General features: G+C 42.3%; 2 protein-coding genes across 3 annotated transcripts in view; both read left to right on the top strand.

The window, feature by feature from the left end:
* sufu (suppressor of fused homolog (Drosophila)) overlaps nucleotides 1-13,077 on the top strand; it is a 73,975-nt gene extending 60,898 nt beyond the window's left edge. For both annotated transcript variants that reach the window (XM_078413378.1, XM_078413377.1), the window contains 4 exons: nucleotides 2,221-2,355; nucleotides 4,255-4,393; nucleotides 6,121-6,189; nucleotides 9,977-13,077. In XM_078413378.1, coding sequence (XP_078269504.1) covers nucleotides 2,221-2,355; nucleotides 4,255-4,393; nucleotides 6,121-6,189; nucleotides 9,977-10,066 — 433 coding nt within the window. In that variant the 3' untranslated portion in view covers nucleotides 10,067-13,077. The remainder of the gene's footprint in view (nucleotides 1-2,220; nucleotides 2,356-4,254; nucleotides 4,394-6,120; nucleotides 6,190-9,976) is intronic.
* Nucleotides 13,078-64,949: 51,872 nt separating this feature from the next.
* On the top strand, nucleotides 64,950-136,737 carry trim8b (tripartite motif containing 8b). The gene is given in 7 exon segments (XM_078413376.1): nucleotides 64,950-66,602; nucleotides 120,788-120,883; nucleotides 123,245-123,478; nucleotides 129,057-129,088; nucleotides 130,170-130,285; nucleotides 134,329-134,865; nucleotides 134,868-136,737. Coding segments are annotated over 7 exon segments (1,761 nt in total). The 5' UTR covers nucleotides 64,950-65,957; the 3' UTR covers nucleotides 134,969-136,737.
* The last annotated feature ends 7,442 nt before the right edge of the window (nucleotides 136,738-144,179 follow it).

Here is a 144,179-nt window from a genome sequence, read left to right as displayed (position 1 = left end):
TATGTAAACATAGTACTCTGTAAACACCATAATAAAGAACAAAAAGACATTCAGTATATATATTAAAAAAAACAGATGAACAAACAATAATAGTGCAAAGACAAAAACAATGCCCTACAAGTCTATATGTTCAGAACTTAGTTGGAGGTTGCATTTAATACACTGATGATAGAAACATAGAAAACACGTGCAGGAGTTCGCCATTTGGCCCTTCGAGCCAGCACCGCCATTCAATATGATCATGTCTGATCATCCAGAATCAGTACCCCGTTCCTGCTTTCTCCCCATATCTCTTGATTCCGTTGGCCCTAAGAGCTATATCCAACTCTCTCTTGAATACATGATTGTTGGGAAGAACCTACCAATAGGTCCTTGGGACATTGGAGGAAACCAGCACACCTGGCAGAAACCCATGAGGGGATCATAACCATAAGATGTAAACTCCATACACACATTAAAAGTCAGAATCTTATCTAGATCCCCAGAACAATGAGGCAACCTATGTCATTGTACCACGTTTTTTGAAAATATTACTACAATATCCTTTGTTACAACACAGGAGGAGGCCATTTGGCCTATCAAATCCATGGCAGCTCCCAGCAGAACAATTCCATCAAACCTATTTCACCCTCCTCATAGGGCCTCCATATGGCCCTATGCAACCTATTCTCTCTCGATTGCCCATCAACCTCATTTAAAAAACATCTTTTGACACCCACCTGCACTAATTTAGAATACTGGCACTTTTTTGATATGAGAAATGAAACTGAAGAATCTCTAGGAAATCCACGGGGTCTTAGGAAGAATGTGTAAACTACACACAGACCACCCAAACTCGGGATCCTGAAGCCACGAGGCAATGTGACCCCATTTCAATATGTAAAACATCCATAATCTCCTTTCTATCCCACTTTGATGTCTACTTGAAGAGTCTTGTACCATATAAAAGTTCGCAAAGAAGCACAAATGACAGAATTGTAGTTGCACCGCTCAGACCATTTTAGAGTAACAAGGTTGCTGGTCCTGATGAACATGCAACTAGATCTTCTGAAAACAAAGGTTTGGAATGAAAGTGGGTTTTGTTACAATCAACCAAAGCAACAAAAATAATTATTTGGATGAGATATCAGAAGAAGTGATACTTTTTTCAAAAAAACAAGAATTCTGAAAAAAGTTTTAAAAGAGAAGACAGTGCAGCTTGAAATTACATTATTCATTTTTAGTTTTCAAGTAAATATTTGTTAAATCTACTTTGGAATGGAGCAATAAGAAGTTGTAATCAAGATTTATTAAATATTTTATAATTGCACAATGGAAAAGTAATTTGTTAGACTACCATAATGCCTGTTATTTTATTGCACCTGCTGCATTCAGTGTGTGCTTGCAACAGATTATTTTGTTTATATTCTTCTTAAAGAATATTTGCTTCTCTACTACCCCACCAATTTAATCAGATTTGGTTATATGGAAGTGAACATTTGATGCTACAAGCAAATGATCTAAAGGATATTACTGGGTTAATTTTCATTGTGGAGATGTGCATAGTGCTCATAAACTAGTTTTCCATTGGGTTTAATGCCGTTTATGATTCTGAACTGTCTTTGAAAACTAAGGGTATGAAGTGATTCTTGAGCTGGAAACTTGAGGTTTGGTTTGGTACGTTTCAGTTTATCACTCCTGACAATTTACTTTAAGTGTAACACAAAAACACAGAGTTGTGTATTTATCATTTCATAATATGTACAGAAAGATAAAATCTTAAAAAGAGGAATTCAGTTGCTTTGAGTGAATAATTGCTGGTCAGAGTTTGATTATTTTGAGCTGATTGCCTCTGCACCGCAGTCTGCTGACTCACTTTAATAAGTTGTGCTTGGATATTGATGTCGCCAAGTCATACAGCACAGATGCAGGCCCTTTGGCGTAACCTGTTCATGCTAATCACAATGCCCCATCTGGGATAGTTCCATTTGCCGATGTTTGACACATATCCCTCTAAACCTTTCCTGTCCATGTACCTGTTCAAATGACTTTTAAATGTTGTTATTGTGCCTGCCTCAACTACTTCCCCTGGCGTTCCATATACCCATCACCTTCAACGTGGGAAAAGTTGCCCCTCATTTCAAGATTTTTATTAGATTGAAATCAATAAAGAATATATTCAAAACTCATATTAAACTATCACAAATGAATCTTAATTTGTTTCCTTATTCTGTTTTCTAGGACTAGGAAAGATAGTTTGGAGAGTGAAAGTTCTGCTGCTATTGTACCACATGAATTGATCCGCACCAGGCAGTTGGAGAGTGTACACCTTAAATTCAACCAGGAATCAGGAACTCTTATTCCACTGTCACTGAGGTGAACGGTTACTAAGTTTTTCCGAAATAAATTCAATTTTAAAAAACCTCCTTTGTAACACAATAAATGTTTTTTCCACCCAGTAAGGATCAGAGAAAATCCATAGTTGCATGGCTTTATCAAGTATGACAAGATGTTAGTGCTCACTTTCAGCCTTGGAGATGAGGATTAAAGTACTTTGGTACAGGTTGGAAAAATTGGAGGCAAAGCCACTCTAATTATAAAGTGTTGAAAGGTGTTTTATTATCATACCAGCCGGGCGTGGACCCGTTGGGTCCAAATCTCTCCTGCGGGCCTGGCAACCCTCCGTCCAAACCTCTCCTGCGGGCCCGGCAACCTTCCCCCAACTGACGACACTCACCCACTCCATCCCCCCTCAACCCCTCTTAAAACTCCCCCGGGGGCAGGTTGAGGGGGGAGAGGAAAAGGGAGAGGGAGCCACTCATTCTCCGGTCCCGTGCGCAGGAGAGCTCTCCTTCCCCTCCCCCTCATTGGCCGCCACTCCTGTCACTTGGGCGGGTCCCGCCCCCCCTCCAAGCGGCAATCCTCCCCCAACTGTGCATGCACGGATCCGGCGGCTATCGTACGTAAATATTAGATAACCGGGCCCCAACTACGCATGCACGGATCCGTTGTAACGTCAAACACGGAGGTAGGCCAATCAGGACATGCCGGACCCCACGTGGATGGGGGCGGGAGGGGGTGGTAGAGGCAGTCAAATTTATTTAAATTTTTAAAGGTTTTTTTTAAGTTTAAAAAGTGAGAAAAAAATTAAAATATTAAACCATTTGAACTGCAGGCCAATGGTGAGTAAGGTGGGCCTAAAATTGTTGCGCTAACGTGTACCGTTTTGGCTGTACTTTGGGAACAAATATATATATATTAATAAATGAGAGTATTAGTAATATATATATATATATATATATATCGATGTCCTGAAATGGAACTATGAAATTATTACTTGCAGCATCACAACAGATATGTAAACATAGTAATCTGTAAAACCCCAATAAACCACAAAAAAGTTCAATATATATATGTATTATAAAAAACAAACGGACTAATACATATACAATAATAGTGTAAAGTAAAAAATAATGCCCCCCAAATCTGTAGTTCAGTACTGTAGTTCAGCGCCTATTTGGAGGTTGTTGTGTTTAATAGCCTAGTGGTTGTAGGAAAGAAGCTGCTGGACATTACAGTTTTCAGATTATTTATCATGTACCTGTTCAAGACTTTTCAATCTATTTCCAATCAAATGAGATGTCACATGGGACAGTTCAATATTAAAATATTTGCATGACACAAGACATTAACCTCAAGCACTGTAAATAAAACATGGTTAGGGGTTAATAGGCTGTGAGATTCTTACTCCCAGTTCCCAGCACAGCCATTCTTTACTACTGATTGAATGGTTGTCCCCGTAGCATTTACTTTTATTTTAATTTGCAGGACAGTAATTAGATTAATATTAGGAAATGTGAAACTTGGAGAGGAGGGGAACAATGAGACAGTTAAGGTAATTATAATTTACAAATAAGTCAGTGTAAGCTTTGATGCAGATTTCACTTTTATCATTAGAAGAATTATTATGAAAAGTGCTTCTGATATTAGTTTCTTCATTTTAATAGCTGTATGAAGGTGCAAGTTTTTCATTCCCCCAAAGGTTTGGTGTTGGTTGTAAAGGTGATCTGATAATAAGTACATCTACCAATGTACACACCATCAACTCTCATGGTCCAGCAAGTCAGCCACCATGCATGCACAGGCCACATTTACAACCCGAATGAAAACAAGTCAATGTATTATGCTGGTTCCCAGAAATTGTTTGATCCTAAAAAGACTTGGAAGAATACACAAGTCCATGATATTGAAAAAATTTGCTTGTTTTTATTTTAGAGGTAGATTGTTACATGGAAGGCACTTTACTTACAAAAGCATCACAGGAGATACAGCAATCACATTTGTTTCTACTGGAGTTGAAGGAGCGTTTGCTACAGAGGAACATCCGTATGCAGCTCATGGTCCATGGCTACAGGTGGGCATCTGCTACATTGCCTTGTCTTCCTTTTACTCAGTATGGGCAAATAACACACCAGTAATTAACATGCAAATCCACAAATTGCTTTTCTCCTCATTGAGAAGTTAAATAACTATCCACACCCAACTAATTATAATCATAGCAATAATAAACTAACACCAGTACTTTAAGACCCAAAATCTGAGTAACTTGGTGAGTCAAGCAGCATCTCTGGAGAACATGGATAAGAGATGATTAAGATCAGAGCCCTGCTTCAACCTATATGTTTAGCTTGGGATAAATAGCCAATGTTTATTTGAAACATCCATACTTATGCTAAAATGTGTACTGGAATAATATTTTTTATTTATAATGGCTAGAACCTCAATTTGTAGTTTTGTTCACAAGAATATATTGGTTAGTTTGTATATTAGTGTTAAATATTCAATTATTTGATAAATGTTGGGCAGTTTTTGCTCTGATGCCATAGATGTTGTGCGTTCTTCATGCAAAGTCCTAAATTTAACAAAATAACAAGAATGGAATGTGCTGTGAGAGAGAGAGGGGGGCAGTTCATTATATTTGTGGAATTTGGTAAATGGCATATAACACAAACTTGTCAAATAAGGTATCAGGATGTAAAAGGAATAAATAATCTGGTAGCAATGTGGATTGAGTGATCTGAAGTCTTGCTCTGTGATTGTACATGGTTACCATGAAGCCCAGGGAGGAAGAATTCGATGATAGATTTTAAATGCCTCAGCACTTCATGTATTTTAGACTAAATATTGTATGTTTTTTTAATGCTGTTTAATACTTATTGAATCATATACATGCAGGTGGTCTGTGGGAAGGTATTTCAAATAAGAATCATTTGCAGAACTCAGTGGGTAGATCACAAGATCAGATTGTTCTGGAAATGTTGACTGATTCATTCAATTCTCCTCCCCCCCCCCCCCCATATATTCAGGTTTTCAAATAATTTAGGAATTGACACTTCAGAAATTGCATGCTAGAAATTTTACTGTGGGTATTTGAGAAATGAGGACTCTGAGGAATTAAACTAAACACAGCAAGTTCTGTAAATGCTTTCATTATGATGGAAAGTCCTTGGATTGTTTTCAATTAAAACATGTAAGACTGTTCATGAAATACCAAAATTTCCAAGAACTGAAAGTGCTGGGCTCTGCATTTTAGGCTTGGTTAAAAAATCCCACATTATTTTTGAATTAGCTACTTCGGCCTTGGTAGAGAATCATTGTCGTTTTTAAGGATGGATCTAATTTAGACAGAATCCTTGTCACCAGTGTAGAAAAGAACTGCAGATACTGGTTTAAATCGAAGGTAGACACAAAATGCTGGAGTAACTCAGCGGGTCAGGCAGCATCTCGGGAGAGAAGGAATGGGTGACGTTTCGGGTCGAGACCCTTCTTCAGTCTGAAGAAAGATCTTGACCCAAAACGTCGCCCATTCCTTCTCTCCCGAGATGCTGCCTGACCCGCTGAGTTACTGCAGCATTTTGTGTCTACCTTCCTTGTCACCAGTGTTCCTGTAATGTTGAGACACTTTAGCTTCAAGTATGTTCACAATGGTGTAATTGTAAAATAAAACTGAAAACAAGTTTGTTGTGATGTTACCTCATTTCAATGAAAATAATGCCAAGCTGTGTTCCAGTATTTTGCTCAAACTGCAGTAATATGGAAAATATATATTGTGTCCCTCAACTTTATTGTAACTATTTTCAGATTCTGCTGAATGAAGAATTTGTGGAAAGGATGTTAGAGGATTTAGAAGACCTGGCCTCTCAAGAAGAAGTAAGATTTCACCCCTTCCCCATCCCTCCCCTCCCCCATCCCCTTCACCTCACCGCCATCCTTCCTCCCTCCCCTCTCGGCCCAACCGTGGACCTGTTGCCGGGTGGGGAGTGTCCCTGTGGCCGTGTGCGGGCGGGGGGTGCAGGGAAAAGGCACTAACCTCGGTCCCGTTTCTCCTGCGGGCCTCTCTTTCGTGGAGCCGAAGCGTGTCCTGCAGGTCGGCTGCAATCTGCAGTGAGGAATGCTGGCAATGGCATAGACCCATTGCCGGGCGTGGAGAGTCTCCACGTGGGCCGTGGGTGGGCGAGAGTGGACAGGGAGAAGGCACTGACCTCGGCTCCATTTCTCCTGCTGCGAGCGGCAGGGACGGCCAACTTGTTAGACCCTCTGCGGCGCGGCCCTCCCGCTGGTCCTCCCTAAAGTGAGAGTAGATTGATTCGTTGTTATATTTTTGAAAGATGTGCAGCATTTCTTTTGTCCATGATTTTTAGATTGAATTAGTGAGCATGCTGGTCTATGACATTACATGGTCTGTTCCATTATCAAATTTATTCCCGCAACTTAAAAAATATTTTACTTTCAAAGCTGTTGGAACAAAAAGCTAATAATGGCACAACAAATGTTTTGGTGACCTTGGTGAAACAAGACAAATATTATCTCCTTAATCAATTTAAGGATTTAGATGTGTAGGAAAGAATTGCAGATGCTGGTTTAAATCGAAGGTAGACACAAAATACAGGAGTAACTCAGTGGGACAGGCACCATCTCTGGAGAGAAGGAATGGGTTACTCCAGCATTTTGTGTCTACCTAAGGATTTAGATGTATTCATCAGGGCTGTATAGTGGCACAACAGTAGAGTTGCTGCCTTACAATGCCAGTGACCCGGGTTCAATCCTGACTACGGGTGCTGACTGTAGAGTTTGTACGTTTTCCCTGTGACCACGTGGGGTTTTTTTCAGGTGCTCCGGTTTCCCCTCATTCCAAAGACGTACAGGTTTGTAGGTTAATTGGCTTCTGTAAATTGTCCCTAGTGTCTAGCCTAGAGCTAGTGTATGGGTGATCGTTGGTCGGCGTGGACTCGGTGGGCTGAACGACCTGTTTCTACACTGTCTCTAAACTAATCTAAATCAGGGCTGAGAAAGGTAAATTACAGTCTGTCCCCACTCTACAGCAGGGTTCTGTTTCTGAGATCATTGGAGATGTCCTCATTCTTCAGGAATTGGGGGTTCCCCTCTTCCATTATAGATGAGGCTCTCACTAGGGTCTCCACGATATCCCACAGCTCTGCTCTTGCTCCCCTATCCCCATTTGTAACAAGGACAGAGTCCCCCTTGTCCTCGCCTTCCACCCCATCAGCTGTTGCATACAGCATATAATCCTCCAACATTTTCACCACCTCCAACGGGATCCCACTAATGGCCACATCTTTCCATCTCCACCCCTTTCTGCTTTCTGCCGAGACTGTTCCCTTCGCAACTCCCTGGTCAACTCATCCCTTCCCACCCAAACCACCCCCTCCACAGGTACTTTCCCCTGCAACCGCAGGAGATGCAACACCTGTCCCTTTACCTCCCCCCTCGACTCCATCCAAGGATCCTGATAGCCTTTCCAGGTGAGGCAGAGGTTCACTTGCACCTCCTCCAATCTCATCTATTGTATCCGCGGTTCCAGGTGTCAACTTCTGTACATCGGCGAGACCAAGCGCAGGCTCGGCAATCGTTCCGCTGAACACCTCCGCTCAGTCCGCCTTAACCTACCTGATCTCCTGGTTGCTCAGCACTTTTAACTCCCCCTCCATTCCTAATCTGACCTTTCTGTCCTGGGCCTCCTCCACTGCCAGAGTGTGGCCCAGTGCAAATTGGAGGAACAGCACCTCCTATTTTGCTTGGGTAGCTTACACCCCAGCGGTATGAACATTGACTTCTCTAACTTCAAATAGCCCTTGCTTTCCCTCTCTCTCCATCCCCTCCCCCTTCCCAGTTCTCCCACCAGTCTTACTGTCTCCAACTACATTCTAGTGTAGTTGGAGTGGGCGGGGATGTCCCGCCCACTCCCCTGACATCAGTCTGAAGAACTCCCAATACGTCACCCACTCCTTCTCTCCAGGGATGCTGCCTATGAGTTACTCCAACATTTTGTGTCTGCCTTCTGTTCCTGAGAATTGTTTCAAAACCCAGGCTGTTCAATTGTCTCAAATGAATACAAAATGGAAGGTAGACACAAAATGCTGGAGAAGGAATGGGTGACGTTTTGGGTCGAGACCCTTCTTCATGAGTTTAATTAATACAAAATGGTCTTTTGTGTCCGTAAAATTGTTCATATGTATAGGGTGTCCATAAATCAGGCAGTTGTAACCCCATCAAGGGAGGGCCTTGATGCTAGATGATTTCAAAATGAATTAGGCAATCAATGAAAAATGTAGAGGAAGAAAGATTGGGAGGCGAGGGGGATGGATAGGGGTGTAAAGAGAGAGAGGGAGAAAACAAATGAAGAACATTTAAGCAAGTTGAAGTTTAAAATGTGCCAATATATGATGGAATTTTTGCACATTCAAAAATATAATAGTTCGGTATTTGCTAATCAACATCAAGTCTCAATTCCTTGAGGGTGGGTTGAAGTTGACCAACAAACATTATCCTATTATAATTTTTTTTAATGCACTTACACTGTTAGATTACTTGATAATGCAAGTTAAATTGGGTAATTATTATTATTATTTTTTAATTTTAATTTTTTTAATTTTTGAAAAGCATATGTACAAATAGAAATAAGAAAAAACACATTTGTTACAAAGTTCTTACATAGCTTCAATTTTTAAATTTTTGAAGAGAGAAAGTAAAAAAAAAAAAAAAAAACTATAAACTTGGGGAGAGAGAATAAGAGGGTTAATAAAAAAAAATAATAAAAAAAAGGATCTAACAATAAAAATTAAAGGGAGTAGATCCGGGAGACAATAACCACAGTTGTACATCCAACCCCTAACTCAAGTTTCAACTTTTAATTTAAATTTTTTTATTTTAGTCCTGTGCCAAACCCATTTACTTTTCTAAAAATTCAATAAATGGAGACCATATTTTTAAAAATAACTCAGGTTTGTCGATTAAGGCAAACCTTATTTTTTCCAAATGCAGGGTCTCTGTCATTTCCATAGTCCACATTTTAATTGTGGGGGTTATTGGTTTTTTCCAAAATTTAAGTATTAATTTTTTCGCAGTTATTAGACTGTAATCAAGAAAATGTACCTGACTTACTGTAAAATTTGTAGTATGTTCTGATAATCCTAATATAATTAATTTTGGGTCCATATCTAATTTTTTATTAATAACTTTAGAAACTATTTTAAAAATCTCCAACCAGAAGTTTTGCATTTTTATACAAGTTACGAAAATATGAGTTAAATTAGCTTCTTGAAATTGACATTTATCACAAATAGGAGAGATACTAGGAAAAATCCTATTTAATTTCGTCTTCGAATAATGTAATCTATGTATTATTTTAAATTGTATTAAGGAATGTCTAGTATTCAATGAACATTGATGTATATGTTGTAAGCTTTCATCCCATATATCTTGCATTATAAATTGATTCAATTCGTCCTCCCATGCTCGTCTATAAGATTCTGATGACGGAATGTCAGTGTCAAGGAGAGTATTGTAAATAAAGGATATTAATTTATTTGAATTATAATATCGATTCAGGCATACATCAAGTGTTTCTGGACCGGGTAATTATTATGTAAGCATAAGTTCTGGGTTTTATCGCTGACTATATTTTTAACTTTTGCAGGTGAAACTGCCAAAGGAGTACAGCTGGCCAGAGAAAAAACTGAAAATTACAATTTTACCTGAATCAGCATTTGACAGTCCTCTGCAGTAGCTAAGAATACCAAGATTAAATGTTATCTATGTAAAAATACCTTGCCTTTATGTTCCACTACTAAACTTGCAAAAATAATTTTGCAGTACATAATAGTTATATAAAGGATGGCTACCTAGATATTATAGTTTAAAACTGCATTAAAAAGTCACGCTAATGTTAAATCCATTCCAATTAAACTGGGACTTGTGTATTTTAGTTCACCGTACCTATTATATTAAAGACTAGTATGGGAGGGGAGTGAGAAATTCAGTTGCACGTAGTATTTTTATAGCTTATTGATGACTTAAGTGCTGATCAAGTACTGCTTGTCTAAAATTGTATGTATCCCATTGATGTGTGTGTGGATCATTGCCAAAGATGAGTTCCACAGCAGGTGACCTATTTTGGGGTATTTTCAAATTTATTATACTTTTGTACAATTTTATTACAGTCTTTTCACCAGAGGATTGATTCCTTTTCAATCAAAGTAGAGTTGGATAGTAAATATGAAGGGAATTTGATGGAGCAAGCGGGTGAAAAGGGAGATGTTTGGACACTTGATTAACTTTTTCCTTTCATGTTAGTGGTAAATCAACTTTATAATCATCTCTCTGTTTAAAGATACTTTTGCTTAATGCATGAAATGATAGATTTTTAAAATTAATTATTAGGAGTTCCATTTTTTAAATGTGTTATTTCACTTTCCCTACACCATTGGATCATAGCCTCTAACAGGACAGAAAGGAGCACATCTGCAATATTCCTACCTTTCATTAATGCATTCCAGATCTTTTCAAACTGTATTAAATAAATTCCCCTAACCTCAATGATGATTCTTTGGACGTTACCTTAATTCTAAATCCTGCAGTTACAAATCTTTCCTCCTGGAAACACATTGTGATTATTTTTTAACATCAACCATTAAATCCCCCCCCTTAGTTTTCTCAGACCAATTTTCTCTAGCCTCTCTTCAGAGCTGATGTCTCTGGGGTTTTATTCTAGTATATTTGCTCAGGTCTCCTCTCAAGTTCTTGATGTTCTTCCAAAAGTCTTGTGTCTGTTCTGAACACCACTTAAACTGGGGACTAACTAGTTATTTATAAAAGCTTTGCATTAGCAAGATTTCACTTTTTGAAGTGATTGGGAATTGTATGGACAAGGGAGGAGATTTTTTGCTAGCAATATATGTATTATTAATCCATGGATTGGTCAGCATCTGTTGCTGATTAATTACCTCAAGATGATAGTGATCAGCCATCTCCTTAAACTGCAATCTCCACTGTGAAGCTGCTTTTGATGTGTTGGGGAGTGAAGTCTAGGACTTTAAACTAGGAATGGGGAATACTCTCCCTACTTGGAAGGGGGAGAAAAAATGTAACGGTTGCTGTTGTTCCCAAGCCCTACCGTCTATTTTTGCTTTCAAATGTTCATAATTTACAGGAGCAGAATTAGGCTATTCGGCCCATCAAGCCTACTCCACCATTCAATCATGGCTGATCTATCTTTCCCTCTCAACTTCATTCTCCGGCCTTCTCCCTATAACCATTGACACCCATACCAATCAAGAATTGTCAATCTCTGCCTTAAAAATATCCATTGACTTGGCCTCCACAGACTTTTGTGGCAATGAATTCCACAGATTCACCACCCTCTGACTAAAGAAATTCCTCCTCATCTCTCTTCTAAAGGTATGTCCTTTTGATCTGAGGCTATGACCTCTGGTCCTAGACTCTCCCACTAATGGAAATATCCTCTCTATCCAGGCCTTTCACTATTAACAAATACGGAGGTTATTGGTTGGGAGATCCTATTGACGCATTTGGCAAGTTGCTGCAATGCATCTTACAGATTGTATATATTGTACTTGCAATTCAATTGTGATGCAGGGAGTGAATGTTTTAAGGTGGTGGATGTTGATTGAGAATGTAACCATTTACTCTGGATTGTCTTGGGGTTTTTGAGCGTTATTAGAGGTGCACCTATCCAGGCAGGTACTCGCACTCCTTGTTCCTTCTACATGGTCAAAAGACTGTAGATTCAGAGGCTGCATCATGAAAGTGCACGTAAACACTGACTTGCTGGCCGCCATTTCTGTAAATTATCGAACTCTTTAAAAATACACTTTTTTAACTTGTATGAAATGCATAAATAAGTAATCATCGGGAAAATTGTCAGGACACAAGTGTTAATGGAAATTAATGTCTGGATCACTTTTAAATGTAATAATTTAAAGAGGATGTTGCCTTGAATAACCGTAAATGACAAAAGCCTTTATATTTATACAGGTTGATCCATTAGATGACCATTGTTTGAGCATCTGTTTTAACAGCTGTCCTGAACAAAATAACTTAGAGCAGTCATGATGTTGTTATGCTCTATTCTAGGAACTGATTTACTCCATGTCCAGTCTTTTTAAGATTAGGTTTATGATGCAAAGTCCAGTAATGCCATCTGGATTCAAACATGATTGTTCCAAATTAGTAACTAAGAATTAATAACTCTAATTTTGCTACCAATGTCATCCAGGTGGTTTAAAAAAAAAAGATTTATATTTAACATGTTTGCTAACATTAATGGATAAAGCCTGACTCTATTCTGCCACTGAAATGGTTAATGCCAGAACTTGTGGCAGATTAGTTAAAAGTACGAGACTTCAATTCATTACACTAGTAGCTTGCAATTGGCATTCTAGGTGAACATTTTTGTAGTTCATCTCTTGTGTGCAGTGTTTTGTTTTGCATAGAATCTTGACGCAGGACAGATTTGATCGAGGAACCCCGCAGAACTGCAGTGTAATCCATTGTTTTTAGATACTTTTAAGATGCTTCGTTTTAGATACCTTTTTTTAATGAAAATTACTAGCAGAAGTGTCTTAATGTTTTATTGTAGTTGCCTAATGTAAATTTTTTCTACCCTGTGTGTGCAGTGCAGCTTGGCTTGCACTTTTGTAATATTTTTGTGAATCACTAAACTATTCCATCAGTAATCTGTGCATTAAATAATTTACTTGATAATTCAAGCTGTTTAATTTGTTTTTGTGTGCAATGATCCATTTATCTGAAAATAAAGGTTTATTCTATGTAACTACATACCACACTGTTCTTGCTTCCCGAATACTTACAATGGACAAACAGACCTCCTAACGCTTCCGAATTTGGCGGAAAGTTTCTGCTTTCTTATTTCATTTCCGCCATTCCGATTTTGCCTCACCTTTTTCTGCAAAACACATGCCCCGCCGCTGGCCCCGCCCCGCCGGGCCTCGGCTTGCCGAGCCTGTCCTTGGCTCGCTGGGCCAGGCCTCGTCTCACCGCTCGCAGGGCCGGGCCTCGCCTCGCCGCATAGCGTAAGGCCCGTTGGTGTTGAGAGGGGGTGGAGTGGGTGAATGTGTTGGGGTGGAGGGGAGTGGGGGCGGAGGAAGGGAGGGGAAGGGGGGAGTGGAGTGGGGGGGAAGGAGGGGGGTGAGGGTGGGAGGAGGGGAGTAGGGGGGAAGGGGTGGGGTAGACATGGACCGTTGTGTTTTGCTGTTGAAGACCAGTGGAGCAAGTATGTCTTTAATTAAATTAGGTATGTGCAGTTTTAAATGAAACTTTCTTCATAACTTAGTCATACATTTTATGACCATTGTTCTTTTATTCAATACCAACAGAATTGGGATGTGGAAGGAAAAAGCATAATAGAAAAAACAAAACAAAATAATTTTTTCTTTGTTGTTAAAAGGCTTTCTGTTCAATAACCTTTCTATAAATAGCAGAATATACTCATGATAGGCCTGACATTGTACATGTAGTCCAAGAACTACAGACTGTTGGAAATAATAATCGTTTTTCACATATGAATGTTGCGCAACGCATATGCGTATTTGGCGTGCATGCTATTTCTTGCTGAAAATTTGCATTTCGCGCCATATTATGAATTTTGATGTAAAATTCTGAATTTTGGACATCAAATTTATGAATTTGTAAAATCAAATGTTGGGAGGTCTGGACAAAGAGAGTTTGTGTTTTATCTATAGAGTTGGAACTTGCACCACTATTGAGAAAGAAATCTAGTTCTGTATTTTTCAGCGGTCAAGACTTTAGAGATATAGCAAGGAAACAGACCCTTTGGCCCACCACATCTGCACCATCCTGCGATTAGTCCGTACACTAGCACTATCCTACACACTAGGGACAATTTACAATTTACAGAAGTCAAATAATCTACAAACCTGCATGTCTTTAGAGTGTGGGAGGAAACCGGAGCACCCGGTGAAAATCCATGCGGTCAAAGGGAGGGTGTACAAACTCCGTATAGACAGCACCTGTAGTCAGGATCGAACCCGGGTCTCTGGCACTGCAAGGCAGCAATTCTACTGCCGCACCATTACAGTGCAACCCTCGGGCTATTTTTTCTGAGCAGTTTGTAATATAGTTCCCTCTGAAATTACTCTCAGGAGAAATGCATGACCAAATCTATTTTCTCTATTCACATGGTGTTACTCAGGCAAGTAAATCTCAACATTGAATAGTACTTGCAAAACTTAGAAGTCTGTATCTAAACCGTCACTTCTCATTGGCACCAAGTAACTGTCCTTTGTCAGTTAATACTTCAGATGCACTCTGGTATAATTTGGCTAATTTGTGCTCAGCTTGTAAAGTAGTTGAAACCAGAAACAAACTCTCCTCCAGATATTGTGTAGGAGAGTTGTATCTCTAAAGTCTTGACCGCTGAAAAATTGTGCTGTAGATTGTGCTGTATCTCTAAAGTCTTGACCGCTGAAAAATACAGAACTAGATTTCTTTCCCAATAACTTTAATTTATATGCTGTAACTGTAATTCTTTTTTTGCACAATCCGCAGGCATTGCCACTTTCATTTCACTGCACATCGTGTATGTGTATATGACAAATAAACTTGACTTGACCTGAAACGTCGCCCATCCTTTTTCTCCAGACATGCTGCCTTACCCGCTGAGTTACACCAGCACTGTATGTCTATCTTAGGTTTGGGACTGATCACCCAAGTTCACAAGTATTCGCCTTCTAAAGGACATTCACTTTAAATACAGTAAAACTCTGATTTAGCACACTTTGGATTTTGATAATGAGGTATATATTTTTTAAACGATATTGTATTACAAATTTCCCCCTGAATCTGGGAAGTTTGATGGTAGCACAGGATAAGAGATTCTGGTCAGTTGAAAAAGAGCATTGGATATTGGGTGCTGGTGAGACAGTCGGGAGTGAAGGTAATTGGAAGATGGGAACTGAACCTCTGGGTTGGACGGAGTTTGCGAGCCACACCGAAGCATCTGGATATTTAAATGGTCATACAGTAGAATATCATAAAAATCATTATACTATGTAAAATTGTTTCATAGTGATTAAAATGTTTTCAACCCTATTCAACAGCTTCACATGGCTCAAAATATCTTTGAACATGTTGCAAGTTAAACATTTACAAGGAATGAATTCCAAAGATTTGTCAGTCAATGCAAAATTAATCTCTGTTTAGTTTATTATCAAGTGGACCGTATAGTGAAAAACTATTATTGTTTATTAATCAGTCAGCAGAAAGACAATACATGTTCTCTTTAACTTGTATTTTTGAGACTAAAGGCCAACCACACTTAAACCACCGAATGTTCCTCTTTTGTTGGCTTTGGTAAAGATTTAGTCTTAGTGTAGGATAGTGCTGGTGTGGTGGTGGTGGTCGATGCAATGGTGGCATTTAAGAAACTTTGGATAGGTACATAGATATGCAGGGAATGGAGGGTATATGGATTATGTGCAAACAGATAAGGTTTGGTCTTGGGATCATGTTCAGCATATACATTGTGGGCTGAAGAGCCTGCTCCTGTGCTGTACTGTCCTGTTATTTATTACTCCATATTTCAAGCAGTTGATGGTGAGATGGTCCAAAATTGTAGTGGATTCCATGAGGAATTACTTGTACGTGCACACAATAGGAGAGGTTAGGAATTGCCTTCTAAAACAGCTGCAGTTGCTGAGTCAGTTTCTGGGTGCAACCTTTCCCTCTGAAGCCTGCTGCTTCTACATCAGCCAGACCCTTGGCAAAGAAACTGCCATTCTGACCCCAGATTTGCATTGAGACCTTGTTAAACAATATTCTTGGGCTTGCTTACCAGATGTCAAACACAGCAAGGGAATCGAATATCTGAATGTTCCCAACATTCACAAATATTTAAGAAACATTAAATTGTTAAATTGAAAACAGAGCACATTTGGCTTTGATAAATCTTATTGTCTTATGCACAAACAGAGTGAAGTAGAGATACCATGAACCATCACAGGCGCAAAGAACCAAACACCCAAAAACATCAATTATGCACAAATTAGAAATAAAATTTCTAAAAGTTCATAAGTTACAGGAGCAGAATTAGGCCATTTGATCCATCAAGTCTACTCCACCATTCAATCGTGGCTGATCTATCTTTCCCTCTCAACCCCATTCTCCTGCCTTCTCCCCGTAACTCCTGACACCCTTACGAATCAAGAATTTGTCAATCCCCGCCTTAAAAATATCCATTGACTTGTCCTCCGCAGCCATCTGTTACAATGAATTCCACAGATTCACCACCATCTGACTAAAGAAATTTCTCATCTTTTTAAAGGTACATCCTTTTATTCTGAGGCTATGGCTCAGAAATTGAAAGACTGCAAGTAAAAGCAACTGCAACAAGCGGTGCGTGCTTGAAGGGTTAAATGGCCTTCTCCTGCACCTATTTTCTATTAGTGCACAACAGAATTAAAAAAATATATAACTCCATGGTGTTGCAAGAGGTGTCCATAGTGTTCCATTATCGAGGAAGGATTAATGTTGTGTATGTTGGTTCATGAACTTGACACTTGTAGGAATGTACTTGTTCCTGAACCTGGTGATGTGGGACTCCATGCTTCTGTATCTCCTACCCGATGGTAGTAGTGCAAAGAGTTAAAAAAAATACACTAGGAAGCAATCATATCAATAAATAGAAAAGTGAAACAAAAGCTTGCATTAAATGCTGACAGCTATTTCTTCCTGTTGTAATCCATAAACCTGTTGAATCTTGGTCTAACAATATAACAGTTTAAGAATAAGGTAGGCCATTTTGGACTGAGATGAAGAAAAACGGTTTCACCCAGGGAGTTGTGAATCTGGAATTCTCTGCCACAGAAGGCAGTGGAGGCCAATTCACTGGATGTTTTCATGAGAGAATTAGATTTAGCTCTTGGGGCTAAAGGAATCAAGGGATACGGGGAAAAAGCAGGAACGGGGTACTGATTTTAGATGATCATATTGAATGGCAGTGCTGGCTCGAAGGGCTGAATGGCCTGTCCCTGCATTTTTTTTCTACAACAAATCTGTGGCATCATCCTCGGTGCTGGGAAATCTGCTCGCCCCACTGATCCATGAATCACGCTGTTGTCTTTCGATGGCTAATGGCTGTTTTGAAGCTTGGAACTTCTGACTTAACTTGGAGGTCCTGAACTCTACCTAGTTATATAGGTAACAGCTGACATTTACAAGTCACTATGCTATCCTAATAGATTTCTGTGTGCTGGATTATGGACGATGTCATTTTTGGAGTTGGGTCACAAATAAATCACAGTTCATTGAATGGCAGAATTAGTTCAAGAGGATAAATATCTTTGACAGGGCATTTGCAGGCAAAAACCTTGTGCTGTTCATGCCCACAAAAAATATTGGCTCAGTTTACTGTTACCGATGCACCTAACCACATCTTGAGATCTTCATGGCTAAGGTTTGGCTTCAATAATGTTGGGGACCTCAGGAGTCGGTTCAGCTACACCCTTGATTTAGCACATTGCTTGGTCAGGCGTTTCATGGCAAAAGTGGAAAATTAAGCCTTATGTTTTAGGATTAGCCACATATTCCTTTGCATCATCTTCCTCCATGACCTCCACCTCTTTCCCAATAATTCATTACATCCTGTTAGCCAGCTGCTTAGTCCTCAGATTCAAAGCTTGTAAATCTGACATAGACAAAAATCCAGAACCTTGTTTACACAACCTAGACCATCTCTACTTGTATCTCAGCTCCCCCCTCAACCTCCAATAAAACCCTTTTACATACCCTGCACATAGCTGACATATTCAAACGCTTGTCCCAACCCGGTCATTCTTCCTCCTCCCACTCCCTTGGGCAGAAGATACAGAAGCTTGAAAGCGTGTACCACCAGACTCGGGATCAGCTTCTTCTGCTCTGTGATCAGGTTGCTGAACAGTCCTCCCACAAGCTAGGGTACTGGCTGATTCACCTCTTCCCCATTGAGGACATTGGATTATGTCTATGGAAATGCTGCACTACATTACTGAGAACTATATTCTGCACTCTGTATTTGACTTGAATGTATCTATGTATACTATTTCCTGAATTGAATGAACAGCATGCAAAACAAAGCTTTTCACTGTATCTTGGTGACAATAATAAACCAACTTAACCTAATTTGGAAACCACCACAAAAGCTCTTGCAGCAGCATATTTACTAATCTTTTCTATTACCCACCAATCTCCAACCTCCATTCTCCACACTTCGTGAAACCAACCTTCTCAAACTCTACCATGTGAATTGTGTCCTGTCCTAACCTCATTCTCCTGCCTTCTCCCCATAACCTCTGACACCCGTACAAATCAAGAATCTATATATTTCTGCCTTAAATATATCCACTGACTTTGCCTCCATTGCCTTCTGTGGCAAAGAATTCCACAGATTCACCACCCTCTGACTAAAGAAATTCCTCCTCTGGTGGGGAAGATGCTGGAGTCAATTATAAAAGAAGAAATTGCTGAGCATTTGGATAGCAGTAACGGGATCATTCCGAGTCAGCATGGATTTACGAAGGGGAAATCATGCTTGACAAATCTACTGGAATTTTTTGAGGATGTAACTAGGAAAATTGACAGGGGAGAGTCAGTGGATGTGGTGTACCTCGACTTTCAGAAAGCCTTCGACAAGGTCCCACATAGGAGATTAGTGGGCAAAATTAGGGCACATGGTATTGGGGGTAGGGTACTGACATGGATAGAAAATTGGTTGACAGACAGAAAGCAAAGAGTGGGGATAAATGGGGCCCTTTCGGAATGGCAGGCAGTGACCAGTGGGGTACCGCAAGGTTCGGTGCTGGGACCCCAGCTATTTACAATATACATTAATGACTTAGACGAAGGGATTAAAAGTACCTTTAGCAAATTTGCAGATGATACTAAGTTGGGGGGTAGTGTGAATTGTGAGGAAGATGCAATAAGGCTGCAGGGTGACTTGGACAGGTTGTGTGAGTGGGCGGATACATGGCAGATGCAGTTTAATGTAGATAAGTGTGAGGTTATTCACTTTGGAAGTAAGAATAGAAAGGCAGATTATTATCTGAATGGTGTCAAGTTAGGAGGAGGGGGAGTTCAACGAGATCTGGGTGTCCTAGTGCATCAGTCAATGAAAGGAAGCATACAGGTACAGCAGGCAGTAAAGAAAGCCAATGGAATGTTGGCCTTCATAACAAGAGGAGTTGAGTTCGGAGCAAAGAGGTCCTTTTACAGTTGTACCGGGCCCTGGTGAGACCGCACCTGGAGTACTGTGTGCAGTTTTGGTCTCCAAATTTGAGGAAGGATATTCTTGCTATGGAGGGCGTGCAGCGTAGGTTCACTAGGTTAATTCCCGGAATGGCGGGACTGTCGTATGTTGAAAGGCTGGAGCGATTGGGCTTGTATACACTGGAATTTAGAAGGATGAGGGGGGATCTTATTGAAACATATAAGATAATTAGGGGATTGGACACATTAGAGGCAGGAAACATGTTCCCAATGTTGGGGGAGTCCAGAACAAGGGGCCACAGTTTAAGAATAAGGGGTAGGCCATTTATAACGGAGATGAGGAAGAACTTTTTCAGTCAGAGAGTGGTGAAGGTGTGGAATTCTCTGCCTCAGAGGGCAGTGGAGGCCAGTTCGTTGGATGCTTTCAAGAGAGAGCTGGATAGAGCTCTTAAGGATAGCGGAGTGAGGGGGTATGGGGAGAAGGCAGGAACGGGGTACTGATTGAGAGTGATCAGCCATGATCGCATTGAATGGCGGTGCTGGCTCGAGGGGCTGAATGGCCGACTCCTGCACCTATTGTCTATTGTCTATTGTCAACTCCTCCTTAAAAGAATGTCCTTTAATTCTGAGGCTATGACCTCTAGTCCTAGACTCCCCCACTAGTGAAGACATTCTCTCCACATCCATTCTATCCAAGCCTTTCACTATTCTGTACGTTTCAATGAGGTTCCCCCCTCATTCTTCTAAAACTCCAGCGAGTATAGGCCGAGTGCCGTCAAACGCTCATCATATGTTAACTTACTCATTCCTGGGATCATTCTGGTAAACCTCGTCTGAGCCAGTACATTCTTCCTCAGATATGGTGCCCAAAATTGCTCACAATATTCCAAATGCGGCCTGACCAGCACCTTAGAGCCTCTGGACCCTCAACCTCCGACGCTCCAGAGAAACATTTCCTTTGACTCTGATCTCCTTTTGTTCCAACTTCTCGATAAACCCTTCTGCTTGAGTTCTACATTCTCTCTCCGAAACACTTCCTGCCTTTTGCAACCCCGTCTCCTGAAATTCAAACAATTAGATCACAAAATATATTCTTCTTCTTTGGAATAATTGGCAAATCCTGCAATTGGGGAAGGCGTCTTGATTTATTGCATGTTTCTGCGATAACTCATAATGAAAGTCGTGGTCGTTACCTAGACTGTAACTTTCATTAAATATCCGTTTTAAATTGCAACACTATTTTCTGTTTCCTGAGGCTAGGCAGGTAATGGAGATAAATTAGTGATAAAGGTTTATTCTGCTCAAGGTATTTGACCAGGATGAATTGGAATTATAAAACGTAAAAGCAAATTCTGCACATTGTGCAAATAAATAATTAATGTGGACAATGCGGCCGCACCTAAAAGCAAAGCTGAAGCCTGCATCGATTCAGTGAGGAAGCTCCCTTTTGAGTTATGCAAAATCAGGCTTTGGTGACACTGGAATAGCTTCGAGTTGCAACTAACCCAGGATGTCTCAAGATGGAGAATGTCAAAAAGCATTCATTTAACGAGTGTTGATGTTGATCCTGTTCACGTTAAATTGAAGCGAGAATATCAATGTGCTGTGCCGCTGGGGAGGCTGCTGGTTTGTGCCTGCACCTCTCTGCACAGCGAGCCCTTGATCATAGTCACGGTAACCGGGGCGGCCTCACTTATGGGCTGCTATCCATCTCGACACTGAGTGGTACTCGAGCTGAGACAGACCCACAACAGGGACCAAAAAGGCCAAACCCACGTAACCGCTAAAGCCCGGCAAAGTGCTCCAGCAAACATCTATAAAGGGAGGCCTTAAAATCGAAAACTATTCAATATTATAGCCAAGCAAAACAGGGCTTCTGCACGGTGTTGTAATGAGCCTGAAACGTCAGCATTCCTTCTTGCATTAAGAACCACTGTAACAGTGCACTTGTCAGGAGGATGCTGGCTTTACATTGAAAGGACTTGCCTTTGCTGTCAAAATATGCTCAAATGATGGGGCAAGCTATTTGCATTTTCTGTGGGATGTTTTTTTTAAGGCTGTAAAAAATAGATTGAGATTCCTGTAATAGAATTATGGTGATTTATTAAATATTCAGTATCCCACACCAAAATGTACAGAGCAGGGAATATATACAGAAGTGAAACACATTCAGCAAGTAAATTAGATTTTCCATTATAATCCATCAAGCTTTAATGGTAAGACATTAATGGATAAATTATGGACATGTTTATCAGCAATATTATGTTTGTAAAGAAATTCCAAATGTATTGAATAGGAATTGAAAATACTATTCTGGCTCCCGTGGCCAGCACTAGTGGATAAATCATTAATCAACGGATATTGTAGTTGATGACTTAATGCAGTGGCTTGAAACTGTACTGTTGCTGTCTAAGTGTTTTGCTAAGTATGGCAGTCAGTATTGCTCTCACCTTTGCAAGCTCTGGAATTAATGCTATATGTCAGCTCAGGAATAAAGTGTGATGTTTATGTAAAAACCCACTGGGTCTATCTACAGTATGTTCTTCAGGGAAGGAAGGGAGCTAGCCATCCCTGGGTTGAATCTAAAGGCATTTCAAGACTCAGACAGCACCTTCCAAACCCATGCCCGATAGCAACTTTAGACGAGATATGGCGTGGAAACGAGCTCTTCGACCCACCAAGTCCATGCTGAACAGTGATCACCCATCCCGTACACTAGCATTATCCTGCACACTAAGGACAATTAGCCTACAAACCTGCAAGTCTTTGAGATGTGGGGGGAAACCAGAGCACCCGGAGGAAACCCACGCAGTCACTGGGAGAACGTACAAACTCTGTACAGAGTACAGACAGCACCCGTACTCAGGATCGAACCCGGGTCTCTGGTGCTGTAAGATAGCAACTCTACCGCTGACTCACCGTGCTGCTGGAAGGATAAGGGCAGTGAAAGCATGGGAACACCACCACTTGGAAGTTGACACCATGCCCACTTGGAAATGTATCGCCGTTCCTTCATTATTACCAAGTCACAATCATGGAATTCTTTCCAAAACAGTAATGTGGTTGTACCATATGTCAAGGGCTGCAGTGGTCCAAGAAGGCAGCTCACCATCACAAACTGAAGGGCCTCTGAGAATGCATAATTAAACGCTGACTCAGCCTGTGAAGCCCACGCCTGTTGACTGAATATATTTTTTTTTAAATCCAGATGGCAATTAATCTATATGATCAATTGGATAAGCAATGGGGTTGGGTCAGAAAATCCTCTTTGATTTATTCTGTCATCCTAAAATGATGGTTGATCTGATCTTGGCCTTCACTTTACGCCTGATTCAAGTTGCCATTTGTCTCCCTACAGTCCAAAGTTGTCCCTGTCTCAGCCTTGAGTACATTTGATGTTTCAGCCTCCACAGCTAATCCTTGGGAAATCTTAAATAGAATTATTGAGTCATAGTATCATACAGTGTGGAAACAGGCCCTTTGCCCCAACTTGCCCACACTGACCAACATGTTCCATCTACACTAGACCCACCTACCTGCACTTGGCCCATATCCCTCGAAACCTGTCCTATCCATGTACCAGTCTAAATGTTTCTGAAACATTACGATAGTACATACCTCAACTACCTCCTCCAGTAGCTCGTTCCATACAGTCACCACCATTAGTGTACAAAAGTTACCCCTCAGGTTCCCGTTAATACTTTCCCTCTCACCTTAAACCTATGTCCTCTGGTTCTCGATTCCCCTACTCTGGACAAAAGACTGTGTGTTTACCCAATCTATTCCTCTCATGATTTTGTACATTTTGATTTTAAGATCCCCCCTCATTCTCCTGTTCTCCAAGGAATGGAATCCTAGCCTGCTCAACCTTAAGTCCTGGCAACATCCTCATAAATCTTCTCTGAACCTTTTCCAGCTTGACAACATCTTTCTTATAACATAGTGCCCAAAGGTGAACGCAATACTCGAAATGTGGCCTCACCAATGTCTTATATAACTGCAACATAACCTCCCAATTTCTATACTCAATTATCATGGTTGATATCCTACATTCATGCCACCCGTAACCCAAATGACTCACTTTTCTGGAATTCTAGGTTCTCCCACAGGAAGAAACATTCTCTCACCCTGTTAAGCCACCTCAGAAATAAGGAGACTGGGACTGTATACAGTCTTTCAATTGTGGTCTTACCAACATCCTGTGCAGTTGTAGCAATACTTCCTTAATTATGCACGCCATTCCCCATCATTGATGGAAACTTCCCATTTGCCTTCCTAATTTCTTGACGTACATAAACATTAACTTCCTGTATTTCGTGTACATGGATCATTAGTTCCCTCAGTACAAGAACAATCTGTTGGTCACTTATTATTATCACGCTCCCCTATTCTTCCCTATTCCCTATTCTTCCAAACTGGTTGATCTTACATTCTCAGTAATTACCACCCTGAGTCAAAGCATGCAAAAATAATGTGTAGGAAAGAACTGCAGATGCTGGTTTATACTGAAGATAGACATAAAGTGCTGGAGTAACTCAGTGGGTCAGGCAGCATCTCTGGAGAAAAAGGATGGGTGCTGTTTTGTGTCCTATCTACACTGGTCCCACCTGTCTGCGTTTGGCCCATATCCCTCTAAACCTGTCCGATCCAACTACCTGCCTAAATGTTTCTTAAACATTGTGATACTACCCGCCTCAACTACCTCCTCCGGCAGCTCGCTCCATGCACCCACCATCCTCTGTGTGAAAAAGTTGCTCCTCAGGTTCCTATTAAACTTTACCCCCTCGTCTTAAACCTATGTCTTCTGGTTCTCAATTCCCCTATTCTGGGCAAGAAACTTGGGTTTACCCGATCAATTCCTCACATGATTTTGTACACCTGCATAAGATCACCCCTCATCCTCCTCCTCTCCCTCATAATACTGGAACCACTAACACAACAACACTGTCGGAGCACCATCATTGCAAGAAACTGCAGTGATCCAAAATGTGCTCTGCACCGTCACAAGGGGAGTGCAGCGTAATAAAGGGCCGGCCACACCAAAGGTTCCTTTTCAAACTTTGGCCTCATTGCTCCACAATGCCTTCATTTTCCATCCTGGCTACATTGATTCACACTCACCCTGTGAGTTCAGTTTAGAAATGACAGACACGCTGTTATCACATGAGGCTGAATTACTTCCATAAACCCATACTGACTACCTTTGCTATCAAATATTTTCTGCCTGATTTTGTATAACTACACAGTTGTCTAGCTTTAAGGTGGGAGGAGTAAAGTTTGAAGGACACGTGTGATACAATATTTTTACAAAGTTTGGTGACAATTATTGCAAATATACAAATATTGAATGTAGGGGAGGGTACAGTGGATGGGGTCTACATAGATTTTAGTAAGGCATTTGATAAAGTCCCTCATTGTAGGGTGATCCAAATGATTAAAATGCACGGGATTAACAGTGATTTGGTTATAATGATTCAGAACGGGCTTACCTATAGAAGTCAGAGGATCGTGGTGGAAGGTCAATATTCAGGCTGGAGGTCTGTGACCAGTGGTATTCCGCAGGGATCTGTGCTGGCAATCTCTGTTGTGTGTGACATACATAAATGACTTGAACATAATCATAAACGGGTTGGTTAGTAAGTTTGCAGATGACACCAAGTTTGCTGAGATCGTGGACTGTGAGGAAGGCTGTCAAAACAGTGGGATATAGATCAGTTACAGAAATGGATGCAGAAATGGCAGATGGAATTTAATCTGAACAAGTGTGAGGAGTTGCACTTTGAGAGGTCAAATGTAGTGTGAAAATATACAATTAATGGCCTGACCCTCAACAGCATTGATGTACACGGGAATCTTAGGGTCCAAGTCCATAGCACTCTGAAAGTGGCAACACATGTAGAAAGTGGTAAAGAAGGCATATGGAATGCTTGCCATCTTAGGTCAAGACGTTGAGTGTAAGGGTCAGGGTGTCATGATGCAGTTCTATAGGACTTTGGTTGGGTCACATTTGGAGTATTGTGTGCAGTTCTGGTCGCCCCATTACAGGAAGGATGTGGAGGCTTTGGAAAGAGTGCAGAGGAGGTTTACCAGAATATTGCCTAGATTAGGGGGATATTTTAAACAGGGAGAGTTTGGACAGACTTGGATTGTTTTCTCTGGAATGCCGAAAGTTGCGGGAAGAGCTGATAAAAGTATATAAAATTATGAGAGAGATAAATAGGGTAGATAGTCAGAACCATTTTCCCAGGAGGGAAAAATCAAATACTAGAGGGCACAGCTTTAAGGTGAGAGAGGCAAAGTTTAAAGGAGATGTGCGGGGAGACTTTCTTACACAGAATGTGGTGGGTGCCTGGAATGTGCTGCTGGGTTGGCGGTTGAGGCAGATACGATGATGGCATTTAAGAGGCATTTGGTTAGGCACATGGATATGCAGGGAATGGAGAGATATGGATTATGCACAGATAGACACGAGTTACTCGGCATCATGATCGCCATGGACATTGCGAGCCTAAGGGCCTGTTCCTGTGCGGTACTGTTCTATGTTATAATGTGCAAGAAAATCCTGGCTCAAAGACATGCCATGAAATGTGATAGCGGGAAGTGACCGTTTGCGGACAGGATGTCCATGTAGATCTAAGATTTTCTACCTTAGGTTTTGAATCGCAGAGATGGCGAGAATCTACACTGATCTTCTGGAGAGTTTGACTTACCAGATTTGCCCATCATTGATCTTTGTTGCCTGTTGTTCAGTCAGGTTGCTAGTCATTCCCGTGTACCAGCATGGGATGCCTAGGACTGAGTTTTATGGTGAGTTATCACTTCACTCTGGTCAGAGGTCTCTTGAAAGCATTTTGTCAAATGCCTTTTTAAAAAATCAAGTCACAGCACCTGTCACATTTATCGATACTGATATATCATCAGTAAAAGTGGTTTTTGCTATTTTAAAATTTATATGCTGACTTAGAATTATTGTCTTTCAGCAGAGCACAGGAATAGGCTCTGTGGTCCACAATGTCTGTGCCAAACATGATGCCAAGATAAACTAACCTCATCTGCCTGCACATGATCCGTATCCCTCTGTTCTCAGCATGTCCATGTAAAAGCCTCTTAAATGCCACAATCATATCTAACTCCACCACCGCCCCTGACAGTTCCAGGCACCCACTACCCTACGTGTAAAAACAACTTGCCTTCCACATCTCCTTCAAACTTTGCCCCTCTCACCTTAAAGCTGTGCCCTCTAGTCTTTAACATTTCCTTCCTGGAAAAAAATGGTTTTGACTGTCTCTCCTCTCTACGTTGTTATTTTCCTCACAATCTAGCTCAGATGTTACTGTGCTAAAGTAACAGAACCATAATTTTTCAAGATTATACAATTGGACTTTTTCCCCTCCAAACAATCTGGTTTAAAACTATAATTTAAGATGGAACACAAAATCACCGTTTTTCATTTGCTCAATGTTTTTGGATCCTTTCCACCAGTTCCTGGAATCTAGTGATTTTGAAACCGGTTTTAATTGACTGTTTTATGAGTATGCTGATTTAATGTGTAATCTAAACTATAAAAGGGATAGACACTCTCCTGCTGTGAAAACAGTTTAAAAGAATTACTTCAGCAATTTTGATTTCATTGTTTCTCCTCTCTGATGTTGCATAGTGCTATATTTGTACTTCAATAACTTCCCAGTCATTGCCACCCCCTCTCTACACTGCGGAACTCCCCACCAGCCTGCCATTTAGTTTCTGTTTTAATTTGCTAAAACTGTACTTTGCAAGAAAGGGCACATCATCCCATGATGACTGCCTCAAACATGGGTGCCAAGTTAAATTAACATCTCCCAACATTTCCTGCATATCCATGTGCCTACACAGTCATAGGGTCATACAGCAAGGAAACAAGCCCTTCAGCCCAACTTGTCCATGCCAACCAAGATGCCACATCTACACTTGTCCCACCTGCCCACGTTTGGCCCAAATGCCTCTAACCCTATCCTATCCATGTACCTGTCTAAATGTTTCTTAAATGTTGCGATAGTACCTGCCTCAACTACCTCTTAGGTAGCTTGTTCCATACACGCATCACCCTTTGTGTAAAACCCTCAGGTTCCTATAAAAAAATTCCCCCTCTCCTTAAACCTATGTCCTCTGGTTCTCGATTCACCTACACTGGGCAAAAGATTCTGTGCGTTTACCTGTGCGTTCCTCTCATGATTTTTTACACCTCTATAAGATCACCTCTCATCCTCCTGCGTTCCAAGGAATGAAGCCCTAGCCTGCTCAACCTCCCCCTATAGCTCAGTTCCTCGAGTCCTGGCAACATTCTGGTAAATTGTCTCTAAACCCTTTCAACCTTGACAACATTTTTCCTATAACATGGTGACCAAAACTGAGCACAGTACTCTAAGTGTGGTCTCACCAACGTCTCATATAACTTATGAAACATATTCTCCTTCACCACCCTGTCAACTCCTTTGTCAGAACAATATCTTCTCGTTCTCAACGTAAACATCAGTTTCCACGCATTGCCGGTGGACTGTGGTATAAATAGACCGATAGCTGGCAGCGAGGTGCAAACGTTTAGGCTCATGAGTCCCGTGTTTGCTGAAAGTCTGGGTGGAAACGGTGAGATGGTTCCCACAATTAAATTACTGGCCTCTTAATTCCAGCGTGACAGTTTTTAAGATAGGTGAAGATCAGGACTTGCATTTGTTCTTCATTTGACGAAAACCCAAAAACTTTCTTCATTAATAATTAACAGCGTCTGGAAGCATCTCGAATGCTATAATTGATAAGTAGGACCAAATAGTTAATTCCGGACATTAATTTTAATTTGACTTCCTTTTCAGTCTAACATCAGAGGAAGTCGATTACGTCGAGTAAGTGAATTTCTTCAGTCTACTGCTAATGGAGATCTGCATCACAATTCTTCACTTAAAATTTCCCTTGATGTGCATCATCCCTACATGTGATGTAGCTAGGAGTTAAAAATCCCAACCTGTTTAACATCTTGTAACTGTGAACGCCACAACAAATATTGTGTAAATAGGTCAAAGGTAAATTTGTGAGCATCACATCAATGACACACACACCAAAATTTCATCTTCATCTTCATTGAGAGAATCTTTTTACTCCCTGAGGTGGAGGTAGAAAAATCCTAGGGCAAGTGCTCCAGGGTAGCTGGCATGAAGGTTAGCTAATAAATCAAATTCAATAAAATCAGTCATCTGACTTTTATCCCATTGCTATTTGTAAGAATTTTCGAGTTTAGAGTTTAAAGAGATACAGAGGGCTCTTCAGCCCACTGAGTCCACACCGAAGAGCAATCACCGTATACTAGCACTATCATACACACTAGGGACATTTTACAATTTTGTTTTTACCAAAGCCAATTAACCTACAAACCTGTACATCTTTGGAGTGTGGGAAGAAATTGGAGCGCCCGGCGGAAAACCCAAGCGGTCACAAGGAGAACGTACAAACTCTGTACTGACAGCACCCATGGTCAGGATCAAACCTGGGTCTCTGGCACTGTAAGGCAGTAACTCTACCGCTGTGCCACTGTACCTCGGGACAACTTGCTGTGCTGAAATTGATATTAAATAATTGACCACAACTCGGAAAGCACTTAGTGGAGACTTCCTGAGGTTGTGAGAGGCACCAAGTAATTGCCAGGCAGCTTTTCTTTCCTCCGGGTCATCGACTGAGATGTTGACTGTAGGGATGAAAAGTGGGAAAGGGCTAATTAACACTGAGTGTATCACAGTCAGCCTGGTCGTAGGCATATGGGCATTCACTGATACTTGTTATCTCGTGGTACTATGATGGATTATGGCAGCTGGTGACTGACCGATGGGTGGAATTGAACCTGAAACTTCTCTGGTTTAGTTGAGTTTAGAGATACAACATGGAGACAGGCCCCTCGGCCGACCAATTCTGCATCAACTAACGATCACCTGTGGATTACTTCTATCCGACACACTAGAGACAATTTGCAGACGCTAGTTAACCTACAAACCCACATGTCTTTGGAAGGAAACTGAAGCTCCCGGAGGAAACCCACAGTCACGGGGAATGTACAAACTCAGGACAAGCAGCGTCCGTAGTCAGGATCAAACAAGGGTCTCTGGCGCTGTAAGGCACCAACTCTATTGCTGTGCCACTGTGCCACCCCCAATTTAATATATGGTTCTGAGATAAGGGATATATCAGATATTCAACTGATAAGAACAGATACTACACTTGGTCTGTAGGGTTCAGAACATCATACACAATTGAGACTAGGCATATTAGGAGGAAAGAGATGGCATTTAGTGCTCCCACTGCCTTCATCCTAAATGTTTATTGGTAGATTTGAAGGTCTCAAAAGCTGCAGCGTGGACATTGTCCAGAGAGGTGACCCAAGAGATTGCAGATGCTAGATGCTTGAGCAAAAAAAAAAAACTCTGAAGGAACTCAGCGGGTCAGGCAGAAACTGTGGAGGGAAATGGACAGGAAATGGTCCCGACCCGAAACATCAAGTGTGCTTTTCCCTCCAGAGATGCGGTCTGACCTGCTGAATTCTTCCAGCACTTTGTTTTTTCCTCATTGACATTTTAGTTTTAGTTTTATTTTAGTTTTGTTTATTATTGTCACGTATACCAAGGTACAGTGAAAAACCATTTGGTTGCGTGCTATCCAGTCAGTGGAAAGACTATATTGTAGCGACCATAGGGATTGGTCCTGAGAGTCGAACCCTCGGATTGGCCAGCAAGGTCACATGTTGGTGCGACCATAGGGATTGGTCCTGAGAGTCGAACCCGCTGATTGGCCAGCTAGGTCAGGTGGTGGTTTTGGGGCCCAAAAACCAGGCAGTGGGAAGAGAACTTCGATGTGAACAGTTTGAGTTAATGGTTGTCTGTAATCTCGTTTGTTATCCTTTGTAATTGAATATTGCTGCCGCAATAAACTTCTTTAACAAAGTACAAGCCTCCAGACTCGCCATATTGGTGACCCCGACGTGATCTAGCCGATCATCTACCATGGAGGGACAAGACGCACCTTCTTTGGTTCTAACGCCCGACGTATCGCAGCTAAACGCGGTCAGCGTTCATCTTCCTCCGTTTTGGGCGCATCAACCACAACTTTGGTTTGCCCATGCTGAAGCTCAGTTCCACCTGAGAAACATCTCGGTGGATGAGACAAAGTATTATTACCTGGTCAGCGCTCTACCGCCTGAGACGTCCGCGCGGGTGATGCAGTTCATCACCTCTCCTCCTGCAGACGGCAAGTACGAGGCGCTGAAGGTACTCTTGCTTCGAACCTTCGGATTCAGTAGGCATGATCGAGCTGAGAGGCTTATGCACCTGCCGGATCTTGGAGATCGGCTGCCGTCCGTCCTCATGGCCGAAATGTTGGCGCTGGCAGGTGAGCACATGTATTGCCTCATGTTCGAGCAGGCATTCCGAGAGCAACTTCCAGAAGATGTTAGGCTTATGCTCACGGATTGTTCTTTTAAGGACCCCTTGGCATATGTGGAGAAAGCCGATGCGCTCATGGCGTCCAAATCGAAAAAACACAGTTCGATCAACAGGGTCTCGGCACCATTAGGCAGCCCGCAGCGGCACCAAGATGGCGCCGCGACTCCCGCCATTTCTTCAAAACCCCGCCAAAAAGATCCGCACAAGCGCGGCTGGTGTTATTATCATCTGCGATGGGATGGAGAAGCCCGCAACTGCCGCTCACCTTGCACCTTCTCAGGAAATGCCTCGGCCGATCGTACATAGAGGCGGTTGCGATTGGCCAGAACTGACGCCTCTACGTCCGAGATCGATTCACGGACACAGAATTCTTGGTCGACACGGGAGCCATAGTCAGCATCGTGCCACCGACCGACCTCGAAGCTCAATCGGGTAAGAGATGGCCTACCCTCATCGCGGTTAACGGTAGCCCCATCCGCACGTATGGTACGCGGGCAATGTCTCTGGCTTTCGGCACCCGCACGTACGAATGGTCGTTTATCGTCGCGGAAGTCGGTCAGGCGATCCTGGGCGCAGATTTCCTCTGGGCCTTTTCGCTAGTTATCGATGTCCGAGGTAAAGGCCTTCGACCCTCCGCTAGCAGCGATGAGCCCGCTGCTCCACCGCCGGCCACCCCGCCCAGCCCAACTGTCCAGGCCGTTGTCGCGGCCTCCGACCTGTATGCTGCGGTCCTGGCTGAGTTTCCGGAGCTGCTCGTTCAGCGTTTCGACGTCCCTTTTGCCCGGCACGGCGTTGTCCATCACATTCCCACCGAGGGGCCCCCCGTTTTCGCTCAGGCCCGGAGGTTGCCGCCGAACAAACTGGTGGTGGCGCGTGCAGAATTCCAGAAGATGGAATGAATGGGCATTGTCCGTCGGTCCGACAGCCCGTGGGCCTCTCCGTTGCATATGGTCTCCAAAGCATCTGGGGGGTGGAGACTATGTGGAGATTACCGACGCCTTAACGCCGTCACCACGGCAGATCGCTACCCCATACCGCACATCCAGGATTTCTCGTCTGGGCTGGAAGGTGCCATGATATTTTCCAAAATTGATTTGGTGCGGGGATACCACCAGATTCCTGTGCGTCAGGAAGACATTCCAAAGACTGCCACGATCACTCCGTTCAGGTTGATCGAATGGTTGCGTATGCCTTTCGGTTTGAAGAACGCGGCACAGGCTTTCCAGCGGCTTATGGACCATGTTGGTCGGGATTTGTCTTTTGTTTTCATTTATTTGGATGATATCCTGGTCGCCAGTTGCTCGGAGCAGGAACACCTGGTCCATTTGCGGACCGTGTTCCGGCGGCTTTAAGACCACGGGCTCATCATCCACCCCTCCAAGTGTCAATTTGGCCTCCACTCTATTGATTTCTTAGGACACCGGATCACCTCTGCCGGCGCAACTCCTTTGCCCGAAAAAGTGGAGGCTGTCCATGCCTTCCCGCGACCCACCACAGTAAAGGGGTTGCAGGAGTTCGTGGGCATGGTGAATTTCTACCATAGGTTCGTACCGGCAGCGGCACAGGTCATGCGTCCGCTCTTCCAGTGTCTCGCAGGCAAACCTGTCGAGTTGGAGTGGTCCGCGGCCGCTGAGACGGCCTTTGAGGCAGCTAAAGTGGCTCTGGCAGATGCCACCATGCTCGTCCACCCAAGCGCCTCCGACCCCACGGCCCTGACGGTCGATGCGTCGGACGTGGCGGTGGGAGGGGTTTTGGAACAGCAGGTAGATGGCAGTTGGCAGCCCTTGGCGTTTTTCAGCCGACAGGTTAATCCGGCTGAGCTGAAGTATAGCGCCTTTGACCGAGAGCTTCTGGCTCTCTATTTAGCTGTCCGCCACTTTAGGTATTTTCTGGAAGGCCGCCCATTTGTGGCCTTTACGGACCACAAACCATTGACTTTTGCTTTTTCGAAAGTGTCCGACCCATGGTCGGCCCGCCAGCAGCGGCACCTGACTGCCATCTCAGAGTTTACTACCGATGTCCAACACGTCGCGGGTAAGCTTAATGCCGTTGTTGATGCCCTGTCCCGGCCAGCCATTTCCCCAATTTCAGCGATGGAGTGCGAGGTGGATTTCCATGAGCTTGCGGAGGCACAGCGCCTGGCAGACACTGCCTCAGCATACCAGTCCACCACTTCGGGGTTGAAATTGGCCCAAGTGGCTTGCGGGCCAACGGGTACAAAAGTCTGGTGTGATGTTTCCCTTCCCCGCCCTAGGCCGGTGGTGCCGACCGCCCTTCAGCGTCGGGTGTTTGATGCCATTCATGGGCTGGCGCACCCGTCCATCCGCTCCACCTCTGCCTTAGTGGCCGCTAGGTTTGTGTGGCATGGCCTGCGGAAACAAGTAGCTGCTTGGGCCCGTTCCTGTGTTCCCTGCCAGACCGCTAAAGATCACCGGCATGTCCAACCTCCGGTGCAGGAGTTTGCAGTCCCTGCGGTCCGTTTTTTTCATATTCACGTTGATTTAGTTGGGCCTTTACCTTCCTCCAGGGGCTACACTCACCTACTCATGGTGGTTGACCGATTTACCCGTTGGCCGGAGGCCTTCCCGTTGTCCGACACCTCCGCCGCCCCTTGTGCCCGGGCCCTGGCCCTCCATTGGGTGGCCCGTTTCGGTGTTCCGTCCGTCATTACCACCGACCGGGGGTCCCAGTTCACCTCTGCCCTTTGGGCTACGCTTGCGGAGCTGTACGGTTCCCGGTTGCAGCAGACCACGGTGTACCACCCGCAGGCTAATGGGCTCGTGGAGAGGTTTCACAGGCAACTTAAGGCGGCCCTCAGTGCGCGGCTGGACGGCCCTGACTGGGTAGACCAGCTCCCCTGGGTCCTTTTGGGCATCCGTACTGCTCCTAAGCAGGATCTCGGAACTTCGTCCGCGGAACTGGTATATGGCTCGCCACTCACAGTGCCTGGGGATTTCCTTCCGGAGTCCTCTGGTCAGCAGCACTCGGTTCTGTCGGTTTTAGCATCCCTCCGGGCGCGAGTGGGTTCCCTGGCTCCGGTTCCTACTTCACGTCACGGGTGTTCCATGGTGCACGAACCGCCTGCCTTGAAGGACTGAATTTGTGTTTCTGCGTAGAGATGCCCATCGTTCCCCGTTGCAGAGGGTCTATGAAGCACCGTTCTGCGTGTTGTGTAAAGGGACAGTCACCTTCACCTTGGATGTTGGGGGCAGGAGTGAGCTCGTCTCTGTGTCCAGACTCAAACCTGCACACTTGGATCAGGACCGCCCTGTCCTGGTCGGCCAACCGCCTCGGCCGGGCCGTCCTCCTGCAATTCCACCTGATCCGGGACCCCCTGCTCCTGTGGTTCCTGCAGCCCCTCTCCTTACTCGTTCTGGTCGCGAAATCCGGCTCCCTGCTAGGTTCCGTACCTCGGGTTCTGGGGGGGGGGGGGGTCATGTAGCGACCATAGGGATTGGTCCTGAGAGTCGAACCCTCGGATTGGCCAGCAAGGTCACATGGTGGTGCGACCATAGGGATTGGTCCTGAGAGTCGAACCCGCTGATTGGCCAGCTAGGTCAGGTGGTGGTTTTAGGGCCCAAAAACCAGGCAGTGGGAAGAGAACTTTGATGTGAACAGTTTGAGTTAATGGTTGTCTGTAATCTCATTTGTTATCCTTTGTAATTGAATATTGCTGCCGCAATAAACTTCTTTAACAAAGCACAAGCCTCCAGACTCGCCATAATATATGATTGCATACATAGATGCTGGATAAAGGAATAACGGTTAGTGTAAGATAAAGTCCAGTAAAGTCTAATTAAAGATAGTCAGAAAGTCTCTAATAGGGTGGATGGGAGGTCAGCACTACTCTCTAGTTGGTGATAGGACGGATCAGTTGCCTGATAACAGCAGGGAAGAAACTGTCCCTGAAACTGGAGGTGTGCATTTTCACACTTCTATACCTCTTGCCTGATGGGAGAGGGGACAAAGGGAGTGACTGGGGTGAGATTCATCTCTGATTTAGATTTTGAGATACAGCGCGGAAACAGGCCCTTCGGCCCACCGAGCCCGCGCCGCCCAGCGATCCCCGCACATTAACACTCCTACACCCACTAGGGACAATTTTTACATATTACCCAGTCAATTAACTGGCCATACCCAGTCAATACCTGTACGTCTTTGGAGTGTGGGAGGAAACCGAAGATCTCGGAGAAAACCCACACAGGTCACGGGGAGAACGTACAAACTCCATACAGACAGCGCCCGTAGTCAGGATCGAACCTGAGCCTCCGGCGCTGCATTCACTGTAAGGCAGCAACTCAACCGCTGCGCCACCGTGCCGCCTCTTATTATGCTGGGGGCCTTGCCGAGGCAGTGTGAAGTGTAGATGGAGTCAATGGAAAGGAGGTTGGTTTGCGTGATGGTCTGGGCTACGTCCACGACTCTACAATTTCTTGCAGTGCATGCAGTGAAGTGAAGTGAAGTGCAGGAACTATAGCATCCATATAACCTAGCAAGCTCCCGCAGATGACAGAATGATCATGGGTCTCAGCTGGTTGTACTGATATTAGCCACAATGTCAAAGACAACTCCCCTGTGGCTCAAAATAAGGCCATGACCTACATCCAGCTGGGAGAGCAGGCAGTCTGGTCTCAGTTTAATTCCTCATTCGGAGTATAGCTCCCTCTCTCTGGAGTCCTATGGATTTTTGCAATCAAGCATCTGGAATGGGATTTGAACCCACAAACCTATGACTCAGAAGGAAGAGAACTACATTCAGAGTCTGAGTCATGCCTGATAATATATTTTTTCCATTGAATTATTTGTGCCATCAGTTCTTTTTAACATACTTTGTCAAAAGGCCCAGATGATTCTCATTGTGAAACTGTATTCTGATAGCCAAAGTAAAATAATTTATGTAGAAACAAAGAACAGCAAATGCTGGTTTGATACACAAAAGTTCACAAAGTGCTGGAGTAACTCAGCAGGTCAGGCAGCATCCCTGGAGAACACGGATAGGTGATGTTAGAGAAGTGAAGAAGGGTCTTAAGAAGGATCTCGACCTGAAACGTCACCTGTCCATGTTTTCCCAGAGATGCAGCCTGACCTGCTGATTTACTCCAGCACTTTGTACCCTTTTGTATGTTTAAATAACATGCATTTCAGGACTGGGAATGAAAAAGGAAAAATATGAGGAAAAAGAAATAACCCTTTCAATTGTGAACGGTGAAATATTATTTGATTCGATCTGAAATCAGGAATTTATGGGCATTCAGCAACCTAAGCCACTTTTACATTGTGTAAAGCGATCAGTCACAAAGGATTGGCTTGCTCTTCATCAACCTGACCCAATGACATCAGACAGCCATGGCATCAACATGCTCTATCTAATCTCCTCTTAAGTACGCAGGGATGGGGTCCTTCTCTTTCTTTAGTCCTGGGAGTCCGGGTCTGGCCTCCAGCAGTGACGGGAAGTGAGATATCGCAGCAGCTTATATTTATGAAGGCTTTAGTGCTGGGAGATAATAGGAGAGAGGGCCACACAAAGGTCACAAGTCTTTGAGCACAAATTTCCCCCAGATTACTTATCACAATGTAAACTGCGGCCTCTGGATAACTGTTTCCACGCAGAAGCACATAAACATGAATTCAGGCTGTGGAAGATTCTATTTGTACATGGTAATCCCTTCCTATAACATATTCACAGTCTCTGATATAACAAACATTGTTCCAGCTTCCTGTTTGACGGGGAATCTACACAAAGTACCTTCATTAATCTGCCTTTCCAAACTAGTGTTTCATGTGACTCCTGAACACAAGGTTGGAATAAAGATTTAGATTTCCTGCAGTCTCTTGTGTCTCGGTTCTGGGTTTCTTTTCGATAGATGTGAACAAAACAACTCAGCTTGAAAAGCATGGTGTGATTCTCGTTTCAATTATTTTCTACCAAATTTTAAACAATTTTAAAATGTTTTTTCTTCGCAGCACCGGAGTTATCATTTGTGTAAGAGTCATTTACGCTTAATTTAGTTACTGTCATTGTATTATGGCTACGTTTAATATTTCTAGTTTCTGTCTTTTTTGCATGCTTGTGGGTGTGATTTGATACATAACGGGGAGTGTCTACATGGGAGGAGGCTTGCGTAGCATCAGAGATTGTGGGTCAGTTTAGTCTCGGAGGATGGAGAGAATAGTTTTTTACCACTCACGTCTGCCACACTCATGACTGCCACACTACACTCACAAGGACCACACGGTAACGACTACATGATTTTTACTGTATTGTTTGAAGAAGAAACAGTTGATAAGAACGAAAAGTTATGAATTACTCTTTGATTTGTGCTACTTTAATAAAGACCAATTAATCAAGAAACAGCGTTTGGAAGATTCATTTTTGATATCTCAGAGTGCGGTGTGTGCATAAGCTATACCTCCATTCCATCCCCAAGCAGTAATGGCAATCGAAGTTGAACTTTGAGAAGGTATAGAAACTGCCATTACAATTTGGATGAGGGGAATGATGATTCTATTTTAGTTAAGGATAAGGGAGGCACAGGATAAGGAGACATCACGGTGGCACAACAGTAGATTTGCTGATTTACAGGCCAGAGACCTGGGTTCGAAGCTGACCACGGGTGCTGTCTACACGGAGTTTGTACATTCTCCCTGTGACCACGGGGGTTTTCTCTGGGTAGTCTGGTTTCCACCCACACTCCAAAGACGTACAGGTTTGTAGGCTAATTGGCTTCGGTGAAGATTGTAAATTGTCTCTAGTATGTAGGATAGTGCTAGTGTATGTGGTGAATGATGGTTGGCGCAGATTCTGTGGACCGAAGGGCATGCTTCTGCTCTTTATCTCTAAAGTCTAAAGATGATAACTTGTCTAAGGATGGTGCGCTGATATGCTGCCTGGACATTAATCCCGAACACATGAAATTGCTCCTGGGAAACAAATTATATTATCACTAAGGGCAGATAAAAATGTTATGACTGTTTTGATCTTCCATATGTGGCAGGTTCTGGATTTTACCTAAATCTCCAGTGAAATGCTACATGACCATTTGTGCAACATTAAGTGAAGTTTATTGTCTCAGGTGCAAGTACGGTGAGGTACAGTTACAATGAAAATCTTGTTTGCAGCAGCAACACAGGCACAAGGACTCAGACAGCGTACAAAAGCAGAAATCATCCATAAATCGTACATAAATTCTGCAAGGCAGTGAAAGAAAAGAACAAGGCATTAATCCAAAACACCATTAAAACAAAGCAACCCTGAGTAAAGGTGCTGTCTTTACGGAATTTGTACATTCCCCCCGTGACCGTGTGGGTTTCCTCCAGGTGCTCCAGTTTCCTCCCACTCCAAAGATGTACATGCTTGTAGGTTAATTGGCTTCTGTAAAAATTGTAAATTGTCCCAAGTGTGTAGGATAGTGCTGGTGTATGGGGGTTTAGATTTAGATATACAGCGCGGAAACAGGCCCTTCGGCCCACCGAGTCTGCGCCACCCAGCGATCCCCGCACATTAACATTATCCTACACACACTAGTGACAATTTTTACATTTTACCCAGTCAATTAACCTACATACCTGTACGTCTTTGGAGTGTGGGATGAAACCGAAGATCTCGGAGAAAACCCACGCAGGTCACGGGGAGAACGTACAAACTCCGTACACACGGCGCCCGTAGTCAGGATCGAACCTGAGTCTCGGGCGCTGCATTCGCTGTAAGGCAGCAACTCTACCGCTGCGCCACCGTATCTCTAAAGTATCTCTAAAGTCTAAAAGTCTAAAAGGTGAAGGAAGTGGTCAATCATAACTTTCAAAAAGGAATTGGGTTTTGATCCAATTGGATAGCATTTTCAATAATAGTCTGGAGAATATGAACTTCAAACCCCATTATGCCATTTTGCAAATTGAGTCTATTTCCAAATATTGTGAAAGTAAAATGCTGGTGTCATAATAATTGTTCACAAAGCTGCTAAGTTATTGTAAAGCCCAACTTGATCATCAACTCTTCTGCTCAAGAGAACCAGTCCTAACCCAATCTGGCCTAAATGTGTCTCCTGTCCCATATCATGGTTCACCTTGACATGATCATTGAGTGACATAGGGCCACCAAGGGACGAGGAATAAATCGGAAATTGAAACTAAAACAAAATGTTCTCTTTTTTCTGATATTGCTTGCCCCAATAAAATACTTATCGAATTTGTAGTACATTCTCTTTCATGTTAGTCTGAAGAAGGGTCTTGACCCGAAACATCACTTATCCATGTTCTCCAGAGATGTTGGAGTAATTCAGCCGATCAGGTAGCATCCGTGAAGTCATAGCATCATACAGCATTGAAGCAGGCCCTTCGGCCCATCTTGCCCATGCTGTCCAACGCTCCTTTAGTTGCACTAGTCCTACCCGTCTGCATTTGGCCCATATGCCTCTAAACCTATCATATCCATGTACCTGTCCAAATGTTTCACTATGAAGATTGGTCCGGACCCCAAAACGTCACTTACCCATGTTATCCAGAGATGCTGCCTGACCCGATGAGTTGCTCCAGCATTTTGTGTCCTTTTTTCTTTAATGTTAGTATTATTACCTCCCCCGACACATTCATGTCAATTCATGGAACTGGTCGACAACTTTTCTAGCATAACTTCACTTTATTACAGGTTAAATTTTGGCTTTGCCAATGATGACCAGAAAAAGGAAACTTGAATATGAATCAGGAAGATGTGTCATTAACTTGCCTATTAGTATCCTATCTGATGGCAAATTATGAATGCAGTTTACAATTCTATCCAGTATGGGGCTCTAAACGGAAGAGCCATTAGGTCTGCTGCATATCGGATAATGATGTGTTAAAATGACTCTTTTTGAACCTGATACTGCAGTTTGGCTTCTAGAACTTTAATTTCCTTAATAGTTGGATTCTGGCATTTCTTCATTACTTTTAATATTAAAATATCAGATTTGCAATTATCATGATTATCCTGCAGTGATAACCCGTGCCCCTGGTATTATTTAATTAGCTTTTCTGTGAACAAGACTGTGACATTTTGTAATAACACATCTCATGCTGAGACATGTTAGATAATTTTGTTCTCGTGGTCCTATAAAACTGTGGAATTGTTCTATGAATTGATGCAAATAGATCAAAAAGAGAATGATACTCACATGAAAGACAGTGTACTGTTTAATTTAGTAATTATTTTGCATGTAAAATAATTGTTTTCCAGGTCTAAAACGGCTGACTTCTGTTAAGTGGAGATTGTAACTATTTTCCAGGTAGCTGAAGGGAAATCTAAGAGGCAGTCCTGACAGGCAACAGAGAACACAGATTTACAGCAAAAAACATGTGTTGGAAAGACTGCAGATGCTGATTTACCCCAAAGGGTTGAGACCCTTCTTCAGACCCTTCCTGCAGTCTAAAGAAGGGTTGATGCCGGAAACGTCACCTATTCCTTTTCTCCAGAGATGCTGACTGCCCCGCTGAGTCACTCCAGCATTTTGTGACTACCTACAGCAAAAAAACCCAGTTCTGTTTTAACCAACAAGTTATTTAAACCTGAAATGCAATTCCAGAAAGGGCAGTGGCAGTGGACTTTCTGAAGGGAATGTGAGATAATTCAATCAATGGTGCTTTATTTGACACGTGCAACTGTACCGTGAAATTCTTTTTTGCATATTTACACATGCAGGCGCCTCCATGTTTTGGGACGCTCGGTCTACAGGAGCGGCTCCCGATCCAGGTTAGCCCCAGGCTGCTGCAGAGCCTCCCTCTGTCATCCTCCATCACCTTCGACTGAATCAGCTCACAAACCGACGTCCCTCTCCTCGCCAGGCCGTCTTAGTTCTAGGAAAGGGCTGAGCTGTGATATTCTATAGCTCTGTTTTTTAAAAATATCAAAATACTTTATTCATTAGCTCTGTGCCATCCCTGCATTCTTCTGAACCAATCCAGAGAAGGCAGAGGCTGTATGTGTGTGTGTGTGTGTCCTAAACCCTTTCAGTTCCTCTAGCTTCTGAGCAAGTAGAGGTGTTAATGAGCTTTCTTTGTGATTGCTTGAATGTACTTGGCCTACGTTAAATCTTCAGAGAATGCTCAGGAACTTGAAGCTGTAGACTCTCTCCACTGCCGTCCCATTGATGAAAACAGGATCATGGATCCTCGGCTTTCCTTTCCTGCCCTGGCTCACATATCGCCTTCTGATCAGCCTGAAATGGGGTGGTTGAAAGATTCAATTTTCTAAGAGTAAATATCACCAGCAACCTGTCCAGGAGCAGCCATATCAAAGCTTCCCTAGAAGGCTTAGGATATTCAGCATGCCCCCAACAACTCTCACCAACTTCCACAGATACGCCAGAGTATGCAGGGACTCTCAGACTTTCTTTAATCGGACGTCACTGGACTTTATTTTGCACCCAACATTATTCTCTTTATCCTGTAACTGTACACTGTAGACGGCTTGATTGTAATTATGTATAGTCATAGCGTCATACAGTGTCCTTCAGCTCAACTTGCCCACACCGACCAACATGTCCCATCTACACTAATCCCACTTGCCTGCGTAGGACCCATATTCCTCTAAACCTGTCCTATCCATGTACCTATCTAATTGCTTCTTAAACGTCGTGGTAGTTCCTGCCTCAGCTACCTCCTCCGGCAGCCCGTTCCATACACCCACCACCCTTTGTGTGAAAATGTTACCCCACAGATTCCTATAAATCTTTCCCCCTGCACCTTAAACTATGCCCTCTGGTTCTCGATTCCCCTACTCTGGGGAAAAGACTCTGTGCGTTTAACTGATCTATTCCTCTCATAATTTTATACACCTCTGTCAGATCATTCTGCAGATTGGATAGCACGCAAAAAAAAAGCTTTTCATTATACCTTGGTACACGTGACAAAAAGCTAAACTAAACTAAAACTAAACTGTAGAACCTGGCCAATTTCACCCCAAATGAAAGTCCTGCAACAGAACCTCTGTAGGAAATCACAACCTGCCAGTGAGTTCCAAACAGTTTCAACCCAGGCCTTGGACCAGGATGGAGACTTGTTTCCTCAGCTGAAAAATTGCTTTCACTGTTATGAACGTCCTTTGACACTTTGAACAAGAGTTGAATTTCTTGGCCATTTTTCCATCCTCTTTTCCTTCATTCATTTCCTGGTTGTCCAAAAGTTTGGAGAAAAGTGCATCATCCAGATATCCTGGCTTGAGACAGAAATAATCAGCTGGAACAGTAACGGAAATGTTCCTGAGAACAGGCTGAAGTTAAATTAGAAATTAGTGGATGTACTTGTCAGTTCTGGCAGCAGCCAGCTAACCTGAATATTTCCAGAATATTCTGTTTTTATTTCATATTTGAGGCTTCAGCAAGAATTCTCTTTTGCATTAAAGACACACCTCAGTGGAAAGCAGAGGCTGCAGTGCTTCACGCAGTGCAACATAATTTTGGCTGAGTTCTGCCAAATCCAATTTGGAAAGAGTTGCAACTTGACTTGAAGCCCAGAGGATAAGCATTAAGAAGTTTCATCAAATCTGACTCATTTCCTGCACAGTGTCTGAATTTCACAACGAAGAACACAATCGCAGAATTGGGAAATGAATCAAAGGTGGAAATCACCTTTTTGTGTTCTCTAAATGAGAGATTTACATCTTTACAAAAGAAAAGTGGTTTGGTTGTCCTCTGCTTCTTTGTTATGGTGTGTGTATGTGTTACACAGGGACTTGCAAGCACACATAGGCACAGCATGTGGGCACACAAACATAGGCTAAGGCTCAGACACTGGCAATCTCATCTCTGAGTCAGGAGGATCTGGATTCATGCCCCATTCCAGAGACTCGAGTACAAATATTCAGGCTGACGTCGCTTGACACTGCCAAGTGAGTGTTACACTAACAGGTCAATAGACAATAGACAATAGACAATAGGTGCAGGAGTAGGCCATTCAGCCCTTCGAGCCAGCACCGCCATTCAATGCGATCATGGCTGATCACTCTCAATCAGTACCCCGTTCCTGCCTTCTCCCCATACCCCCTCACTCCGCTATCCTTAAGAGCTCTATCCAGCTCTCTCTTGAAAACATCCAACGAACTGGCCTCCACTGCCTTCTGAGGCAGAGAATTCCACACCTTCACCACTCTCTGACTGAAAAAGTTCTTCCTCATCTCCGTTCTAAATGGCCTACCCCTTATTCTTAAACTGTGGCCCCTTGTTCTGGACTCCCCCAACATTGGGAACATGTTTCCTGCCTCTAATGTGTCCAATCCCCTAATTATCTTATATGTTTCAATAAAATCCCCCCTCATCCTTCTAAATTCCAATGTATACAAGCCTAATTGCTCCAGCCTTTCAACATACGACAGTCCCGCCATTCCGGGAATTAACCTAGTGAACCTACGCTGCACGCCCTCAATAGCAAGAATATCCATCCTCAAATTTGGAGACCAAAACTGCACACAGTACTCCAGGTGCGGTCTCACCAGGGCCCGGTACAACTGCAAAATTTAAACTTTCGGTATCAGGTTAACATAAAATCTCCCATGACAATATTTGAAATAATAGTTTAGTTTAGTTTATTGTTGTCACGTGTACCAAGTTACAGTGAAAAGCTATTGTTGCATACTATCCAGTCAAAGAAAAGACTACACATGATTACAATCAAGCCACCCACAGTGTAAAGATAGATAAAGGGTACAACATTTAGAGCACCAATAAGTCTGATTAACGATAGTTCATAGGTCTTCAATGAGGTTGATCAGGACCACAATTTTGCTGGTGAGAGGATGGTTCAGTTGCCAAACAACAGCTGGGAAGAAACTGTTCCTGAATCTGGAGGTATATGTTTGCAAACTTCTGTACCTCTTGCTTGATGGGAGAGGGGAGAAGAGGGAGTGACTGGGGTGAGACTGGTCCTTGATTATGCTGGGGCCTTGCCAAGGCAGCATGAAGTGCAGATGAAGTCAATGGAAGAGAGGTTGTTTTGCATGATTGTCTGGCCCACATCCACAACTCTCTGCAATTTCTTGCGGTCTTGGATGGTGCTGTTCCCAAACCATGATGTGATGCATCCTGATGAAATGTGTCCTACGGCACATCTGTAAAGGTTGGTGAGGGTCGTCGGGCACATGCCGAACTTCCTAAGTCTTCTAAGGAAGTAGAGGCGTTGGTGTGCTTTCTTGTCCATTGCTTCGATGTGACTGGTCCAGGACAAATTGCTGGTGATATTTATTCATAAGAACTTGAAGCTTTTGACCATCTCTATTGCGGTGCCATCAATGTATACCAGGGGTGTATGTATTGCTTCCTTTCCAGATGTCAATCACTCTGAGAGTTTTGCTGACATTGAGGGAGAGGTTGTTGTCTTGGCACCGTGTTAAGAGATTCTCCTTTCTCCGTCTCATCATTATTTGATATCTGGCCCACTACAGTGGTTTCGTCTACGAACTTGTAAATTGAGTAGGAAGGAACTGCAGATGCAGGTTTGTACAGAAGTTAGACACACAGTGCTGAAGTAACTCAGCAGATCAGGCAGCGTCTCTGGAGAAAAGGAATAGGTAATATTTCGGGTCAGAACCCTTCTTCAGACTGAAGGGACCTGAAACGTCTTTTTCTCCAGAGATGCTGCCTGACCCGCTGAGTTACTCCAGCACTTTGTGTCTAGCTTGTACATTGAGTTGGATTAGTATATGGCTGCACAGGGGTACTAATACCCCAATATTTATCAGTAAATCAACATGATGATGTGAGATTATCTACCACCATGAAATTGCAATTTGAGACAGTTTACTGCACAACCTTTTTGCTGGTGGCTTTCCTGCTTTACATTGGCAATTATACTTTGCAAAGTAGTTTTATCTCTTTTCCTTTGAGATGTGGTCATTGGTGGCATGCCCAGTATTTATTGACCTCCTTGAAAGCCATTTTTGAGGATATGAAATGCTTTCACTGTTATGAATTATTCAGAAGAGTGCCCGAACCGTTGGGGTTTGAAGCTCATTTTTAGGTCCTAAACCTGTGGGCAGCATCTCTGTTAGAGTCAAAAAACAAACTGTTGGAGGAACACAATGGGTAGAACAGCATCTGCGGAAGGAAATGGGCTGTCGACGTTACAAGTCTCTTTATCCAGACTAAGAGTGGAGAAGGGTCCTGAGCTGAAACGCCAACTCATTTTTCCTCCGCAGATGCTGCTCGACCCGCTGAGTTTTTCCCACAGCTTGTGCTATGCTCCAGACTCCAGCACCTGTCGTCTTCTTGTGTCTTCATTTCATGAGAGTAATGGTATTGGTATTGGCATTGGTTATTATTGTACCGAGATATTGAGATACTCACCTGTACCGAGATTCAATAGCCATAGATACACAATTCCTAATTTTCCAATATACAAATAAAAACAGAAATGCTGTAAGCACTTAGCCAGTCATGCAGCTTCTGTGGAAAGTCAATATTTCAGGTCAAAGACTCTTAATTAGAACTTCAGTTCCGATGAACAGTCTTCAATCTGAAATATTAACAAGTTGCTCTTTCCACAGATGCTGCTTGACTGGCTGAGTTCTTCCAGTATTTCTGTTTTCATCTCAGATTTCAGCAACATTCAAAAATTGGTATGTGGTGTCATGTCGGATTCTTCAGTCGAAGAAATGAGAATTTCACTAACTCTTTTCAAGATGTTTGAAGTAGACAATCTCAGCAGAATGGCAGTCATCACTGAGTTAAGGTGGTGGTGAAGGGTGGAAAAGTCTGGGTTCATGAATTGCCAATGATCTATCTCAGAAAATGCCTTATAAGGGTGGCTATTCTGTTTCAATTCAAAGCACAGTGAGTATTATTGCAATAAAGAAGGAATACATTATATTTTTAAAGTGCAAATCGTGCAAGTAGTTTTGATCTTTTGTCTCGGTGGTGCTGGAAGAAATGAGCCAGCAATGTCTTCAGAGCAAACTACCACCATAGCAATACAATTTGACTAGATCAAAGATAGACACAAAAAGCTGGAGTAACTCAGCGGGACAGGCAGCATATCTGGAGAGAAGGAATGGGTGACTTTTCAGGTCAAAACTCTTCTTCAGACTAGTTAGGGAAAAGGGAAACGAGAGATATAGATGATGATGTAGAGAGATAAAGAACAATGAATGAAAGATATGTAAAAAAGTAGCGATGATAAAGGAAACAGGCCATTATTAGCTGTCTGAATAAGAGTCTCGACCCGAAACATCACCCAGTCCTTCTCTCCAGAGATGCTGCCTGTCCCGCTGAGTTACTCCAGCTTTTTGAGTCTATCTTCAGTTTAAACCAGCATCTGCAGTTCCTTCCTACACATTGTTAGCTGTTTGTTGAGTGAAAACAAGCGCTGGTGCGACTTGGGTGGGGGAGGGATAGATCATCTCCTTTTATGATGATATCGGTTGAAGTTAAATATTTACCATGGAGAAATCCCTCGCCTACTTTCAAACGAAATAGAGTATTTTGCATCCTTATGTAAGAGTAGTCTGACACTTCACCCAAATGGCTGTACTCCCTCAATTCTCCAGTAGGGTCCTGATCCAAGTTTTACCCCCAAATCGCTGGAGTTTATGGGTTTTGAATCCGCAATCTTCTGTCTCGGAGTTTAGAGCTCCACCAACTGCATGCAAAATTAGCACCTGATTAGCAATTACACTTATTGGAGCTGCTGGGAGGCTGGTATAGGAAAGGTCTTTCAGATGTAAAGGGAATGCTCTTCAGTGGCCAGAGCCAAGGAATCAACGTTGGGCAGAGTTTAGGAGTATCGGTCTACTACTGAACACAATATAATGGATCTTTATGTTCATAATATTTCCCATCAATAGTCCATTGTCCTATGCTTATGTGCCAAGAATGAATTGACTCAATTCATGCCCCTCAGGTTTTATTAAAAACTTCTACAACATGCGAAGGTGAGTGTTTCAATACTTCCATGGAAAATATGTTAACTGATGAATTTTAATTGTTGCAAGCTGCCTAATGATTCATAAGAAGAAATGAAACAATTGTAACTGGTATTTAAAAAAAGACAGGCAAAGAGTCAGTCATTGCCTTGGCTTGTTGTCAAATTCTGACAAACTCCAAGCCTGCTATTGATCAAATGCTATCTTAACTGTACCATGGTGGAGAGAAGTCAAATGGAAGACCACAACCTTTCTTAGCAAAGGAAAGAAGGAATTACATACATCTAGCAACTTTCTCGACTTTGGGATGATCCCAAAGGCGTATCCTGCCAATTATCCTTTGTTAATATTAGCAACAATCGTGTCGGAAGGAACTGCAGATGCTGGTTTAAACCGAAGATAGACACAAAATGCTGGAGTAACTCAGTGGGACACGCAGCATCTCTGGAGAGAAGGAATAGGTGACATTTCGGGTCGAGCCCCTTCTTCAGACAATCTGTTATGGACCAACCGCATTGATGCGACAGCCAAGAAAGCATGCTTAACTTCCATATGAGATAGAGAAAATTTGGCATGTCTCTAATGGCTCGTACAAACTTCTACATATGCTCCATAGAGATGTTGGGTTGCATAACTGCCCAAGACCACCAGAAATTGCAGAGTAGTGGATGTAGCCCAGTCCATCATACAGACCAGGCTTCGCCTTATAATCAAAGACTTGCCCTAGCCCAGCCCACCTCTTCTCCCTGTTCCCATCCACAGAAAGTACAGAAGCCTGAAAGCACACCAGACTAGGGAACAGCTTCTTATCTCAGTCAACAAGCTTCAGAACAGTCCTTCCATAATCTGGGCACTGTTCGATTCACCTCTACCGTATTGCCAAAGTTGGACTTTGTCTATGGAACTGCAGCGCTACAATGCTGAGAACTATATTGTGCACTCTGTATCTTCCTCTTTGCTCTATATATTGTATTTGAGGTTGACTTGATTATATTTATGTAAAATATTATCTGATCTGATTGGATAGCATTCAAAACAAAACTTTTCACTGTACCCTGATACACGTGACAATAATAAAACTAAATCTAAGCCTAAATGCAGTTCCTATTTTGATGCCAAATGGCAGCACTGTCAAAAGCACAGAAGCAAGAGTGTTAGTGTAGTTTTGCTCAGATCTTTGGGTTTTGCTTAAACCCACGCCTTGTTCTCTTAGTGACAAGAGCCCCGCCACTGAACCAAGGCTGAAACACAGATAGGGAGAATATAAAGGGCAAACACTGTAAAGAGTCTGCACTAAGGACTACAGGTTTTTACACTAGTATTGTAATTATTAGTTTATTGATTTTTTGTTTATTATATATTATCCGTGTGTATTGCATTTACAGACCTGTTATGCTGCTGCAAGTGAGAATTTCATTGTTCCATTGTCAGTACTTATGTCAATTAAACACTCCTTGTGTTTAAAACCCGATTCCTATTCCTCTAAACGACATATATATGCACCAATATCATGAAATTTTTTGGACAGTTAGTCTTTGTTTTAAACCAACATCTGCAGTTCTTCCTCACACAGTAATGTACTAGGAATGGCTGTGACTTATGAGAAGTGTTTTAATAGGGAGGACTTTTCCTGGTATTGGCAGTGTTAAACATGTCATATGGAATTCACATCCCATTTTATACTGTCCAGACTGGCTCGGGTGTGGAGGAATTATAGATTTTAAATTATCAGTGGCATAAAAGTCTACAGAGTCCAAAAGAGAAAAATGCTCAACCTAAGTGCTGATTCATTCAACTTGGATCGGTCAACAGTCCAATTCCTGCACAGGGATTGATTCAGAGGCCCAGTTCTCTTGGCTCTCTGACACCAGAGGGGGCCACGTGAGTGGCAAAGGATTTTTGTTTTGTTTAAGGATAGGTTTAAACACTACTGAGGACGACACTAAGGAATTGTTTCACTCTGAGAATGTTTGAAGAGTTTTTACAGTTTTTGTTTTGTATAATTTTTAAATAAAGTTTATTTTGGAAAAAAAAATACAGAGCTCACCTTATTTGAGCCTGCAGGGCGGGAGAGACAAGTACACTGGGAGGGGAGGACAGGTTGCTGAGGGAAGTTAGAGGGCTTTTCCATTATATAACAGGTATACCTAGATTCTTCCTGATGGACATAGCTTTATGTTGTGGAATCTCCTCCAACCAAAGTTGCTGCATAATGTTGACCCAACTATCTTACTCAATACCCTTCCCAATGAAGGCAAGTGTGCCAAATGTCTTCTTCACCATCCTGCCCACCCAGATCCCTCCACATGGAGCGTGTGGCCCTGGTCAACCTCTGACTGGCTTTGTCGCCACGCTCATCGTTTGCAGCTATGTGCTTCCCACTTCATTGTCTTAATTGGCTTAATTGTCACGCCCATTCCTTGGGGGGAGAATTTGGGTAGTGTGCTGTGGGAGGTGATTGCACCTCAGGCAGAGCAAACCAAAGCCAAGCCCACCTGTGTTCTGACAGCTTCAGAATAATAACAGCATGAAACTGCAATGAGATGTGTAGGAAGGAATTGCAGATGCTAGTTTATACTGTACACAAAATGCTAGAGTAACTCAGCGGGTCAGGTAGCATCCCTGGAGAAAAAGAATAGGTAATGTTTTGGGTCGGAACCCTTCTCCAGCCTTCTTCAGATAGGATGGGGAGGCTTTGGAAACTGTGCAGGGGAGGTTTATTAGAATGATGTCTCATTTAAGGAGTTTTAGCCACAGTGAGAGCTTGGACAAACTTGGATTGTTTTCGCTGGAAAGTCAAAGGTTGCGGGGGGGACCTGATGGAAGTAAATACAATTATGAGAGGCATAGATATGGCAAACAATCAGAACCTTTGTCACAGGATGAAAAAAATCAAATACTAGAGAGCACAGCTTGAAGGTGAGAGGGGCAAAGTTTGAAGGAGATGTGCAGGACACACTGCAGGAAGTGGTGTTTGAGGCAGATATGATATTTATGAGACTTTTGAATAGGCATATGGATATGCAGGGAATGGAGGGATATAAATATATGCAGGCAGATAAGAGTTGGAAGGGTCCCAACCTGGTGTGACCTGCCCATATTCTCCAGAGATGCTGCCTGAACTGCTGAGTTATTCCACCACTTTGTGTGTCTTTTTTTGTAAGAATCTGCAGTTCCTTCTGTCTACTTGATAAGAGTTGGTCTTGGTATCATCTTTGAAACAGACATTGTGGGCTGTGGGGCCTACTCTTGTTCCACATTCTACGTTCTAGGTGATGGCTGAGGATTTCCGCAGCAGATGATCTGAAGCAAACAGAATAAACCCAAAACACTTTTGGAGAAGTCGAGTTTTAGTGAGATCCGGAGAAGCGCTTGTCAAGAATCACACAGCTGTTTTCAGCACATGATCAACACATGATATCTTGCTTATTTTGGCTGTTGGGAGGACGGTGGGGAACACCAAACCAACATTTGCCCATTGGCCAAGAATGAAAGTCAGCTGATATTCTGCCTCCCACTGCCAGGTTGCAAAAAAGCTGACTAAAACATTTAGGACATAAGAAAATTAAAGTGAAAATTCCAGAGTTTATGATTTAGGGCCTCAGTTTAGTTTAGTTTAGAGATACAGTGCAGAAACAGGCCCTTCAGCCCACCAAGTCTGCACCAACAAACAATCACCTGTACACGAGCATTATCCTACACATTATAGAGACAATTTACAATCCTTACCGAAGCCAATTAACCTAAAAACCTGTATGACTGGAGGATACCGGAATACCTGGGGTACACCCACGCTGTCATGGGGAGAACGTAGAAAATCCATAGACAACACCCGTAGTCAGGATCGAACCCGAGTCTCTGGCACTGTAAGGCAGCAGCTCTACCGCTAGGCCACCGTGCTGCTCTAGATGCATGAATACCAATTGTGCAATGATATTGGTACTGGTTTATTACTGTAACGCATGCCAAGATACAGTGCAAAGCTTTGTTTACGCGCTATCCAGTCAAATCTTGCGATTCACGAGTACAATCAAGCCACACATAAGTAGCAAAGGCAGTGGAAAGAGAAAAATACCAGAGTGCAGATTATAGTGTTATAGCTGCAGAGATTGCAAGTAAACGAAAATGCAATGTCTGTAGATGGGAACTACATCCTCACTTATGGGTGTTGGTTAGTAGTCTGATAACGGACATAAAGCTGTTGCTGAATCTAGTTGTACGTGCCTTCAAGCTTTTGTACTTTGAGAGAAGGAAAAGGTACCAAGGGTAGTGCAAAGAGAAAAATACCTTAGTGCAGATGATGGTGTTATACCATTATAGTGTCACAGTTGCAGAAAGAATGACTGTGGTGAAAATGGTCCTTGATTATGTTGGCTGCTTTTCCAAGGTACTGTAAAGTGTAGATGGAGTCGACGTAGGGGGAGGAGGTGGGGAAACTGAATTGTGTAATAGATTGGATTAGATCCACAACTCTCTGCAGTTTCTTGCAGCCTTGGGAAGAGCTGTTGTCAAACTAACCTGTGATGCATCCCAATAGGATGCATTCCATGGTGCATCTGTCAAAGTTGTAATGGGTCATTGGAGACCTGAACTTCCTCTGAAGAAGTGGAAGTGTTGATGTGTTTCCTTGGCTGCAGCTTCAATGCGGGTGATCCAGGACAATCAGGGATGATTGAAGAAATCAGGGATGATTGGAAGATCAGAACTGGAGGAGTGCAGAGATTTAAGAGGTTGCAGAGCTGCAGGAAATTGCAAGGACAGGTTCAAACCTTCTGCCTCGGACTTCAGGGATGAAACAGTGTCACTGCAAATTACTGAAGAGCCCATTTCAAATCCAGTCTGTTTTCAGGTTTGGTGGCTCCTCCGTTTATGGGCAAAGGTGAAAAGAACCTGCCATGTTCTGACCAGTTTTATAATTAAATCTTTGTACAGTTGATTTCCCCAAGCCCACATTAACATTCCAATATATAATTATCAGGCTTGCTGGAGTTTCTTGATAGTTGTTTATCTATATATTACAAAAACTCTCATCTTGTTTGTTCCTCTGTATGGTTATTTGTTCCTCCGTATGTTTGTGCCCCCGTTGATCCCACAGCCAAAACAGTACATGATAGCACAACAATTTTAGACCCAACTTACTCACCGTTGTCCTGGGGTCTATATTACCCAAGTTTCATTCAAATTGGTCTTATATTTTTAAAGTTATTGAAAATGTAAAGTTTAAAAATTAACTTTTCCATTTCTCCTGGCTGTCCGCCGCGTTCAACGTCACAATGGGACATGCCCGAGTGACGGCCAATGAGGGGAGGGTTGCTGCTGAGCCAAGGAGCTGCTGCTAACTTTAATAAATGCGCCTCCTCCCCCCCCCCGCCGGGAGGACCGGCGCCCATCCCAGCATGCCCCACGCCTGACCTTCCTCCTGTGGTGCAGCGTGGCAGCAGAGGGTCAAACAAGATGGCAGTTGCCGCCGAGCTGCTTTTTTGACGTCACAAAGGGAGAAGGTCTGTGCGTGCGCAGTTGGGGCCCGTTGATCTAATACAGATGCTTCCCGATTTACCATGCTTCGACCTACTATATTTCGACTTTGCAATAGTGCAATCGGCAGTGACCTGTAGCGAGCCGCAGCTCGCTTCCGGCCACGTGATCTAATACAGATGCTCCCCGACTTACCATGCTTCGACTTCTGATTTTTTCGACTTTACCATGGTGCTAAAAGGGGATAAGGGGGGTTGAGGGGGGATGGAGTGGTTAGTGGGGGGTGGTGGGGGGGGGGTTTGCACGGAGAGTTGCCGGGCCCGCAGGAGAGATTTGGACCCAACTAGTTTTAAATAAAAATAGTAACTTGGAGACTTTCTAATAATACACTGATTTATTCCTGGTGCTGGATAGATACAGCTCATAACCAATGTAATTTTCAGTTTAAAAAAAATCTGTAGTCCTTTGTCAGCTAAATAGAAAAGTTACATTTCTGCTGGCAAGCAGGTCAATGGTAAACTGTCCTACTTATGGTGAAAAGAGGTTTATATCAAGCAAATATGAACTGTGCCCATTTAAGATTTCCTGTTGGTCAACACGTTTTATTTCCGCTTTACTGTTGACTTTTACAAGTCTTCAATTACCAAAGAGATGATAGCACCCCGCATGCAATATCCAAAAAATAGGTCTTATCAAGTAAAGCCTACCTGGTTGACCCAAATTATAGCACAAGCGTTGACGTGAGTTATGATCCACCCTAACACGATAGGCAGGATATATGAACTCATAAATATTTCAGCTCTTACATAATTCTCTCCTGAAAGTGCTGACAGATGCTAGGATGCACGTTGTAGTACCACACCCAACACACCATTATTTATCATAAGCCTAAATAATGAATGTTTGTACATTATTTTACCGATGTGATTGTGGGTGCACCCATGTTCTCACAGGTTTGAGCAAGAGATATAGACCATTTTTGAAATTCTTCACTTTTCTTAAGTGTGGGAAATTGGAGAACTATTTGGCATTATCCAAGCAGGGATTCGCTTATCCCAGCACCTGCCAAGAAATTAAACCTAGATTTTTGGCATTGTACATTCCATCCTATCACAGGTCTTCTCTTTTCCTTAACACAGTGCTGGGGAACTCAGTGGGCCAGGCAACGGACGGAATGGACAGATTACATGTCAGATTGTGGCCTTTCCTCAAACTGATCTGAACAAGGGACCTGCCCTGAAACATCATCTGTCCTGACTAACTGAGTTCCTCCACCACTGTGTTTTGCTCGAGATTCCAGCATCTGCAGTTCCTTGTGTCTCCTTTTCCCTCCTTTCTTACCTACTCTGCATTTTAAGACCTATTTATCTTGAAACGTTCTCAATTCTGATGAAAGGCCATTAATCTTCAATGTTAGTTGTTTTCCTCTCTCCACGGGTGTCCATGAATGCTGGAGATTTGTTTTCCCGTATTCTCTGCTTAGATTACAGATTTCCACAATCAGTAAGAGTTGCAATTCAAAAATTTGAGTCTCACGACTGAAGCAGCATATAAGAAAGCAAATATTTTATCACAATTCTCCACTTGGCCCAGCTCATCCTAATCTATTTTTTTCCACCATGCCTTTCTTGCCTCTAAACTTGAAATTTCCAAATTCATCATCCATCATTCTTGAAGGCATTGCTTCAGGATGAGAGATGCAAAATTTGCTTCTCAAGTGCTGGAGTGACTCATTGGGTCAGGCAGCACCACTGGAGAACATTAACAGGTAAATGTCCATGTTCTCCAGATATGCTGCCTGATCCACCAAGTTACTCCTGCACTTTGGATTATTTTGTGTAAACCAGCATCTGCAGTTCCTTGTTTAAAGTTTAAACGGGATGTGTGGGACAAGTTTTTTTTTTTTACACAGTGGGTGGTGGGTCCCTGGAACTCGCTACCATGGGTGGTGGTGGTGGAGGTGGAGGATACGATAATAGCATTTGAGAGGCTTTTAGATAGGCATATGGATATAGAAAATAGATGGAGGAGGCCATTTGGTCCTTCGAGCCAGCACCGCAACAAATATGCAAGGAATGGATCATGTGCAGGCAGATTAGTTCTGTTTAACTTGGCATTTTGTTCAGCTTTGACATTGTGTGTCAAAAGACTTGTCCCTGTCCTGTACAATCTTATATTCTATGTTCTATAATGCCAATGACTTGCCTCTCTCCTTCTACTCCCTGTGAACATCCAAGATGCTGCTATCCGTGTCTTAACTCGAACTGTTTCCCCTTTGTTACTGTTGACCCACATTGGCTCTGGGTAAATCAATGCCAAACTTTTAGAATTCTCAGCCTTGTTTTCAAATTCCTTCGTTGTTTTGGCCCTCCCTACCTCTAATCTCATTCATCGCCAACACGCCCTCCAAAATACGTCAATGAATAGACATGACACAAGCAAGATGGATTGAATTGTTATCGTCTCTCTTTTAGAAAGTTGTTATTCATTTATGTGTCCTAGTTTCCCTCCCAGTGCTTCCAATGCTTAATTTGCCTATAAGGTGTATAGCAAAAATTCTCCTGCATTAGGGTATCTTATCTCCTAGCAACATTAGCTTAGTTTAGTTTAGAGGTACGGCACAGAATCAGGACTTTCAGCCCACCGTCAACGCCGATCATCAATCATTTGTTCACACTAGTTCTATGTTATCTTACTTTCTCATCCTCTCCCTTAACAATAAGGGTAATTTACAGAGGCCAATTAATCTACGAGCCGCACGTCTTTGGGATGTGGGAGGAAACCGACAACAATGTGCAAACTCCACACAGACAGCATCTGAGGGCAGGATCAACCTGGGTTCTCTGGCGCTGTGAGCAGCAGTTCCAGCAGCTGTGCCACTCTAAACAAAACATCCTTAAAACACCTCTTAAAACACCTGTCCTAGAGCAGTCATCTTGTTGAGCAGACAATGATATTGGTCAGAACTTCATTTAAACTGTAAAATATTAAATTGGCTTTTTGCTCATTGGCTTCCCATCTATTTTGAAAACTTCCCCTAGTTCACTGGCTGTGTTCTCAACTTATTTTCTTTTCTCCAAGTTGGCTGTGAGTTCAAGGTTCATGGTTGAAATTTGAGCACACATTCCTATTCAAGGAAGTCAAATGTACCTTACGTGATGGGTCCGGTGCAAACCCTAGCATTTGACCTGGATGTATTGGACAAAAGGTATTTCAAGGCACTCATCAATTTGCAAATCTGTTTATAGGGGGTAAAAAAAAGCCCAATCTATACCAACTGAAAACTGAAGATAATCTTCAGTGGTGAACGTTTCGAGTCGAGACCCTTCAGACTGTTTTATGCTGATCCTTAAACTGTAACAGAACTAGTTCTGTTGGCAATAACAAATCGCGTGTGGAAGAGCAACGTTAATGAAGGAGATTTGAAGAAATTATACAAAGAAGAGTCAAGGATTTATGGAAAACAGAATACACCCGATTCCGACAAGGATGCAGGCTGCGACGTTGTGTTGTCTGCTTTAACAGACTCCGCCCAGCAATTGCACAATAGTTTCGCGAAATCTTGTAACAAGCCTCATTGATCCTACGCGTTGGGCCCTGTAGCACTAAGAGGAATAAAACCCTAATTCATTTCTGACAGACCTTTTGCAAATCATCTGTTTATTGGGGGTAAAAAAAGCCCAATCTATACCAACTGAAAACTGCAGATAATCTTCAGCGGTGACATAACTCCAACCTCGTTGCCTCTCTGGTTTGAGATATTTCGTGAAGCTGTCCGAAAGTGCTGCTTCTAAATATATAAGGGCCCTGTGCTTGTTTCATGACCCTCAGCATGCTGCATGTAATACAGGTATGGAGATCACTGCTTGTAAGGCCTGACTGGTTATTCTTGTTCTGCAGTTGGGGACTATAAAAGAATGGGGTATATTTCCTTTTTAAGTATTTTCTCCACACTTTAAAATCACAATTCAATCATATTTTCTTCCATGCTGGAATTCCCTTGTGATAATTTCCCAGAAATAGGGTAGTATCTAATCTATGTTTTGTTTCATTTCACAGTGGCATCCTTTACTGACACCCAAAAAGGCAAGCTACATATATTCAGTGGAAGAACAAGTCGTGGGGGAAGTGAGGGCAGGAAATCGTCCCAATACATCGCAACTCAGAAATTGACAAACACCAATCCTGATTTTTGCAGGAACTTCCTAAAGATATTTTTTCCACCTGCTCACCTACACTTCAGATTATGTTTAAGTTGCATGCATAACGCACATTATATATTATGAAGCTTTTCATCTTTGAATGTTGTAAAATCTTCATTTTCCTCTCATAAGTTCATAGGTTATAAGAGCAAAATTAGGCCATTCAGCCTCTCGTCTACTCTGCCATTCAATCATGGCTGATCTAGGTTTCCTTCAATGAAATCCCATTCTCCTGCCTTCGACCCATAACCCTTGACACCTTACAAATCAAGAATCTGTCAATTTCTGCCTTAAAAATATCCATTTACTTGGCCTCCACAGTCGTCTGTGGCAATGAATTCCACAGATTCAATACCCTCTGACGACCAAAGAAATTTCTCCTCATCTCCTTTCTAAAGGTACGTCCTTTTAATCTGAGGCTAAGGCCTCTGGTCCTAGGCTCTCCCACGTGGAAACATCCTCTCCACATCCATTCTATCCAGCCCTATATCTCTCTCCTTGTAAAACTATGACCAAGTTTTTGGTGAGCCAAAAACAAATTGTTGGAGGAACACAGTGGGTCTGGCAGCCTCTGTGAAAAGAACTGGATAGGCGACATTTTGGGTTGGGTCCCTCCTTCAGACTGAGTTTGTTTTTGACGAGTCGATTCTCTTAGCTCCGAACATGGTTCCACGTGAAATTCTGTTGGATAATGTTTTTAAAATATAGAGTTGTCAAAATGCAAGTTGTTGTTGTGATTCTCTCTAAAAATGACCAAATAAATACGACTAAATTTGAAGAAGTGTTCAGACGTTTTACGTTATGTGTCCATTTCCAACCATGGATGCTGAGTCTGACCTGCAGTTTGTTTTAATAAAGTATGTTGGTTTTGGTTCTGTTACCATAAAATAACTGGTTTATTTTACATCTCTCCAAATTTTGTTTCCAACCTGAATGGTGTGCATGGACACGGTGGGCTGAAGGGCTTGGTTATATGCCGTATGACTCTATGACTCTAACCTGTTATGGCCAAGTTTTGCCCATCCAAATTAATTTAATCTTAAGGTTCTCTTTTCATATACTTTATAGTGTTCAATTTCCATTGCCTATTGTCAACAGCTTCTGTATGGACCCATCTAGGATGCAAAAATGATAAGAGAATTATGAATGAGGGAAAATATTAAATTGACCTATTTTAACTAAGACATATTCTAATGTTCATTTATTTCTCAATTGAGTATGATTTTTGATTGTCTGCAGATCTGTTTTATGTATTACCTGGATCATTTGTGTTCCAAAGAACCATTCTCATAAAGTTCTCCAGTTAGCTGTTCTTATTAGCATCTATTGAGTAGGCACCCAAAAACACTGTACCGTCTGGGCAAACATTGCCTCACTCCAACACAAACATCACATTATGTCCTGCCCACTCCTCTCTTCTCTGTACCCTGGCACACAAATTGCATTTTCACTTTTGCTGTTCTGGTGTACAATCATTGATCTAAAATGATAACTCAGTTTCTCTCTACATGGTGTGTAGGAAGGAACTGCAGATGCTGGTTTACATCGAAGATAGACCCAAATGCTGGAATAACTCAGTGGCTGAGGCAGCATCTATGGAGAAAAGGAATAGATGATGTTTTGGGTTGAGACCCTTCTTCAGACCTTCTGTCTACCCTGAAAAGTCACCTATTTTTTTCCTCCAGCAATGCTGCCTGACCCACTGAGTTACTCCAGCATCACTGAGTTACTCCAGCATTTTGTGTCTATCTTCTCTCTACATGGATTCTGCTTGACCTGTGTATTTCAAGCACTTTCTGTTTTTATTTTTTGTAGTCAGGCGGACAGCAAAAGTCTACTATAGCTGAGGAAATAAATTGGACTGGCAAGGAAAGTCACTTACATTTACTTCACCTCTCAAAAAAATGTTGGCAGCAGATTAAAATAATGATGAATTCGAGAACATACTAATGCTGTTCACTGGTCTTTGATCCTCCCTGCCTTAAAGTATTAGACGGAAAATTGTGAATCAACACTTTGTGGTATTTGTGCATTGTTCCACTTTGTCCTCACTTGGACAATTAACAATGATTCACTGAATGTCTTACTATAAAGACATCCACTCATTTCCACTAATTAGCCTCCACTAATAAATTTGCTCTCCCATTCCCAGCCAATTCATGATGCAATGTTGTTATCCAATGTCCATCCAATCAACTGCTAAATGGACCATGTCACAATCCACCAACACTCTTCCCTCTTAAGATGTCTTCTGTATAATAAAGCCATTTACCTGACTGAATTTACTGTGTGGCACGGTGGCACAGCGGTAGAGTTGCTGCCTTACAGCGAATGCAGCGCCGGAGACTCAGGTTCGATCCCGACAACGGGCGCCGTCTGTATGGAGTTTGTACGTTCTCCCCGTGACCTGCGTGGGTTTTCTCCGAGATCTTCGGTTTCCTCCCACACTCCAAAGATGTACAGGTTAATTGGCTGGGCAAATGTGTAATTTTTTTTTTTTTTAATTGTCCCTGGTGTGTGTAGAATAGTGTTAATATGCGGGGATCGCTGGGCAGCGCGGACCCGGTGGGCCGAAGGGCCTGTTTCCGCGCTGTATTTCTAAATCTAAAAAAAAAGAATGTTCTTTCTCTCTTCCAACCATTGCCTCCTCCCTCCTCAGTTCATGAATCTCCTCCCGAAAACCAGGGTGTAAACCAGGCAGCCATGGGCCTCAGCTGAATGATAACACGTTACTGGGTAAAGATAAGTCAAGTTTGGTATCCATTCTTACCTGACAGGTCTTTTAATTTGTATAATTTGTATTATTTCAGCCATGGGGCCTAAAATGTAATTTTCATCAACATTTTTCATGTGATCCACTGACAATTATGGTTGATGTGGTTTATGTTTAAATACCTTATGACCCTGGAGCTTCTCTGAATGCTGAAATTATTGGAGTCCATTTATATACAGGTACTCCCTTTTTCTCAGCTCTTGCAGGTATACAGAAATCTTGTAAGTGTTTCAATTTCAGTCAGAATCTCAATGAATATTTTATCACCCTGGTATCCATAGAGACATTATCTAAAATTAATGCCAATTTTTTTTTTAAATTAGCAAACTTCCCATAGAACTGACAAAAGGTACAGAATTAGAAGCCATTCAATCTGTGGGGCATGATTTCTCGTAAAGACATTCAATTAATTCCACTCTCTCAACCTTTCCCAATAGCCCTGTAAATGTTTCCTTTTTCAAGTATTTATTCAATTATCTTAAAAAAAATATTATTAAATACACTCTAACAGCCCATTCATTCCAATTTATAGCAAATGTTCTTCATTTCATTCTCATTTGCCCTGGTTCTTTTGGAGATGTCCTCGTTCTTTAGGAAACGGGGGTTCCCCTCTTCTAATTTATTATAGTTGAGGCTCTCACTAGGGTCTCCTCAATATCCCACAGCTCCGCCTCCCCTATTCATAACAAGGACAGAGTCCCCCTTGTCCTCACCCTCCACCTCATTAGCAGTCGCATTCAACATATTATCCTCCAACATTTTTGCCACCTCCAACGGGATCCCACTATTGGCCACATCTTCCCATCTCCACCCCTTTCTGCTTTCCGCAGAGACCGTTCCCTCCGAAACTCCCTGGTCCACCCAAACCACCCCCTTCCCACCCAAACCACCCCCTCCCCAGGTACTTTCCCCTGCAACCAAAGGAGATGCAACACGTGTTTTTTAACCTCCCCCCTCGACTCCATCCAAGGACCCAAACAGTCTTTCCAGGTGAGGCAGAGGTTCACCTGCACCTCCTCCAACCTCATCTACTGCATCCGCTGTTCCAGGTGTCAACTTCTCTACATCGGCAAAACCAAGTGCCGGCTCGGTGATCGTTTCACTGAACACCTCCGCTCAGTACGTCTTAACCCACCTGATCTCCCGGTGGTTCAGCACTTCCTCCCCCTCCCATTCCCAATCTGACCTTTCTCTCCTGGGCCTCCTCCATTGTCAGAGTGAGGCCCAGCACAAATTGGAGGAACAGCACCTAATATTTTGCTTGAGTAGTTTACACCCCAGTGGTATGACCATTGACTTCTCTAATTTCAGATAGTCCCTGCTTTCCCTCTCTATCCCCTCCCCTTCCCAGTTCTCTCTCTAGTCTTCCTGTCTCCGACTACATTCTAACTTTGTCCCGCCCCCTCCCCTGACATCAGTCCGAAGAAGGGTCTCGACCCGAAATGTCACCCATTCCTTCTCTTATGACAGCATTTGTGGAGATATTTACTGTTTGTCACTTGTTCGCCAGTAAGACCATGTTATCTAGTTTTCAAGTGTAAGAAGGAACTGCAGATGCTGGTTTAAACCGAAGATAAACACAAAAAGCTGGAGTAATTCAGCAGATCAGACAGCATCTCTGAAGAAAAGGAAGAGGTGACGCTCCAGGTCGAGTCCCTTCTTCAGACGTCTCGACCCGAAACGTCACCTATTCCTTTTCTCCAGAGATGCTGTCTGACCCACCGAGTTACTCCAGTATTTTGTGTCTATCTAGTTTATAGTGTTGCGATATGTATAAAGGTGGCTAATAGACCAATCTGGGCTCAAGAGTTCTTTACACTCAAGCGACAGAGGTTTAGGGATGCTGTAGCATAAGTGATTCTTGATTGTGGAGATTCTCATTTCCCCTTTGATTCCTCCATTGTAGCTTCCTCATATGAGTGAGCACCATTTTTCATGCAGATGCGCCAAACAAGATGATCCAGTGGTGTGTGTCAATGTTGGCAAAGATAATTGAGAGATGGGAAAGGAACAAAACGCAATGCCTGTGATAGGTTGGAACAATTCAATAATAGAGGCCTATTACTTTGTGGCAATTCATGTATGCATCCAGATGCTACTTCAATGTGATGGGAGAACCTACCACCACCCCCTTTTCAGGTAGAGCATTCCGCATTCCTGATTACAAGCACCAACACCCCCCCCCCCCCCCCCCTCCTCCCCCCCAGTTTAAAATCATTTCCTTAGATCTCTTCTAAACCTTTTGCTCCGCACCTTAAATATTTGCCCTCTTGTTTTAGACATCCTCATTATGGGGAAGGTTTCTCACTATCTACCTGTCTAGGTCCCTCAGAGATTTGTTTATCCGATTATACCCTTCTAACCAGCTTTAGATTGTAGAGCTCTTCTTAAAGTCAGTATCAGCGTATGAATGTTAATTTCTCTCATTTCAAGTAATTGCTGCATTCCCTCTCTCTGCCCCTCCCCACTCGAGCCATCCTGCCAGTTCCATTGTTTGCATCCATATATCCCTTCGTTGTCACCACTTCCACAGCCAACGATGGACCATTGTGGGCTCCACCTTTCCTTGGTCATTGATTCCGGCTCTGATTTGTTCTGAACCTTTTCATGCCTCTAGTTTACCTTACCCCTGACTGCCAGTCTGAGGAATGGTTTTGCCCAAAGCATTACCAATTCCTTTTCTCCAGAGATGCTGCCTGACCACTGAGTTACCCCAGCATTTTGTATCTATCTTCTTACAATCAGTTCCCTTCAATTCAACAAAATCGAATTTTAAGCAAATAAAACTGCTGGAGGAACTCTGCAGGTCAAGCAGCTTCCATGGGGGCAAAGGGATGGTAACTGAATTAGAGGTGGAGTTTGTCTTCTGCTACATTGCCTGCTTGAGTCAAGTGACCGACAATAAAGCTCCATCCTACAATCAATTAAACGGTCAGCTTAGAAGGGCCTCTCCTAACCTGGTCCTTAACATTGTTTCTATAGTGTTATACCCAAATAATAATGTTAAATACTCCAAGAGGCCGATCTAGATGAGCAATAAAAAGTTTAAAAAAAGAAATGCAAGTTCTGGTTCTGGCACATTTTTAAACAAGTCCAGGTAACATCCCACGACAACAATTTGTGCATTTGAACACTTGGGTCCCTACTTTTTTTGGACTCTCTTTAAACACCAACAAGCCTGTAAAACAGGAAATTAAAAAAGTATATGCTCTTTCTGAAAATAGTTTGCATGCTGTGTCTTCAGGCGCAACCTCAGTTGGGTAAAGGTAGACCTAGATGAGTATTGTACATTATATTTAAATTATACATCAATTCAATGAGTACTGCAAGCTGATTTCAAAATTTGGGATTGATTATGCTCCTACATAAATAGTTTAGCAACTGGGTTGCCTTTCCCGCCTAACTTTCTTCAGAATGTTATGGAGTGCGAAAAAAAAACAAATGACCACGTCAGATAAAAGGGAGCCGCTGACACCGAGAAACCCTTTTCAAAGGCCACACATGATTTCAGACCTGATTTCTGAGACCTTTGCTCATCTAGAATCCCAACGGCTCCTCACAACATCCCAGTTCCAAAATCTTTGAAGTTTGAACTCCCTTTGAAGTTTGGATATTCTTTGCACACCTATTAAAAACACCAACTGGGCCTTTAATTTAGTCATAGTCATACAGCACGGAAACAGACTCTTCGGCCCAACTTGCTTATGCCGACCAAGATGCCCCATCTAACCTAACCCCAACTGCCCGCACGAGGCTCGTGTCCCTCTAAACATTTCCTGTCTCATGTACCTGTCCAATGTAAGAATATTGGAAGTTGGGTGGTTTCCGCTCATAGAACTGACAGATAATATTCAGGACACATAAAGCTGGAGTAAGTCAGCGGGTCAGGCAGCATCTCTGGAAATAAGGAAAAGGTGACGTTTTGGGTCGAGACCCTTCAGACTGTTTTACGCGGATCCTTAAACTGTAACAGCTGAACTAGTTCTGTTGGCAATAACGAATCGCGTGTGGAAGAGCAACGTTAATGAAGGAGATTTGAAGAAATTATACAAAGAAGAGTCAAGGATTTATGGAAAACAGAATACACCCGATTCCGATAAAGATGCAGGCTGCGACGTTGTGTTGACTGCTTTAACAGAGACTCCGCCCAGCAATTGCACAATAGTTTCGCGAAATCTTGTAACAAGCCTCATTGATCCTACACGTTGGGCGCTTTAGCACTAAGAGGAATAAAACCCTAATTCATTTCCGACAGACCTTTGAAATAAAATGGTGTGAGTGAAAATAGGGGAGAAGTTTTATGAGCCAGGCAATAAAACTTGTTGGGCGAATGAATAGTGGCGTATTTGAGCAGGAAATGACTCACATTCTCTTTTCCCCTGTGTTGTGGATGCGTGTTAATATCCGCCTTGTCATTTTTAGGACTGATTGGAAACAGGCTGTATCCGCACCCCTGAAAAGATCAATTTAGCAAATTGCAAGGAAACAATGTTTCATCGTTGACTAATTGTTCTCTAATTTTATGACTGTGCAATAAGATCACACAATATTTGTATTTTTGATGGGGGGGGGGGGGGGGGGGGGGTTGATATTGGATTCGCTATCCACCTATTTTAATATTTATTAATGGGCAATGTAAATATGCAAACTGTTCAGCAAGCCAGATAGTTGGAAAATCCAAAAATCACAAGCTTAAGGAAAAAAAATTAAACTATTATCTAGGGACCTTTCTTAAGAATTTACTGTCTAAGATGGGGAAATAATCTTGTAAAGAAGGTCGAGCGTGGAATTGGGATCTTAGATCACTGAAAGGAACACTTTGAAGCCAAGCAAGGGTGGTAACAGCAAATAACGAGGTATTCTTTCTTCACATTGACTGTGGTGGGTCCTACAAATACCACCAGCCTTGCATACGCATTTCTGACTTCGGTTACAAGATTAGGATCACGGCCCTATTTCAAAGTGATTTCTTTTTAAAGGGGTGATTCAAATTAGTATTACACATCTTTAGTGATCTAATTTAGACATAAATCCCCCAGAGATTTTCTGAGTCAAGCTTCATCACATTTCCGAAGCAAATGTGTTTTAATATGTTGTAAACATAAATGTAAAATTCTCCAATTCTAGACTCTCGTGGGGACCACAAAGACTACATCAGTTTATGCATGAATAGTTTCATGGTCGAGTCCGCGTGAAATATAATTGCCGTACAATCTCCAACAAATCTTTTCCAGCGAGGATATACACTTTTTTTTCATACCATTTATTAATCTTGATAATATTTCAGAATGGAATCGAATCAAATTTTAAACAAACGTTTTTAAATATTCCTACACGTTTTAAGATATCTTGTTTGATTCAATACTGTTACCAACTTACGTTGTTTCGATTGTAAAACTGATTAAAAAAAATAAATGTACGACTCGAATTATGACAAAGTTTTAGCAGGCATTTCCTATTTAATTGCATTTCCTACTCTCGATAAAAAGAATTATCACATGACCAAAAACAAGGGGGAGCTAAACCCAATTTGGGCAGTACACTGGATTTTTATTTTGGTGATAAGACCACAGAGAATTTTTTTTCCATATTTTAACTCCTCCTTTTGACTCTCCCACCCCAGCACCTCTTCCTGCGTATGATTTGAGGAAGCTTTATGGTCCATTGCCGGAGGATCAATGCCTTCCTCTGATTTGGCGTTTGTTTATTTTTATTTTTTGCATTTGTCTGCGTGAAAAAAATAGGAAAGCAGATAACATAAAAAGACACACTCGAGATTTACGAAGGAAGAAAAGGAGAGGGGGAAAAAAAGCAGAGGCAAGGAAGAAGGCAAGATGGCTGCAAACTGATTTGTGTGTGTGTTAGATTCGGATTTAAATGCTGCGAGAGCCAGCAAGCAGATTGGATTCTCGTCTCCCCTGAGTGATTATTTTATATACATGCTCGGATGTAGCTAGGACTTGGGGAGGAGAGACGAATAGTTTGGACTTGACAGAAGAGGGTGGTGTTCGATTGCAGCGAAGAAGGGAGCGAAAAAAAGCCTAAAGGAAGAAAAGGGGGTGGCTGACGACAAGAAGAAAATGTGCCAGAACTATAAATGATTTGAAATCCTCGGAGAAAGGGGGGAAGAGGAAAAAAAAAAAGTAAAATAAGCACCAACTGGAAAAGAAAGACATAGACTTGCTCAAGATGGCTGTAAACGAGTGCATGTGTTGGATTTGAAACCAAAACGCCTCTTTTTTTTCGTTCTAGAAATCTTGAAACAAGATTGGAATTTCCCCTTTAAATCTCGTTTTTTTGGAAGAGAGAGAGAGAGAGAGAGGCTTTCATGAGCTGGATGGCAGTGAGGAAGTCAGACAGTTGAGGGCTGAGGAGAAGAAAGGAGGGCGAGAATAGAGAGGGCGTGTGGGCTGAACGAGCTTTATTTGTTTTCCGTTTTTTGGCCTGGGGTCGTGTTTATTTTGTTTCCCCTGCCTACAAACACTTTCCCCCCCTTGTTTTTAAATGAGAATCTCGCCCTACCTTTGCCGCTGAGCTCGGGTGGTTGGCCGTTGGGTTTGAATTAAAAAAATAACGACTTTTTTTCCAAGATGGCTGAAAACTGGAAGAGCTGCTTCGAGGAGGAACTTCTGTGCCCCATCTGCCTGCAGGTCTTCGTCGAGCCGGTGCAGCTGCCGTGCAAGCACAACTTCTGCCGGGCTTGCATCGGCGAGGCCTGGGCCAAGGAGTCGGTCAGCCGCTGCCCCGAGTGCAACAACGTTTACCCGCAGAAGCCGGCGCTGGAGAAGAACCTCAAGCTCAGCAACATCGTGGAGAAGTTCAACTCCTTCACGGCCGACGCCGCCGCCGTGGCCGCTGCAGCCGCTTCCTCCGGTGGCGGCAACACCGGCGGCGCCGCCGCCAACTCGGATTCGTCGGCGGCCACCAACTCGGCCTACAGCCCGCTGTGCTGCCGCTACTGCCGCAACTCGCCGGCGCAGAAGGTGTGCCTGCGCTGCGACACCGGCTGCTGCCAGTCGCATGTCGGCGCGCACCTGCAGGCCGCCTCCGTCAGCGGCAGCCACTTGCTAATCGAGGCCAGGGATGCGCGGGCCTGGAGCTGCGCTCAGCACGACGCCTACCGGCTGCTGCACTGCGAGAACGACCAGGTGGCTGTGTGCCGTTATTGTTACTACATGGGCAGCCACCATGGCCACAGCATCTGCGACCTGGAGGTCAGGAGGAACGAGATACGGGTAAGGTAGCTGCATCTGCAAACCGTCCCGGGCCCCTTGTATGCGCTCTCTCCCTCTCCCTCTCCCTCTCTCTCGCGCTGTTTGTCTCTCTCTCTCTTCCTCTCCCCCTCTCTTCCTCCCCCCCTCTCTTCCTCCCCCCCTCTCTTCCTCCCCCCCTCTCTTCCTCCCCCCCTCTCTTCCTCCCCCCCTCTCTTCCTCCCCCCCTCTCTTCCTCCCCCCCTCTCTTCCTCCCCCCCTCTCTTCCTCCCCCCCTCTCTTCCTCCCCCCCTCTCTTCCTCCCCCCCTCTCTTCCTCCCCCCCTCTCTTCCTCCCCCCCTCTCTTCCTCCCCCCCTCTCTTCCTCCCCCCCTCTCTTCCTCCCCCCCTCTCTTCCTCCCCCCCTCTCTTCCTCCCCCCCTCTCTTCCTCCCCCCCTCTCTTCCTCCCCCCCTCTCTTCCTCCCCCCCTCTCTTCCTCCCCCCCTCTCTTCCTCCCCCCCTCTCTTCCTCCCCCCCTCTCTTCCTCCCCCCCTCTCTTCCTCCCCCCCTCTCTTCCTCCCCCCCTCTCTTCCTCCCCCCCTCTCTTCCTCCCCCCCTCTCTTCCTCCCCCCCTCTCTTCCTCCCCCCCTCTCTTCCTCCCCCCCTCTCTTCCTCCCCCCTCTCTTCCTCCCCCCCTCTCTTCCTCCCCCCCTCTCTTCCTCCCCCCCTCTCTTCCTCCCCCCCTCTCTTCCTCCCCCCCTCTCTTCCTCCCCCCCTCTCTTCCTCCCCCCCTCTCTTCCTCCCCCCCTCTTCCTCCCCCCCTCTTCCTCCCCCCCTCTTCCTCCCCCCCTCTTCCTCCCCCCCTCTTCCTCCCCCCCCTCTTCCTCCCCCCCCTCTTCCTCCCCCCCCTCTTCCTCCCCCCTCTTCCTCCCCCCCCTTCCTCCCCCCCCTTCCTCTCCCCTCGCTCCCCCCCTCTCTTCCTCCCCCCCTCTCTTCCTCCCCCCCTCTCTTCCTCCCCCCCTCTCTTCCTCCCCCCCTCTTCCTCCCCCCCTCTTCCTCCCCCCCTCTTCCTCCCCCCCTCTTCCTCCCCCCTCTTCCTCCCCCCCTCTTCCTCCCCCCCTCTTCCTCCCCCCCTCTTCCTCCCCCCCTCTTCCTCCCCCCCTCTTCCTCCCCCCCTCTTCCTCCCCCCCTCTTCCTCCCCCCCTCTTCCTCCCCCCCTCTTCCTCCCCCCCCTCTTCTTCCTCCCCCCCTCTTCTTCCTCCCCTCCCTCTTCTTCCTCCCCCCCCTCTTCTTCCTCCCCCCCTCTTCTTCCTCCCCCCCTCTTCTTCTTCCCCCCCTCTTCCTCCCCCCCTCTCTTCCTCCCCCCCTCTCTTCCTCCCCCCCTCTCTTCCTCCCCCCCTCTCTTCCTCCCCCCCTCTCTTCCTCCCCCCCTCTCTTCCTCCCCCCTCTCTTCCTCCCCCCTCTCTTCCTCCCCCCTCTCTTCCTCCCCCCTCTCTTCCTCCCCCCCTCTCTTCCTCCCCCCCTCTCTTCCTCCCCCCCTCTCTTCCTCCCCCCCTCTCTTCCTCCCCCCCTCTCTTCCTCCCCCCCTCTCTTCCTCCCCCCCTCTCTTCCTCCCCCCCTCTCTTCCTCCCCCCCTCTCTTCCTCCCCCCCTCTCTTCCTCCCCCCTCTCTTCCTCCCCCCCTCTCTTCCTCCCCCCCTCTCTTCCTCCCCCCCTCTCTTCCTCCCCCCCTCTCTTCCTCCCCCCCTCTCTTCCTCCCCCCCTCTCTTCCTCCCCCCCTCTCTTCCTCCCCCCCTCTCTTCCTCCCCCCCTCTCTTCCTCCCCCCTCTCTCTCCCTCCCCCTCTCTCTCTTCCTCCTCCCTCCTCCTCCTCCTCCTCCTCCCCCTCCCTCCCTCCCCCTTCTGTCTGCCTGCCTCGCTCCTTGCCCCTATCTCTTTCCCCCCTCTGCCTGCTTGCCACTTTCTTACACCCTGCCTCCTGCTTGCCTGCCTGCCTCTCTCATTTTAACTTCCCACCCTTCCCCTGTCTGGCTGTTTCTTTTCTCTCCAACGCTTCCTGTCTTTCCCTCTGTGCAGCCTGCCTGCCTTTCTTTCCTCCAACCAGTCTGTCACTCTTCTCTCCCCACCCCCTGTCTATCTGTCTGTGTTTTTTCCCATCCCCCACTCAGGCTGGCTGCCTCTTTCTTTACCTCCCTCTTTCTATAATTTCTAGATTACAATTATAATGGTGTAAACTTCAGGGAGGTTTGGTGAAGCTATTGGAGGCAGGTTTTCTGACACTTTGTCCTCTTAAACCAGTGGAAGTGAGCCAATCCTGTGGCTAAGGGCATAGATTCTAGGTGATAGGTGGGCAAACCTACAGAATGTGTGGTTAGTGTTTGGTATGAGAATGTGGAAAAATATGGGGGTTTTGGGAACGTGGCAGGGAGTGGGGTTGACAGAATGTCCTGCAGTGTTGTTGTAAACCTCCACAGGCCAAATAGCATCTTGCAATGTACCTCATTCTGTCTTTATCACTGTTAAATTCTCCTATTTTTATGTTGATGTGTATCTAGAACAGCAACGGTTGGAAATATTTGGGTCACTCACAAGTTGTGTGGATGTTTTGTCAGTGAACTTCCTCTAAAATTGTTCAACCTAATGGGAGATTGTCAACCTTGTCACCCACCACAACTGTGCCTAATCTAAAGAGTTCCAGAATTTCTTAATTTTTAGACGGGATATGTTTAATGATCAATGCTACTTCTCATCTTGGACAAAATCAATTTTCAAGTAAAATTTTTGATTCTGGATAAATCCTCAGCGATTCAATCAATATCAAAAGTTTCTCTTTTTGGAAAGGTTGAGACCTTTCAGAAGTCACTGGGCAGTTGTTCCATCGGCCATTGGACGTGAAGAGTAACTCAATGGGTTAGCCAGCATCTCTGGAGAAAAAGGATAGGTGCATTTTGGGTTGCGACCCTTCTTCAGACTGAAGTGTGATTCGTCTGAGGTGTTTAAAATACTGAGGATCCTTTCTGACAGATAAAGTGAATCGACTTCCGCTAGAAGAGGTGGGGAAGTAATTATAGCAAGACCCTGAAGGGAAGTTGGACATTATCTAGAATTCCTTTCTCTATCCCATCTGCCTGTCCCTAGCACTCCACTAAAGAAACAAGGCTCTGCATGCAACGAGCTTTCAAAGTAAGCCTCAATGGAGTTTTGTCAGGAGAGCCGGCAGTTTATGAAACCATCCCAAGGAAAATGAAGTTGATGGCTATTTCACATCATCCATGGAGTGGTGGAGCTTGTGTGAAGCTGCATTTCGTGCTTCTGGTATTTTTATTTTTCCAGCTGTAGTTTGAGTATTTTTATTTTTGTATCTTTAAAAACCCATCAATTTTTTTTAAAACTTCCTGGGCTGGTTGTGTGTGTATGAGAGATTTGTGTTGGGCACTTGCAGCAAGGTTAATAACATGGTGAGGAAAGTATCTGCGGTTTTAACATTGTTAATGTAGTCAGAGGTTCAGGGTGGAGTATTTTTCTTTCCTTTTTACTAAAATGATGAGGTGTTAGGCTGAAAGGGGCTAAGGTGTGAGAGAGTAGCTGATGTATTGGCTGTAAAACTGAAATGTTGAAATAGAAAAACAAAACTGGTTGATCTCATGAGCAAACCGTCAGATTTTTGTCATCGTTCTTGAAGCTGTAAAGGATGGAGGGAGAGTTTTATGTTATGCAGAGAACATTTGTTTTTCTGGAGATTTTTTAAACTGAGGGGAGGAAAGATTTAATAGGAACCTGAGGGGTAACTTTTTTACAGAAAGGGTGGTGGGTGTCTGGAACAGGCTGCTGGGGAGGTAGTTGCAGGTACTATCACAATTTTTAAGAAACATTTAAACAGGATAGGTTTAGATGGATATGGGCCAAACGCAGGCAGGTGCGACTAGTGCAGATGGGGCATGTTGATTGACGTGGGCGTGTTGGGCTGCAGGGCCTATTTTCATGCTGTATAAATAACTAACTCTGCCTCCATTCACCCCAAACCTGTCGAACTGAAAGCTTTTGGGGTACTTGTAATCATACAGATTTAATCTCGGAAGTTATGCTTCTTAAACAGGGCTGCCAAATCGAAGAGATTTGTTCTTCTGAATCAATGACAATCATTGTTGGGGCTTTTTATTTGAATTCTCGTCTCTTTCCTGCTCTGTCCATATTTTGCTCCACATTATAAAATCTTCCTCTTTTACCTCCCACCTCCCCCCCACACCCACCGCGACCTGGAAAAAACATAGCTACAGTGTGATACGATTGTTAATCTAAAAGAGCGGAAGTTCTGCACTTACTGCTAGGAGTTTAATCTTCCCTCCAGGTCTCTATATGCTTGGCAGCTGTTTGGGTGCCAGTATTTAATGCTCGATGCAAATATTTAAGTGAGGTTGTCATTTAAGATTTTGTGCTTGTGTATGTGTTCATCAGTGGGAAGCCATTAGTCAGCTGAGCTTGGAGGTCACAGAGTGGTGCATTAGCTAAATGCAAGCATTTTTCAAAATGAGCTAAAGGCCCTGTGTGGATAGATTGGACTGCAGGTGGGTAGGGGAGGTCACATTAAGTTCAAAATTGCCGAGTTGCTGATACAATTTATGTGAATGCATGAAGTCAGCCATTACAGCCTGCTGCTGGAAAATGAGTGTGTTTTTGGGCACTGTTCTCCATTTATTTTGAACTTTGAGATATTTTGGGCAGTCTCGAAACTAACTTTCAGAGAGCATATTTACTCTTGGCTATTTAAAATTTTTAAAGCAATTTTGATTGTAAAATGACCTCTTCACACCTTGATCTGTGGAATTCATTGCCACAGATGGCAAGTCATTGGGTATTTTTAAAGCGGAGATCGTCAGGTTCTTGATTGGTAAGGGTGCCAAAGTTTATGGAGGGCAGGCAGGAGAATGGGGTTGAGAGGGAAAGTAGATCATCCATGATCGACTGGCGGAGCACATTCGATGGGCTGAATGGCCTAATTTCCGCTCCTACGTCTTATGATCTTCATCGGGTTTCCAGTTAATCCTGTAAGGCTTTTTCAAGAGTAACAGCCAATCTGGAGGTCCACTGGGATTGGTTTATTATTGTTACGTGTACCAAGATACAGTGAGAAACTTTGTTTTGCTTGCTGTCCAGGCAAATCCTACCATTTATGATTATGTTGGGTTGAGCACAGAGAAAGGAAACAGTCCAGAATATAGTTTTGCAGCCACAGAGAAAGTACCGATTTAAAAATTGCAAGGGCAGCAACAAGGAACTACAGAATCTGGTTTACAAGCAAAAAAAATGTGCTGGAGTAACTTTGGGTCAGGCAGCATTTCTGGAGGATATGGATAAGTGCCGTTTTGGGTCAGTTCCCTCGATTGTATGAGAGGTCTGTTCAGTCGTCTCATAGCGGCCGTAAGGAGCTGTTGGACTTTAGAGATACACCGCAGCAACAGGCCCTTTTGTCCACTGAGTCCATGCCGATCACCCTGTACGCGAACCTACATACTAGGAACTTATTGAATAAAGGTTAAATTTCACAGGTAGATTGGGTGGTCAAAAGGCTTTCAGCACATTGGCCATCGGCCAGAGTATTGAGTATAGAGTCTGTAGAAGGGTCTCGACCTGAAAAGTCACCCATTCATTCCTTCTCTCCAGAGATGCTGCCTGTCCTGCTGAGTTACTCCAGCTTTTTGTGTCTATTGAGTACAGAAGTTGGGAGGTCACATAAAATACACTAATAAGGCCACATTTAAAGTATTGTGTTCAGCTTTGGGTACCATGTTAAAGGAAAGATGTTGTCAAGCTGGAACGGGTGCCGAGAAGATTTACGAGGATGTTGCCAGGACTCGAGGGTCTGAGCTATAGGGAGAGGTTGAGCAGGCTAGGACTTTATTCCTTGGAGCATAGGAGAATGAGGGGTGATTGTATAGAGGTGTGCAAAATCATGAGATGAATAGATCGGGTACAAAGAGTCTTTTGCTCAGGGAAGGGGAATCGAGAACTAGAGGACATAGGTTTAAGATGAGGGTGGAAAGATTTAATAGGAACCTGAGGTGTTACTTTGGTCAGCGTGGGCAAGTTGAGCCGAAGGGCCTGTTTCTGTGCTGTATGACTCTATGACTTAATCCATTCCATGTCCAACATCTGTGGAATAGATTGTAAGATAGCATTTCCAAACAGAGTACCATAATTTTTATTTTGTTTCCCATGTTTCCTTGAATTGTTTCATCAAGGAACCAGCATATCTTGTTTATTTTTAAATCCATCAATCATACTTGTCCCTGGACCAAACAATTTAAGGAAACTTGGGCTAAATTTAACAACCAAAACAATAAAAATCCTTAACATCTATTTCCAGGTCATTTAAATTGAGGCAAAGTAAATTAGCTCTGACTAGATCCTAAACATCGTGACCTAAATCTATCAATCATTTTGGATAAAAAAAGGTTTTGGGGGGAGTTACAGAAATCTATTTACCAAGCTGAAATTTTATTGGCATTTTTAATAGGTGGATTCCAGCAATTTTAACGTTGCAGAGACTTGGTTTGGTCGATGCATTTAAATCTCTTTATTGTTGTCAAATCTGAAGTGACTGATTAATCAAAATGTAGCAATGGTCTTTTGTGCAAACTTGGTTTAACATGATTGTTCAACTGCTGCTTTGCAGAACTGCAACAAATGCCGATGTTGTTGAGTGAAATGGGATGCCAGCATTCATATTGTCTGATGAGGGAGAGAGAAATGCAGCGGGTCTGGGTGTGGGTTTGCAATGTTTTTTATTAGGAAGCTTGAAAGCGCACACCACCAGACTTGGGCGGGGAGGGGAGGGGAGGGGAGGAGCTTCTTCCCCTCTCTCCTTAACACTTTAAAGATACAGTGTGGAAATAGGCCCTTCGCCCCACCGAGTCCACGCTGGCCAGTGATCAATTTACAAATTTACAAAGGCAATTAACCTACAAATCTTTACATCTTTGAAGTCTGGGTGGAAACCGGAGCACCCTGAGAAAACCCACGTGATCACAGGAAGAACATACAAACTCTAAAGATAGTACCTGTAGTCAAGATTAAAACCAGGTGTCTGGCGCTGTGAGGTAGTAACTCTACCACTGCATCACTTTGAAATCAGGCTTCCGACCAGTTCTTCCATAAGGTAGGATACTGTTCGATTGAACTCTACCCAAATTCAATTGGACTTTGTCTATGGAACTGATGCACTGCAATGCTGAGAACTACACTGATGAGCCAAAACATTATGACCACCTGCCTAATATGATGTTGGTCCTCCATGTGCAGCCCCATATGCAGCAGGATGCGATGCACTGTGTATTGTGACACATTCCTCCCGTGACCGCCATTAGAATTTTCTGTGACTTGTGCTACAGTGGACCTTCTGTCAGTTCGGACCAGATGGGATTGTGCATCGATGAGCCTTGGGCGCCCAACACCCTGTTTGTGGTTTGTTCCTCCTCGGACCACTGTCGGTAGGTACTCACCACTGCTGACCAGGAGCACCCCACAAGCCTTGCCGTTTCAGAGATGCTTTGGCCCAGTTGTCTGGCCATAAAAATTTGACCCTTGTCAAAGTCGCTCAGGTCTTTACTCCTGTCCATTTCTCCTTCATCCAACATATCAACTTCAAGAACTGACTGTTCACTTACTGCCTAATATATCCCACCCCTTGACAGATGCCACTGTAACAAAATAATGTTATTCACGTCACCTGTCAGTGGTCATAATGTTTTGGCTCATCGGTGTATATCCTTCACTCTGCCTTTGCTCACTCTAGTGTACTTGAGTCTGAACTGATTTTATCTATGCATGGTATATCTGATCTATTTGGAAAGCCATGCCAAACCAATCTTTCCACTGTTCATGTAAGTATAATAAACCTAAACCTAAAAACCAAGAGACCTGCAAGACCTGTGAAGACAAACATTTATAATAGTTTTGGATTTTGCTGAACTTTTGGAAGGCACTAAAACGGAGCCATCTTTATCTCTCCCTCAAATTAAACTCCGTTGAAGTATTTAAAATGGAAAGCATTTTAAATTTGGACTTTTTTGATTGTCAAATTATTATTTCTTCATTTGTTTTCAGCTGACAGCCCAAGTTTGTTGTCTTTCTCTCCTGTGTGATTAACTCAGTGGTCTACTCCAAAGATGGGTTTGTTATTTCAAATAGTTTAAGGAATGAGCACAATTTATTGTTTTTAATGACTATTATTTCAGAAATGTATTTGGTGTTTTCAGTCTAATTTTCTTCTCAGAAGTGGCAACCCATGTTCTTAAAAGTGCTGCTGACAGTTTTGCCGGTTTTAAAAGGGTTGTAAGTTCTATTCACAGTGGGGCATCAGAGCCTAGCCCAGATTTATCCTTTCCTGACATTAACATTTCCAATAAGCTTTGCACTATTCTGCGAAGGTCATGGGATAGTGAAACTTTTTTTTTTTCCGATAAAACTGCTCCAACTGAAGCTAACTCCCATTAACCTTGTACAGGATAGGGTTTAAAGAGGGAATTGTATATTGCTTATTCATTCACACTCTTACCAGTGGGAACTATTCTTCCTTTTAACTTGCTGCTGTTCATTGGGGAGAAAAAATTTGGAAGAAGGAAAAGGAACCCTTTCTAAACTGAAGACGCAAGGCAGTGCAGATGCTGGAATGTTGAGCAAATGAGTTTAGTTAGTTTAGAGATACAGCATGGAAACAGGCCCTTTGGCCCACCAGCGATTCCAGTACACTAGCACTGCCCTACACACTAGGGACAGTTTGCAAACTTTACCAAAGCCAATTAACCTACAGACCTGCTTGTCTTTGAAATGTGGGAGGAAACCGGATCACCCGGGGATAACCCATGCAATCATTAGGAAAACATACAAACTCTATAGAGACAGTACCTGTAGTCAGGATGGAATCCTGGTCTCTGACGCTGTAAGGGAGCAACTCTACCACTGTGCCACCATGCCACCCTTCAGACATTCTAAAATAAATATTTTATTTTGGAATATCCAAATGTGAATTTTGAAAATTAAAAAATAGAAAATGCCATGCGCGCTTAAGTTGGGCAGCATCAAATGCAAAGAGAAATGTAATTTGCGGGAAACCCCTTTGTTTAAACTGGGAAAGGGGAGTGGGAACACCACATAAAATTGTATGAGTGATGGGGGAGAAGTGGGGAGCACAAAGGGATGAGGCCAGGGATATCTTGGGGATAAATTGAAAATGAGGTCATTGATCACTGGTTCAAAAGAGCCCTTGGGGAAGAGAAAATCGCACTTTGTTCATAAAAGCCATGAAGTAAGGCCACTTGCAGTGAGACCACAAGGAATGTTAAAATTATGTAATGTAGGGTTGGTTTATGGTCTATGCTGAAAAGCAGCTCCAAGTGTCTTTTAAATGTTGTTATAGTACATTCCCCAACTCTCACCTCTGGCAACTTGTTCCATAAACCCACCACCCTCTGAAGGGAGGGGTGTGGGGGAAACTGAGCAGACTATCATGGATGACTTGGCCAACTCTGATACAGAGAGTTGGGTCATCACACTGGCGCAGAGGTAGAGTTGCTGCCTACAGCACCAGAGACCCAGGTTCAATCCTGACTATGGATGCTGTCAGCATGGAGTTAGTATGTTCTCCCTGTGACTGCTCTGGTTTCCTCCCACATTACATGTTTATAGGTTAATTGGCTTTGGTAAAAAAAAAACATTGTAAATTGTCCCTCGTGTGTAGGACAGGGCTAGTGTACAGGGTGATCGCTGGTTGGCATGGGCTGAAGGGCCTGTTTCCGCACCGTATCTCTAAAGTCTAAAGAAAGCGAGATACTTGGAGGTGTGGAATTCATTAGTGAGTATCCCTAGCTGGAAGAGAAGAACCTTGTATAACAGACTAGTCAGAATAGGAGTAGGATGGACAATTAAAGTGGCAGGCACCAGGAAGCTTGGTTGCTTGCAAGGGCTGGATGTATGTGGTCACCCAGTCTTTATTTGGTCTTTCCACATGCTGAACACTTAATGCAGCATGCTAATTGGAAGAATCTAACATACTGCATTCTAAACATACCGCTCATTTCTAAATCACTACTTCATTAGAAGGGTCCCTGCATGATGGGGGGAGATGAAAGTGCAGTTGCATGGAGAAATACCATGAGAAGCAGAATTGGAAGAGTAGACCAGAGATTTGTGAAGAGAACAGTGCCTTTGTGATGCTGAAATGGGTGAGGAAGATGTGAATGGTAGTGTTATCTCATTGATTCTGTTTACTTGTGGTGGAGAGGATGCCACAATTCAGGGAGGAGGGCATCTCCATGGCACCTGCACCGAACGTTCATCAGAGGAAATGTGGCAGAGATGGAGGAAGTGGGAGAATGAAATAGAGTCCTTGCGGGAGGCAGGGTGTGAGGAAGTATGAGGGTGAAGTGTGATAGTGTTGAGTCTGTAAGTCTGTAAAATATGTTTGCAGCTGGGCTGTCCCTTATTGGAGGTAAAGATCCAAGAAGGGAAAAGTTGGCTGGAATTGAAAGTACGAGCAGGTTGGAAATTGGCCGCAAAAGTAATGACATTTTTGAGTACAGTATGAGTGTGGGAAGCAGCACCAATAATTGTCGAAGTGCTGGAAAAACCGTGGGGGAGGGTGCCGAAAAGAAGAACTTTATACATTACCCTGGGGAAAAAAAGATAGGTGGAATTTGCAAATGTTCTAGCATGTACCGTTTTTGAACTTCACCTGCAAATGAATTTTGAAGAAATTCGAATCGTGGTATAGCGGTAGAGTTGCTGCCTTGCAGCACCAAACTCCTGGGTTCAATCCTGACTACTGGTGCTGTCTGTACGGAGTTTGTACATTCTCTCTGTGACTGCATGGGTTTTCCCCGGGTGCTCTGGTTTCCTACCACACTCCAAAGACATACAGGTTGGCAGGTTAATTGGTTTCAGTAAAATTGCAAATTATCCTTGGCGTGTAGGATAATGCCAGTGTATGGGGTAATTGCTGGAACAGTGGGACTCAATGGGCCGAACGCCCTGTTTCCAGGTTGTATCTCTAATGCTGATCATAAAATAGATTTTTTTTAATGTACTCTCCACCATGCAATAGCGAGAGGCACATTCTACTTTAGGGAGCATTGCCCTGAAACCTTGGTCCCATATCTCACGGCTGAACTAAACTGCTTGAAGGGTGAGGGCATTGAGGCTGATATTTGGAGTGCTCTGCTGTCTGAATTTGACTGCAATGCCAACAAAAATGCATTAAAATGAAGGATGGCTACTTGCACCGATCTGACTAATGACGTGGCTAAAAGATCAAGAGAAACGTAAGCCAACCAGAAATGTTGTCAGTGTTTTGTTTAATTGGCTGGTGGAAACCAGCCAACTTAAATCTGCTTGTATTGCCAAAGTCAATACTTCCCAATCCAATTAGCTACCAATGGGAGGGTCTTGAGGTTTGCCATCTGTGACCACAGCAGTTACTTTCAGCCATGTTCATGCATCTCTGTCGCTCATTATGATACTGTAATGTATTGCTTAACCTGGTAGAGGACAGCCGGAGCTTCCAGTACAATTTTCTTCTGAAGGTAGAATTCTTAACCAAGATTTTTATGGAGCAGTGTATATTTGCTAGAGACTTTTCCCCGTCCCTCTGATTTTTAATAATTTCATAAAACATGGGCATGATTAGCAAAAGCAACATTGATTACACAATCCTAATTATACTTGAAGATGATGGTGAATCCTTGACATTTTCACCCTGGGGAAATATAAATCTGATTGCTCACCCTATCTGTGGTTGTAATAATTTTATATACTTCAGTCTCTCCTGAACCTTCCTTCCAAAGAAAACAAGCAAAGGTTATCCAACTTCTCCTTATAGGTAATACCCTCTAATCCAGGCAGCATTCTGGTAAACCCTCTCTGAAGTTTCCACATCCTACCTGTAATGCGGTGATCAGGACTGTATACAATACTCCAAATATGGGCTAGCCAAAATCCTATAAAGCTGCAGCATGACTTAATGACTCTTAAACTCAATGGCCCAACCAATGAAGGCAACGCTGACAATTTTGCCTTTACCACTCTATCTACTTGTGTTGCCACTTTCGAGTCTCCAAGATCCCTCTGTACATCAATGCCTTTAAAGGTCTTACTATTAACTGTATATATTTTCCCCGTGCATTCGACCTTCCAAGTGCAGCACCTCATACTTGCTTGGATTGAATTCCATCTCACATTTCTCGCCCATTTCTGTTGGTGATCTGTATTCCGCTGTACAATTTGCCAGTCCTCCTCTGTTCCCAACTCTTATCAATTTTTGTGTCATCTGCGAACTTACTAACCTATATTTATGTCCATGTTGTTCATGTATATCTCAATTAAATAGTTTAGTTGAACTTTTCTCCTGTATAGTACCTTAGCTTAATTTGCTTTAAATTTGGATATCTGATTTTCACCCCGGCACCTTAAAAACAAGTGGAAAAATCTGTAACCATGCAATCTGTGCCAGGCCACAAGGGAATGGGCCTAGAGATGCATCATCCAAAGCACGGATGCCACTTGCAACTTGATGGTAAAACTTAAGATCTGGCAGCCACGTAGCCACAAAGTTATGGTGGGCAGTTTGAATATAAGTAGCAGGACAAATGAACAGTGGTCCAGCCCATTGTTTAAGCGTGGATGGAATGCTTGTTAAATTAAAACTTCTTGCGTGGTGTGGAGCTGCTTGTATGCTGATCTAGCTTCACATTTAGGAGTAGGTGTGATATGTTATAACATTCCTAACTGCCTTACAGTTAGTACTAACACTTTTGGACAAGTTAAATTAGTTATTTACAAGAATAGAGATACATGATACTGCAGATGCTGGAATCTTCAGCAAAACCTGGTGCCAGAGGAACTCAGCAGTTCAGGCAGCATCTCTGGAAGGAATGGACAGGCAATGTTTTATAGCGATCCCGACTTGAAATGCCCCTTGTCCATTCCCTCCCCAGATGCTGCCTGACCTGCTGAGTTCCTCCAGTACTTTTTTTCTGTCTGGCTCTTCTAGCACCGTTGTTTATGTGGCCACCTCATTAAGTGTTTTTATTAAGTTATGAGAGGGATAGATAGGGTAGAAAGAAGGTCAGAACCTTTTTCACACCGTGGGAAAAATTAAATACTAGAGAGCATAGCTTTAAGGTGAGGGCCGCAACGTCTAAAGTAGATGTGCGGGGCAAGGTTTACGCACCGAGAGTGGTGAGTGCCTGGAACATGTTGCCAGAGGTGGTTGTTGAGACAGATATGATAGGTGGCATTTAAGAGACTTGGATAGGCATATGGATATACAAGAAATTGGGAGAAATGGATTATGTGCAGGTATACGAGATGGTATGGGCATAATGTTTGGCACAGATATTGTGGGCCAAAAGGACTTGTGCTGTACTGTGCCATGTTCTCTTTTGTGATAATGCTCCAGATATTGGTGGTAGATGCAAAGGTGCAGTGCCATTAAATATCAATTAAATATGATGGGTATTATTGGACATGGTGTTTGCTTGGCGCTTGAGGAATCTAGTTTCTTGGCAAATATGTATGCCAGTCAATTCAGCAGTCCATGATGTTTGTGTCTGTTTTCACAATCATTGCAAATTCTTCCAAATTTGAGGATGAAGCCGCTACCATATTTTGCAGTTCAATGATGAATTAAATGATATGCATATTAAAATTCTGAAAATTTGATCACGTTGATTTAGTTGCTACCAGCACCCTGCCGTGCCTATCTAATTTTACCCTTTGGTGTAAAGAATACAGATTTAAAAAACGATTAAAATTACTTTGACACATGCTTCTAACTTTGGTGAACCTTTGAGGAGGAACATCGCGACACAAAGAATTGCAGATGCTGGCTTACAAAAAAGACCCAAAGTGCTGAAGGAACTGAGCGAGTCAGGCAACATCTCTGGAGAGCATGGATAGGAGACCCTTTGGGGGTGTGACCCTTCTTCAGATGAAGAAAGGTCCCGATCCAAAACATTGCTGATCCATGTTCTGCAGAGATGCCACCTGAATTGTTGAGTTACACCAGCGTTTTCTTTATTTTGAGAAAGAACGTTCGTTCTAAATAGGACTAACACGTGTTTGACCATTAAAGCACCATGCCGAACTTGGGTGTCTTCAGCACTAGAACATCTATTGAGTCACTGACCAACCTGTACAAAGCTGCTTATTGAATTTAGCTGCCAGTCCATCTTGTCAAAATGGAGAACATGTAGTAGACACAAAATGCTGGAGTAACTTAGCGGGACAGGCAGCATCTCTGGAGAGAAGGATTGGGTGACGTTTCGGGTCGAATTTCTTTCAACTGATGTCAGGGGAGTGGGCGTTACAGAGGTAAAATGTAGTCAGAGACAGTAAGACTGTTAGGATAACCGGGAAGGGAGAGAGGATGGGAAGAGACGGAAAGCAAAGGCTACTTGGAGTTAGAGAAGTCAATGTTCATACCGCTGGGGTGTAAGCTACCCAAGCGAAATATGTGGTGCTTTTCCTCCAATTTGCGCTGGGTCTCACTCTGACAATGGAGGAGGCCCAGGACAGAAAGGTCAGTGTGGGAATGGGAGGGGGAGTTAGTGTTGAGCAACCGGGAGGTCAGGTAGGTTTAGGCGGACTGAGTGGAGGAGTTCAGCGAAACAATCGCCGAGCCTGCACTTGGTCGAGCCGATATACAGGAGTCCACACCTGGAACAGTGGATGCAGTAGATAAAGGTTTGAGGAGGTGCAAGTGAACCCTTGCCTCACCTGAAAAGACTGTCCGGGTCCTTGGACGGAGTCGAGGGGAGAGGTATAGGGACAGGTGTTGCATCTCCTGCGATTGCAGGGGTGAGTACCTGCGGAGGGGGTGGTTTGGGTGGGAAGGGACAAGTTGACCATGGAGTTATGGAGGGAACGGTCTCTGCGGAAAGCAGAAAGGGGGTGAAGGTGTAGCTAGTAGTGGGATCCCGTTGGAGGTGGCAAAAATGTTGAGGATTATGTGCTGTATTCGACGGCTGATGGGGTGTAAGGCGGGGACAGGGGGTCCTTGTTACGAATCTGTGTCTGTCCATCTGCGTCTTGTGTAGGATGTTCAGTTTGGGTAAATGCTAGCGACTTATCTTGGGGTTCAAACTGTTAATAGTTCACATGGGCAGAAAGTGGGTTGGTTAACAAGGTTGCTTTTCTGCCAACAACCTGGAACTGAACAAATACTTCAAGATTTTCAATGCAGCTATTTTATTGTGGTTGAGGTTGCATCAAGAAAGCAAAGTTGGTTTAAAGCATGAATCTATTTAAGGTCTGAAGCGTTTGCATAGGAAGTATGCATTGTCTAATAGCGGAGAAAGTGGAGAGAAAAGTCTAGAAGGGAGAGAAGCTGAATAAGTGCCACAACATCTTCAGAGTAGCATGACTTTTTTATAGGCTAATTTTAATCATATAAGTTGCATTTATTCATATTCCACCCACTTATTGTTTCCACTGGTTAAGTTTCTTTATGATATTTGCCGTGGTAGAGTCATTTAAAAAGAAACTGGGGTCTTTGGATACTTTTAACCTCTGTGACTCTAATTGTTGGTGAGTGATTTTGACCTGGTGCAGATATTGTAATGACACAAACATCATAGAGTCGTATAGAGTGGAAACAGGCCCTTCAGCCCAACTTGCCCACGCCAACCAGCATGTCCCATCTACACTCGTCCCTCCTGCCAGAATTTGGCCCATATCTCTCTAAACCTATCCTATCCATACTTGTCTAAATGTTACTTAAACATTATAATAGTACCTGCTCATTCTGTTTATGAAAAAAAATCTAAAACTAGGCTTATCAAAGATGTTTTCAAAGCAACGCCATCGCAGATCAACTGTTCCTTTTTGTTATAAGAGTTTGACTTTTTCAATAGACAATAGTTGCAGGAGTAGGCCATTCGAGCCAGCACCACCATTCAATGTGATCATGGCTGATCATTCTCAATCAGTACCCCAATATGCTACTTTACCTCTAAACTATGACATATTCCCTGTGGCAGAGCTCCACCCACTCCTGTATTATATATATATTTATCTATTATCTTGACATTTTTAACCGGTTTATAAAGTAGCGCAAGGCAAACTGTCTCCTTGGAAATTCGGATGAGCTAAGGCCCTGGAAAATTGGAGACTAATTGAATCTGGGCCAAAAATCTATTACAAGACTGGAAAATGAAAACCTTCCATAATCCCAGAGTACAGAATGTCAGCATCTTGTGACCTAGAGATGACTAGCGAATATACAGATGTGTAAGATTCAAAGCATCCAGTTTCAATTTCACTGTGCATCAATGGTCAAATAACTTAGTGGGTGGCACAGTGGTGCAGCTGGATGAACTTCTGTCTCTCAGCGCCAGAAACCCAGGTTCAATCCTGTCCTTGCATGCTGCTGGTGTGGAGTTTGGACGTTCTCCCAGTGTAGGTTTCCTCAGGGTGCTCTGGATTCCTCCCATATCTCAGACGTGTGGGTTTATAGGTTAATTGGCTTCTGTAAGTTGCCCCTAACGTGTAGAATGTGGATGCACAAATGGGATAACATAGAACTAGTGCCAAAGTGCCTGTATCCATGCTGCATCTCTAAACTAAACATCAGCCACAAAAGTTTAGGATCTTTATTTGAACAATGAACCTTGATAATTCTGGTACCTCTAGATCTTTTGAAAGGTCTAAACTATAATTCATCTGCGATCTTGCAGAACAGGTTTCTTTCTGTCAATTTAACAAGTAGTGTCAAAGACCTTGGGGTTTAGATGTTAAAAACATAAGGAGACTAAGATATGGGATTGCTTGACCTTGAGTGATTGTGATGGCATGACAGGTCAAACATTATTGCTATTTTCAGTGGTCGTTTAGTAGTAATCCTGTAATGTATAGTTGTGTCACCATGTAAGTCGTTACTATGCTTAAATGCATGTGATGGGATGGAAAAACAACAAGTTGCTTATAATATTGTAACTTGGAAATTTTAATTGAGTTACATATATGTGCAGCAACTTGGTTAATGGCTAATAGAGTCATAGTCATACAGCGTGGAAACAGCCCTTCAGCCCAACTTGTCCACACCCACCAACATACTCCACCATCTACACTGGTCCCACCTGCCTGCATTTGGTCCTTATCTTGTCCTATCCATGTTCCTACCTAATTGTTTCTTAATGTTGCGATAATCCCTGCCTCAACTATCTCTTCTGGCAGCTTGTTCCATACAACTGCCACCCTTTGTGTGAAAAGGTTATCCCTCGGATTCCTACTAAATCTTTTCCCCTTCACCTTGAATCTATGTCCTCTGGTTCCCGATTCCCCTACTCTGGACACGAGACTCTGTGCGTCTAATGTTCATTTAAATGCTTGAGCCTTGGTAGGTTTTCATGTCAAATTGCCACCGGCTGTTTTATTTGGAACTAGTAAAGGGTGCACCCGTTGGGCCCAAACCCGCTGGGCCCAAACCCGCTGGGTTTCCATTGTGACGTGGGAAAATTGCGTTTTTAGTCTAAATTTTAATCTTTTTTTTAGAAATGAAATGAAATAAATCTCAATGAAAAATGTGTTTTTCCTTTAAAATAAATGGCGTTTTTTAAGAAATGAACCCAATCTCAATGAAAATTGCGTTTTTTCTTTGAAATAAATGGCGTTTTTTAAAAATGAAATAAATCTCAATGAAAAGGGTGTTTTTCCTTTAAAATAAATGGTTTTTAAAGAAATAACCTCAATCTCAATGAAAAAGGTGTTTTTTCTAAAATAAATGGTGTTTTTTTAAAACATAAAATTAATCTCAATGAAAATCGCATTTTCCTTTAAAATAAATGGTGTTTTTTAAATAAAAGAAATCTCAATGAAAATGGAGATCTTTTTTAAAAAGTAAAATAAATCTCATCTTTAACGTTGTGGCTTTTTATCGTGAAAATTCTCCCTTGGAGATCCTCAAGACTGTCCCCCCATTCAGCAGGAGCGGGAGCTCGACTGCAACGGCCGTTGCTTTGAGGAGGGAAGAAGACCCGGCGGACAACCATCGCGCATTTGTTAAAGTCAGGCCCCCCCCCCCATCCCTCATTGGCCAGCACTCATGCAGGCGGGTCCCATTGTGACGTCACACGTTGAACATGGTAAGAAATCGGTTTAAAAGGTGATTTTCAAACTTTAAAATCTCTTTAACTTTACAAATATTACACCAATTTGAATGAAACTTGATGTAAAGCGTCACCAGGACAATGGTGATTGAGGTGGTGCTAAAATTGTGGCGCTATCGTTTACCATCTTAGCTGATATTTCCACAACCAAATCTCAGAGATATACATATATATATATATATATATCTATATATATTTCTGGATGACGTTTGGTGACTAGTATTTTGAAAAAAACTATCTGCCTCTAATTTGGGTGCTGAGGAAATAATTTGTAGTGTGCTCCAATTTCATTTAAGTTAAGCTTGTTTCTCTGGTTATTCCAGCACCCCAACCACAATCTAAATTGAGCAACACCATTTTTAATTTTGGGGTGTATCACTTTAAAACAAAATAATGCCATCCCTTCTAGGGGAATGTCGGAAATGTTTGAGTATATGGTTTCTTTCTTGAATTTCTGGAATGGCAGTGGAAGAAGGATGTATCACTATTTTGAGCCAGTTTTCATGATCCAAATAGAAAAATCTTTTTTAAAAGCATACTTTTCTAAAACAAGAGGATAAGTAATCGGTAGGTATCCTTCCACATCTTAAATCATTTGGAGTCATCAAGTATTTCCAAGTTACCATTTGGAACAAAAAAATGGGTGGCACGGAGGTGCATCAGGTAGAACTTCTGCCTCAGATCCTGACCTCGGGTGCTGTCTGTGGAGTTTGCACCTTCTTCCTGTGACCGCATGGGTTTCCTCTGGGTACTCCTGTTTCCTCCCCATCCAAAGACATGCGGGTTTGCACGTTAATTGGCATCTGTTAATTGCCTGTTAATTGGCCTCTGCTAAGTGCGTAGGGAATGGATGAGAAAGTGGGATAACGTAGAACTTGTGTAAGTAGGTGATTGATGGTCAGAGTGGACTTAGTGGAATGAAGGGCCTGTTTCCATTCTATATCTCTAAAAAAAACCATTATTGAACCTTTTATATCCCAATCCCATTTGTTTTGAGTTGGTGTTGTGGATTGGAACTCTTTCGGGATTCTTCCAACTGTGCTTGTCAAATTGAAAGAGATGACATCCTTTTATGGAAGTATCTGAAGAAACTATCTCCAACCTCTACCAATTAATCTCGAATTACCTTGACAGTCTCTCCAAAGATTTATAGCCGCCATTATTTGCAGCAAGCACCTTGAATCGACATAGCAAAATACTGCATATGCTGGAAATCGGGAACATCAGCAGAAAATGATAAAAATGCTCACAATGAATTCTGAGGAATGTCCATTGGCCTGAAATTTTAACTGTTCACAGATATTGCTTGGCTTGCTGAGTAATAGCATTTTCTGTTTTCTTACCCTAGACAAGACATTGCCTTATGGATTGTCTATTTTACATAACTACTTCATTATGATGCTTGAGATATTGTTTCAGGAATTCTTTTCACAATGACAAGGCTTATTAGTCTCTGTTGTACTTTATTTTATCCAAGCACGAAATGTTTCCAATATTTACTTGATTTTATAACACCCAGGATGTGGGGTGATTTTTAAAAAAGAGGTGTGTAAGATCATGAGGGGAATAGGGTGAATGCAGAGTCTTTTATCCAGAGTAGGGGAATCAAGAACCAGGGGACATAGGTTTAAGGTAAAAAGGGACCGATTTAATGGGAAGGTGGGGGAAAAAAATTTCAGAGGGTGGTGTGGTCATAGAACAAGCTGCCAGAAGAGGTAGTTGAGGCAGGTGCTATATCAACATTTAAAAGACATTTGGACAGGTACATGAATAGGAATGGTTTAGAGGGATATGGGCCGAATACAGGCAGGTGGGACTAGTATAGATGGGTATATCCTGATCGACATGGATAGGTTGGGCTGAATGCCTGTTGTATGACTCAATGCTGTATGACTGACTTCTGAGGAGGCAGCCATTTTGGCCCATTGGTTCTCTGCAGAACAATTCAATTTGTCAGTTTTATTTTGTTGTAGCCATGCAACTTGTTCTCACAAGTGTTAACTCCTCTTTGGTTCTTCCACCACACACCTGCATGTAGGTGTAATTTACCGTAGCCAAATAACCTACCTGCACATCTTTGGCATGTGGAACTAAACTGAGCACCTGGCAGAAGCCACGTATTCATGCGGAAACATTTGCTTACAGACAAAGCCTGGGGGTCAGGATTGAACCCTGGAGCTATGAGGCAGTAGTACTAACTACACCCCTGCTGCAGTTTGAAAATTGTTTGGTGAATTGATGTACCTTTTTGAAAATCATAAAACAGTGTCACTTACCACAAGCTGTTTTTCAACACTATTTTCTTTGTAATCTGATTTGTACTTTTAAAAGCCATTTTAAAAAGCGATGTTTACTTTCTGAACAGTCTTGAAAAATAATGTTCCTTCATCTCAGACATATAATACAGTACAGAAGCAGGCTTTGTGCTCCACTGCATCCATTCCCACCAGCAATCGCCCATTTACATTAATCCCATATCTCTTTATTGCCCCACATTTTCATAACTCACAGATATTATCACACACTTGGAGGACAATTTACAGCAGCCACACGGCTGCATAGTGGCACAGTTAGTAGAGTCACTGCCTCACAGCGCCAGAAACCCAGGTTCGATCTTGACCTCGGGTGCTGTCTGTGTGGAGTTTGCATGTTCTTTCTGTGGCAGTGTTGGTTTCCTCTGGGTGCTCTGTTTTCCTCCCGCACACCAAAGACATGTGGGTTTATAGGTTAATTGGCCTCTGTAAAATTGCCCCTAATGTGTAGTTGGTGGATGAGAAAGTGGGATAAAATAGAACTAATATGAACGGGTGATCACTGGTAGGCCGGAACTCAATGGGCTGAAGGGCCTGGTTCCCTGCTGCATCTCTAAACTAAAATTAACTACCCACCTGCAACCTAGCCATCTTTTCTACAGTGTCATTATGGTTATGTGTACCAAGGTGCACTGAAAAGCTTTTGGTTGTGTGCTATCCAGTCAATGGAAAGACTAGACATGATTACAATCAAGTTGCCCACAGTGTACAGATACAGGATAAAGGGTATAATGTTTAGTGCAAGATAAAAGTCCAATTAAAGACGGTTTCCAATGAGGTAGAAGGGAGGTCAGGACCTCTCTAGCAGGTGAGCAGTCAGTTCAGTTGTCTGCTGACAGCAAGGAAGAAACTCATTGCTGGTGAGATTAAAACTGAATATTCAGTTCTTTTGATAAGATTGATATTTGCAATTTTCAGTTCTTTTGACAAAAACCCTTCGAGTTCACTAGTTAAAGTATATCTTTTTCATATGCCAAAGGCTTTTGTATGCTTTATGTAAAATTATGAATGCTTACAGCATGGTAGTAAGCTTTGGCCATTCATATTAATACTGGTTGAAGTGCTGTCTTACCTAACTTCATTCCCTGGCTTTTGATCTCTAGCCTTAAGTTATGGCGTGCAAGGCCATACTCAGTGCAGTTGAGGATTTATGTCTCTGCTCTCCTTTTCCATCCTGTGAGCTCCAAACCCTCATCATCCTCCAGGTGGAGAGTGAAAAATCCTTGACTCTCAACTTCCCTCTGATCCAACTACCAATTATTTTTAATTTATGTCTCCTGGCTATTGACCTCTTCAGAAAAAGACATGTGTAGCAGCACTAACTATAGCAGCTGCCTTTTTAAGATGTAGCAAAACTCCCCAAGGCAAAAGGGAGACAATTCTATCTATTTTATCTAGGCCCCACAATAACATTTCCCCTTGGTCTTATTTAAATGAACCAACACTGTCTATCGGTGCAGCTTAAATTAGCCCCAATAACTTCCTGCTCAATCCCCAGACACCTTGGTTCCTTCCAGATCAATCTTAAATATTCCTCCATGCATCCTTCCTGCAATGTGATGGAACAATCCTCGGTAAGTCTGTATGTAACTCTCCCCTCACCTCCAGCTCACATTGTCATAGTGGTCTAGCATGGAAACAGGACCTTCCAGCCCATCATGTCCATGCTGCCTGTTGTACTTATTTGCCTGTTACTCTTATTTGCCTGTTATCCATGTCTATACTTTGGCTAATAAAGAAGAATTTAAAGAAAAATCTATCCTCCCTTACAAATTGGCCTGTTATATTTGCGGATCTATGACATATGATAGGGATCATCAAAAGCTCTTTCCTTTTCCACCCATATTTCTATGCTTAATATCCTTTATTTATTTTGCTGCTTTTTTATGAGAAATAAGGGTTTGTCAACTTGTAAACATTATTCTGAATAGTTTCATGCTTTGTTTTTTTCTTAAAGTGCAGTGAATTGTACATTGGATTGAGCTTTGTTCTGTTCCCTCTTATTGTACGAATATTTATATTGAGAGTTCGGCATTTGTAATTTTTATTAATGTAGAGTTCCTTCACAACTCTTAATTTATTCTGTAGAGGACAGACAAAAGCTTTAGACTGTTCTCTGAAATTTGTTTTTAATATAACACAAGTGAAGTTTGCATTAATGGACTATTTTGTAATTTTGCCTTTTAGGTTAAAATTGGTAGTTGGTTCCAATGCAACAATATCACTAGATTTATTTTAAAGAGACATCCAGTTTTAATAGCTCATGTTTGAATGTAGTGGAATCTGTGCAAACAATAGCCTGATTTCTGTAGAATTTTGTTGCATAAGATTCACTAAATGTTTGAAACCTAAGATCTTTTCAGTATAGTAATTTATTTTCATTTCTTTTGATCTTTTTTCATATTTGGTTTAACAAACTGGAGCAAGTACAAAGCACATCATTTATAAAAAGCTATTTGCTTGTGTTGTTTCAACGATGGCTGTTAGATGGGTGGTTTACAATACTTTTTGTTCAAAAAAGATCCTAACCTCTGATCTGTTCCTTTCCAGAATCATGGAGTGAAGATGGGGGGGAGGGGGGGAGAGAAACTCCTTGGATAATTGTATCCCAAAATGTTTTGCAAAGTAACATTCCAATAGATTTCACATTTCAGTACTTTCATTACACCTTGATAATGATGGGCACATTTTTTTCCCATTTCTATTCTTGGGAAAGGATGCAAGTTAAAATTAAATCAGTCGTGACTAGTTGTTGCGGAGCTTGGGTTTTAAAAGACTGCAGATTGTGGGGAGTGGTGTTGTCTGTGGGAGATGAGGGATTGCTCAGCCATCAACTGTGTAAAAAGGACAAGAAACAGGAGGCCATCAATCAGCCTCGATTTCAACACTGGGAATGCAGAGAGAAAGAACGCACTGCTGGTGCAGATAAGGTGGAATGAGCAGGAAAGCTAAGGCATAGCACAGATAAAGTGGTACCAAATTTTCAAAGGGAGCAATGCAGAGAGGTTATGGAAGAGTTCTTGAATTAATGTGTGAGAAACTATTTCAGAAGCTTTGTCTACAACCTGTACTCTAGTACAAGATAGGTTCAGGGAGGGTTTGAAGTAAAAGAAAAGACTCATTAGAGTATAGAGAAATCTTATTGAGACATAGGATTCTGAGGGAAAGGACAAGGTGAATAGTTGAGAAGATATTTCAACTTGTGTGGGTACCTGGAATGAGGATGAGGAATAATTTTCAACTTGTGTGGGTACCTGGAATGAGGATGAGGAATAATCTTTGCTCTGCAATTTGTGGGAGAAGAAAAGTAAATAAATGAGCACTTTTTGTCAATTCTCATTTCTCAATGCACGTGCAGGTGACACGGCTTTACGTTGCGGAAGATCGCGCAAGACCATTCTCTGGGAATGCAAACCCCTTCAAAGTGGGGGTCGTCTGTTTTCATGTATTTGACAGATGTCTGCTTTAATGATTTGAAAGAGGGAAGAAAAAATGTTTACCATGTGAAGGTAATTTAGTTAGCAGCATGGTTGCTTATGGATCAATTCTGTTTATGGCTTGTGTACGATGCAGTGCCCAAGAGTTTGATGAGGAAAAACTGTCAAAGGTGGATCAAATGTAATACGTAATCCTAGATTGGACAATATTTTTGAACGGGAATGAGACAATACTTGACAATGAGGGATTTTAAAGGATCTTGGACACAAAATGCTGGAGTAACTCAGCAGGTCAGGGAGCATCTCTGGAGAACATGAATACGTGGTGTTTCAGGAACCCTTCAGACTCTGTGGGATTTTGTTGTTGGTGGGGTGGTTACTTTGGAGTTCATCACAGTTGACCTTTCACAGATTGGACAGGCGACATGTAACATGTTGGCATTTAACTTGCTGTGATTATAAAATTCTTGTAAGACATGTAAAAGAACAGGATGTGTTACAAATTTGATGTCAGAGGTTCCACGCACTAAAGGCATAGCATGATCAGCGAATACATTGGAGGTCACCAACAATGGGGAAACCAATGATATGAAGATAAAGCTCTAGCAGGTAATGAGTCATTGGGGAAAGTGAGTGAATGAATCATTAAATCGAGGAAATGCCTTTCGAGAACCTAGTACAGATCAAAGCCTTGGTAGATGTTACTTACGCTGGGATCAGTGCTAGTCCCTGCGCTCAAAAGATATGCAAGGAAATGACATCTTATATTATAGTTGGGTATTAAGTGCACTTTGCCAGATGTTGTTAAATATTATTAAGGAACAGAGTCTAGAGGAGTATGGCAGAATACTCCAGATATCACATGCAATTGGTTTTAGTTTATTATTGTCATGTGTACCGAGATTTATCCAATCCACACGTTGTTATCCAATCCAATTAAATCATACCATACATGAGTGCAATCAAGGCATACATGTACAACGGGTAGTGCAAAGAGGAAAATACTAGAGTACAGAATATAGTGTGAGAGCATTGGAGCATTATCACCATTTAAAAATTGCAAGGGCCACAGAGGTAGGTTGGGAGATCAGGACAACCATTTTATGAGAGGTCCATTCAGTCGTCTGATAACAGTGGGGGAAGAGGCTGTTCCTGAATCTGTTGGTACCAGCCTTCAGGTTTTTATATCTTCCACCCAAAGGGAGATGGGAGAAAGGGGAGTGAGGGGGGATGGGGGTAGGGGGTGAGGCGAGTTAGTGTGATGGACATGGCTGCATTAAACTCGCTGCAACTTCTTGTGGTCATGGGCAGTGCTGTTGCTAAACCAAGTTGTGATGCATCCTGTAGAAACAAGGGACTGCAGACGCAGTCTGAAGAAGGATCTCGTCACCTATCCATCTTGTCTGACCTGCTGAGTCACTCCAGCACTTTTTGTCCTTTTGTGATGCAGCCCGATACCTTCTACTGTGCATTTGTAGAAGTTGGTAAGAGTCTCCGGAGACGTGCCAAACTTCCTTAGTCTTCTGAGAAAGAGGAGGCATGGCTGTAGCTTAAATTGGAAGAGTTTTTAAGAGCAGCAGTTACTGAACTTGGGTTGACTTTCATTGATTTTTTTTTCAATGAGACTACAAGTTGGAAGTCAACAGTTTAATTAATACCTCCCTAGATAGCATCTTCTAAACTTGCAACTTTCACTAGCTAGAAGGACAAGGACAGTGAAAGCATGGGAATACCATGTTACCCCTACTACCCCCCACCCATACACTACCCCTCTGAACCCCTATCATCGCCTCGCAGCACCTCGCCTCCCTCCATCCATTCCCCTGCCCCCTTCTGGTCCCAACCCTCCTCTATCTCGTGTTTTCACCATTTCCCCTGACACAGAACGGTCTGTCATCAACAGAGGCCTCATCTTTGTACCCCTCCACCTCAACACATTCCGGGCCCGCCAAGACGTAGAGGGCCTGAAGAAGGGTCAAAATGTCACCCATCCTTTTTCTCCAGAGATGCTGCCTGACCCGCTGAGTTACTCCAGCACTTAGCATCTATCTTCGGGATACCATCACTTGGAAGTTGCCCTTCAAGTCACAATTGGAAATTTGGAAATGTATTGCCCTTTTTCACCTTCACTGGACCAATATCCTGGACTTCCATACTATAACAGCATTTGTAGGCATATGCACTTTAAGGACTGCAGCGGGTTCACAAAAACAGTTCACTACCATCTCCTCAAGGACAATTGTGAAAGAGCAACTAAATGCTGATTCTGCCTGTGAAGCCCTTTAATGAATTTTTAAAATTAATGATAGAAAACATTTTTAAATGTTGTCCCAGCAGGCTGATAACCTACTTGAGGCAGATGTGTGGTGACTGCAAGAAGACCGATATAGGATTGGATAGTTGCGTGTAATTCTACATTAATACAAACTGCACGGTGGCGCAGCGGTAGAGTTGCTGCCTTACAGTGCCAGAGACCCGGGTTCGATCCCGACTACGGGTGCTGTTTGTACGGAGATTGTACGTTCTCCCTGTGACCGCATGGGTTTTCTCCGAGATCTTCGGTTTCCTCCTACACTCCAAAGATGTACAGGCTTGTAGGTTAATTGGCTTGGTGTGTGTAAATTGTCTCTAGTGTGTGTAGGATAGTGTTAATGTGCAGGGATCGCTGGTCGGTGAGGACTCGGTGGGCCAAAGGGCCTGTTTCTGTGCTGTATCTCTAAAAATCTAAAACCTGTTTATTTTTCTCCCTTCCAACTGCTTCGCTTACTTGGGGATGGCTGGCGTGAATACAAAACCAATGCGATTGTTAGTTACCAATCTGGAAACACAGGCATTTGTCTTCGCAATGACACTATTGAGTGAATCTATACGGAAATGTTTTGGTAATCATAAGACATAAAGCCGCAGCATTAAAATTTCCATTCTGCCCCCCCCCCCCTCCAGCATTGCTAGACATTGAATATTCTTGTTTATTCTGGAACTTGTTTTTTGCTGGTTGAACTGCGTTGTGTCATAAATTCTGTAACAAATATTTGTACTTTTTAAAAAAGTGCATGTTGATTAACGTTTTTAGGTTTACAGGGTGAGGGTGCTGCAGGCATCTCCGGCTTTTATTGCCCATCATTAATGTCATGAAAGTCCTTCCTTACAGTTGTTGGTGTTAGTTGCAGGATTTGAACTTTGGAGTATGATGACGGTATAGTGGTGGTATATTTCCACATGAGGATGGGAGGCAATGTAGAGGTAACCAGCAGATGTTGGTGTCTCGTGTGCCGACTGCCTTTGTCCTCTGTGGTGGGTTTGGGAGATAATACACTGGTGTAGATGTGTGAATTTGTAGTTCCTGGATGTGATATCAATCAAGTGAACTGCTTTGTCCCGGATGTTAAGCTTTTAATATTCCTGGAGCTGCACTCATCCATAATGGGGTGTATTCCATTATACAGATAGGGCTGGGAATTGCTCCCCACCCCCCACCCCCACCCCCACCAAGCATAAACATTCTGAGTCTGATTAGTTATGCAAGGGATAACAGAATTGGAAAGTTTATCTGTGGGAAAGAAGGGGGTGCTTCTTTGAGTTGGTGAACTAAAAGTAAAAGTTACTTAATGTTTGAAAATCACATTTGTGCATTTCCCCCAGAGTTTTCCTTGCCGGGCGATATTTCTGATGATGGTATTGTGCACTTGCTGATCTGCCGGTTCTTTCTTGACTCTTGTGTGCGTTTGTTTGTACTTTATGGATATTTTGTTTCGGAAGTTTTTCTCCGGTTACAGTTCGTGATTCCTAATTAAACCTGAACAATTTTTAACTTCATTAACAATCCTGATTTTTCATTTAATGAAAAAGTGGCAGCATTTAAAATAACTCTTCAGTCCAGTTATTAACTCTTGTTCAACCAGGTGTTACGGGTCAGTCAGCATCGAGTCAAAGAGAAAACAACTTGGAGCTAATGTACTGTTCCAGTATTCTGTTAAATATCAAACCAAAATGATTGAAATGTAAATTTTGTAAAGCTTTTGTTCTTAAAATGTTATGTATTGATTGGTATCGTCTTTCAACTCAAGTGAATATTGACTCAAGCCAGTTGAATCCCAAAGCACAAGCGGTTTGTTAATAAGCAGTGGCTGTCAGAATTTAAAAATCATGCAAGTTTTTGCCTGGATCAGACCACTACTTATTTACTTTGTAAAGTCATAGATTGTTATTTGAACTGGCTATATAATGGGACTCTGTCATAGTTGAAATCTTTTGAAGAAGATTCTGGTTTAGTGCTTTCTTCACCTTTTGCTTAACGGCTTGGATAACATTAGGGAAATAGTTTAGTTTGCTGTCAAGTGTACTAATGTACAGTGAAAAGCTTTTGTTGCGTGTTAACCAGTCACCGGAAAGGCAATGCATGATTACAATCGAGCCATCCACAGTGTACAGATACAGGATAGAGGGGATAACATGAGTAATGTTTAATGGAAAGTAAAGTCCGATCAAATATAGTCAGAGGGTCTCTCCAATGAGATAGATAGTAGCCCAGGAATGCTCTCTAGTTGTTGGTAGGATGGTTCAGTTACTGAAAAGGATGAAGGTTTGGTGCAGTGTGTTTGTGATGCTAAGCTTCCCTTTCCTAGCTGTGTCCAAGAATACTTTACCATTGGCTGGATATCAATTTTTTTTTAACCCAGGACTGATTAATATTCACTCTGTTCACTTGAAGCTAAAGCAGGAGTGTGTGCATCGATATCTTCCAGTCTTTTGTATTCCCTTTGGCTGACCAAGTTGATGTGCAGGCTGTCTGCATTCGACCTCTGTGCCACAGATGCAGAAGTCGCTCTCAGTATATTATGTTCTTTGTCCCCTAGCATTTGAGGAAGATAAAAAGATGAAAACAAGCTGAAGGTACTGAATGCCCATGTCATTTTGGCAACAAAGAGAAAAGAAAGGTTAGCATTCAGGATGGGAGCCTTGCTGTTTCAGAGGATCAAGGACATAGGAACTTGATTGTTCAGCCCACCAGTGTTCATCAGTACACTACAACCTAGAATCTGGTGGTATTTTGAATTACTTCAAAGTTTAAAAAAAATCTTTGTAGATTAATGTACTAATTTCAAAAAACAAGAACTGCAAGTAGCAAAAGTAATGTGATAATGAGAACATTTAATATTCCTATTGGCTGGGGAAATCAATTCAATAGTAGTTTTGAGGATGAATTCATAAGGTATGTACATAGGTTTAGTTTCTGTTTAGAGATACAGCGTGGAGATATGTACTTTGACCCACTGAGTCCGCGCCAACCCACGATCACCAATACTCTAGTTCCATGTTATGCCAGTTTTGTATCCTACACGTTAGGAGAAATTTACAGAAACCAATTAACCTACAAACCTGCACATCTTTGGAATGTGGGAGGAAACCTGTGCACCCAGGGAAAACCCACATGGTCACAGGGAGAATGTACAAACTCCGTACAGACAAGCACGATGGCACAGCCAGAGTTGCTACCCTGCAGCGCCAGAGACCCTGATTCGATTCTGACTACGGGTGCTGTTTGTATGGAGTTTGTATGTTCTCCACGTGACCTGCATAGGTTTTCTCTGGGTGCTCTGGTTTCCTCCTACACCCCAAAGACCTTTTAATTGGCTTAGTTTAAAAATTGTAAATTGTCCCTAGTGTGTAGGATAGTTCTAGCGTATGGGGATTGCTGGTCAGTGTGGACTGGTGGGCCAAAGGTTCTGTTTCTGCGCTCTATCTCTAAACTAAACTAAAACCCGTAGTCAGAATCGATCCCAGGTCTCTGGCGGTAGAAGGCAGCAACTCTACTGCTGGGTGTGCCACTGTGTTTTGGAGCAGTATGTCATGTTGTGAACCAGGAAGTTTGTGTCATGTGATAGTGTTAATTGCCAATCTCAGCGTAAGAGAACTCCCAGCGAGAGGCAATCACAATATGATGAAATTATATAAGCCATTTCAGGGAAGAAAAAGAAAGTAGCAAATTTTCTCCAATTTCCTCCCACATTCCAAAGATGTGCAGGTTTGTAGTTTAAATGGCTTCTGTAAATTGTCCCAAGTGGGTAGGATAGAACTAGTGTGCAGGAGATCACTGTTCCCGTTGGACTCAGCTCTCCAAAGAGCCTGTTTTGAAAGGAAACCATGTTTGACTAATCTCTTAAAGCCTTTTGGCAATTCAGCTGGTTGAGTAGATAAAGAAGAATCAATGGATGCAGTATGCAGCATGTGGATTTTCAGAAGTCATTTGACCAATTTTTAGGAAATTGGTTAAAGGTCATAAAGTAAAGGGTAAGAGGTGGCACAGTGACGCAGCTGGTAGAGCCATTGCCTTCAATTCTAACCTTGCGTACTGTCTGAATGGAGTTTGCAGGTTCTCCATGTGACCGTGTGGGCTTCCTGTGGGTGCTCCGGTTTCCTCCCACTTCCCAAAGATGTGCGGGTTTGTAAGTTAATTGGCTTTTGAATATGAGAAAGTGGGATAACATAGAGCTAGTGTGAATGGGTGATTGGTGGTCAGTGTGGACTCGGTGGGCCGAATGGCCTGTTTCTGTGCTGTATCTCTAAACAAAAAATAGGATATGTCTGCCTTGGAGATTAATACAAGTGTGCATCCACAGGGATAAGATTGGATCTCTGTTATTCAAACTTGCATTAAAGATTTCTATATGTTATAGCATCATTTCTACCAAAGTATGAAATGAAGCTAGATGGAGTAATGGATAGTGAGCAGAGCACAAAGATTTTGCAAAAGGCAAGCATTTGGTAATAGGAAAATGAGAGGTTAGTTGGTTGTATGTTAGTATTTATTTCAGTAAGATTGAAGGACTAAATTAAGGATGACTTGCTGAAATGGTAATGTTTTGCGCACCACATTTGGAGTACTCTGTGGTTTTACACTTTGTACCTGAGGGGACAGAGACACTGACCTTGGTACAGTGCATTGATTTAAATTAGATTCCTATGAAGAGTGAATGAGATAGCTTAGCCTATATATTCTCTGGCTTTCAAAGAATGAGAGTCCGTCTCGTTGACAAGACAAAATGTAAGGGATTGGAAGGTTTTACGCCACGGTGCAATTTGCTTCAACTGTAGAGCCTGGAACTCTGGATATACTGTAAGGATAAGAAGTCAGACATTGAGGAATGTGAGTACTGTAAACAACTGAATATAGCGGTTAGAAATCTTTTTAGACTTCCTTACTTTAGAGCTGCAGATGCTCAGCCTGCTAGGATTGACAGATCTTTGTGTACCAAGGACATGAAATTGGTGGAGGAAATAATATTGAGGTGGAGTCAGCCATGATCTGACTGAATGGAAAACAAGGCTTGAAGAGCCTTGTGGTCTATATTTGTGTTTTATATTCCCGTGCTCTTCGTTGAAAGCATTACTCTCATTTTCTGTTACAAATTTTCTTTCTTTACTTTCATTTTGTGCTTTGTTTTAAATAATCTAGGTTGGTGTTAACAGTCATTTAATGCTTAAGTGTAAGAAATAACTGCAGATGCTGGTACAAATCGAAGGTTTTTATTCACAAAATGCTGGAGTAACTCAGCAGGTCAGGCAGCATCTCGGGAGAGAAGGAATGGGTAACATTTTCCTTTTCTTCGCGTCCTCGATTAGACTATTGAGGTTCACTTTTTAATGATCATTTATGCAGGTACTTATTTTAAATTGATTGAAAAATTCAACAAGGAAACGGGTTCTTCGGCCCGCTGAGCCATGGCAGCCATCGTTCACCCGTTTAAACGAGTTAACGTTATCCTACTTTAATATCCACTCCCGACCTACTAGGGGCAGTTTAGAGGCCAAAGAACCTACAAACCAGCAGCACGTCTTGTGATGTGGGAGGAAACCAAAGCACCAAGAGGAAATCCACGCGGTCACAGGGTGAGCGTGCGCACTCCACATATCTAGCACCCGAGGTCAGGATCGAACCCTAGTCTCTGGTGCAGTGAGGCGGCAGTTCTACCAGCTTCCCCACGACCATGCTTTAATATGAAAAAAATTCTTAGCCTTTCAAGTGCTATTGATTTGTTTTTTAATGTTCTGGCTATTGCTTAACACTAATACCTAGTTAGTAACCATATACTTACTTGAAAAACTGACGGTACAGGGTAGTGTCATGCTAACTTGATGCAGAATATAGTGACTCACCGAACTGATAAATGCCTATTTGAATTGCTTTGCTTATGGGTTGCCAAGAAAATGCTTCTTTGTGCTCTGCTGAAAGTCACGTGTTGTGTGAAGCCAAACTGGAAGTCTTCATTGATTGTAAAATCCCTTGGAGCATTCTGAAGTCATGACATGAGCTATACAAATTCAATCTTTATGTGCAGGAGCTTGTGAAAAGATGCAATTATAAAGTTTCAATTTTATTCTATTTATTTGCCATTTCTTAACATTGATAAATTATTGTTCTTTTATATTATTAACTCTTGCAGCTACAATAGTTTTTATTTCCTTGTGGCAATTTCCAGCAGCAGGAATCCAAACTTAAACATAAAGACACAAAGTGCTGGAGTAACTCAACGGGTCAGACAGCATCCCTGGAGAACCAACATCTGCGGTTCCTTGTTTTTAACTTAGACTCTGGCAGCTGGAAAGGCCCAGATTTTTACACACACAACTTGCAAAAACCTGCATGGTGCTAGATTAAATATGAAAGCAGCTTGTGGAACCAACTTGGTGCAGTCTAATGGTGATACATGCAACACTGATCGGCTGTGTTGAAGATTATTTATGTGTGACCCACTTTACTGCTGCAAAGGAGAGAAAGTAATTTTCACTTAAAACCGGAATGACTTCATTAGCGACTTTAATAAATGGAGTATTTTACTTTTCCACTACACAGACTTTGCTCGGGTCCGTGTTGACAGTGAAGGTTTGCCAAAGAAACCTCCTGCCTCAATATTTGATCTACATCTGAAATGCCAAACACTAGCGGAGGCTGACCTGTTCCAAGGCCTTTGCCGCTGCCTTTCTTGCACCAGATGCTAGGATGTGAGCAAGAGCATTCTGGGTGACTTGCTAGCTTTTGTCTTCCCTTCACGATAGCATGGGAACCAGTGACTGAAACTCTGGGTCTCCGTGGCCAAACACCACCCACCAACCTTTTTTGTGTTATTGTTTTAAAAGTCAAAGTTCCATTCAAAACACTCATGACCTCAAAAACTATCTATGGCCCACCTTCAAAGGACTTTCAGTCGTGCTGTTAGGAGTGGGGGGGCTGGAGAAAGAAGGGTTTAAAAGATTCAGGAACAGTTTCTTCCCAGCTGCTATCAGGCAACTGAATCATCTTACCACCAATAAGACAGCAGTCCTGAGCTACCATCTACCTGATTGAAGACCCTCGGACTATCTTTAATCGGATTTTACTGGACTTTATGTTGCACTAAACGTTATTTCTGTTATTCAGTACACTGTGGATAGCTTGATTGTAATCACATATAGTCTTTCCGCTGACTGGATAGCACGCAACAAAAAAGTTTTTCAGTACATGAGGCAATAAACAAAACTAAAGATCTATTTATGATTAACCTTTTCATTCTTGTGCATGGGCTAGTCATGGGTGCATGGGCTAGTCACTCTGTCATGGGTGCTGTACTGGGGTTGAAATGGGCAACCCAAGTCCAGCTGCTTTTTACATTTGCAGGGGGAAAAAAGGTCACAACTAAGCTCTAATTTTTCAAAATATGCAAAGAAAGTCAATTCTTTAATTAAAAAATGGGTGGATAAATACATTGAAGGGTAATGCTTGTAACTTTGTATTGGGATATGATTTGGTTAAATTAAAAATTGTGATTAATTGGAACTGAATGAACAAACATATATATTTAAGAATCTTGCTGTATGTAATAGTCATAGAATCATACAATGAGGAAACAGGCCTTTTGGCCCAACTTGCCCATGCCAACAATATGCCCCATTAACATTAGTCCCACCTGCCTGTGTTTGGCCAATATCCTTCTAAACCAATCTGTTCTATGCACTTGTCCAAATGTTTTTAAAATGTTGTGATAGTACCTGCTCAACTATCTCCTCGGGCAGCTCATTCCACATACCTACCACCCTTTGGGTTTTAAAACAAATAGCTGCCCATCTGGTTCCTATTAAATCTCCCCTCCCCCAATGGTTTTTGAGGATTTTGATTCTTCTACTCTGGCAGAAAGGCTATGCATTTACCCTTTCTATTCCTCATGACCTTATACACCCTTGTTGACTATTGTGGGATTTGAGTACAATATATTTAAATCGTGGAACTTGCAACTGTGTCTCTTGAGCTTGCTGTATTGGCATTGCCCAATAAGTTAAACACTTCCTCTACTGCAAATGGGAGTCCAGAAGTGTTCATTTAATTTTTGATTGTGGGGAAAATATAGTACTGAACTTGTACTAAGTAAATTAACACATCTACATTTAAACTTCCTATTCTTTGAATGAGTTGATGTTTGAATTTGTATTTAAATTCTGAGATTCAAGATCAATTTGAATTGATATATGCAGCATTTGCAGATATGGAAAAAATGCAGAAAATCTGAAAATGCTGGAAATACGCGGCAGATCGGGCAGCAGCTGTGCAGATAGATAGAAAAGCTATTTTACCAGAACATTTCTGCTGAAAGGTCATCAGTTTGAAACTTTAGGTTCTGGGTCCATTGATACTCCTGCTTGCTGAACAAAGTTGACATTATTTTTATAATTTTTGATTTTATTTACTTTGGGATTGGTGTCAGTATTTGGGTGGAAGATGGCTAGTTAAAATTGGTGGACCTTTGTTTTTCAGATGTAGAATATAAGGCTGTCATACTTTCTATGAAAGGACACACATCACTCTCTCCCTGGTTATTGTTAATTGGCCTGGAATCTAAAAACAATGAAAATGTTCTAAGTACATCAATATCTTTAATCCATAATGTTTTAGTGAATATTTCTTTTCCACAGACCTCTGGTTAGACATTAAGTTTATTTTTTAATAAATGATCATGTGGTGAGCCATCTGTGTCTGATTGCATCCATAAATACTGAGGTTGCTTCAAATAAGTTAATCATTCGTAACTTTTTTTAACAAACTTAATGAATGATTCTCTCAGACTTGGGTGCTTCTGAAAATTGGTGAAGTGGGCTAACTGTCCAACTGTGTAATCACCCATAAACCTTTGGTGGAAATCTTATTATCTCAAATGGTGGACATGATTTCCTTTGATCTGGCTCGGAAATCCTTAAGGAAATGGCTCTCCTTCAGTGAAAACTAACATCTTTTTCTTCATAACAGTAGAAATGTCTTTTATAGTTTCCCAACTGTTTCTTCAATCATAATATGACTTATTGTACTTTTTTCCCCCCTCATCTTCCTGACTTTTATTGGGAATTTTTTTCTTTCTACAAAAACAAATGTAGTCACTTGACCGATTTGACTTTCAAAAGGTTCTTTGGGCAAATGATTAAACTCTGATTTCTTTCCTCAGTCCCCATCCTTCACGAACAAGAAACTAAATGCCGCTTTTCCAGTGTGCAAGCCTTGTCTTGTTTTTGGCAGGTATTTGCAGAAATGCATTTTAAAGAAAATTCCATTAGTGCTTTGATGCAGGCTTCCAAAAAAAAGACACACGATGTTGGAGTAACTCAGCGGCAGCATCTCTGGTGAACATAGATGCATTTTGGGTTGGGACCCTGCAGCATTCCTATGACCCTGTTTTGCTTCCTGAATTTAGAGCGTTTAAGATGACAGTAGCTTTGTGGCTGTGTGTAGGGGTCACTGCTTTGCCTTTCCTACCCTGTTTGAATCAACCAGCTGAGCTATTAAGGCGCTCTATTCTGTGGGTTTCATGATATTGCACTTTAGAAAGTAAGATAACTCCTAGGTATCACAAAATGCTGGTCAGGCAGCATCTCTGGAGAGAAGGAATGGGTGACTAAGATAACTCCTAATTAATTTGCAATATGTACAGAACTGCTATACCTCCTTTGTAGTAAATCTCTACCCTACTTCCTGATGCATTGATTATTTTCTTGGTTTAGAATACTGAGAATATTTCTGTGCATGTGCAAAACATGGTGAGCTAGCTGACGGGAAAGGCTTAATGTTTTTAATTAAAGTATAAAACCCATTCTGAACATTTGGTTCTATGTTGGATCTGTTGTAATCCTGGGTAAACAACAGGTAAAAGCCTGGGTATACACTTGCAGGATTTAAAATCTCAAAATTATACCTAGAATTTATTTTGCTCGATTAAGACATAGTTTAGAAAAGTAATTGTGATACTGGCGCCGTTGTCAAATGACCCTCTAAACCACTCGAGCATTGTAAGTCATGATTTGCGTTATTTAAAAGTGATGCTGGGATTTTGAATGCTTCTAAAACTCTAGTTGGTCCTTGTTCTGGTTATCTACATAAGAAATAGCAAGAGTTAGCTATTCTGCTCCTAGAGCTTTCTCTGCTATTTAAGATCATGCCTGATTACCTCAGCACTGTCTATCGTCTCTATCTTTTTTTTTAAAATTCCTCTAATATCCAGAAAGTCAATGGCCAAGACTCTGAGAAAGAATTCCAAAGATTCACCCTCTGCGAAAACTTCTCAATATAGTCCTAAATTAGTTTAGTTTAGAGATACAGCAAGGAAACTGGCCTTCGGCCCACCAAGTCCACGCCAACCATCGATCACTCGTTCACTCTAGTTCTACGTTATCCAACTTTCTCATCCACTCCCTACACACTAGTAGCAATTTACAGAAGCCAATTAACCTACAAACGTACTCGTCTTTGTGATGTGGGAGGAAATCCACGCGGTCGCAAGGAGAAGGTGCAAACTCCACACACAGCATCCGAGGTCATGATTGAACCGGGGTCTCTGGCTCTCTGAGGCAGCAGCTCTACCAGATGTGCCACTGTGCTATCCCATAACCTCCATAATTTAAATGTTTTTGTTTTATCTATCCAATTTGAAGTGGGCTGTAATCTGAAGGTTGAGTGGCATGGATTTCAGAGGGGATGTGTGCAATTTGCACAACGTGGGATGGAAAAGTTGTGCTGAGCAACCATTTTATGGAGCTGATGCGGTCAGTGGGTTTTTCTAACTGAATTCCTGGAATGTCTAATATTTTGCAACAGCGAACTTGCTTTAATCAGCAACATTTTGTAACTAAATTACTTTGATTACTTTGGTGCTGCATTTGGTAACCTGACAGCTGACCCTGTCTCAGGATTGGGATATTGAAAATGTGTGGGTGCAAGTACACAACCAATTAATAAATGTTTGGCTGTCAAATCACAAGTTTTTATTTTTGTGATTTTAAACTTAGCAGAGTCTTTTGAGCTTTGTAACTTTCTAATAGGAAGCATAGGATTTTGGTGAAATGATTTAAAGTGGAACTGTCGAGATTCTTAAAGAATTACTTCATGACTGTATAACATTAGACATGCACCACAGGAAAATAAAACATCAATCATTGCTTTTCTTTGAAGTAACTAGATTCATGGTTTTGCCGGTTTGGTGTGTGCTTGGTTTAATACATAATTGAATTAGCCACAATATCTTAAATTAATGTGCAGTAAATTCCTGTTTTATATTTAGCATTAGGATTATATTTTACATGAAATGTCCAGTCCATTAAAGTTTTCCATATTTTTCCAGGCCTAGGTTTGTGTTTTTAGTTTTAATTGTAGAGGTATGGCGTGGAATCGGGACCCTTCGGCCCACTGAGTCCATGCTGCCCAGCTGTGTATTCTTGGAAAGTTTTTAACAGGTTTGCTGAAAAATCTGTAACTCGCTCCCATGGTATTGTTCAGTGTTGGGTAACAAACCATTTTGCATTAATGGTGGGAGGGAAACGTTGGCATTTAAGTGTGATGCACATAGGAAGTGAGGTTATAAACAAGATTATATTGCACACACCTGCCACCCTCTTTTGGTAGTCCCATGGGGTTGAGAATAACTTGCTTCCACTCTTGATCCGCTCATTCTGAGATAACTGATGATGCTGATGCACAGAAGCTGTCAAAAGGCAAATGGAAGGCTAGTGTTGGAGATGGTGCATTCATTCTACTGTTTCCGCTGGCTTTCTCCAGGTACCCATTCTCTGTGCCATTCTGAATGTCCCTTCATTTTGAGTAACACTCAGGAGTCAATGAGGATACATTTTCAAGGAAACCTTTTGAAAACATCCTTGAATCATTTCCTCTGCTTACTGGTATATTTTTATTTACCATGTCTGATCTCTAAATAGAATGTCTGTTTCCTACTCATTTAATAAACTCATAATTCAGTTAAATCCAAAAACTAAACACTGCACATGCTGAAAATTTGAAACGAAACAGAAAATGCTGAAATTACTCAGCAAGCTTGGAATCTGTGGAAAGAAAAAGCAAGGGTTCGGTGAATGATCTTTAATTACGACAGCTATGATGTTTTTTTAAACTGAAATGCATGAACAGCATACAATTCTCCAATTGTGGCATAGCCTATGCCTTTTGCGGTCTACATTGTGTTTGTATTGTAGGAAAATAACTGCAGATGCTGGTACAAATCGAAAGTATTTAGTCACAAAATGCTGGAGTAACTCGGCAGGTCAGGCAGCATCTCAGGAGAGAAGGAATGGGTGACGTTTCGGGTCGAGACCCTTCTTCAGACTGATGTCAGGGGGGCGGGCTTGTGTTTGTATTAGATTTTTTTTAAATCTCTCAAATTAAGAGATTTTGAGTTTAAATATTTTATTGTCATGTCCCAGATAGAACAGTGAAATTCTTACTTGCATCAGCACAACAGAATATGTAAACACTATGATAAATGAGAGAGAGAGAGAGAAAGTTCAGAGTGCAATAATAACAATAATAGTCTATGTACTTCAGAGCTTATTTGAGGTTGTAATGTTTAATAGCTGAATGGCTGTAGGGAAGATGCTGTTCCTGAACCTGGATGTCAGGCTCCTGTACCTTCTTCCCGATGGCAGGGGTGGAATGAGTGTGTGGCCAGAATGATGTGGGTCTCTGATTATGCTGGCTGCCTGAATACAGGAATGCTGAACACATAGAGCCCCATTTGTGTTTTGGAGCTTTCAGATTTCAGTCATACAGTACAGAAACAGGCCCAGCAGCCTAACGTCCATGCCAACCAAGATGCCTCATTTAAGCTAGTCCCATTTGGTCCATGTCCCTCTAAAGTATCCTCCTATCCATATAACTGTCCAAGTGTATTTTAAATGTTATAGAATCTGCCTCAACTACATTCTCTGGCAGCTCATCCCATATACCCACCACCCTTGGAGTGAAAAAGTTACCCCTCGGGTTCCTATAAATCTTTCCCCTCTCACCTTAAATCCGTGCCCTCTGGTTCTTGATTCCCCTGTCCTGGGTAAAAGACTGCATTCACCCTACCAATTGCCCTCATGATTTTATGCACCTCTATAAGATCTCCCGTTAGTCTCCTGTACTCCCAAGGAATAAAGTCCTAGCTTGCCCAATCTCTCACTAGGGTTGTAGTTCTGATTATTATTTTTTTAATGATACTTCTGCCTTGCCTTTTTGACTCCTAAGCATTTTTAGAAAATATTCTATCCCTTCTCTCAAATGCATTGCATCTAATTTCTTGAAGAAATGCATCCGTTCATAATCTGTTAATCTGTTTCTCCTATTATAGCCTTTGTCTTGAACCTAGTGGTTTAAACAGCAGATGGTGACCACTTGACCAAAATACTGGCTGTTTCTTGCTCCGAGTAGTATTTTGGCTGAGACCAGCACTTATTCTGAAAAGAAGTGAAGAAAATGCCAAAATGGTGCAAGAATATGTTAAATTAATATCACACAAACCAACCTCCCTTCCATAATTAAGCAGACCTTCATTAACTGCGCGGCACACCCAATATGTCCTAGATCAATGCTAAACCGTATTATTCTAAATAATTATGTAACTAGCTCCTCATTTGAAAACTTCAATTTTTAAGTTCCCAAATAGAATGACTAGGTTGTGAATTACTCATTTAACAATTGATATATCTTTTATCGATTTGTAAACTATTAGAAAATACTAATCTGAATGCATTTCGTATCAACTGGTAAATGTCAATGTTGTCTTAGAATAAGTTATTGGCAATTGATAACTGTATAAACTTTTGGCCAATACCAACTACCATACTTTGAAGAACCTTGCTTAAAGTTGCAAACTTCAAAGATCACAATGTCGCAGTAGTTCCAGAAATTTCCAAACAAAGTTAATGCCTCACAAATGTGCTTTTCATCAGAATGCTGATCATACAAATTGACTTAAGGATCACTAATTTTTGATGATTCAAGGATGCTTTCGTTATTGAAAGGCTGAGGGAATCTTTTCAAGGTTTTTGTAAGTTTATTCATAAAAGGAGTCAGTTCATTCCAATCTTGATATAAATTTAAAGAAAAATGCAAATTTCTTGCATTTTGAAGGTGTATTGTATGAAAAGAGGCATCGCTCTTACATACCTGCCTGAAATATGAATTAGCCATATTAAGTGCTCTCTTAGACGATGGCAGATTGAACAAATAGTTGAATTTAAGAGATGAATTCAAACTCCAACTTCGACCAATTTTGGACATTCTCCAGTATTAAAATGTTTTTAATACATTTAATGAATTTAATACATTTAATACAATTTTAATACATTTAATACATGGGGAAACAGTGTTACAAACTGAGGATGAGTAAAGAACTCTTTTCGTTCAAAAATGCAGCATGGAAACAGGCCCTTCGGCCCACCAGGTCCACGGCGTACATTGATCACCCGTTCACACCAGTTCTGTTATCCCACTTTCGCATTCACTCCCAACACAGTAGGAGGCAATTTACATAGGCCAATTAACTTGCAAACCCGCACGCCTTTGGGAAATAGAAATAATCCAGAATGCCCAGAGGAAGGTGACTGGTAGAATATGCAAACAACACACAGCACCTGAGGTCAGGATTGCACCTGGGCCTCTGTCACTGCGAGGCAGCAGCTCAACCAGCTGTGCCACTGTACTGCCCAACTGGATCAATGTGCCACTGTACTGCCCAACTGGATCACCTTCAATTTTGAATCTGCATTGTGTGATAATGATGAAAAATAAATAATTCCTTTTGTCTATAAATATCTGATTTTGATATTTAAAATTCTGCTTTGCCATTCCTTTCCAGAAGGTTTTTATAATTTGAAAACTTACAGTAACTTTCATTGCATGGAAGGTGTGCATAGTAGTCGGTTCAAGAACGTTGCATTATACGTGCATTGCAACTTAGAACCTCAGCTGATAAATATTTTGAAGATAAGCACAAAATGCTGGAGTAACTCAGCAGGACAGGCAGCATCTCGGGAGAGAAGGAATGGGTGACATTTTTCAGACCGAGTCAGGGGAGAGGGAAACTAGGGATATGGAAGGGTACAAAGAGCATATGAGGTGTGAAAAGGACAAATCAAAGAAGGGTCTCGACCCAAAACGTCGCCCATTCCTTCTCTCCTGAGATGCTGCCTGACCTGCTGAGTTAATCCAGCATTTTGTGAATAAAGGAAATGTACAATGGTTCATTGATGGCTGAGAGGAAGGTGACAATGAGGCATACAAATAATAAAATTAATCAGGAGGGCAGTGAAACTAGTAGGAGAATTCGGGTGGGGGACGGACGGAGGGAAAGCAAGGGTTACTTGAAGTTGGAGAAATCAATATTCATTCCATTGGTTGTAAGCTGCCCAAATATTTTGCATCTATGTGCCCAATGCAGCCCTCTTGGCATTTAATGATACCATGTCTGTATATGTTTTAATTATTGATGAAAATACATTGCGTCATGTCTCTGCAGTATTCTAATAAATTGACATCATTTGTGTGCCCAAAGTGAGAATGAAATAGCATTCTGTTAATGTGCAAGGGTTGCACAGGTAGAGCTGGTAGAGCTATAGCCTCACAGAGAGGTGTTGCCAGAGACCCAGGTTCAATGCTGACCTCGAGTGCTGTCGGTGTGGAGTTTGCATGTTTTCCCTATGACAACATGGGTTTCCTCCCACATTCCTTAGAGGTTAATTAGCCTTTGTAAATTGCCCCTCGTGTGCAGGGAGTGAATGTGAAAAAGGGGTAACATAGAACTAGTGTGTGAACAGGCGATCGATGGTAAGCATCGACTCAGTGAACCGAAGGGAATGTGTCCATGCTGTATCTCTAAAATTAAGTACAAATGAATGGAATCTGTATCGGGAAAGCTATCAATTTGACAGCACTGTGGCGCAGTGGTAGAGTTGCTGCCTTACAGTGCAAGAGACCCGGGTTTAATCCTGACTATGGGTGCTGTCTATATGGAGTTTGTACGTACTCCCTGTGATCTTGTGGGTTTTCTCCGGGTGCTCCGGTTCCTGCCCGGAGGTGCGGGTTTGTAGGTTAATTGGGTTCTGTAAATTGTCCCTAGAGCGTAGGATAGAACTAGTGTACGGGGTGGGGTAATTATATAAGAAAATAACTGCAGATGCTGGTACAAATCGATTTATTCACAAAATTTTGGAGTAACTCAGCAGGTCAGGCAGCATCTCGGGAGAGAAGGAATGGGTGACGTTTCGGGTCGAGACCCTTCTTCAGTCTGAAGAAGGGTCTCGACCCGAAACGTCACCCATTCCTTCTCTCCCGAAATGCTGCCTGACCTGCTGAGTTACTCCAGCATTCTGTGAATAAATCGGGGTGGGGTAATTGTTGGTCGGCATGGACTCGGTGGGCCGAAGGCCCTGTTTCCACGTGATATATCTAAACTAAACTAAATCCAAACTAATGGAAAGGATTAGGGATGCTCACGTGTCCCACAAATGTTTGGCCGGATGTCTGCTGTGGATGCAGATGATCATTAATGTTTCATAAATGAAGTTGGACTTGTGTGGCAAGCTGATGCAGTGTAGTCGGTAGTGAGACTTCTGCAGGCCCATTGTAGCTTAATTAGTCATCACACTGTGGGTGGAGTGTAGTGGGTGGTTTAATTCAGCTGTGTTTGAGCATGCATCCTGTGCATGCTTTGTTCTGTTTTATGATTTGCAAAAACATTTTTGATACTGGGGAACTTCCTAAATTGGGCAAGGTTGGGGTTATTTTACATTCTAGATTTGTTTTACATTCTAGACTGTAAAAGATCCCAGTATGTCTGTCAATCCTGAACAGAAATCGTGTCTTCAGCACGCTTCGGAAAACGCCTTGTGCAGTAAAAGATGCTCTCAAAGATGAGTTTATTTTGCAAGTCTTATTGCATAATTTGGTGCAAGATGCATCTTTCATTTTTCACAATGTCATATGGAGGGCAGACTATCAAAACGCTTTTTTCCATTTCCAAGTCCTGAGACCGTTCCAGACTAATAAAATGCGAAGAAATCTTCCCCCTCTCCCATGTGCAATGGCTATGACTCACAGTGCAGAGCTATCAATAATTTGACGTTAGTTGACTGGTCTTCCGTGAAGAGCCTGTAAGAACGTCTGTTGGAAATGTCATACTGCTGCAGTAGGAATCATTGAGGCGACCAGAATGATTTATTAGGGCACTGAGCCGAGTGTTTAGGAATACTTAATGTTTGCATGAATGTAAAAAAGTTCATTTTCCAGTTACTTTGTTCAATTCATTGGATAATGTAGTCATTGTATATATAATAAAGGAATCTGGGAACATTACCGCATAGGGCGCAAAATGAGGGCAGCAAATCTGCCAAAGATATTGGATGTTTTCAAGAGAGAGTTAGATTTAGCTCTTGGAGCTAATTGAATCAAGGGATATGAGGAAAAAGCAGGAATGGGGTACTGATTTTGGATGATCAGCCATGATCATATTGAATGGTGGTGCTGGCTCAAAGGGCCGAATGGCCTACTCCTGCACCTATTTTCTGTGGATGAGAGATTTAAATATAGATTTTTTAATCATTTCTCACAGGATGTGGGTGTTGCCGGCAATGCCAGCATTTGTTGTCCATCCCTAATTCCTGAACGGAACAGGCAATTAAGAATTATCTACAGTGGTGGGTCTGGAGTTGCATATAGGTCAGTATGGCAGGATTCTTTCCCTGAGGGACTGTAAACCATGATGAGAATCCAGTAGCTTACTGGATTTTTTACAGTTGCTGTGATTCAGCCTTTGGTAGCATTTTTTAGATTCATTTCAGTACTTGTATTTAAATTCCCCAACTGTGAGATTCCTGGATGAAAGGTCTGGAAATCTGGTTTCCAGCTCAATAATGATTGTTCAGATATCAGGTTCTTTAGTGGGAAAACCTGCTTGCTTTGGAAGTTATGTGTCGGAAATAACTGCAGATGCTGGCTTATACTGAAGAAAGACACTAAATACTGGAATAACTAGGCGGGTCAAGCAGCATCTCTGGAGAAAAGGAATAGGTGATGTTTCGGGTTGGAACCCTTCTTCAAACTCTGTCCCTGATGACACACTTACGCTCAGTCTGCCTTGGCCTACATGATCTCCCAGTTACCAAAAATTTTAACTCCCTTTCCAATCTTTCTTCCCATACTAATCTTTCTATCCTGGGCCGCCTCCATTGTCAGAGTGAGGCCACATGCAAATTGGAAGAACAGCACCTCATATTTCACGGTCAACTTGCAAGCCAGCAGTATGAACCTTAATTTCTCAAATTCCAAATAACTCCGGCATTTTCTCCACCTGCACCCCCACCCTAGTCATCCCATCAGTTCCACTGTTCACACCCTTGTATCCCTCTCATTTACACATCTCCCCCAGCCAACCACGGGCCATTATGTTCAGGCCTTCTCTCACCTCCAGTCTCACCCCCCCCCCCCACTAAATATCTGTCAGTCTGAAGAAGGGTTCCGACCTGAAATGTCACCTATTCCTTTCCTCCAGAGATGCTGTCAGCTTTGGAAGTTAGATGTTTTTAAACCTTGTAAAACTCTGATTGAAAGGAACTGCTGTTGATTGTGGTACATTTTTTTTAATATGGTAGATATTTTGACAATTTCCACTGCAGTTGTCCATAGATGCAGCCTGGGCTATTTTGCTTTATATATGGCAGCCCATTTGAGCATGCCTGTGCTGTGGAAAGGCTCACATAGGTTTATAATGAGATTTTTTTAAGTGCATTTCTGGGAGCTACTTAATCTCTGCCAGCTGTTCATAACCACATATTTGGGCGTGGGATTGCTTATCTTTCATTATTTATTTAAGGAGCTGCAGTATTTTCTGCAGTATTAAGCAGTTTATTTGGAGAAACATGGCCATTGTACAGCTTTATGGTGGTGATTGTGTTTATTTTTGTGTGGAGCTTTTGCCTGTCAAGACATTTGTATACCTAAGCTGGGAATAGTATATATTGGCACCAAGGACACCAACCCACACCCCAGGCACAGTGGAGCAAACTTCATTTCTTGTGTTTCGACAATGTCTTCACAACTCTAATGTTGCATCAAGTATTTTTTATTCCCATTTCTATGGCAGCAATTCTTTTGGCTACCTTTTAAGATCCTGCAGAACTTTGTGATGTTCAGCAGAAGAGGAAGGCAACAAACCTTTGCAGTTAATGAAGACATTTCCAAACTTCGGTTGAGGGCGGTGCAGTGGTGCAACGGTACAATTGCTGCCTTACAGCACCAGAGACCCGGGTTCCATCCTGACTACATGAGCTGCCTGTATGGAGTTTGTATGTTCTCCCTGTGATCACGTGGGTTTTCTCCGGATGCTCTGGTTTCTTCCCACACTCCAAAGATGTACAGGTTTATAGGTTAATTGGCTTTGGTAAGTTGTAAAATTGTCCCTAGTGAGTGCAGGTTAGTGTACGGGGGTGATAGCTGGTCGGTGTAGACTCTGTGGGCTGTCGGACCTGTTTCCGTGCTGTATTTATTTTGTTTAATTTACTTTATTATTGTCACATGTACCGAAGTACAGTGAAAAGCTTTTTGCATGCTATCCAGTCAGCCGAAAGACTATACATGATTATGATCAAGCCATCGGTGTGCATATACAGGATAGAGGGACTAATGTTCATTGCAAGATAAAGTCTGATAAAGATAGTTTGAAAATCTCCAATGAGGTAGATGGGAGGTCAGGACCACTTCCTAACTGTCTTATTTATCTTGTCCCATTTTCCACTTGACTTGGGTAATCTGCACAAGTTCTGCAATTTTCCAGTGACTAGTGTCATATTAAGGGTCTATGTGTAACACACTTTGAAATGACAGTGGGGAGCTTTCATTAGGACAGTGGAGATCAAAGAGCAGAGGAAAAGATTTGTACATTGGTTACTTGCCTAAGCGCATCCCCCAACCCCTTTGCCAAACGTTGTATGATCTTTAAAATCTGCATTGTGCTGGCTCGCTCCCCTCTCGCAACCGGAGGCACGTCACGTGGGCCAGCTCGTTCGGTGACTGGCGGACGTTTGGGGGGGAGGGGAATGAGTGATTGATTTAATACTGGCCTGAATTCAGTACCTAATAATCTTTTGTATAGCAATGTAATTTTTTGAGCCAATCCTTCAACAGAACTAACAGAGTGCAAGGCATCATCTTGGGAAAGTGGTGGAAGTCTTTGCCTTTAATGGGATAAGGGATGCCAGTAGTGTGTGTGTGCTGTTGGTACGACTGCCATTTTTTTTCACATTCACCAAATGGGCCTCTTTGGCTTTATTGTGCAGGGAAATGTGCTGGGATTTGCACCACTGGTCTGTGTAACGTCCCCAGAGCATGGGGAGGGTTGAAGCACAAAACAGTATACGTTATCTAGCTATTTTGGATCCTCCCTAGGCTGGAGGAGCTTGATCAGGTTCTGAAATCATTACCATGCTGCACGAAATGCTGTTTTGTTCTGACAGGTTGGATGGTATTTTGAATTGGACATGTAGCTTCAAATTGCCAGTTTTAACTGAATACTTAATTTAGAGAATGACCTCTCCATCCATATGTCTTGTTTGAAGATGCAAGGAACTGCAGGTGCTGGAATCCTGAACAATACACTGTGCTGGAGTAACTCAGCGGGTCAGGCAGTTTCTGTGGAGGGAATGGACAGGTGACGTTTCAGGTTGGGACCTTTTGGACTGATTGTAGTCGGGGAGAGAAAGCTGGTAATGAGAGGTGGGGGGGGGGGGGCAAAGCCCCAAAAGTGATAGGTGGGTACAGGTGATGTGGGTCTGTGGCAGATGGATGGAGTAAGTGAAGAAGGCTTGAGGTGAAAAGGAAACAAAAGGGGGTGAGAAGAGGCACGAAATGTAAAGAGAAGGGTGGGATATGAGTGGAAAAGGAAAGAGGGAAGATAAGAAACTCTGGGATGGGAGTTGAATTATGGAGGAGGGGAAAGGAGCAGGGTGATGGGGGCCACAACAGTGGGATAAATGGGTGCACACTGTGGTCGTCGACGTCGTGGCTATCCCTCGAGGTCGAGGATGATGGTCTACGTTCCGTTGTAGCGATTGAATCAAGTATTCACCGCTTCCGTGCCGGTTCTTGACTAGGAGCTTCCAGCCATCATGTACCCTGCTCCCAGCGCCCTTCCCCGGTCGCCGAATGGCTTAAGTGAAGTTTTGTGCTGCTCACAGAACGAAGACGTCTGTGCGTGTGTTTGTTTAATGTGAACTTGATGTTGCACTCCAAGAAGCACACGGTCCTTCACAAATCAATCAACTAATTCCAATGGCAAGGAAACCAAGACGATTGGAGCTGATAGATCTGTTGCAGCCTTCATCCGCCTTCACAGCCGTTGAGTTCAAAATAACTTCATCTGCCTGGTCTGCCGTTGAGGTCTTGTAGGTTGGATCGTTCTTAGTCCGGACCCTCATCCCCGCCCTTACCGCTGGGGTAGGGGGGCACAGAAAGAGAGGGGGTAGAGGGGCATTACTTGAAATTGGAGAATTCAATGTTCAAACCATTGGGTTGTAAGCTACACAATTAAGATATGAGGTGTTGCTCCTCCAGTTTGTAGATGGCTTCACTCTGGCAATGGAAAAGGCCAAGATCAGAAGGGTTGGTATGGGAAGGAGAGGTACTGGGAGGTTCAGGTGGCTTTGGTGGACAGAGTACTCTTTAAGCCTGCATAAGGAGCACACAGAGGCCCTGTGCAAGATATTCTCTCAAACTACCTACCCATGAAGCCCCACCTCCTCCATACGTGACAGAGTCAGACGCCACAAAAATGGATTAGAAATGAATCGCCAATGACTCCAAGGAACGGCCGAAGAAGAATTGAGGCATAGAGATAGGGTAGAAACATTTTTACCCAGGGTGGAAATGTCACAGACTAGAGAACATGGCTTTAAGCTGAGAGGGTAAAAATGTAAAAGAAACATGCAGGGTAAGTTGTTTTGAAAGAACAGAGGGGAGGATCTGCTGCCAGGGGTGGTGATGTAGATACAATAGTGGCATTTAAGAGAATTTCAGGTAGTCATATGAACATGAAGGGATTGCATGCAGGCAGAAGATTAGTTTAACTGCCAAGATCATTGTGGGCTGAAGGACCTGTTATTTTGCTGTATTTAGGAAGGGTATAGCTGCATTATAATTGTTTCGATTGACCAAACCTTTGGTTTAGAAAGTAGTGGGTGTTTTTTCCAACCTAATGGAATTAATAGAAGGAAACCTCAAAAAATTTGACTCAGTATAATAACTACTTTTTATGTACTGCTTCAAAAGGTTTTTATTTATTATCTCTGAAAGTGGGTCACTTTGTACAAATAAAACAGTTTTGGGATTGAAAAGTAATGGCACTCCTGACTCTTCATGACATGAGGGGAATGGGGCGGGTGGGGGGGGGGAGAGAAATTTAAAATCTGTTATTTAAATACTGCCTAGGGCAGTAGAAATTTAACAGTGCATCTTAGTAACAATTTCCTTTGATCAATGCACCCTTCTGAATTATTCAGACTCGTGTTTATATGTGAAATATTTGGCTGTCCTTCGTTTGGGCTAGGAAATGGAATTTGTATTTGACCCACATCCCATCCTGCAGTCAGCAGTTCTGTTGCTGCAGAGCTTTCTGTATTTGGAAGGCGTCCAAACCTCACTCAAACCATCTTCGTTCACTTGCTTAAATCAGCTGGATATCCCTTCCTGCTGCTGGGGAAACTAAGGTACTTTTACAATCCATTTATGTTTGCTGCAATACCGAGTGCACCACTGACGATACTACTTTCAAATCATACTGACTCAAAAGTGACTAAAGAAAGACACAAAATGGTGGAATAACACAGCAGGTCAGACAGCACTTTTAGGGGGGGGGGGGGGGAAGGGAATAGATGCCGTTTCGCGTCGAGACCCTTCATCAGACCTTTCTCTCAGTTTGAAGAAGGCTATCGACCCAAAACGTCATATTCCTTTTCTCCAGAGATGCTGCCTGATTTGCGGGGTTACTCCAGTATTTTGTGCATCTTCGGTGTAAACTGCATCTACCAGAATGATGCCTGGATTAGAGGGTATTAGCTACAAGGAGAGGGTGGACAGACTGGGATTGTTTTCTCTGGGATGCCAGATGTTGAGGGGAGATCTGATTGCAGTATATAAAATTCGAGGCATAGACAGGCTAGACAGTTAGAACCTTTTTCTCCAGGATGGAAATATCTAATACTGAGCTTTAAAGTGAAAGGGGCAAAGTTTAAAGGAGATGTGATGTGCAGGGCGATTTATTTTTACACAGAGGATGGTGAGTGCCTGGAACGTGCAGCCACGATTGGTGGTGTAGGCAGGTATGGTAGCGGCATTTAAAAGACTTAGATAGGCACATGGGTGTGTAGGGAATGGAGGGATATGGATTAAAGTGCAGGCAGATAAGAGTTGGTCTTGGCATCACGTTCAGCACAGCCTTTGTGGGCTGAAGGGCCTGTTTTGCTGCTGTACTGTTCTATGTTCTGAGTCCAGAAATGGTTGAGAGAAGAGTGCTGAGCTTTCTCAGTAATCCATCTTGCAGTTCCCATCACTTTGATCTGGGCAACTGCATGATTTGGGTGAAAAGGGCTTGGGAAAGTTTTTTTTAAACTTGAGAAAAACGATTAACCAGTAAACATGACAAAACTCTCATGCCATTATGCCACTAATCAAGCTTTGTTTGTTTGTTCAGAGAATTTGGCACCGCTGTCTGTCATTTAACATGCATTTGGCCAGACTAACCATCAAGTGAGATATATCCTTTTTATTTGGGGTGTGTGGGGGGGGGGGGGGGTTAGGGGAGAGAAAATTGTTGCACAGAACTCTTCAATGCAGTGTTGCTGGCATTTGGGATTCACAGTCTTTCCTCGTTATTAATATTGAACAATGTTGAATGACTAAACTGGGTCATTTATCTCCTTACGGTGAGGCCGTTAACTGAAGATACTTTCAGGCACTGAGAATGTGACAAGAAATACCATCACAAAGTTGGTTTATTCATAAATAGTCACCTTTAAGCTTTTCAGGACACAAACTAAAAAAAATCAGTTGGCCTACAGTTAACAGTGAAACTTGAGTATGGAAATGACTGCCTAATTTAATGATGCTTATTTGATCAAAGTTGTGAACATTTCAGTTCAAATTTCAGTTGCAACTGTTCTTGAGAGAAGCACACTTATCACTTAGAGTTGATAATAAAAAGAAAAACTGCTTTGCTGAAAATATAGATGATGTTTATCACTGGAAAAATAGCCCTATTACTCTTGGTATGTGTCTTGGATTTGACATAAGACATTGGAACAATTTATGTGCCCTGGTCTTTCAAGTGACATGCTGTTCCCCACCTATAAAAAATTAAATGCAATGTAATCAAAATGGTGCTGGCCATGTATATGGGAGTAACATGTGTAGGAAGGGACTTTTAAAAAAATCCAGAATTGGTCTGAGAGATAATGGTCTGGTGCTCATCTGTGGGGTCATGATCCAAGGGTAAGTAGGAGGGTGTAAAGAAAGGTTCCGACCCAAAATGTCACCCATCCTTTTTCTCCAGAGATGCTGTCTAACCCACTGAGTTAGTCCAGCACTTCGTGTCTATATGTAGGAGTAACAAGTTGCGCTTGGTTATTTGTAAATGTGAAAAAGAACGAGGAATAAGATTTCTAATCATTAGGAGCAACATCCGGTGCCTTGTATTGACTGTGTGATGTTGAAATGCATTTGAATGACTAAACTCCATTCTTTTCAGAACCACCAAAATTAGGTTAAGTAGGTGAAAATAAAACCTGAGGATATCTATCTCCTTGTGATTCTGTAATCTAGTGATACAATTTGAACAAAAGATAATCTGGTTTTGAAAGAATAGACATTCCTGTTCGTCAATTCCTCATTTCAGTAATATGAAATTGAAATGGTGATTAAAAGTTTTTTGTTATGATTAGTTTTAGTGCAAAATCTGAATGTATCGATGTCAGTGCTAATCCTAACATTTAGAAATGTAATTGATGTTCTTCTGTGTAGTACCATTTTATCTGCATTTGGGATTAATGATTTCAGACTTATTGAAGGAAGATCATAATACTTGACAGGCAAATTTTGCAAGACTTGGATCTATATGCATCTTTTCAAAGATATTATGTGTTTGAGCTTTCTTTTGATTTTACTGAAACTGAGGAAAATGCAAAGGTTGCTTAATGTGCATGTATTCAAACCATTTGGTCAGAGGTCATTATTCCAAAATACTTCTGCAAGTCTGATGAACACCTACGATCTAGTATTTATTCACAAAATGCTGGAGTAACTCAGCAGGTCAGGCAGCATCTCAGGAGAGAAGGAATGGGTGACGTTTTGGGTCGAGACCCTTCTTCAGACTCATGTAACTGCTGAGTTACTCCAGCATTTTTGTGAATAAATACCTTCGATTTGTACCAGCATCTGCAGTTATTTTCTTACACTACCTATGATCTAGTGAACATTTTTGCATATGGATCTGTCCCTAATATTCATTTTCCCCACACACTCGCAATCCTGTTTGTGCAAATCACATGAAGCACGTTTGGTTTTATGCAGACAAGCAAGCATTAGAAGCTACAGCTCTTTGTGGACTATTAACTGTTTTCCCCAATGCAATTTTGAGCCCTGGATGACCAGCAATATGAATGACTGCTCTTTTTATAAGTCTGATCACCAAAACATTTTACCAAATTAAATAGTCACCAGTTTTGGGGGCAATTAATTTTTATTTTGGAATCATGGAACAATAGTGTTTATTTTGGAATAGTAGAATTATGTGGAAAAACAATTGAGTTATTAGTAATGTGGATGCAATATGCCTAAAAGGACTGCAAAGTAAAATGGCAGAAGTACAATTTGACCTTGCATGTCTTCCTAATTTCTCCCAATCCATTTCTCACTACTGGTCCACAGCAAGTAAATTAGTTTGTTAACAAGCGACTTTATGACTTGCACATGGTCTGATTTGACAGTTTTAATTGTTTAGTCAGTACCAGCAGCCTTCCATTGTGTGGCCAAAATTCACACTTTATAATGGTTTGTGAACATGATGTTTCCTTGTTTAAGTGAATGGTTTATTATTGTCATGTGTACTGAAATATAGCAAAATCTTTTTATGCTATCCAGACAAATCATAGCAGACTTGAGTCCAATAGGTACTGTAAAAGTATAGAAACAGAGTGCAGAATATAGGGTTCTGACCACAGAAGAATGCAGATTTTTTTTTTAAGTGCAAGGACTCGAGGTAGATTGGAAGATTGAGGATCTATCCTTGGCATATGAGAGGTCTGTTCATGAGTCTGACGATAGCAGGGAAGAAGCTGGTCCTGCATCAGGTTGTAATTGCTTTCAAAATCTTTATCTTCTGCCTGAGGGGAGAGGTGATGAGAGAGAATAATCAGGGTGTGAGTGGCCCTTGATTATGTTGGGTGCCTTTTTGAGGCAGCATGGTATAGATGGATGGAGGCTGGTTTGTGTGATGGACTGGGCTGCGTCTACTATTCTCCACAATTCTATTACCTCCACATTTTAGGCGGTGAAAACTTTAAAGATCAATAAATTGTTGGTGTAGAACTAGTTCAATGCACAAATGCAGCACAATGGAGACTTTGGGAGTAATATGCTATTCCCAGAAGACCAGAGTTGCAAGCTAAAAATACTGTTCTGCTGTGAAAGTACAGCTTGTGTGTCCATCTACTTTGGGAAGTTGCAAAGCATTTCCTGCACTGGAATGTAAATACCTTCCTTGGCAGATACTTTGTGTTCTGTGTTTCTTTTTGGCTGCTTTTCTTTCCCTTACAAATACTTAAGGACAAATGAGACAAAGGATTGAAAACTCAAACTAGATCCGGGGGGGGGGGGGAAAGAAAAATTAGGAAATATTAGTTTTAACTTTTTCACCAATGGATTTATCCTTTTTGACTTCCGTGTGTTAAATATTGGTTGCCGTGGACGTTAATAAATGTGATCCTGGATTTCAACAGGGGCCACTATTTATCCGGCTGCATAAAACAGCCAACTTGCGTGTTTTTTGTTTGTCCTTTCCATCTCGTCTGGTTAGTTATGTCTGACTTCAGGAGCACTTCCTCGGGTCAGGATTTTTGCGTCCTGGTCTGGAGCCATTATTACCAAATCCAGGTGACGGGCCAGGTCCTGAAATACCTGAAACGATTGGGATGAAGATAAATGGAAAAAAGCGATGAAAATTTTTCATATGAACTTGGAGGAAGTAAAGACAATGGGTTTAGCAATTCCTAGTTATGAGGTATATTGTGCTCTTAATTCCACTCCTAATCTATTTGAGGCTGCAAATCTTTATATTGGTGTGTAGAAAGGAACTGCAGATACTGGTATATACGGAAGATAGACACAAAGTGCTGGAGTAATTTAGCGGGTTAAGCAGCATCTCTTGAGTGAAGGGATGGGTGAAGAAGAGTCTGACCCTACAGACTGAAGAAATGTCCCGACCTGAAATGTCACCCATGCTTTTTCTGCAGAGATGCTGCCTGACCCGCTGAGTTACTCCAGCACTTTGTCTATCTTCAATTTTTACATTGGGTTCATTGTCACCATGTAGGCCAGTAGCAGTCGTCTTGGGTTAGACAGACTTAAAACAAGTGTCGGCAAGAAACATAAAACGTTGGCAGTCCCTCAGCGCTCTGACCTACTGAGTTTCTCCAACAGTTTGTTTTCATGTCTACTCCAAATTACAGCATCTAAAGTCTCTTGTATGCCCTGAAGGCAAGTGGTAGTCGGCTTTGGTCAATCTGGTAGTCATATTTTGTAAATATTTTGGGATTGCTGCTTGCTATTTGTGAAACACTGATTAGGTCTGATTTTGGGGAGGGGGTGGGGGGTGTTGTGGGAAGGGCTGATTCGTAAGAGGGCTCAAAGTTTCTTAATTTTTTGATATAGTTAATTTGCATTTTATTCTCCTGGCTGTTTTGAATAGCTGAGTCATTCTTTTTTATTTCCTTTTTAAAGCAAATGCTGATGAAACAACAGGAGAGACTGTCTGAAAGAGAACAGGATATCGAAGAACAAATATACAAATTGAAAACCGATAAAAGTGTGATTGAGGTAAGTGAAATCCAACATTTTTGTCGGCATGCAATTTTTGTATGAATGTTAAATGGGGTTGGTTCAAGATGGTTAGCTGAGCCTAGAGGAATCGTTCCTCCTTCCTGACAATGGAGCAGTGCCCTGGTCATGCTAATGAATACTGCCATTAAGTAGGCAAATCACCATTTGGTTAAATCTCCAATTCTAAATTCCCCTCTTGGTCTCCTGACTTTTCTGTCCCAAGAATTAAGGGTGGCGCAGCTAGTGGAACTGCTGCTTCAGCGCTAGAAACCCAGGTTCGATGCTGACCTCGAGTGCTGCCAGTGTGAAGTTTGCGCGTTTTTCCCGGTGACCGCATGGGTTTCCTCCAGGTGCTCCGGTTTCCTACCACATCCCAAATATGTGCAGGTTTGTCGGGTAATAGACCTCTAAATTGCCCATAGTGTGTAGGGAGTGGATGTGAAAGTAGGATAACATTGAACTAGTGTGAACGGGTGTCCGATGCTCAGCGTGGACTCATGGGCTGAAGGGCTTGTATCTCGAAACTAAACTAAAACTGAAAATGAGTTCTCTACTTTTATTCTCATTCCAAAATGATTATTTTTTGTTCACAACCTACTTGAGACTTTATAAACTATTTGATGCCCACCAGAAGTTTCATTTTGGCTCGTGTCTGATCATTGAGTTCAAACTCCAATTTTAACACAAGCATGTAATCTAGGCTGACACCTTTTACAGTTAAAGGAGTGCTCTATTGTTGGACATCTTCCATTGGATAAGATGCTAAACAGGTGCAGCGGTAGAGTTGCTGCCTCACTGCGCCAGAGACCTGGGTTTGTTCCTGACTATGGGTGCTGCCTGTATGGAATTTGCACGTTCTCCCTGTGACTGCGTGAGTTTTGCCCAGGCGCTCCAGTTTCTTCCAACACTCCAAAGACATACCGGTTTGTAGGTTAATTGACTTTGGTAAAATTGTAAATTGTCCCTAAAGTGTGTAGGATAGTGTTAGTGTACAGGGTTGACCGCTGGTCGGCGTGGACTCGATGGGCCGAAGAGCCAGTTTCTGCACAGTATCTCTAAAGTAAAGTATAAGACCTAATACTAGGCTCTGCAAGAGGCCGACACCCTCTTGCTTAGTGTCACCAGGTCCAATTTAGCTGAAGCTCTTTGTGGTATCTTGCAAATTGACTATGGCATTTGCTTCAAGCGCTGATATTAAAATTATTCCAATGAAAATAATTAAATGTTGAGAAGTAATCTGGGACAGCTTGATGCAGTAAGTATAAAAGGAGTTCAAGTGGATTTTTGCTTTCAAATCCTACAGGTGCTTCAACAGAATGAAGACAAAAACGCCATTTGCTCGAAATGAAATCTGCACTGATAACCTTTATTAGATTTTGAACAATTTACCTGGGGGAGTGTCAAAGAAAGAATTACATAAACACTGACGTGATTGCATGTCTTGTGCTCGACTGTAATCTCCTCTCATTTTTCCCCTAACACTTCCAACATAATTTTCTGTATCTGCATGAGATTAAACCCTCCTTAATATCCATCTTTATTGGTCTCCCCACTCACTGGAAGGTAATTTCCACATTTTCACCAATGTCTGGGGAAAATCGCCCACTTGATTCTTCATTACCTTGTATTTGTGGCGTCTATTGTGAATATTTTGGGGTAGGATTTAACCCTGCTGTATAAGCCAAATATTGTTCTGTTGACTTTAGCGGAACTGAACCTCAAAAGCTGAAATAAATTTGTATCCGTTACTCCAATGCATGCAACAGAAAATGAATTTCTACCCATTTGTGCCCTTAATGTTAAGGATCGCTTATGTTATGTAGAAACCATCTCTTTTCAGGAAGAAAGCTGCCAGCCCTTCCTCTTTTTGATAAATGCATTTCTAATATTATCCTTGTAAATAATTTTGCATCTTCTCCAGGACTTCCAATTCTTTTAGAATTGTACTAGACATTTAGAACTGTACTAGACAATAGACAGTAAACAATAGACAATAGGTGCAGGAGTAGGCCATTCGGCCCTTCGAGCCAGCACTGCCATTCAATGTGATCATGGCTGATCTCAATCAGTACCCCGTTCCTGCCTTCTCCCCATACCCCCTGACTCCACTATCCTTAAGAGCCCTATCTAGCTCTCTCTTGAATGCATTCAGAGAATTGGCCTCCACTGCCTTCTGAGGCAGAGAATTCCACAGATTCACAACTCTCTGACTGAAAAAGTTTTTCCTCATCTCCGTTCTAAATGGCCTACCCCTTATTCTTAAACTGTGGCCCCTTGTTCTGGACTCGCCCAACATTGGGAACATGTTACTCAATGGAATTGAATAACTTCTGCCATTGCCCTTTTTGTTTTCCGAAGGAAAAAGTGTATCAGTTGAAAGAGGAAGTGCGCTTGCAGTATGAGAAAATGCGTCAGATTCTAGAAGAGGATCTGGGAAAAACATTGGAACTAATCGATAAAACACGGATAAAATTCTGCGACGAGAATGCATCGCAAGTACATCAGCTAAATGAGCGATTGGAAGAGGCAAAAAAATTACTGAACTCAGTCCAAAAAATGTGGGACAGGACAGAGGATATTTCATTCATGAAGGTAAATTTTTAAAAGTAACTCTGAACAGTACTCTGTGAAATGACCAGATGACTTAAATTTAAGTATGGTATTTGGGTGAAATGGGTCCAGATGGTGGGGAAATAATTCAAACTCCATATTAAATCAACCATTCTATATTTTTTAAAGATAGACACGAAGTACTGGAATAACTCGGCAGGTCAGGCAGCATCAAAATAGATAGGTGATGTTTTAGGTTGGGACTCTTCTTCAGACCCGATCTGAAACGTCTCCTGTCAATCTCCACCAGAAGATGCTGCCTCTCCCACTGACTTACCCCAGCACTTTGTGTCTATCTTATATATAAAAACAGCATCTGTAGTTCATTTTTATTACATTTTAGTCCTTTTTCTTTAGTTAACATACCACTTTTACATTTTTAATTAAACAGCAGAAATGTAGACATTTTTTCAAAGTGTTAGTACAAAGCATAACATATAAATGTGAATACTTTAGAGAAATGCAAGGCTTCAAGTTTGTTACGTGTGGCTTGCAGAAAGCACACATTATCACGTGATTCATTGAGACGGGTAGTTTTCAGTATAAACGTGGCCATAAGAATGTGAGTGGCACAGCACCAGGCCCCCCCGATGCAATCTTGACCTCTGGTGCTGTCTGTGCAGAGTTTGTATGTTCTCCCTGTGACCGCGTGGGTTTCCTCCCACATCCCAATGATGTGCAGGTTTTCAGGTTAATTGGCCTCTGTAAATTGCCCTTTGTGTGTGTGATAACATAGAACTATTATGATCGATGGTCGATGTGAACTCGGTGGGCCAAAGGGTCGGTTTCCATGTTGTATCTCTAAACTAAGAATCATGGAAAAACTCAATGCAAGTCTATTCATTTTAATGCCCAGATGTAGTGCAAGAGTACCTGCATTTTCCCTACTTTGTGTTATTTCTCCACTTGTAAGAAATTGAAAGAGCTGGCTGTGAACATGGCATACCGAACCAACACCTGTCATTTTCCATGGATGCACTGTGTTCTGTACTGCTTTGTATCATATTGCTGGTAGATCTCTCGCAATATCTGTTTTACTGTGGAAAACATAGTGAAATTTTCTACTTTGAAATGGTAAATTGCAAGTGAGCCAGAGCCTTTAGATGATATACATACCTGTAACAAATGCACATTAATCTCTGCTAACAGCTCTGGAGATGGGATGTATATAGATAAATCTGTATATAATCATGAATTAATTCATCATGTCAAAGATGTCCTAACTTTGAAAGCAATTTTCAACAAAACATTGGATTTGCAATCATTTTCTGCATGAAGGAAAATCTGAGATTAAACTGAAATTAGACTTGTGTTTAAGAACTTTCATTGGGTCAGTGGCATTTGAGGAGTTAATTTTTTTTGGAGTCATACGGCGTGGAAACAGGTCCTTCAGCCCAACTTGCCCACACCAAACAACATGTCCCATCTACACTCATCCCATCAGCCTGCGTTTGGCCCATGTCCCACTAAACCTCTCATATCTATGTACCTGTCTAAATATTTCTTAAATATTGCGATAGTATCTGCCTCAACTACCTCCTCCGGCAGCTTGTTCCATACACCCACCACCCTTTGTGTGAAAAGGTTACCCCTCGGGTTCCTATTAAATGCTTCCCCCTGCACCTTAAACCTATGTCCTCTAGTTCTCGATTCCCCTACTCTGCGCATCTTCCCGATCTATTCCTCTCAGGCTTTTGTACATCCCTATTCTGAAAAGGGATATTGGTATAGTTTGAATCAATGCATCTTTTTTTAAAATGTGGTCAATTGGGCAGGTTGGCTATAATTATTTGTTATTTTAATAATTTTGAAGGTGGTGTGATGTCATTGCATTAAATATTTACTGAAGTATCTTGATTTCCAAATTGGTTGAAGTAATGCATACCTAGCCTGTCAGTCTATTTGCAAGTATTCTTAATATGAAAACAGTGATATTTAGGTTCCTGAGCAGATTTTAGCATCTATAATTATGAAATTAAATTCCAAAATGGATTGCCATAACTGCAGTTGCTGGAGTTTTTTCCTCCTTTTGCTTTATAAATTTTTACGCTTGCCATCTCTTTCACAAGTTTTTGCATATCAAGTTAGTGTAGAGAGTCAATTCTATGTGTTTTACATGGGGTCTGGAATATTGCACAAATACAAGGCAGTAATTTCTGGTGGTACACTTATTTTGGGTGTTTTTTTATTTATGTTCCAGAAAAATAAGGATTTAAACACAGCATTGCTTTTCATCTCTTCTCCCCCTCCTGCCTTATGGGGCTCCTGGTTGAGTGTAATTCTGGTAAAATAAATATTTGACTGTTTCTGTAGGCAAAAAGGACATTGAAAGAATGCAGTTTATTTGAAGAATGCCATTTATTATTCCATCTCCGAGAAAAGTTACTGCACACAAGGAGTCTATTCAGCCCATTGAATCCATGCCAGTTTGTAGTCAAGCAATCTGATCAGCCCTATTCCCCCACTCTTTCCCAATAGCCCTGAAATGATTTGCTCTCAAACGCACAGCCAAATCCATTTTGCAATATTGATTTGATTCTGTTTTTGCTACCCTTGCAGGCAACGACCTCTGGATCTTAAACTGCTTTCATTCTTAATCCTTTCCTGTACCTTCTGGAGTAGGGTAGTTAATCTGTGGAACTCATTGCCACAGGGGGCTGTGGAGGCCAAGTCTGTGGATATTTTTAAGGCAGAGATTAGAACAGATGTCAGGGTTATGGGGAGAAGGCTGGAAAATTGGATTAGGAAGCAGAGATCACCCGTGATTGAATGGCAGAGTAGACTCCATGGGCCGAATGGCTTAATTCTACTCCTATAACTTGTGAACTTGTGGAATTTTGTTTCTCTGCCCCATGGTCCTGGAACTGTCGGCTTATAGGAACAACTTCAGCTTTGTCGTAACCCATCATGATCTTGTATACGTCTATCAACTCTCCTCTCCTCTACCTCAATAACCTCATCTTCACCAATATGACCTCTTAACCTAAATGATTCTATGGATTTAGAACTCTGCCATTTAGTCTATATTGTGACTCCATCATCTTTGGCAGAAGGACCACCACTTCACATTTCTTTATATTAAATTTAATCAGCATCTTGTCTTTCCACTCAGCCCACCTATCCATATTGCTATTCTCGCTGTTTATTTCATTTTTAAGCTTTGTGTCATCTGCAAATTTGGATATATGATAAATGAAGAAAGTAATAGACTCCTTGGAGAAATGGTCTGCCTCTACACCCATGTTTAAGAAATTAATGTATACCCAAACAAAGCAGTGGTCTGACGCTGATACCTGCAGAATGGGACTGTGTACCATTCACATGCTAGACAACATATATATACCTGAAGAAGGGTCCCGACCTGAAACGTCAACTATCCATGTTCTTCAGAGATGCTACCTGACGCTCCACATGACTCGGCACTTTAAGTCTTTTTTTTATAAACCAGCATCTGCAGTTTTTGTATCTATATACCTTTCCTTTCTGCCTTTAATCTAATTTCCTATCAACGGTGCTAGTTATCCTTTAATTCCTTGAGCCTCAATTTTACAAACTGACCTTTTTATTTGGGACTTAATCAAATACCTTCTTGAAATCTGCATAGACAAACATCTGCTGCATTCCTTTCTTCAACTTTCTCTCTTGCCACATCAAAAATTCAATCAGGTTAGGTAAACAAGATATAAGTTTTTAACAAATCCACACTGACTCTCCTTTATTTACTCATACTTCTCCAAATAAGTTTTAATGTTTTCTCGGCCTGCATCAAAAAAGCCTCCTCGCAAGCAGGATTGAACTGGCCTGCGGTTAGCCAGCATGTCTACAGACATGGGTGAACATATTTGCCATTTCCCAGTCCTCTGGTACGTTCCCTGTATTTGGGGAAGATTGGACAATTATAACAAGCTTTGTCACAGGATCCTCCGCCCACATTGACAGCAACCGACGATGCATCTTGTCGGGATCTGTTGATGGAATTATAGATGCTGGAATCTTGTATAGAACCCAAAGTGCGCGTTAGATTTCAGAGATACAGCGGGGATACAGGCCCTTCGGCCCACCAAGTCTACGCCGACCAATGATCACCCCATACACTAGCACAATCCTACACACTAGGGACCACCTACAATTTTGCCCAAGTCAATTAATCTACAAACCTGTGCATATTTGGAGTGTGATAAGAAACTGGAGCACCTGGAGAAAACCCACGCGGTCACAGCGAGAATGTATAGACAGTTCCCGTAGTCAGGATCAAACTCGGGTCTCTGGCTCTTCTAAGGCAGCATCTCTACCACTGCACCCTAATTCAGCGGGTTAGGCAGTATCTCTGGAGGGCATGCACAGGTCACGTTTCAGCTTGGGATTCTTCTTCAATCTCCTTCAGTCTGAAGAAGAGTCCTGACCCAAAATGCACCTCTCCATATCCTCCAGAGATGCTGCCTGTCCCACTGAGTTACTCCAGCAATTTGGGTGCTGTTGATTTGTGTACGTTAACCATGGCCAGCCTTCATTCCCTTCCATATCAATTTTCACCCCATCAGTTATAGTCATAAAATCAAAGAGCACAGAATCTTTTGCAAATAATTAGTTGGAACTTTGAAGGGTTATTGTGGGTATTTCTCAAACTGCTGCCAAATTTGGGATTCTGTGTTTCTGTGCTTGCATGGGAGTCCCAAACACTTGACGTAGCTCTGACAATTCCCAGGAAGTTCTCTAACATTGGTCTTGTCATGGAGTGCAGCAGCAGAACTTGAAGTTGCAGTTATGGTGAAACATTTTTCTTGCTAATTCTGTACCAGATCTAATCCAGTGTAGAAATAATGGAACCATTTTGAATGGCAAGGGGTGGCTGAGGGGGACAATGAAAATGATAAGATAATTTACTTTTAGTTAGTTCATTGAGATTGCTTTAGATATTTTTAATTGTGTTTTCAAATGTGTCCGTTTTTAGATTTTTGCCGTTTAATTATGCTTTAAATATTTAAGCATGATCATGCTCTGACCATTCTGAAATATTAGGTCCTTAATTGATTGAACAGGAAGCAAAGCCTTGGAAACAGTTTTCCCAGTAATTTTTCATACTTGGGCCTCATTCGTGCCAATATTTACTCTTCAAGGCCTTGAGTACCCTGCCATTTTTGATCAAGGTGTTTTTTCCGTGTAACAATTTGCTACCAGTGGATCCATAAAAATAAATCTAGTTGGTACATGCGGCAATGGTGATCACTAGGAGCAAACCACTAGCAGGACGTTCTGGGCTTACGGTTTCATTGCCATAAATTTTTCTCAATATTATCTCTTCTCCCCATTCTTTCAACCCCATTCCACTGGTCATAATATGCCAAAGTTGGTACTCAGTTTCTAGCTGAGTGAGGCCAGTCTTCAGTCATTCTAGTTGGTTATTTTTCCCTGATTACAGAAGAATATTTATTTCTTCTACTTGTTTCATCAGTGGAAGTTGCATTTTAAAAGAAATTTGTTAGGAAAAACTCAGATCCTGAAAATAAATGAAAAAAGAATAGATTGCTTTGTAACTTTTATCTATTTGCTTTTTTTTCAGAATACAAAATCAGTGAAAATTCTAATGGAAAGGTAAGCATTAACGTTATGTTTTTGTACAAACATAATATGGAAGTGTGGAGGGTATTTGGGAATTTGCATATGACAGAGTGTTGAAAATGGCCATTTTGTAAGTTAGATGTTATTACTAATCTCAGCAAAAGTACTGCTTTCCTGAGGAAGGGTCTCGACCTGAAACATTGCCCATTCCTTCTCTCCAGAGATGCTGCCTGTCCCGCTGAGTTGCTCCAGCTTTTTGTGTCTATCTTCGGTTTAAACCAGCATCTGCAGTTCCTTCCAACACACTAATTGCACTATTGACATTAATGTTAATTCCATTAATTGAACGATTCTTTAAAATCGCAACACCGTTTCAAATTTGAATGATGTGCATTGGGCCACTGAGGTCATTCAAGTAATATGATCTGCTTTGACTTGATATGCTGCTCACAAAGTACTCTCATTTCCTCTTCTGCTATATTGCGTGCAGGAAGCCAAGATCAAGTGAAGCAGGTTAGCTGCAAGAAGTAATTCGACTCTCAATCAGTTCTACTGCTCAAAATCTTTCCTATCCAATTTATTGTTAAATAGAAACTGCATTTCAGAAGTAATACTAGTACAGAAGCAATATAATATTGTCTGATTTCTTCACTAAAGAGTGAAGAGACTAATCACGCAAATGATAATGCCGTTTAGTGTGCCTTTTTCAGTGTTGAACCAGTTTCTAATCTTTCAGAAGTTTGTCTGGTGCTTTTACATGGTGTCATCCTCAGTATCTGTAAGTGCATCCTCACAAATAAATGTAGTTCATTCCCACGGCGCCGCCAGATTATTCAGAGAAAATCTGAAATAACTGACTGTTACTTGTATACAAATTACCCAATGAATAATGGGTCTGATCTTCGTTTACGGCTGAGGCTCTGGTTGGACACGACAGTACCATTGAAGCATTATACAGGCTTCATTTTATTCTACTGTGTGAGCAGACATGTATTAAAAAGTATTTAAATGTATTGGCTAGATGGTAACCCTTGAATTGTTGAAAAAAATCTGATCGTGATGCAAAACAGAAAGCAATATATTTTTTGTTCATAAAGAGTATTTTTCTTTCAAGGGCTCAGGCATGTACCGGAAATGGGTTGCCCCCACCTAAATTTGGTCACCTCCAGCCAAAACCTTTCTTGAGTGAAATTGGTAAGAAGGAGAAACACATCAGAAAGTTGCTTGAAGGTAATAATAAAATAAACCTATTTAAAAATAGAATACGTGCAATGTAAACATGAACAAGTAGTGTTTTTAAATGAAGTATACTTTGAATGCTCGGCATAATTGGAACCGATGTCTTGAAGTCATACAGTGTGGAAACAGGCTCTTCGGCCCAACTTGCCTACGCTGACCAACATACCCAATCTACACTAGTCACACTTGCCTGCTTTTGGCCCACATCCTCTAAATCTATCCTATCCATGTACCTGTCTAAATGTTTCTTAAATGTTGCAATAGTAATTGCAGTTAATTCCATACACCCACCAAACAACTGCGTGTTTAAAAAAAAAATTACCCCTCAGATTCCTATTGAATCTTCCCCCCGCCTCACCTTAAACCTATGTACTCTGGTTCTCGATTCCCCTACACCTGGCACAAGACTGCGTTTACCTGATCTATTCTTCTCATGAGTTTATATACCGGTATAATATCACCCCTCATCCTCTTGCGTTCCAAGGAATAATACCCTAGCCAGCTTGACAACATCTTTTCTGTAACATGGTGACCAAAACTGAACACAATACAAAATTTGGTCTCACCAATGTCTTATATAACTGTAACATGACCTCTTAAATTCTATACTCATTACTTGACTGATGAAGGCCTTTTTGACCAACCTATCTACCTGTGACGTCGCCTTCAAGGAACTATGTACCTGCACTCCTAGATATCTCTGCTCTACTACCCTCTCCTGAGCCCTACCATTCGCCGTGTAGACCTGCCCTTGTTAGACTTTCGAATGTCATTGGGTATGCTCACTCTTTTATTTTACTTGACATTATGCTTTGTTCATTTAATCTGCCAATGTCATTATTTAATTTTAAGACTTGGGTTCCTCAAATGTTTAAATTACTTTGGACAAAGCATACCCTCTACTGGTCCATATTGGCTCCCATTGATCAGCTCAAGGTGCTCCAAGTACCCATTTTCTGATTTTAATTATGCATTTTCATAACTTCCAACAATATCGGAGCAATCAATCTGTCAATAAACTCCCAGTTGCACTCAATCAACCTATCTTAAATAATGGATTTAAATTTGGTGGTTTCTAGTTTAAGTGTGCAGTTCCTGAACTAGACAACTGGTTTAGGGCTAAAACCCTGAAGTAAAAACGATCAGATTCTGGAGATTTAAACTCCTTTAGTGCTATGAATTGTTTTTATACTGTTTATGTGCTTATGTAAACCTTGAGTTTCAGTCCTAGATTCACTGTAAGTCTCTCTGAAATGTTAGATACATTACTTGCTTGCTTGTGAGTAGTCTGTCAGTTGCTACCAGTGAAAACTGATGGAAAATACTTCAAGCCTGCCAATTCCTTGTTTTCATTTGCAATATTGCCTTCACATATGTTCTGAAGGATTAACATTGCCTTGACGTTCCTGAAAAATAATTTAAATTCTTGCTATATCTTCGCTTGCTTTCCAAATTTCCTTGTTTCAAAATTGCACTCTGGGTTGTCTTCTTTGTCTTTCTTTCCCAATCCTTTGTATCAGCGGTATTCTTCGCATTTGCATGAGAGCCCTGTTCCATTATCTCACGTCTGTTCTATGGTGTATTGCTTGCTAAATAACACTTTTGCTCCTGGTTGCTACTATGCCAGTGATTTATTTAGTTAAATTCCTCTTGTTTTCTCAAATTTCATCTATCATTTTATCCGATACCAGCTTTGACTATTTCAACTTGGTGTTCTCCTGATAGAAATATATCCTACCAAAATCTAAAATCTCTGCTGTTATAAAATGTTGAATTCACTCCCTTTTCTGATGAGCTGCTATACTCTTAACATTTGCAAAGTACTCAACTGGTTTGAAATAATAGATTTTAACGGGAACATTCATGAAGTGTCTGCAGCACAATACAGTAAACCCTTGTAATTACGGGCCTCTTGATAACTGTTTCAGTCAGAGTGGTCTGTCTCTTTAAGAACATGGGCTGCAGGCTATTGAAATTGCCAGGGCATTAAAATTGACAAGCAATTGCTTCTCTCCGCTCTATTAAACAATGTAATAAACGGCCTTCAGCATTTTTAGCTTGTAGAAACAAAAATACATTGTTAGCTGATAAGAACTTGTACACTTCTGCAGGTTAGCAAGGGGTCTTTGGAAGGAGAAATGGAGTTAACGTTTTCGGTCGATGTCCTTGCACCCTGAACTTCAGGCGGGCAATTGGTTGTGGGAATCTCACTTGGAGTGGGACAGGGTTTCCACCTCCCGTCACACTGCAACCCCAACGCCCCAGACCTCCCATTTTGCTTTTTAAACTCTGAATACGGTAACCAGCAGCAGGGGCAGCGGTTATTGCACTGGACAAGGTGGTGCTGGGCAGGCTCCATGTGATGAGGGAGGTCCTCCTGGGCTCTCAGTGACAGCGCTCCAGGATTCTGACCCGGTCGGTGCTTGGGCAGCGTTGTCAATGGGGCACAGACCCGTACTCATTTATAGCGGACAATCGAAAATAACGGACACCATTTCCTCCCCACAGATGGTCCGTTATAACAAGGGTTTACTGTACTTTTTAAAAATGCAATTGTAAAAATTGTCTTTCCTTACCAACTTAAAAAAAAGTTTGTTTTGCACTTTAATGCTCAACATAGCCACTTCGGCCTTTAATTTCTTCAATTGATTGACTGAAAGATACAGCATGGAAAAAGGGCTCTTCAACCCACCAAATCCATGCCGACCATTAATCGGCATGTTCACACTAGCTCAGTGTTACCCACTTTCGCATCCACTCCCTTCACATGATGGATAATTTTGAGGTTAATTAACCTACCAACCTGATGTAAACATAGATTTTTTTTAAAGCTTTTTAATTTATCTCCAACATTTCATGTTATATATATTGATATGGTTGCAGGTTAGCACCCAGAAGATGAGAATTCATTTTCAATAAGTGACTTTAATATATGAAGTTAATAAAAAGCTATTCATTTGTCAGCAAGCAGCTGGAAAGCTGAACATGAAAAATGTTGCTTTGTGGACAAAAAACTCATTCACTAGCACTTATCTCTGAGCCTGGTCTAATTGTATGCATTTGGTTAGCTATTAACCAGTTGCATAGGGTTATAACCTTGAGTGCTGTTATAAAAACAGCCATCACACCTTTTTTGGTCAGGTGGGAAAATATTAAATGTAGTCATGCTTGTACAGAATTAAATGTAGTCGTGTCTGGACAGTATTAAATGTAGTCGTGTCTGTATTGTCAAAATGTTCCGAGCAAACAAAAGAACTGGAAGCTGTAAAGTTGGTTAGTAAGTGTCCTTGTATTGTATACTGAATAATTAAGCAGAATTTCCCTGTTTTAAAGTATTGTGATTACAATGAATTCTGCACATATAGAGAAGTGACTGTGGAATGTTTATCGTATTGAATGGAGCATTTTTTTAAAATAATAGCACAGCAGCTCAGCTGGTGGAGCTGCTGCCTCACTGCGGCAACAACTCGGGTTCAATCCTGTCCTCAGCTCAATCAAAAACCGCGCAGGGGGATGAATCGGTTCACATTAGACTTTCGAGATAGAAAGGGGCCCTTCAACCCACCGAGTCAGCGCCAACAGATAATCATCCCGTACCCTAGCACTATCCTACACACTGGGGACAATTTCCAACTTTACCAAAGCCAATTAACCTACCAACCTGCACGTCTTTCGACTGTGGGAGGAAACCAGAACACCTGGAGAAAACCCACGCGGTCATAGAGAGAACTTATAAACTCCATACCGACAGATCGAACCCGGGTCTCTGGCGCTGTAAGACAGCAACTCTCCCGCTGCTCCACTGTGCTGCTTCAATGTTTCACTGTATTTTGTGGATTCTCGCAGGTGGATGAATTGGTGAAAATACTGAGTCTCTGAATTCTTTCAGAGAAAGCGGAAGAAATACTAATCAAATGTTTGCTTTCAGCAAAATAAAAATTGGCTAAATAGTTAAAGCACCTGCATGTGCACTTGTTTGCGGAGATTTGTAGATTTCTTGTGTAACCTGTTTTCTCTTTGCTGTCCTTTAACAGGAACGATAAGCACTCAGGTACCATTTCTGCAGAGCGTCCCTGCATACACCTGCAACATTTCCAATTCCGCTGGAGAAAAGCGCAAGCACTCCACTGCTTTCCCAATGCCCACGACATCCGGTGTGGACAACGGCTTCCTAGAAGTGGCGGCTGGCAATGTTGCCAGCCAGTTCATGGGCCAGGGTGGGGCTGTTGTAGAGGGCCAGTCGGCACAGTCCCTAGTGCCCTGCAGTTCTTCCCAACACATCGTGGGACTGACTAGCGGCCCACAGCCCGTTCACACGGGGCCAGTCTTCAATACAACTCACTATCCCAACAGCACGCCCTCCCAGCAGTCTGTACTTTCCCAGTCTGTCGGCTACGGAGGCCGCAAAATTCTCGTCTGCTCTGTGGATAACTGTTTCTGTTCTGGCGTGCCTTCTGTTTCGAACCACAATGGACACCAGCCATACAGCAGATCAGGCACCTTCCCGTGGTCTGTGACGTCGCAGGAATACGCACATGCTCTTCCGCCTGCTCCCTCGGTACCTCAGTCTCTTATATCGTATGGAATGGGATCAGCATCTCACAACAACACTGCAGGCAAGATAACTGCAGGCTACATGACCAACCCTTCACTGAACACTACACCACAAGCTAATCTTCTAAATTCTGTCTATCATACATTTTGAACAGTGTGCATTTTCCTTTTTAATTTTTCCTCTTTCTCTAAATGTTAATTTCAGATCATTTGCTTAAAAAACGTTAGAAAATACATTCCGCACATGATGTAATTGCGCGATTGTAATACATTCCGCGATTGTGCAATTGAATTCCAGTACTGGGTTTAGTGATCCATTCACAAATGGAAACGTTCTGTATTAAATGGCTTCCTTTTTTTTTGTTGGTTGTTTCTGCCAGGAGTGCCGCAACCATAACAGAATTTTTATATGAAAACTCTTAGCACTTTTTTTGCAGAAGCGTTTAATATTAGTTAATCATATAGTGCTCTGGTATAATAGCAGCAATAAAGCAGAGGTACCATTTGACAGTGAAGCACAAATTAGCGCTGTGGGCATTGGCAGAGTTTGTCTGACCTGTTGAATAGGGGGTCTGAGGGGAAATGATGCCCTGACACTGGAAGTGTTTGCAATTGTCACACGCCGTCGAGTGGAAGATTTGTCTCTGGCTAGTCGTTGTGCGTTGATTTTAATAGTTACCCAGTGCTCTTTTACAATAACCCCGTTGAGTATGGACTTCCCATGTGGAAAAAGAAATCAAAGAAGAAAATATTTTTTTCTAAAAAAAAGTTCAAGGTGTGACGTTGGCTTCCTGGATAGGGAAACTACACCCTAATTAAGCATGGCAGATTTGGCCTGTCACTTTAATCATAGTTTTTAAAAAAAATAAAAATAAAATATCACAATGGGACTACTACAATGCAGTTTGAGAAACTGGTCAGGCTGGGTTCCTGACCAGCTAGAAGAGAAGGCAGATTATTTTAGGTTTGGCAAATGCTGTCCTGTAAACTATATATTAATAAATAATTGGGAGTATGCTTAATGCATAACATGGACATTTCTTAAATTAGTATTCTGTAGGAAAAGAAAACTGGAGAATTGGGAATCTTGTTTTATTTCTAGAAAATGGTGGGGATAGAGGGTGATTTACAATTATGCTCAAAATGTTGATCTGTTTGTCGAACAAACATTTTTTTCTGGCCCATTGTATTGAGTGGGCTATTACAGTGGAACCTCATTATTACTAACCCATGGTGGTCTTATCGGCTGTGGGATTGGAGGGGGGGGGGGGATGCTTTGCTTTGCTGAGGATTGAGCTCCAGGTCTGATTTCATTCCTTTACCACAGACTGCCAGGAAAAGTGTTCAACCCCCATTTTAAATTTTTTATTATGTTTGGTTTTCCTTTCTGGGCAATGTTGGTGGAAGTAGACTATCCTGTGAAAGGCAAGAACAAATTTAATTGTGCAAAAGGAAAAAAAAAGATGAATTACAAATGGTGCCAATGGATCTGCTGGTCTGCATGTTATAACAAAGTTTATTTCATTGAGGGATTGAATTCCTTAGACTTTTTTTTCAAAAATTAAAAATGAAATGGAGCTTCAGCAGGGGACCTGGGCAAAGTTTAATGTAACAGAAGGTTTGTTGTAACGAGGTTTGGCTGTATTTTAACTGTATGGTGATGGTCCATAGATGTTTGACCACGGGAGCTCTGTTTTACTTTGTCCCTGCAGAAAAGGGTGAATGTTAGTGTTTGGAAAAACTCTTGTAATCAGTAAATCAAGAACTGTTGGTATTTTGTCTTTCTCAAATACTTATAGTTACCAGGTTATGCAGGGTTTATCTTAACCACCTATTTCATGTCACTTTATCAATATCTTCTTTTAAGGCATTGAATAAACATGTATACATGCAGAGTTGAGAATTGTCTTTTTTCCTGTGCATGTTTTATCACCAGCGACTGACTGACAGACACAAAGGAAACCAGACGTGATTTCTAATGACAGCTGGGCTTACTATGTTTGGTCCCTGGTATCAGGAAGGGGAGAAAAAAGCAGGCTCCCCATTCCTTCCTGCCGTCCACTAATCCCTCTTTTAAAGTACCTACCCTGTAATCGGCTGGTGAAGCAAAGATCAGGTAAAATTGCAATCTTCACTTAAATGAATAGTTGGATAGCATTCACCATCTTGAGTTCAACACACGTGTTTAAGGAATTGGGTGAAATTATGGCATGCATCCATCTCTGGAGCATGTCTAGGAAGGAACTGCAGGTGCTGGTTATTCCAAAGATGGACACAGTGCTAGAGTAACCCAATGGTCAGGCAGCAACTATGGAGAAAAAGAATGGGTGAAGTTTCGGGTCCGACCTTTTCCTCCAGAGATGCTGCCTGACCCGCTGAGTTACTCCAGCACTGTGAGTTTATCTTAGGTGTAAACCAACGTCTGCAGTTCTTGCCTGCACATTATTATTGCTGCACTAATAGCTTGAATCATGAGAAGTAGATGCAAGAGGAGGTCACTTTGCCCCTGGTGTCTGCTATGCATTGAGTAAGGTCATGGCTGATCTTTGACCTCGGCCCCACTTTCCAGCACGATCCTATTGCCGATTCTGATTTCCATAATGGTCATAAACTAATCCAGTACTCGCAGAGACCACGACTTTGGTTCTAGATTCTCCAGCCTGGGAAACATCTGCTTCAACACTATGAATCCTCGGAAGAAATTTGTAAGTCTTAAGGAAATTATTCTTCTAAACTCTGAAGGGTAGACCCGATCTGCTCCCTCTCATCCTTCCACAAATTTGCCATTCCAAAAATTAACTGAGTTTACCTTTGCTGTACCTTTTTCTATTGCAGATATAGTCTTTCTTGGTAGAGCGAAAGGACCTGTTCATAGTATTCCAGATATGGATTATCATTAACGGATAGCAAGTCCTGCATAATTTTAATCATCCGTGGATAATTTACCTGAATAGCACAACGTTTTTTCACTATTTCTGTAGGGTGGCGCAACAGGACAGTGCCAGAGATCCCGTTTCGATCCTGACTAAGGGTGTCATTTGTATGTTCTCCCTGTGGCTGTGTGGGTTTTCTCCGGGTGCTCCGGTTTCCTCCCACATTCCAACAATGTACAGGTTTGTAGGTTAATTGGCTTTGTTAAGTTGTACGACTATCACTGGCATGTGTGGATTAGTGTGCTGGCCTTTCGCAGGTCAGTGCAGCCAGTGGGCTGAAGAGCCCGTTTCTGCGCTGTCTAAAGTCTAAAGTGTACACGTGACAATAATATAGATGTATGTCAATAATTAGAGCAACCATTCCGACGCTTGGATCTCTTGCAATAAAAGCCATCCTGCTATTTGCCCAATTGCTTGTTGGATCTGCATATTAGTGGTTATTGATTTACATGAACAACTAGGATTCCCCTGAATGTTAACATATTTCAGGATCTTGCCATTAGAAATATTTGTACGTGTGGAAATTTGATACTTTTTTTTCTATCCATGTGCATGACCATTCACATTTCCACATATTCTATCTGCCGTATTCTCTTATCTTTATGTAGCCTTTCTATATCCAACTTGGCATTCTCCTCACAGCCCACAGTGACACCCTCCTTTGTATCATCAACAAACCTGGATATATTACACTTGGTAACCTCATCCAAATCAGTGATACAAACACTGTGATAGTTAAAACCTCCCCTATCCTAAAATGACCTGGAGCAACTCTGGGTAGACACTGAAGAAAGCCCTGGAGAACATGGGCAGACACTGAAGAAAGACCTGGCTTGAAACATCACCTGTCCATGTTCTTCAGAGATGCTGCCTGACCTGCTGAGTTACTGCAGCGCTTGGTTTACAGTTTGAAGTTCCTTGTGTCCACATGTTCCTAAAATAACCTGTTCTTTCCTATCAATTATTTCCATTGACCTATCTTTATTCCATGCCAGTGTATTACCGCCAATAATGTGTGCTCTAATTTTGTTTGTAAATCTCTTGCATGGCACTTTTACTGAAGGCCTTTTGAAAGACTAAATACAATACTTCAACTTGCTTGCCTTATCCATTGTCCTAGTTATAACCTTTTAAAAACACAATCAAATGTGATTTCCCTTCCTTAGAGGCATGTGAAGTGTCCTATCGTGATTAAGTAGCCTGTTACTGTTCCAATCTTTTCCCAATTAGTGAGAAGAAGTGAATAGTTCCACATTTCCCAGTTTTTTTCCCCCCTCCCTCAACTTCAGCCTGACATAATGCACTTTTATCCCATCCGCAATGAGATTTACCAAAAGCTGTAACTACTTCTGAGTTTAGACCTACTGTGAAAATTGATTTCTAGTTAGTCTTGCTCGAATCCAGGATATTTAATTATAATCATGTAGAATAAAATGTTGTTTGGTGTCATGTGTACTGAGGTACACTGAAAGGCTATTTTGTTGCGTGCTATCCTGTCAGCGAAAAGACTATACATGATTATAATCAAGTCGTCCACAGTGTGCAGATACAGGATAAAGGGTATAATGTTTAGTGCAAGATGGAGTCCAATTAAAGATAGTTTGAAGGTCTCCAGGGGGGGATAGATGAGAGGTCAGGGCCACTCTCTAGTTGGTGAGAGGACGGTTCAGTTGCCTGATAACGGCTGGGAAGTAGTTACATTTTGCGTATTATTATGAAGACTTTCTCTGAGCTGTGAAGTGTCGGTTTGATTCGTTGGTTAGCTTTGTGACCCACCACAGCCAGAGTAGCGGTAAAGAAGTCACATCGTGGAACTTCATTCCTTGTCCAAATAAAGAAGAAATTCCTTGCAGATTCCATTCTGAAATATAGGCGTTGAATGAATGGGATCAACTTTCGCTTGACTATGTACGACCAGTAGCTATCTATTCCAGCTCGAGAGACTAATGGCTATGTTTAGATTTATTATTGTCATGTGTATCGAAGTTTAGTGAAACTCTTTGTTTTGCATGCCATCCAAGCATCGTAAATCCAAATAAATCAAATTGGTACAATAGATGTAGAAACAAGGAACTGCAGATGCTGGTTTACAAAGGAAAGAGAAAATGCTGGAGTGACTCAACGGGTCAGGCAGCACCCTGGAGAACATGGATAGGTGACGATTCGGGTTGGGACCATTCTTCAGACTGATCGTAGCGGTAGAGCTGCTGCCTTACAGCACCAGAGATCCTGGTTCAATCCTGACTGCAGATTCTGTCTACACGGAGTTTGTACATTCTCCCTGTGACCGTGTGGGTTTTCTCCCGAGTGCTCCGGTTTCCTCCAAAGACGTACAGGTTTGTAGATTAATTGGCTTCAGTAAAATTGTGCTGATGCACAGGGTGACTGCTGGTCGGCGTGGACTCGGTGGGCCAAGGGCCTGTTTCCGTGCTGTATCTCTATAAAGAAAAGAAAAAAAGACATTCACTAACAAGAATCTGATGGGGGGAAAATAATCTTAATCTTTCATATATCCCCTAAACCCTATTTACACCAGAACAATTTGCAGCTTGTGCCTTTTATAGTTACATTGGTGCCTTTCTCAGTAAGTTATTCCACATGCGTATTATTTATGCGAAAGGAAACTGCAGGCTGGTTGTTCAGAGGGATTTGGATGAGTCAGTGGTTGATGATCACTGGAATGGTTTTGATGTGTTAGCAATGTTGCTGAAGGGCCCAGAAAAATTTGCATTTATTTCAGAAAATGCCGTCCTTGATAAAGGCATTTCATGAAATTGGAATGCCAAATTTTTTTAAGGAAGAAAAAAAAGTTGGACTTGTGGTGTTTTGCCTCAGGATGCTGATTATGCTTTATAAATTTAAAACAATTATGGCTGTACCTGGTGGCAATGGGTAGACAATCAAATCTCAACTTGTTTTTTTTACCCTGTTTGGGTAGATTACATGAACACTAGCTTTAGGACTAGAGGTGTAGAGAGCCAAGGGGAAAACGTGGGCTGGCGGGACTAGTGTAGTTAGGGCATTTTGGTCAGCAAGGGCGAGTTGGGCCAAAGGGTCTGTTTCCGTGCTTAAGACAGACACAGTGCTGGTGAACTCAGCGGATCAGGCTGCATCTCTGGAGAAAAAGGACGGGTGACGCTTTGGATGGAACTGTTCTTCAGACTGAAAGTAGAGGGGGAAATAGAGGTAGAGAAAAGGCCAAAACAAATCGGGGCCGGCAACAGATGACCAAGGAAGGGCGGAGCTCATAATGGCCCATTGTTGGCTGGGAAAGAGGTGATTATGAAAGGATACAGGGATGTAATCAGTAGAACTTGTAGGACAACGGAGGGGGGGAGGGGAAGAGAGAGAGAGGGAATGCAGGGGTTATGTGAAATTGGATAAATCAATTGTCGTACCACTGGGTTGTAAGCTGCCCAAGTGAAATATGAGGTGCTGTTCCTCCAATTTGCCTGCGGCCTCACTCTGACAGTGGAGGACGCCCAGGACAGAGAGGTCAGTATGGGAATGGGAAGGAGAATTTAAAATGTTTGGCAACCGAGAGATTAGGAACCAGGAGATTCTGTGCTGTAGGACTTTGACTATACCTTGCCCTTACTATGCCATGTTATTTAACCGAAGACATTTATAACAAAATAGACCAACCTAGAAAAATACAGCAAAAGAACAGGCTAAATGTGTAGGAAGGAACTGCAGATGCTGGTTTAAACTGAAGATAGACACAAAAAGCTAGAGTAACTCAGCAGGACAGGCAGCATCTCTGTAGAGAAGGAATGGGTGACGTTTCGGGTCGAGACCCTTCTTCAGACTGAAAGTCACAGGAAAGGGAAACGAGAGATATAGACGATGATGTAGAGAGATGTAGAACAATAAATGAAAGATATGCAAGAAAGTAATGATATTGGAGACATGCTGTTTGTTGGGTGAGAACGAGAAGCTGGTGCAACTTGGATGGATAGAGGGGGAATGCAGGCGTTACTTAAAGTCCGAGAAATCAATATTTATACCACTGGGTAAGCTGCCCAAGCGAAATATGAGATGCTGTTCCTCCAATTTGCATTTAGCCTCACTCTGACAATGGAGGAGGCCTAGGACTGAAAGGTCAGTGTGGGAATGGAAAGGGGTATTAATGTGTTTAGCAACCGGAAGATTAAGTCGGTCCAGGCAGACTGAGCGAAGGTGTTCAACAAAGCGATTGACCAGTCTACGTTAGGCCCTTGGTCCTCAATTTCCGTGCCGAACATGATGCCAAGATAAACTGATCTCCTCTGCCAGCACGTGATCCATGTCCTTGTATTCCCTGCAGAACCTTTTGTGGGTGAAGCTGTATTTTGAATTTTTGCAGTAAATAAAACGGCAATATCTTGGAAAGATATGAATAGATTTAGTTCAAAACATATATAAATGTTGACTAAATGTGACGAATTTGAAACCAGCGCTGTGTCCCATGCTGATAGCGGCAGTGTTTAACCTGGACCCTTGAATAGTAAGGAGCAACATTACAGACATTTAAATCAATGGATTTTTCATTCAACTTGAGAATGTTTTGCCGCAATGTTCAGGGGGATGTGGACCAAATGCAAGCAATTTTTCCCTCCTCTTCCCTGTATGCCACATGACGTGTTCCCTTTCCCCCCACTATTCTTCAGGCCCCCCTTCCCCATCCCTTCTACCTACATCTCTTCACTCCTCATCCCAGAGTCTTTTGCCTTGAGTCTCTTCCCATCTCTGGTCTTTGTCCACCCTTTTGCCAAGGAAACATCACAGGTGGCAGAGCGGAGTAGCCAGTGGCTCTGGCTGAAAAGGAAAGACCCCATCTGGTCTCCCAAATAAGCCGGCTAGGCAGATGCAGAGGGGGGTGGTTCTGGGACGCCAGAATGCACTGCTGAGCCTACTGAAGACGTCGTGGGTCCAATCAGCGAAACGTCGATGAAAGTAGGTGCCCACTTGATAACCCTAATGACGTGTCTGCCTAGCCTTTCTCAACATCGGAGGAGCGTAGGTGAGTGCATAAGCCTCCCATCACCACCGGGAGCAAGTTGACATTGGCATTTTGGATTTCTAACATCTTGTCCTGTGTATTTGGAAACTCCACTACACTCAATAAAGAAGGGGCCTGACCCGAAACATTGATACCCATATTCTCCAGGGATACTGTCTGATCCACTGAGTTACTCCAGTGCCTTGTCTTATTTTTTTGCAGGCAACTAGGATTACTCAGGTAGGCAACTTGGTAGGCAAAGCCAGGTTGGACCCAAGGATATATTTCTATGCTGGAGAGCTTGTTATTTGCATAGTGTCTTTAGTCTTTACTTTAAAAATACAGCGCAGAAACAGGGCCTTTGACCTACTGAGTCAAGTCAAGTCAAGTCAATTTTATTTGTATAGCACATTTAAAAACAACCCACGTTGACCAAAGTGCTGCACATCTGATTAGGAAAAAAAAAAAAAAAAGAAACAGCATACAGTGGCAGGCAGCCAAACACAACGGCGCGGCCATCTTGAACAAAATGTTTAACTAAAGCAGAATGGTGTCTCGCGGCCGCGCCGCACCGGGCGATGGAAGTACAGCACCCATAGTCAGGATCGAACCTGAGTCTCCGGCGCTGCATTCGCTGTAAGGCAGCAACTCTACTGCTGCGCCATAGAGATATAGCTCTACGGATAACTGAATCAAGGGGAGAAAGCAGGAACAGGGTACTGATTCTGGATAATCATCCATGATCATATTGAATGGCGGTGCTGGCTAGAAGGGCCGAATGGCCTTCGACCTGCACCTATTTTCTATGTCATCTGTGTGTGTTCTGAGCTTACATATAACCCCAGTACGACCCAACCCATTTGCTCTTTGCTGTCCTCTGAAGTGGCTCAGCACATGATGACCTTCTCAGGGCACCAGAGAGGGTGACACACGCCAGCCTTGCCAATTGCGCCCACAACGAGAAAATGAGCAACAAACAAAATTCAGCTTTTACATATTCATGAATTTTTCATTTTTGACATTTTGTTCCCATTGTGATGCAAGTTTTCAAATGAATTCGCATCTGCACGATTTTTATCCCATCAGTGACCGTTTTAATGAGGAGGAAAAAAATAAATTAAATCACTCGAGTATGCTCTGGGAAGGACAGAATCAGTTAGACAGAAAGTGTAGCTCTTACGACACCACCCTGCCAAATAAAAACAGAAAAGGTTGGAAACTCAGCAGTTTAAGCAACATCTGTGAAAAGAGAAAGATATGTAACGTTTCAGGTCAACAATATTTCATCAGAATTAATTTTCCTTCTTTTTCCATAATGAGGAAGGATATTCTTGCTATTGAGGGCGTGCAGTGTAGGTTTACTAGGTTAATTCCCGGAATGGCGGGACTGTCATATGTTGAAAGACTGGAGCGACTA

This window comes from Rhinoraja longicauda, chromosome 16 (assembly GCF_053455715.1).
Source record: "Rhinoraja longicauda isolate Sanriku21f chromosome 16, sRhiLon1.1, whole genome shotgun sequence".
NCBI lineage: Eukaryota > Metazoa > Chordata > Chondrichthyes > Rajiformes > Arhynchobatidae > Rhinoraja > Rhinoraja longicauda.
The sequence above is the reverse complement of the archived record's forward strand: the minus strand, read 5'-3'. Positions and strand labels throughout refer to the sequence as shown.